General features: G+C 38.7%; 1 long non-coding RNA gene and 1 other non-coding gene across 3 annotated transcripts; one reads left to right on the forward strand and one right to left on the reverse strand.

The window, feature by feature from the left end:
• The first annotated feature begins 14,444 nt into the window (after nt 1-14,444).
• Nucleotides 14,445-79,377, forward strand: LOC110344310 (uncharacterized). 2 transcript variants are annotated; one of them, XR_015446081.1, is made up of 4 exons: nt 14,445-14,665; nt 31,899-32,072; nt 43,061-43,154; nt 72,360-79,377. It is a non-coding gene; the product is annotated as an uncharacterized LOC110344310 (long non-coding RNA). The 2 variants fall into 2 exon arrangements; XR_015446080.1 differs by lacking the exon at nt 14,445-14,665 and adding an exon at nt 14,767-15,108.
• Nucleotides 23,518-23,619, reverse strand: LOC147829861 (U6 spliceosomal RNA). The gene has a single exon (XR_015447515.1). It is a non-coding gene; the product is annotated as a U6 spliceosomal RNA (small nuclear RNA).
• Nucleotides 79,378-144,179: the final 64,802 nt, after the last annotated feature.

The raw sequence follows: 144,179 nt of genomic DNA on the forward strand, positions 1-144,179 counted from the left end.
CCCTCACTGGCTGGGCCATCCGAAGATACAGTTATGAATAAGACATGGCCCCTGTTTTAAAAACTTCACTGCCTATAGAAAGGATTGGCAAACCACATTGGTAGGTTGAAGACTACTTCCTGTTTTTGCAAATAAGATTTTATTAGAACAAAACTATGCTTTTTAATTTACATTTTGTCTGGTTGATTTTGCTTTACAATGGCAGAATTCAGTAGTGCTATCAAATATCATCTGGCCACAAAGCCTGAAAGTTTTACTATTTGGCCCTTCACAAAAAATGTTTGCCCACTTCTGTACAATTCAATGATTCTTCATATGTTCAGAGAAGTATGCAGCCATCACTGGTATCAAACTTTTAACATTTCCATTACTCCAGGAGAAACCTCACATCCATTAGTAGTCAGGCCAAACCCTTGGTAACAATTAATCAATTTTCTGTCTATACAGATTTACCTATTCCTGACATTTCATATATGTTTCTAATGCAATATGTGGCCCTCTGTGACTGGCCTCTTTCACTTTATAGTTTCCCACCTCATCATGCAGATGCCTGAAACCACACATGGTCTACAGATGGTATCAGACTCTACATATACTAGGTATTTTCCTGTACATAACTGTGATAAAGCCAAATTACATATTAAGCACAGTTAGGGATTAAAAACAAAAACTAATAGTAAAATGGAAAAACTAATAGTAAAATGGAATAATTTTAACAATATACTATATTTATGACAATGTATAACAATATTCTGTAATAATTATATTGTAATTCATGTAAATGTGATCTCTTTTACCTCTCAAAATATCTTACTGTGCTTTCATATTTTCACTTTATAGGATTACTTTATACCTTCCCTTTGCCATATCTAAATTGCCAGAATTACTTCCCTTGTGTTTGGTGGTCATTGTTAAGTAATACAGGGTTATTTGAATGTGAGCAGTCCTTTAGTCTAATAGCGGTTCTGATAACCAAGACGGCTTCTAAGTGACTCGCAGGAGAAGAGCATACCCAGTGTGGCTACTCATCAATTGATGAACATTTGGGTTCTTCTCACTCTTTATCTCTTATGGTTAATGTTCTCATGAATATCTGTATATAGATTTTCCATTGATATGTGCTTTCATTTTTCTGGGGTATATATGTAGGCATGGGATTCTGGCTCATATGACAACTCTGTTTAAAATTTTGAAGAAAAAGCAAATTGTTTTCCATACTAGCTGCAGTTTTACAGTCCTACTAGGATGTATGGAGATTCCAATCTCACCATATCCTTGTTAATTCTTGTTATTGTATACCTTTTTTGGTTATAGCCATCCCAGAGGGTATAAAGTTGATCCTCATTGTGGTTTTAATTTCCATTTCTCTGATTAATGATGCTGACTATCTTTTCTTGCCTTTATTAGTATTTGTTTATCTTCTTGGAGAACTGGCTGTCAAATCCTTTGCTCACATTAAGATTATTTGCCTTTTTATTGCTAGACTGTAACCACTCTTTATATATCCTAGAGTGTAGGCCTTATTCGATATATGACTTGCAAACTTACAAATATGTTCTTTCATTCTGTGACTTTTTTTTTTCACTTATTTGATAATGTTCCTGGAAGTGAAAAGTATTGAATTTTGATGATGTCCAATTTTTTTTAAAAGGACCAAGTTGATTGTGGATTAATAGGCATTTTAATTTAGTTCACAAGAACTAACCTTTTTCACCTATCTTTTCTTTTGTTGCTTGTGCTTTTGTTTGCATATCTAAGAAACCATTGACTAATCAAAAGCCTCAAAGATTTTACTACTATGTTTTCTTCTAAGAGTTTTATAGTTTTAGCTTTTATGTTTAGGTCCAGCTTCATTTGTGTGTGTGTGTACATCCATTTTACCAGCATCATTTGTTGAAAAAATCTACTTTTTTCCCATACTTCACACTCTTGTTGAAAACCAATTAACTGTAAATGTGAGGATTTATTTCTGGATTATCTGTTTTATTCCATGAATGTATATGTCTATTCATAGGTCAGTACCATTTGCATTATAGTAGGTTTTGAGATCAGAAAGTGTGAATTCTCCAACTTTGCTCTTTCTTTTCAAGACTATTTTGGCTATTTTGGGTTCTTGCATTTCCAAGTGAATTTTAGGATAACCTCATCAATTTGTGGTGGAAAAAAAGGAGCATGTGGGATTTTGAGAGCAATTGCATTGATCTGTAGACCAACTTGTGCAATATTCTGGGATTAATTTTAATCCTTTTGCTTTCAAGACATTCTATGCTTGGGTCAACTAGGTAGCTAGCATTAATGATTCCTAACATTTTTGAGTATCAAGATCCTCTTATAATGTAAAACACTATTGTTGACTTCTGAAAGGATAAAAATTTTACCTCTGTATTGCAAGTATTCTTTTATGGTCTAAGTACATAGGAACAAAACCTATTATGAATTTGAGAATGCTTTTAAGGAATTTGAATTTTATTTATTTATAGTACCATCTATATAAAATTAAGAAATGACAGATACAATATGAAAAAATGCTAAATACTGTACTCTGTTTTCAGCCACTGCTTGATGTATTTATAGAATCATTGTATTATTATGAACAGTTAAGTTAGGTAGAAATATTATAGGCAGTCAGGCAGGGCTGGGCCCCTGAGGGAGTCAGTGCAGAAGATGAAAACACATCAAAAACTGGCAAGAGGCATATCTGAAGAAGATTAAAGTCACAATGGCTAGATTTACCTACTTCTCTAAGGAAGCCTGAGATTATTGGTACCACTCTTTTGAGATTTCCCATATAAATCCCATATATTATCTCCTTAGGTGTGACCCATCCTGTCCCACCCACTAAGACTAAGAAAATGTGTTTTTAAAAAAATTAAAATGGAGTACTCAGCCATAAAAAATGAGAAATTAGAGACATTTATAGCTAAATGTGTGCACATTGAGGCCATACTCTTAAGTGAAATAAATAGGACACACGTGTAAATACTGAATAGTTTCTCTAGTGTGAGAAACTGAAAGTGTAAATAAGGACTAAAAGGTATAATAGATAATGTGAAATAGGAAGAAAAGGGGCAAATGGGAAGGGGAAGTGGGAGGGGTAGGGGAAAGGAAAGAAGGGAATGGAATTAATATGAGCAAATGAAAAAATGGAAACAAAGTTTTTGTAAATAGGGAGGGATGGAGGGGTTGAAGGGAGGGCAGGGGAAGGGGGAAAAAATAAGAACCAAGAGAGATTATGTAAAGGTGCATATCTCCAATGATGAATGTCATTATATTGTATACCTAAAATGTACCAGTAAAATTAATTTAAAAAAAATTCAAAATACAAAAGCCTAGAGATATAAAAAGAAAGACTAAGACTGCTGAGACCAAGACTAAAGACAAGACTAAGACTGTAGATGATCCACCAAGATGAATGATGTCATCCATATGCCCTGGCTACTATTGGATCAATATTAGCTAAGTGGCTATACTTGTAATCTTATTGTTTGATTATAATTTGACCCATGGCATACCCACCCCTTGTGACTTTTCTCTATAAAACTTTCTCAGAGAAGTGGGCTCACTGGAAACCCACTTTTGGTTCCCCTCTTGTTTCTCAGGAGCTACCTCTCTCAATAAATTTTCCTACTCTTAACCTCTGTTATTCCTCAGAATTCATTCTTTGATTTTGGGGCAACATGAATCAGTGTATCTGACATCTAGTAGGTTGGGAGTTAGGTTTATTTCCCCTATATTAGTATTATATGCAAAAGATATCATTGGCTTCCACTTTGGGAATCTTTGGTCACTTTAAAAGCTCTTCATGTGTAGTATCCACCTTTATATACAGAATGCTTTTGCCATAGAAGAGGTAGTCATGACAAGGACTGGCCCCGGTGAACTAAATTCAATTGTCTATTAACCCACAATCAACCTAGTCCTTTTGGTAAATTCACTTTCTTGTAGGAGAAGGAAATCATATACTAAGATGCTGCCAGTACAGTCAGAAAGAAAGGAGCTGAGTCATTCCCTTCCCTTTGTTCAACTATAAATGCCACACCACCCTAATGGTCATCTGGGTTTAAAACTGGGATCACTTTAATGATTATCTGGCTTAAGTTCAGGACCACTCTAATGATTATCTGAGCTTAAGCTTAGGAGGTCATGTAGATTGCTGACATCAGAGAGAGACAGTGGAAGGCACCTTGGATCAGAGATGTCTGATCCTATAAATACTAGAAGTCTGAGTTATTGAGGCCCTTTTTCCCCCTCTTTGATACTGAGCCTGATTTCCCCTTCACACTTGAGTCCCTTGTTCCTTCACCCTCTTTCTCTTCGCCCTTCTCCCTGTTCCTGCTACTGTTCTGTGATCTTCAATAAATGTAGCTATTTACTACATACTACAAGACCTACGCTTGGCAAGTCTTTCCTTGTTTTACACAAGAACCTGGACTATTTTTGGCTCACTGAACTGTAATACTTCCTCTGTTGTCTAATGCTGATCATGCTGATATTTGAGCTAGTCAACAATATGCACAGTAAGCAAATTTGGCCACAAAAAATACCTTAAATCTTTTGGCACCTCCAAGTACCAGTCTTTATATAAAAAGAAAATAAGCAAACAGAAATCTCATAGAATATTCTACTCTTTGCTGTTGCTACAAGGTACCCTGGATGGACTGGGGACTAATAGGAAGCACGAAGATTAAAAATGGGTGTGCTTAAGGTCAACACAAAAGTGCTTCTAGTCCCTACTCTCTAATCCTGGATTAGAAAAAGTTCCCCTGGGCTGGGGTTGGGCTCAGAGTAAGAAGAAAAGTGAACAGGAAGAGAACAAAAAACTCATCAGGTCTGTGAAGACCATTTGTACCCTGCTTCAAAGGGAACTCAAGGAGGATGCAAACACAGCTGTGGAGGGTCTGGGGGTGCTGGTGAGCAAAGGGGTTCTGCAACCCTCTTCTGTGGCCATAGTCCAGGAGGCTGCAGGAGCCTGGGTAGCCCATGTCTAAGTAAGATGTCTCAAAGATGGGAAACAGAGAGCATGGGTGGCTGAGAATCATGTGAGTGTTATAAAAACAGAATATAGCAACAACGATAGAGTGCCAATTCTAGTATTAGGCTACAGTTAGGCTATGCTTCCTTCTTGCTTACTCTCCCCCATTCTCTCTTCTGGCTTATTCGAGTAAAGCCAGTTGCCATATTGTGAGCTACTCAGTGAATAGATCTAGAGGAAAGGAATTGATGTCTCTGGCCAACAGGAATTGATGTCTCTGCCAATGGTTGTGTAGGAGAATTTAGCGCCTATATGTATTGCACCTTGAGATGACTTTGGCTCTGGATGACATTTGATTGCAGCCTTGAGAAAGATTCTCAGTGCCTTTGACTTTCCTGAGTCTAGGAAAAATGATATAATAGACATTTTCTCTTTAAACTACTATGCTTTAGAGTTATTAGTAGAGAAGGAGTACATGGTCCTTGTCCTTTGAAAGTTCTTGCTCAGAGATGGCAGTTTCCTTGGAGAGAACATTCATGATAATAAAGATTGGAGAACTGGATATTGTTCTTCACAAAAACATGGCAATTGTTAATCCATAATGTTAATCCATTAATAAAATGGATATTGTTAATCAGCCTTCAAATGGTGTGGTGGTTAATCTTGATTGGCTTGAGAGGTGCTTAAGAGATGAGTAAAACACACTTTAGGGTTGGTCATGGAGGTATGATCTTGGGGCTACATCTGGTCGCTGGCTCTTTCCTCTCTGGTTTCATTCTGTTTGTTCTGCTTTCTGGCTGCCATGAGGTGAGCAGCCTTCCTCTGTCATATCCTTCCATCATGATGTTTCTGCCTTGGAATCTGCTGACCATAGATTGAAATCTCTGAAACCATAAGGCAAAATAAATCTTTTCTCCTTTAAATTGTGTATGTCAGGTATTTTGAGTGAAGAAGAGACTCAGGATGATGAATGGGCAATAACGCCTATGAGGTCTGGGATGGCTTACTGTAGACAACACATTCTTTTTAACAAGAATGTTCATCTGCTTGAAAGGATAATATTTTTATCTTTTACTTAATAATTGGTTGAAGTTAGAGAAACGGCCTCCTATGATGGAGATGAGAGAATAGAAATGTTCCATTGAAGTTAGCTCAAATCAACTATTTTTGGGGAACCTGATATATACCCTATTTACCCTTCTCTAATACTCATACATGCTCTGGCCCAGCCTCTATGGAATAATCCTTTGCATCTTTGCTAGCAGAGACTGTGCTATGACATCCTTAGTTCTTATCCTTCCGTGGGTAGGGAGCTCTGAGAAACAGTGACTTTCATCTGCAGTCATTATAATTAAAATAAAATTAAGAACAACTTATTAAAAATGGCAAAGAGTGGCAATGATGGAAGTGACTGTGAAAGAGAAGTAGGATAACTTTCTTTTTGGTTCTGCCACTTTTATCCTAGAATCCTTTTTTTCCCCATTAAGTTTATTGGTACATTTTAGGTATAAAATACAGTTATATTCAACATTGGGATCTTGTACCTTTACATGAGTATCTTGGTTCTTATTTTTTTCCCCTTCCCTTGCCCTCCCTTCACCCCCTCCACCCTTCCCTATTTGCAAAGACTTTGTTTCCATTTTTTTTTCTTTTCTCATATTTTTCTTTTCCCTTTTTTTCCTTTCCCCTACCTCTCCCACGTCCCCTGCAGCTTTAGATCGTTACTTCCTATTACACAATATCAATTATACATTTTTAAAATTACAATATCAAGATCTAGGAGACATTACCACAAATTTTACAGAATTAAAAAGGATATAGAAAGCATATTACAAAAATCTGTTTCAAAATAAATTTGACAACTTCTAAGAAGTACCTTGGAAGACAAATTACTGACACTAACTCTGGAGGAAATATAAAATTTGAATAGCACCTATTAAAGAAAGTATATTCCTAGCTTGAAAAACTACCTATGTGGCAACAGCAGGCTCATATACATTTTAACTGACAAATTATATCAAACAATTAAAGCAGAAAAAGAAGGAACACTTCTCCCCTCATTTTAGGAAATCAACATTGTGCTAACCCTAAAACTGGATAAAGAAAATAGAAGAAAAAGGTATGAACATAGATAGAAATTTGTTTAACAAAACAAACTATTGGAAGTCAGGTCTGGCAGGATGTAGAAAGTGGTTTTGTTATAGGGATGGCAGTGTTGGTTCAGAATTGGAAGATCCACCTCCATAAGTCATCATTTTAACAGAGGAAAGGAAAAAGCCATATGATCCTGTCACTATTGGAGAAAAAGTATCAGACTAAATTCTACAGCTGTTCGTGGTAAAAGCTATCAGGAGGCTAGAAGTAGAACAGAACTTTCTCAACAGATTAAAGACATGTACTCCATACTTCCAGCAAAAACACCTTATATGAATGGAGAAGATACAATGCTTTCTCCTTAAGGTGGGGAACAAGAGCAGATATGCTTACTCTTTATCTGTCCATTAAACTTTGAAACCTAGGCCCCACCAAAATAGTCTGGCAATAAAATGACACAATTAGGATAGGATTGGCAAGGTAGAAGCAAAATCTTTATATGTAGATGAAATGACCATCTACAGAGAAAATACTAAGAAATCTCTAGGAGCCCCTAGGACGTGTATTTGAATTTAGCAGGATTAGAAAACACAAAGTTTATAAAAAAAATTCAGGTCTGTGTATACTTGTATAAATGAAGAATTGGATATTGAAATTTAAAAGTTATGTAGGAGTACAAAGGACCTAGAAAAGTAAAAAAAATAACAAACAAAAAACCAGTGTTGGAAGACGTGTACTACCTAATTTTAAAACTTCTTCTAAAGCTACAGTAATCAAGGCAGTGTTGGTGTAAGGAAAGACATATAGATCATTGGACTAAAACAGAGAATCTAGAAATAGAACCACACATATATGGTCCACTGAGTTTTGAAAGATTATTTAACATTAGCATTTTATAGACTATAAACTCAATTCAAGAGCTGAGGAAGAGATATTGCTTTCATCAAATGGCACTAGAACACCTGGTATCCATATATAAAAAATTAACCTCAACCCTTTATTTCTATACATGAAAATAACTTAAAGGGATCTATGAACCTAAATACGAAAGCCTAAAAGTACAAAACTTTAAGAAGAAATTATAAGGGAAAATGTTCATGAATTCAGGGTAGGCAAGAACTACCTAGGGTACAAAAGACATGATGTATAAAAGAAAAACATTGATAAATGAGATTCCATCAAAATTTAGAACTTTAAATGACATCATTAAAATGAAAAGTAGTCCTTAAACAGACCATATTTACAATGCATATAACCTATGACCAGAATATATAAAGAACTCTTACAGCTCATTAATAGACAACCCAATTAAAAAGTAGACATAAAATGATGATAAATAGCCAGTATAGCACAAGGAAAGGTGTGCAACTCTAGAATCACAAAAATACTAATCAGTACAATAATAAGATTGAATTATACACTCATTAGGGAGATGAAGTTAAAAGATTTAAAAGCCTTGTCATGACTTTTTCTTTTTGTTGGATTCTCCCCCTTTGTGTTTAACTTGTCACGCCCAATGGATTCATTCTGCTGGGTTTCCTGGGGTTGTGATCCTCATTATCTTTTCCTAGGGTATTGTCTAAAATTTTTTGGAGTGCCGGTTTGATATTCATGAAGTTCCTGAGGTGCTCTTTATCATGAAAATATCTTATTTCTCCATCAATTTTGAGAGATAGTTTTGCAGGGTCCATCAATCTGGGTTGGAGGCTGTTTTCCTTTAGGGCTTGAAATACATCTCTCCAAGCTCTTCTTGCCTTGAGGGTTTGCATTGAGAAGTCTGCTGTGATTCTGATGGACTTTCCTTTGTATGTGATTTGTTTCTTTTCTCTCGCTGCTTGTAGAATTTTGTTCTTCTGTTGGATTTCTGGAATCCTATGTTTTATATGCCTATGTGTAGATTTTTTTTTGATTAAGGCTAGCTGGAGTCCTGTATGCCTCACTTTATCTGTATGTCAAGTTCTTTTCCCCTTCTTGGGAAGTTTTCTGCCATCATTTCTGTGAAGAGTTGTTTTATGTCATCTGAACTCTCTCCTGTTTCTTCATTGACTCCAGTCAGTCTTATGTTATTCTTCTTTGCATCGTCTAGCAGCTGCTGGATTGATTTCTCATGTTCCCTTACAATTTTAAAGCAATTTTTCTTTTCCTGCTCACTAATTGCAATCTTATCTTCTATATCTGAAATTCTATCCTCACATTGGTTCATTCTGCTGTGCAGACTTTCGATGGAATTTTTAATCTCCCGGAAATCTGTTTGCATCTGTTTTATGGATTCCATTTGTTACCTATGTTGGGATTCCATCATGTTCCTCAGATCCTCTATTTTTTTTTATCTGTGTCCTCTCTAGATTTATTAATCATGTCTTGCACCATGAGAAAAATCTTTGCTGTTATCTGAGTAATTACCCAGATCCTCTTTTGTTGCCATTTCAGAGAGTCCAGGTGGTTGAGTATCAGATTGTTTCATTTCGTTTCCCATTGGGGTTGCTGTAGGTGATCCAGAAGTCTGTTTTGAGGCTTGTTTATGTGTCTTCTCATTTCACGGGGTGGGGGTGGGGTTGCTTCTGGTGCCTGCCTGGGTCACCTTCTCTGCCCTAGGAGTGTGAGATGGCAGCAGAGGAGCTTCCTTCTGTGTGCTGGGACTGGCTTACCTTCTCTGCCCTCTTATCCTGGAATCCTTAAGTCATTATGAGAATATACCCGCTTCTCATCCACAATACTATATTCTAACAATAGCAACACTGGTAGATAATTTCCTGCAAATAGATTCTTCCCATGGTTATGATTATATAGAAACACTCCTGGTTATTACTTTTAGGCAAGTTCAGAAGAAAAAATCCATCAAATTGAAGGAGGGCATTTAAATCAATTATAAACCAATTAGTTTGGAACAGTTTCATCATTCCTTTTTCTTTTTGCCCCTTTCTGTATTGTCAAATCGCCATGCGCACTGCAATTGGGTGCAGTCAAGCTGCTATAGCCTTCTGATAGCTCCCTCAACTGTCAGGAGTCACAGGGAGTACCAGCAGTCAGCCACCATTACTGCACAAGTACCACTGAGATTTGTGGAGCTTTGCTAATCTTACTAGAACAATTCACATTTCATCTTGTTGGCCCAACTAGCTTTCTGTTTATTATATAAATGTTTTAGAAATAATCTATCTCTGGGCCCAATGTTTATTTTGTTTGTTGAGCATTAGTGGCCTTGTTTTCTGTTAAGAACAGTACATTTCTGAGAAGGAAAACCCCATTTCAGTCCACATGATTGAAGTGGAACTAATCCCATTCCTTGCTCTGGAAAGGGGTCATCACTAGGTAGGGGAAATTAGAGTATTGTTTCCCTTGCTCCCAGTGATTGGCTTAGGATAGATGTATGACCAAGCTAAGGCAAACATAGCCACTGAGATGTAATTCCAGGGTTACTGTTAGAAAGGTTGGAAAAGGCCATGTTCTGCTTTATCTGGGTTGGTGTTATAGACAATCTTCTTGTGATTACAAGTGGAGTGAATGGAGGCCTCATAGAGGAAAGGAGTGAAGATAGAGAGAGAGAGAGAGAGAAGTTTTTTGAGTTAATAAAAATTTCTTCATCTGGCCAGGGATTTAGCTAAGTGGTTCTGCTGCCTGCCTCGCAAGCACAAGGTCCTGAGTTCGACCCAGTACAAAAAAAAATTTTTTTTCTTCATCTTTCCTTATTTTGTTTTGTTTAAACAAATTTAAGTTGAATCTCTGTAATTTGAAGTTCAAAGAGCCTTGACTCTAAGTTGAGAAAGCAATCTTCTACAGGTGCAGCACATTCTTACATTCTTGCTGAATATGGCAAGAATTCAAGTCCCTTACTGCTCTTTTCTTCTCCATTTTTTTCTTTTTCTCTCAGTACCAGAGATAGAACTCAGGATCTTGCACTTGTGAAGCAGGCACGGTGCCACTGAACTAAATCCTGGGCCCGGCCCGTGACTGTTCTTTTCTTGAAACCTTTCTCAGGATTGTTTGTATTAAGAAAACTTGAGGCCCAAGGTGACTTCTCTCACAGATCAAGAGCTGTGAAAGTGGTGGGTCTTCAAAATTCAGTGGTATTTGTTGAAAGACAACCTGGGTAGTCACTCATCTAGGCCCTCTTGTGCAACTTGGGGACATGAGGAACAGACACAAACCAGCAACATGCTCATGCTTATTACTGGGCCACAGTGACCCAAGACTTTGCCATCGACCCAGAGGTCTTATATCTGCTGTCAACATCCATGAAAAAGTAAGAGGCTGGCTTATTTGTTGAAAAGTAAGCAGGAATCCCAGACTCTTAACCTTTTCGGCACTCACCGTATGGCTCCTTTTGGGCTTCTTGAGGCTGTTGGATATTATGTAGTGGCTTAGCCAAGAGCACAATCTTGAAAGGAAGCCAGATCGTGTCATAGCTCTACAGTTGACTATCTATGTGATTTGAACAAGGTCTCTTTCCTTTCCTCTCCTCTCCTCTCCTCTCCTCACCTTTCCTTTCCTTCTTTCCATCTTTCTAGTATGGGGGATAACTACATCCTCAGCTCCCTTTTTATTTTTTATTTTGAGGCAGGGTCTTTCTGAGTCACTAAGTTGCCTAGGTTGGGCTCGAAGTTGTGATCCTCCTGCCTCAGCATCCCAGAGTGCTGGGATTATAGGTATATGGCACCACACCTGGTTCAAGAAAGTTTCTTAACCTCTCTAGCCTTTGGGTTTCTCTTTGTAGAATGGAGATAATACTGCCAATTACATATGAGGTGTAATCAAAATATATGTGGAAGTCTTCTTTTGTGTCTTTATGAGCTGTGATCAAAAATACAATGAATGCTGTTGCTGCTGTGTTCCATCCAATGGAAAGACAGGCTCGTAAAATCATTACAGTGTGTCTTCATCTACCTTATTCACCACATCTGGCACCCTGAGACTTCCAACTCTTCCTCCAAAATCAAAATGACTATGAAGAATAAATGTTTTGAATCTATTCTGGACATGGAGGTAGCCATGGCAGTGCAACTAAAGATACTTATGAAAAATGACTGCTATAGCTGCTTTAGAAAGTGGCAAGAATGATGGAATAAGGGTGTTCAAAGCAAGGGAGAGTATTCAGAGGGAGATTAATGGCAATGTGTCTTTTACTGTAATAAAATTTTTAAAAATTTAAACATTCACTATACTTTTCGGACATGCCTTATTTACAGGATTAGAGAAATAAACTGTGGTTCATCAGTGGAATGGAAAACAATTTAGCCCTTAAAGAGAATGAGGAAAGTTTTTAGTTAGCAGTGCAGTACAATCTCCAAGTTTTAAATGACAAAGAAAGGTGCAGTGCTGTAAAAAGTTGTGTGTGTATTCACATTTGGTATCTATGGATAGATATTACTGGTTAATGTGGTTCTGTCTGAGGATCTGGATAACTGGGGATGGAGATAGTAAAAAGACATTACATTTTATGACTTTCCACATTGCCTTTGTGTCTTTAAAATGTTGTCCTATAGGAAGGTAAAAATCAGCCAAAGAATAAATGAAATGAAAATAGGAAGTGGGAGTCAGGATTCAGAGAAAGTAGGGGTATGAAGAAAATACTGGTACAGGATGGGGCTTTGAGGGGAAGCAGAAGTAATTTGCCCTGAAGGAAGCTGGTGGAAAATGTATTAGTGGAGAGGATTTTTGAGAAGTCTTGCAGACTGTTGGCATGGTGTGTGGCCTTCTGCTAGAATCCCCTTTGTCCAAGGAAACTTACTAATGCCACTTTTGAAGTTGGTATCTTTTCAAATGGTTTTGTGTTACACTGTTAAGAGAGGACCCAGAAACAAGGGTCTTCTCAAGCATAAGCTGTAATAGGAATAATAACATAATATTAAAATAATAATAATAATGAAGAATGGCTATTATTTTAGTATTTACAATGTGATGGAAATTGACAAAGCACTCTGTGCATTACATCATTTAATTCCATACAAACTATGAGCGGTTTGTGGTATTATTTTCACTTTGCAGATGAGGAAACTGAGACACAAAATGACGAAGTAATGCATACTCAATATTACATAGCTAGTAAGCTAGTAAGCTTTAAATTTGAGCTCATTTTTGTATACCTTGAAGGGTGTGCTTTTGACTTCATCACTATATTCTTTAACAAATGGGGAATTTGATAGAAAAGTGTAATAGTATGAGCACATGTGCATGTGCACCTGTGTGCACACACACTTCACATTTAAGTTCACATGCTAACTGCATACAAATATTTATGGACCAATTGTCAGGTAGAGCTGAGATAAAAATGTAATGTTATAATCTTGCTCACCCAAGAAAAATCTAAGGCATTAGGACAATAGGCAGGGTAAGCATTTGGGGAATATTCGGAAGAAAGATGCCTGCAAACTGACAGCCGAGCAGGTGTTGTTGCCATTCCTATTAGGCCACTGGGAATTCCCAGAGCATGAGGCCGAGGAGGAAATCACATAAATAATTGCTGACTCCTCTAACTTGCAGGAGTATTTTCAAAGCTCCAAGCAGATTATTAACTCTTGTGCAGCCCTCAGAACCTGTGTAATATTTCAGAGGTAATGCATTAACCCAAAAGCTCTTACAAATCTCCCTGAGCAAAGATGAGCCAAGCTCTTTCAGTTCACCTGGGGATTAAGTCAGTATTCTCGCGTGAAGCCTGACTAGTTCTTTCTTCTCTTACCTTATTGTTCCAAGAAGGTTAATTCCAAAGAGTTTATAAGATTAATTCAAAGCTTATGTCCTTGCTTTTCTTCCAGAGGGAGCTGAAGTAATGCCAGCACCTTCCTCCCCAAAGGGAGAAAATGTATTTCTATATTGTTCCCCATATCAAACTTTGATTTATTTGAACAGAAGAGTTTCCAGACAGTTATTTGTCAGTTACTTGTATCTTCACTAACTCTTTTCAACTCTGCTTTAAAAAGAAAGAAATTCGGGGTTTGTGCTTCCAAATCTCATATCCACTAGCCCAGAAGTTATGGAGCATTTGAAATGAGGCTAGGTGGCATTCAACTATTTTGTATGTATAAAATACATATCTTATCCCAAAGAATTAGTATGAGAAAAAGGTATAATTATCTCAAAACTTTACAGTCATCATATGTAAAATAATAGTATAGGCACTCCTTGCTTTGCTTGTTGGTGCAAGTCAAAAATTACCATGCAAGCTGAAATAACAGTTTACCTAAGATTGGGGAGAAATTATGATTGTTATGGAAACTTTAAAATTTTTGTCAAACCCCATTAAACATTCTTACTATCAGTTGTAACTTTATGAAGAAATGAAAAAATAGAAAAACTGTCTATTCAGAGTAATTCAAATATTAGAAACATTGAGAGTTAAAGTTTTCTTTTCTTCATTGTAATAAAATTATTAAGAGGAATTTGGCAGTTGCTTGCCTTCTTCCTGCTGTCTACCTTGCAGTAAGGGCTAGCATCTTTCCTAACCTTGGTGAATTGTCTAAGATCAACTTCCAACATTTTGTCTTTTGCTCTCCCAATGCTGTGAAATGTCTCTGAACTTTTCCTGAACGTGAAGTCTTTTGCAGATGTAATTTCTACTTGAATACGTTCATTCTTTTTGTGACAACCAGGCTCCTCGTTACAGTGAGTATGCCTTTGCTAAGTTTCTCTGACTGCATAGTTTAACTGTCTTGAACAGTGCTGGTATCAGTATCTCTCAGTGATCTTTCTAATCACACCTATGTTCATTTCCAACAATATGACTCTTTGTTTCTTTGCTGCGCTTTCATCTTGGTTGAAACATTCATTCTTTTTTAAAAAATAAATTTTATTGTATTTTATCCCATTCCCCCCTCAAACCCTGTCCTCTCCCTGTGTACAAAAGCTCTGTTTCCATTTTTCCTTTCATTTTCACTTCTTTTCTCGTCCCTCTCCTTCCTTTCTCCCTCCCTCCTCCCTTGTTCCCCTTCCCATTTGAACATTCTGACAAATTCCTTCTTTAGATTGACCATTTTAGTAAAATCTCTGATGAGTTTACCACAGGCAGAAAACTACACGCTTTGGTGTCTGCATGAACTAAATAACAGGTATGTCGTGACCAATCCCTGGTGACCATGAAAGGATGTTGTGGTTAATTATTGATAATGATTCTCATTTATTGTTTATGTGGTGATTTATGGATTGAAATTCTAGCAGTAAAGTTTGTCTTTTCTGCAATTATTCACAGTTACTTTACCACAATAACTGAATTTGGACTGTGTCATTAGAACTAGTGTTGTTACATATCATTAACTGAAATTTATGCTTGTTGGAACTACAGAAATAAAGTTTACCTGTATTTTGAATGTTGGCCTAAAAAAAGTATATAATTAAAATTAATGGAATTTCTTTCTTTTTTACTTTTTTTTTTTTTTGGTACCGGGGATCGAACTCGGGTCCTTGTGCTTGCGCAGCAGGCAGTGAAACCACTGAGCTAAATCCCCAGTCCTCTTTTTTAGTTTTTGGACATAACTAGTAGAAATTTAAAATCACATGTGTGGATCACACTATATTGCTATTGGACAGTTTTTTTATTGGTTTTATATATATATAATGATAACATTCATCATAGGCAGTTTGTACCTGTACATGATATATTTTGTTTCTTTTTCTTTCTCATTCCACCCCCTCCCTTCCACCCCTCTTCTCCTTCTTATTTACAAAAGCTTTGTTTCCATTTTTTGTTCTATTCTCTTTTTTTCTTGTTCCTTCCTTTACCTCACCCCCTCCCAATTCTCCTTCTCATTTGATTGTTTTCTTCCCATTTCCCAATATCTATTATACATTTTGGTCCTCATTTACACTTTTGGCTTCTCATACTAGAGAAATAATGCAGTATTTAAGCATGAGACCGTACTCTTAAGTGAAATAAATTGGACACACATGTTTAAATGTCTATTGGACAGTGTTGCTCTATACCATATATTAACAAAACCTTTAAGAGAAGCAAACAATATTGAATAGGAAGGATTATCCTAAAGCTACTCTTAACCCTTTGACCTAATAATGCCAGTGTAGAGAATTTATCCTAAGGAAGTTAAATAGTTAAATAGGAGCAACAAATTATATATACATTGAAATATATATCATTACATGTAATGGCAAAAATCCAGGAGACATCCTAAGTGTATAATATAGAACATTACATTTGTGTTACTTTTCTCTCCTTGCTGAGACACCTACAAGCTAAGGGAGGAAAGGTTTATTTAGCTTACAGTTCATAGAGGTTTTAGTCCATAATCAGCTGGCTGTAGGGCAGATGGCACATGGCAGAAGAGCATCACAGAGAAGAAACAGTTCGCAGCACCCTTTGGGCAGCAAAAGCAACAAGGGACCTTAACAGCATCTTCCTGCCCCTTTTATCTTATTCAGACTGCTTAGGGCAGGTAACACTCATGCTCTTAATCCTAGTGCCCTTGGGCTTAGCATTGCACCAAGAATCAATCACACACTCTGGATTCAGTCACTTCTGAAAAAATCCCACCTGTAGGACTGGGGATTTAGCTCAGTGGTGCAGCGCCTGCCTTGCAAGAGCAAGGTCCTGAGTTCAATTCCTGATACTGGAAAAAAAGAAAAGAAAAAAAATCCCACCTATAACTGAATGAGGCATTGGGGGGACATCTGCATACAAGCCATAACAACATTTAATGATGAAAAAATATACAGTATTATCCAAGTGCACATAGAACCTGTACTAAAACTGACCACATGCTATGTTTAAGGAAATGCAAAGTATTTCAAAGGACTGAAAGAATATACTTTCTAAGCAGAACAAAAGTACTGTAGAAGTCCATAATAAGAGCCAATTAGAAAAATTACCAAGTGCCTTACAATTGAGCTATAAAATTCTAAGTAATCCACGAATCAAAGATGCAAACACAATAGGCTAAATGATAGCAAGGAAATGGCATGCTAAAATATGTGGAAATAGCTCCGTGGTGCTCAAGGAAATAGCTGCCAACCTAGAATTTTTTACTCATCAAAAAGACCATCAATATGAAGGAAAAATAAGTATATCTTCAGGTTAACAAAAATTTAAGAGAGTTCATGCAGTGCCTAGAAGAAAATGTATATTCTTAAATGTGTATATGAGAAAAGAAGCATTATACATCAGTGATTCAAATTTTCATCTATAAAATGAGGCATAACAACAAAAATATAACACATAAATTACTCCAAAGAAAGTAGAAGAAAGATAATAATAAAAGTAAATGCAGAAATAAGAGACATTACAAATAGATTTATGCTGTTTTCAATTAAAGAAATTCTTTGAAACATAATTACCCAGTAAGAAAGAGTAATCAGAGTGCCATATATTTACCAAAGAAATTAAATATTTTATTTTAAAACTCCATAGAAAGTAAACTCCTGACCCAAATAATTTGTTTGGTGAAGCCTAACAAATATTAAAGGAAGTGATAATGCCAATTATTATATATATATTATATATTTTACATAAATATATGTTATATATATTTATATATTTTTTTAATATAGTTTTACTCTTCCAGAATATAAGAAAAGAACTTTTCTTTCTCAGTCTTTCTTTGTGGCTAGGATAACCTTGATGGATTAATTATTTTAGGAAATTGTAAGAAAGGAAAAATATGTAGAATGATCATATATATAAAAATTCTAAATACATTGGCAAATTCAACTTATTAATATATAAATGGAAAAGGTATCACAATCAAAATAAATTTTATTACAAGAATGCTGATGATGTTTTATCATTAATAATAAAATTTACTCCATTTACAGAAAAGTGGGGATTGAATCCTTTATCTTAATAACTACAGAAAATCTTGATACGACACACTTTACTTCATAATAAAAACTCCTAGCAAACGAAGACAAGCCAATTTAGTAGTGGCTTATTGAAAACATTCTTTCTGAGAGTATGGGTATGATTTGTATATCTACAATCACTCTTTCTACTAAAACAACAGTAAAGATCTTAACAGAGGCCACAAGGCAATAAAAAGAAACAAAATACATTGTTTGGAAAAGTAAAACAGTCATTATTCATAGATGACAGGACTGTGTACATGGGGGAGGGAGAAGATAAGGACAAACTAATAGAATTAATAAGTGATTTTAGTCAATTTTGTTGACTTTCAGGCACATATATAGTCAATTGTATTTTTATATACTAGCAGCAAAAAAATTGCAAATGTAAAAAAAACCCCTATTATTTACATTAGTATAAAACCCCTCAAATGTAGAAATGTATTCAATGACAGATGTTTAAAAGCTCTAAATTGAAAAGTATAAAACTTTTTCATAAGAAATTTAAAAAGCCTAAATACAGGATTTTTTCTTTTCATGGATTAGAAAAATTAGTATTTTCAGGTTTAAATTCTCTCCGAATTAATTTTGAATAAAGTAACCCCAATTAAAATCTCAGTGTGGAAATTGACAAGCTGATTCTAAGATTTATAAACATATGCGAGAGGAAAAAAAATATACAAGAGGTAAAAAATAGTCAAGGATATCATTAATAGAAAAAAGATGAAGACTCACATTTTCAAACATCAGGACATATCAAAAATTATTAAAATTAAGACAGATTGAAGTTTGTGTATGTATAGATAAAAATACCAATGGAGTAACACAAAAAGTCCCATATCTCTAGTTACCTAATATTTCACAGAGATGCTAATATATAACATAGAAAGGGTGTTTTTTCTAAATAAAGGTCCTGCTATTTGGATAGCCACTGGGAAAAAACATGAATTTCTATTTATATGTTAAATTCCAATTGAATTGTAGGCCTAGATGGAAAAGTCAAATGAAAGCTTTCATCATTATTACCTCAGGTAGATAAGCTTTGGTTTTTGTTTACAGTTTTTGAGGCATTGTCTTGCTATGTAGCCCACCTGGCCTTGACCTCACAATCCTCCTGTCTCAGCCTCCAGAGTGCTCAGATTACAGATGTGCACCACCATGTCCAGCTACAAAGTTTTCTTAAATGGGAAACAAAATGTAACAGTCATAAATGTTAGTTTGGACAAATTAAAATCAAGAATTTCCTTTTCATAGAAACATACCATTAATATAGTGAGAACATAAACCACACAAAACTGAATATATTGATTATAAGTATATTATATTATTCAGTATACAGTAATACCTTGGTTCATGAATGCTTCTGTTTGTAAACAATTCAGTTCACAAACAAAAATGTTCAATAAAGTTTTGCCTCCTCTTGCAAACTCTGCATCAGGTGACAAACAGGACCACAACTATCAGAAACATAAATGAAGCCATCATTCCCCAAATAATAAAGCAAATTAAGTTCATAAACTGAGGTACCTGTGTATATTACATTATATAATATATATTCATATCCAGAATATATAAAGAACTAAAAAATCATTGAGAAAAATTTATATGCAATATAATGCAATATAAAATAGGCATATGACTGGAGGAAAATAACCACTGGCAAGAGTATAAATTGTTACAATCACTTTGTGAAAAATGACTGTGAGTCTTTTCCAAAATGGAAAATACTGTGTATATGTTCTATGGGCCAGTAATTTCACTCCTAGATACATACTCAGTAGAAGGGCATGCACAGTGCACCTGTAAAGAGTGTTCACTGTATGGTTTGAAATAATTCCAACCTGTAACATTAATGGTCAACAGTAAAATGGATAAACTTTAGTAGAGTTATACAATGAATACAATAAAACACTAATGAGCCATGACTATAAGAAAAGAAAAATGAACATTAGACCTAATATTGAATTCAATATTTAATCATACATAGACACATAAGTGTCCAGTGTATGATTCCTTTTATATTACGGGCAAAAATGCTGGGGATTTAGCTCAGTGGGGCCATGCCTGCCTCACAAGTGCAAGGTCCTGAGTTTGATACCTGGTACTGGAAAAAAAAAATTATGGGCAAAAATACAGGCTAAGTGAGTCTTTGCTTGTGGAAATCAGAATGTCAGCTAACTGGATGGAGAGGGTACTACAGTTGTAGTATCTAGGTCATTGGTAATGTTTTGTGACTTAAGCTCAATGGCTGATTATAAACTTGATAAAAATTCATCAAACTCTGTTAAGATTTGTGCAATTTGCATGAATATTATATTTCATGAAAAGTTTAGAAAGCAGATTCTGAACAGGCGTGCGTGCGTGCGTGCGTGTGTGTGTGTGTGTGTGTATTCACCAGTCAGGATGGCTCACTGTAGGTATGTGCTTGGGGAACAGGAGAAGTGCAGAGCAAAACAGGAAATAAATTAAATTCTTTGGCAATCTGGTTCTAGTGGGACTGTGTCAGTCAGTGCTCACTAGAGAAACCTGTTTAATAAGGATTTACAAGGCAGTTTTACAATGGCCACCCACAGAGTCAGGTGTGGAAGAGTGCACAGGGCTGTCTGTGGTCTGAAGATATAAGGATCCAGTCAAAGGTCAAAGGCCTAGAGCTCACTGTAGATTCCCGTGCAAGTTCACATCAGGAGGTGGAAGAGTCCGCACTGGAAGCCAGGAGACAAGGTGAAGTTGAAGACTGGAGCTTCTCCGAAGAAATAGAAGCGAGCCTTCCTTCGTTTTCCTTTTATTCCATTCTGGCTACAAGTCTACCCAGGGTAGGTCTTCTGTCTTCAGTAAATTCCTTCAGTCACACCCAGAACTATGCTGTCCAGTTTAGTTTCTTACTCAAGTTGACACAACAGGGCTATGTGTTCTGTGCTTTTTAGCTCACAAAAGACTTTTCTATATATTGACTCAATTCTTCTTCACAACAACTTTTTGATGAAGAATTATTATCTTCACTTTGCCTTTCAGGAAACGGAGACTCACAGTTACTGGGTGATATTTCTAAGAAAACAAAGCCAGGAAGTGTAGATCCACCTATGCTTTACATTACTTCACTGCTAGAGAATGACAGAAGAATGTGCTATGCCTGGGATGTTTATGTCATGTAGAAACTTCAAAAAATGAAATTGTTTTGGGAGTGATGAAGTCATGAGGGTTCTACCCTCATGAATAGGATTAATGTCCTTATAAAAGTGACATAAAAGAGATGTCCTTTCTGCCAGTGAGAACACAGCATTCTTCCTCTCTGGAAGACACAGCAACAGGAACCATCTTGGAGGTAGAGAGGGAGCCCTTACCAGTCATCGGATCTGCCTGTACCTTGATCTTGGACTTACCAGCCTCCACAACTGTGAGAAATGAATTTCCATTATTTATAGTACCCAGTTTAAGGTATTCTGTTATAGCATCAGGAATGGATTAACTTCCTTGCAAAATTGGCATTATCATCCTCATTTCACAGAAGTGGCTTAGAAATATTAAATAACCCATGAATATTCAATCTACTAAGTGGCCAAGGCAGGATCTGAACATGGATCTAACCTCTCTAATGCACATCTTTCTATCAACTGTAGCAACTAGCTGCCTATAAGTAGTGTGAACAATTCAGTTGAAAGAATTCAGACAGCAGAATAATCACTGCTGGCTGGGTTGATTGGTAGCCTTTCTGGAAGGGGAGGGATCCTCTGAGCTGGTCTTAACAGGAGTCCATGGATACAGAGAACTCTGGGCCCAGGGAATGAGGGCATCAGTAAAGTGTTAGAAGGGATAGGCATAGTATCACCTGCCTGTAATCCCAGCACTCAGTAGGCTGAGGCAGAAGGATTGCAAGTTTGAGGCTAGCCTGGACTACGTAGTGAATTCAAGGCCAACCTTGACTACATGGGAGATTCTGTATATAAAAAAAAAATTGTACAGTTAGTGGGCAGACTTGTTTGGCAGAAGCAGAAGCTTTTCAGGGATTGTGTCTGGTAGTGCCATCCTTAGTTGTTTGTGTTTTTTTAGAATGATTCACAAAATATATTTGGTAAGAAAAGAGGAGAATGAGAAATAAAAAGCAACCATGGGAACAATAAATAATGAAAATGTTGAAAAGTGACCTTGTTAGTAATCTTGCCTTGCCAAATAGAACCACAAATTATTGTGCATCTCTTTTCCATTTGTTAAACCTGCTTCTGAATCAATAATTTCATTCATTTATGTTCAAATGTTTAAGCCCCTGATATGTACAAAACATCAGTAGGACTTCAAGGGTCAGACTAATTTTTATAACTATGTAATATTGTCCTGTGACAGCATATTTTTCTGGATATGAAGAAAGCTATTTTTCAAGCTTAAAGATGTGACCAAATTGAAAATAGTCCTCCATATTTAACTAAGTCCAAAATATGAACTGTGAGCAAATATCATAACCCTACATTGGAGGGAAAATATAATCTAAGGGAGAAAAACATTCAGGCTTACTCTTGGAATTCTGAACCATTAAGCAACTGTTGAATTGGCTCTTTATTAGATCTTGCTCTTAAGTAAGAGGTCCATGCAGTCTTAACCTTGGGTTTCCAAAGTTGTTAATAATTACCCTTAAAAGGCAAACAAAAGGAACATTTCATAATCAGGGTGGTGTGTCTGTAAAGACTTTAAAAGTCACAAGATCCTTCTCAGTTCTTCATGCATCTGCTTGATTCTTTTATAGGCCACAGTGTTGGGTGAGCAAGTCACTGTGATTTTAGTTCCACGTAGAGCTCTTTCTGCTTGCAGTAATACTTGCTTCCTTTTAGAATGGTGTGAAAGATGAGTCAAAGCAACTTGGGTACTTGGCTCAGACTCTGGAATTAGCATCATTCATATCAAGGCAGTTTCTTGCAAACTCTGTTATTGCTAGTTGCATCCTAAGGCAAACTCCCAGAAAGGGAATCTTCTTTGTCCTTTCCCAATAGATTGTTTGGTGTTTTTGCAATGTTCTAGGTATAAGAACACCACTTGATGTATATTTTCTGGTAGCCCTTTGTGGCACCTGAGCATAGTAACTGGAACACTCAATTTATTTAAGAATGCCACTTCGTGCTGAGGATGTAGATCAGTGATAGAGGATTTCCCTAGCATATATGAGGCTCTAGGTTCCATCCCCAGTGCTGCAGAAAGAAAGAAAGAAAGAAAGAAAGAAAGGAGGGAGGGAGGGAGGGAGGGAGGGAGGAAGGAAGGAAAGAAAGGAAAGAAAGAAAGAAAGAAAGAAAGAAAAGAAAGAAAGAGAGAGAAAGAGAGAAAGAAAGAAAGAAGGGAGGGAGGGAGGAAGGAAGGAAGGAAAGAAAGGAAAGAAAGAAAAAGAGAGAGAGAAAGAGAAAGAAAGAAAGAAAAAAAGAAGGGGGAAAGTAATGCCACTGGAATAAGAAAATGAATAAAAATAGGTTAATGTTCTTTTCACAGCAGTACTATGACAATGTTAAGCTCTCTTACATAATCAGGAAGAGTTAAATTGGTAAAATCAGCCTAAGATTTCAATTGCTAATTGAGCAGTGGTGAATGAAAATTTCCAGGTGAGAGACTAGGCAAACACTCTCAGGTGAAAAAGACTACAGGGAAAACTCATGCTACTCTCATGGTAAAATGCTACCCCCAAGAACTATGCCCAAAGTATGGAACACTTCACAAAGTCACATGCCATCCTTGTGCAGAGCTATGCTAATTTCTGTATTGTTCCACTTTCAGCTATGTGCTGCCGAAGCAGGCACCAGCTGCAGTTCTTGAAACACAGTAAACGCTTGCTTGACACCTGTTGAATAACTGAAAGGACAAATGAATTAACTGAATTTTTAGCATCAAAAATGAGTTGAGAGCTGGGGTTGTAGCTCAGTGGTGCCGTGTGCCTGCCTCATAAGCACAAAGTCCTGAGTTTGATCCCCAGTACCAAAAAAAAAAAAAAGAAAAAAAGTGAGTTGAAAGTAACAATTTATGGATGGCATGGTTTATTCATTCCCCAGGTGACACAGTGAGGTTCCATTGACACACCAGTTAAAAAGCAAAAAGTACCTAGAAAAGAACATGGCAACAGCCAAGTCTGGGAAAACAGAGCACTCCAAGCATGTCTTTGCTTTAGAGGGAGTGCTGAGGGTGCATGTCAGAGCTCGGAGTGGAGATAGCTTAGACACGACAGGTGTGAGGCAGCATCTAGGTATCAGACAAAGTGTACCTGCTCAGCTCCTGATGCTTGGGGCTTCAGAGCTTTTATCCTTTCTGTCAAGACTGGTGGTTTTGGAAACTCCCTTTTTTTTTTTTTCTGGTACCAGGGATCAAACTCAGGACCCTGCCCTTGCAAGGCAAGCACAGTGCCACTGAGCTAAATCCCCAGCTCTGGAAACTCCTGTTTGAATTCTGTTTTCATGACTAAAATGATTTGTTGAGATAACTGTGCTACAGAGTATTTTAGGTGCCACCTCCTGTGGAAGGGAGGTCACTGAAATTCTTACAATTTCTCTTGTGGTGTTACAGACACACTGCTCTTCTGATAGTTTCCATTCACAGGATGTGCAGATAGTGAATCTTTTATCTCTGGTGTCATGGACATTTGGATCCATGTCTTTCTCCAGCAACACATTTCTAAGTCATCATGGCTAATTGGATGATTGTGCTCAAAAGGTATTGATTAATGGGCCCCTGTCAATCCCAAAAGAAGTTTCTAATGGATTGCAAGAAGGCTCTGCCTGCGACCCAGTTCGTTTTGTCAACTACTCATGACGATGAAAGCCAGACCTCAGATCAACAGTTGGACAAGTTTGAGTAATACAAGGGGTGATCAAAAGATATGCTGAATATTTAAATTAATAAAACCTCATTACAGTAAAGGACACATTGCCAAGAATGGTAAGTGTGTTCAAAGCAAAGGGAAGTGTTTTGAGGGGATTAATGGCAGTGTTTATTTTATTGTAATTGATTTTTTAAAAAAATTTAAACATTTGCTGAATTTTTGATTGTATCTTGTATATGTTGGATAAGAAATTATGACACAAAATTTCAATAGGCTGCAAAGATGTACTGAAATTCATTAAGCATAAATGCTCTCATAAATTCAGGTAGCCATTGTGACAAGTACTAAGAATACCTGAGACAACATTGCAATTTACAGAAAAATAGAATAGAAGATTCAATTAATTTCTGGTAAAAAATGAAAACTAAAACAATACATAGTATTCGACCCCATGATCTGTGGTTTTGCTTTCTGCAGTCTCGGTTACCTGTGGTCAACTCTATTCCAAAAATATTGACTAGAAATCCCCAGGAATAAATGATTTCTAAGTTCTAGTTTGCATGTTGTTCTAGGTAATGTGATGAAATTTCACACTGATACATCCTACCTGGACCATAAATTACCTTTTTCTGTCCAGTGTATGCTCAATATATTTGCTACCCATTCGGTTTGAATGTCGTGGTATCACAGTGCTTGTATTATTTTACTGAATATGTGCTCGAGCATAGTGATGCTGACAATTTGGATATACCAAAGGGGAGTTATAAAGTGCTTCCCTTAAGTGAAAAGATTGAAGTTATTGACTTAATAAAGAAAAAAATTGATGCTCAGATTGCTAAGATCTATGGTAAGAACAAGTCTTCTATTAAAATTGTGAAGAAAGAAAAGAAATTCATCCTAATTTTGCTGTTGTGCCTCAAACTGTAGGAGATATGGCATAGTACCTAAGTGCTTAGTTAAGATGGAAAAGGCATTACATTACAAGCTTTGTTATTATCGATGGTGTTAGGCATCCACTGGGAGGTCTTAGAATGTATCCAGAGAATAAGGTGCAATTACTGTATTCTGTAGAGGGCACTTGAAGGCTTGTCTGTCCAGTTTACCTTATCTGGTAATTGCTCCTTCTGCTTGTCCAAGTGGTTACAACAGAAGCAAGTAAGTCACAATATGACCTGGTGCCTTGGCCACAATTGATAGGGCCAGGACTGGATATTTGACATAGAAAGAGAATCTGCTACAGAATGTTTTAAAATTATAAGTGAGAACGATAAGGCAGGGTCTCCTGGGAAGGCTAGATCTAAGAGGGAAAGCTCTGGACTTGTGGGAAGCCATGTCTCCCACCATTTGGAAAGCAGAGGAATCTTTCTGTGGAGAGAGGAACAGAAGTAAGACATGGAAAGAGGGACTGTTGTCTGATTTTGGATTTTTTTAGTCAGTTATTTCTGTGGCCCAGCTATAGTCCTCTTGCCCAGTAGCATTCTAATCCAGTCAGATACTAGAATGTAATAATTTTTCTTTTAACTCAAGCTTATGTTTCTATCATTTGCAAACAAAATGTCCCAAGTAATAATCTAAAAATTTAAGCTCCAACTATAGTGCTTTGGATAAGGGTGGGGTAATCATAATACCAAATCTCTAGGTAGCCCAACCTAAACTCTGCTCTGGTCACACTAGTATATACCATGTGATCATTTCCCAGCTCAACTTTCTAAAAAGGGAGGAGGGAGAGGAGGGGAAGGGAAAGAGAGAAAAAATAATCAAGATGTATTATTCCCTAAAAGATGAATATAAACATTATGTACTGTGAACATGTACCAATAAAAAATTTCAAAGAAAAAGAAATAAAAACTTATGTGGGATGGCTTAAAAAATAAAGTTCACAGTCAAGGGTTGGAAGACTTGACTGAGAAGGGCATAGATATTTAGAAATGTTTAGACGGTTGTCATGTCATGTTGTTGCAGAATATTCCAAGAGACAGAAGAGACCGAATGGGAGTCAGGAGGACTTTAAGATGTATACATTTGCTCAGTGGACTCCGTGCTTAAAATGGCTGAAGATTGAACAAAGAGAAGTTCCAGCTTTTCTATATTTTGTCAAAGGTGGTGGTTTTTCTAGTGATGTAGCAAATGAGTTTCCAGAGCAGGACAAGGGTGGACAGTTTTGTAACTTTGCCTTGAAGGAAGACAGTATCTTATGAATCATATGAGAACAGAGTGTCCTAAACTTTGTTTACAGGATATAGTTGTTGATTTTATCTCTACCAGAACAAAGGTGGTGATGGGGTGGGAACTGCCCAAGGCTGGGAAGAACTTGTTTTTCTTTAAATCCTGCTTCATTGTGAAAGACAAAAGTCAACATTCTGTGTGGTTCTAGGAGACAGAAACGGTACCAACAGTTCAAAGCTGAAATGCAGATCTTGAATTAGTATAAAAATTGCCTAAGTATCACACTTATCCATCAATGGAAAGGGTGATCTAGTGAAGGAATAAGGTCATTATCAATGGCAAAGTTGGATCAAAACTTGGCAACCCACTTATTTAGAAGTTGGATAAGCATCTAGCAACAGCTATCACTCAGGGAAAACTTTCTGTGTGTGAAACAGCGTGCTTGACGTATTTTCATATAGATTTTCTCATTTCATCTTCACAATAGTCATGTGAGTAGGTATCAAACCCATTTAAAAATGTTTACCAAATATTGTGTAAGAGTAATTGGTAATTTTAATATGCCAAATTAAAAAGATAATTTGTAGAACTGTGCTACAAATAATTTTAATCTTTGTTATATGTATTCAGAGTTTCACCATTTCTTAGCACATTATGTCAGTACATAATCCTCACTTTTGATTCAGTTCTATAGGAAATGGTGGCCTTTCAGGTTTCCAAATATTATAAGCCCTTGAATTTCCACTATTATTAATTCAATTATATTTATCCAATAAGTTCCTGTGACTTTCAGGAATAGTGGATAATTTCTTTTTATTTATTCTATAGTAGAAAAAACTACTTTTGTTGTCTCAATATTCCCTAATTGTGAAGTTTAACAAATGTATCTTTCATGGGTGGTTAAGATAAGCAGTTCTACTTTCCATTTTACTGTTGCTCATCATCTCAAAATCCTTAATAGTATATGCTCCATAAAAATTCCAAGTGCCATCACTTAAAAGTCTGATTACTATCAAATTGAATAAATTATTTTGGAGGAAGATAACCCAAACTTGCTAAGTGTCGCAACCTATGACATTCTTTATAAAATTCTCTATCACACTAAATTCTAAATATGTACTCTTGAGCTTTAAAACTCCAAATCCTTCTATTTAATTCTGTTATGTAAAAATGAAATACTACAAAAACTCTGCTAATCATATTGTTGGTTTACTTTTACTTATTCTCTTTTCCAAGTTTGCCCCACATTCTTTTTCTTCATTAAATGTCAGTGAAGAGACTAAACACAAATACACAAAGATCCCATCTAAGCCAGATGCAGAGAGTATAATAGTTAATGCCAGATGCCAGAGATTCTCTTCACATTAAATATTCAACACCAGGTGGTTGAGTTGGCTTAACAAAAGAACACGTGTTTTTGAAGAACACAAAGATGGAGTTGGCGGGACCACTTCTCATTTGGACAAAATTGAGTTGCTTAATGAATGGATGTAAAAAGTGTTTGAAATCAAAGTAAAAATTAAGTTAAATCAAATCATTTATTCACATCTTTGCAAATGGGAAATGTTGTTATAATTTGTAATTTTTTCCCCAGAATTAATACTGAGGACAAATGCTAATATTTATATCAGCTAAAGGAAAAAATCCTTTATTCTCTAGTGACAGCATAATCTTTTCAAAAAATAAATTTATTTATTTATTTAGAGACAGGGTGTTGCTATGTAGTCCAGGCTGGCCTTGAATTTGTGGCAATCCTCTTGCCTCAGCCTCTCAAGTGCTGGGATTACAGTGATAGCATAATCTTAGTTTGTTTCTAACTCTTTCCACAGTGGTAATACTTAAGACAAGTATTATAGATTCTACCTATAAATGAGATTATGTAATTGAATTGGCCTCTTCAAGTCCCAAAAGCTAATTATTTTTATTATAAATTTTATTTTTGCAATGGATGCTTTGTTATCATTCTCATAGTTTATGTTAAATTCTTCAGTATGGTTAAGCCTTTCTCTAAGCATCTTTCTTTTATATAAAGTCATAATGCTTTGATTTATTCCAAATACCACAGAGCAGGAACCAAGAGAACACAGGATGTCCCACTAATCAACTGTAATACTGTAAAGGAATAGAGGATAGTCTGCCACATAAAAATTGAAAGGATTGTGGAAAGGTGTGCTATTTGGATGAAGCCCCCAAATCCATGATAATGGCCAAAGTAACTGACCCCCAAAATACCCACATTCTAATCTTTAGTACTTGAGTGTGTTACATTACATGGCAAAGGGAAATTAAAGTACTAGATGGAATTAAGGTTGCTAATCAGCTGGCCTTATACTACAAAGATCATGCTGATTTATCTAATAATCTTCTATTCCTGATGTCCTTCTTGGTTCACTTTCTCCCATTGGGAAGAAATATCATAATATGAATGCATATGTCTGAGAAGAATGGACAGAATTCTTGTTTTCTGTCCCATTGTAACCCTTGCCCCTATTCCTGAGCATTTCTGGAGTTCTGTGTTGTGAATTGCTTTCCAGGCTTGGCCTCTAAATACTTATAGTATTTTTTTTTTTGGTACTGGGACCTTGCTCTTGCGAGGCAGGCGTTGGAACCACTGAGCTAAATCCCTGGCCTGTGCTTATAGTATTTTTTACCTAGGATTATTTTCCTTTCCCATTTTGTTGTTCCTTAGGGGTAAAAATTTCCTTGCTGTAATTTTAGAGTGGCTACAGGAGGCAATGAAAAAAACATGTGTGTTCCATCGGCCATCCCCAACCAGAAGTATTGTGTACTCTTTTTATAGAAGACAAACTCTTAAGGATATCAACTAATATGTCTGTTGGGCGGGGGATTTAGCTCAGTGGTGCCTCCGCCTGCCTAGCAAGCCGTAGGTCCAGACTTGGATCCCCGTTAAAACAAAAACAAAAACAAACGTCTGTTTACATAGCCAGTTAAAATGGAGGCAGAATTCTCATCTAGACTTTCTGATTCCTGCATTGAGGGATGATTAAAGCCAACAAATATTAAGGTTTCTCCCTAATCTAAAATGTTATAAATACATTAAAGCACATGGTTTGCAAAATCTATTATGTGCCTCACCTGATGGGCAATTTATATTTGTATATATGTCACATGACTCCTATAAATTTATAATCAGCTTGATAAATTTATGTCTTTATAACTTGCATTACACATGAGTTAGGCATTTGATAAATATTAGAGTAAAAAAATACTTATTTTCCAAATAGATTTAATCTTCAGGGTCTCCTAACTTGTAATTCTAGGGACAGTCACTGTCAGAGCTAATATACAGATTGAGTGCTGGATACAATGTCATGGTAATTCTGTATCAAGCCTCTGCACTATGAGCTGTCTACTCATACTGTATGGGGCTTTTCAGGCTCCCACATAAACATATTTGAGATAAGATGGCCATGGTAGACTGGGTGGATTATTACCATTTGGTAGATATTGGCACAGGATATAAATTTCCAGTGATTTATATTTTGCTAACATCACCTAGGAAATGCAAATTAGAGCAGCAATGAGATACCACTATATACTTATTAATATTGTAAAAATCCAAAACACTGACAACAACAAACGCTAGGAAGGATGTGGAGGAATAGGAACTCTCATTCATTGCTGGTAGGAATATGAAAAGGTACAGCTACTTTGGAAGACAATTTGGCAGTTCCTTACAAAAGTCTTACCACATGATCTGGCAATTGTGCTTCTTAATATTTGTTCAAAAGAGTTGAAAATTTATGCCCATCCAAAAACTTGCAAACAGAATATTCATAGCAGCTTGGTACATAATTGGCCAAACTTGGAAACAACCAGAATGTCTTAGTTATATTCTAGTGGCTGGGATAAAATACCTGACCCCCACAACTTAAGGAGAAGTAGTTTGTTTTTGGTTCAATCTGTGGTTTATTTTAGAGAATTCAATCCATACTTGACTGGCTCTAAGGCAGGAAGGACATGGTGAAAGGGCCTGGCAGAGGAAACTTGCTCACATCATGGCGTCCGGGAAGCAGAGAATGAAGTAGGGAACTGGAGAGAAAGAGACATACCCTTACACATCATGTCCTCATGACCTGCCTCATCTGTCTAGGTCTCCCCTCCTAACAGCACCTTCACTGGATTAATACACTGATAAGGATAGCAAAACAACCCCATGATCCAGTCATCTTCCAAAGCCCCACTTCTGAACATATGAGCCTTTTGGGGGATTTCTAGATCTAAACCATACTGCAGAATATATTTCAGTAGGTAAATAGATAAACTCTGGTACATTCACACAATGAAAAGTTATTCATTGCTGAAAAGAAATGAGCAATCATGTCATGAAAAAATATAGAGAAAATTTAAAGTCCTATTACTACATGACAGAGGCCAATCTGAAAGGCTGTATACTGTATATTCTGAATATCTGACACCCTGTAAAAGATAGAATTATGACAACAGTAAGAAGACTAGGTTCTCAGGAAGTAGGGGAGGAATCAATGGGTGAAATGCAGATTTTCATGGTAACGACACTACCTTGTATGATACTATCATGGTGGATACATATCACTAGAATTTTGTTCAGCCCATAATTGTGCACCACCAGGAATGATCCCCACAGTAAATGAAGGACTTTGGGTGAGTATAACATTGTGAGTTTACTGATTGAAACAAAGGTGAGGAATGTTGGCAGTGGGAGAAGCTGTGCCTATATGGGCACAGGGAATGTAAGGTAATTCTCTGTACTTTCTGTTCATCTTTGCTGTGAACCTGAAGCTGCTTTATAAAATAAAGTCACTAGAAAAATAGTTTATGTTATCTCTCACTCCCATATATTATTTAAGTTGTAAATTTAAAAATTGTTATCCCCATTTATAATTCAAAATTAAAACAGTACAAAATTGTAGATAATTTTTTTTTCTAAATGACAATTTCTCTTCCATTGAGGGAAGTGGAAAATGTGTTTCGAAGAATATTTTTCCTCTCCTTTTTGTGTGAATACTCCTACTTGCTAGAGCATGTATTCTGCCTGTCCTGTTACATAGCAATAGATATAGATGCTTCACAATTTCTAAATCCCTTTCTCTTCCTCAGCTTCTCCTCTGTCCCATAGCTCAGGACATACTGACGGAGCCCGCCGTCACTTGTCGAACAGTACCTGAATGGGGGAGTGAGGATGAAGAAAAAGAAAGACAAAGAGATAGAATCGGGAGGGCTCCCAGAGACCGAGCGCCCAAATTTATTTTTCTCCTCTCTTTTATACAACAGGTGAGTTTGGTTGTTAATCATGACCCTTATCCAGAGATACCTGCTTCCTTGTTTTCTAGTTCTTTGGGAATTCCCCACCCTCATGGGCTTCCTTGTTTCTCGGGGTTACGGAACGTTCATCACGTTCCAGGGCAATCTAATTCGGCAAGGACGCGGTTCCTCATAACATCGTCTCCTTGCTCTATACAATGGAGGGTAAGATTCAAAATGGAGCCTCTTTGGCTAACACCACTCTCCACACACCGCTCTCCACAACATACACAAGTGCAAAGCCTAGAGACCTACAGAGGGTGAGGTTCCTGCTTAGGCCTCAGGATGCACCCTCTTGGTTCCTGAGGTCCTTGGTAAGTTTGATGCATTTTCAGAGATGCCTTCCAGACTGAATGTGAAATTCTAGCCAGATAGATGTGAACTTGACTTGAACTTGATTGAATTTGGGCAACTTATTTAACCTCTCTGAACTTTGGCTTCTTCTGTAACACTAGTATGTATGTATGTATGTATGTATATAAGTATGTATGTATTTATTTATTTTGTCTCTCTGTATTTTCTTTAATTTCCTTCAACAATTTTCAGTGTACAAGTCTTCAACTCCTTGGATAAATTTATTCCTGCATCAGTTGAGATAATCATGAGTTGTTTCTCCCCTTCATCTTGTAATGTGGTATGTTATATTGATTGATTTTCATATGTTGAACCATCCTTTCCTTCCAGGAATAAATCCCAGTTGGTCCTATTGTACAGGACCAAATTTAATATGCTACTGATTCTGATTTGCTAGTATTTTACTGAGGGCTCTGCATCATACTAAAAAAAAAAAAGATTAGCCTGTAATTTTCTTTTTTGTTGGTGATATCTTTATCTGTTTTTTTAGTTTAGGGTAATGGCTGGCCCAGAACAAGGTAGGCTCTTACCCCTTTCTCTATTTCTTGAAAATGTTTGCAATGGCTTGGTGTTAATTCTCCTTTAAGTGTTTGATAGAATTCACCAGTGAAGCCATCTGATTTGGATTTCTCTTTTTTGGGAGATTTTTGGCTGCTAACTCAATCTCTATTCTTTTTTTTGGTATATCCTTTTATCGGTACATTTTAGGTGTACAATATCATGACATTCATCATTAGAGACATGCACCTTTACATACTCTCTCTTGGTTCTTATTTTTTCCCCCTATAACACTCGTTTTAAAATACAGTCCTTCTGAGGGAATGCGAAGAAGAAATGGAATAAATCACACAAAGGAGTTATGATGTGCCTGTGAGTAGGCCTCAGTTCCATTCTTCTCTTCCCCAATTCCAAGCAAAGGAGGTGATCTTGGTGATAATAATACAGTGCATTTATAAATTATGAAGCAATTTTATACATATTCATACCAATATCATATATTAGTGCTTGAAATTTCTTTAAAAATTATATAGACTTTTGTTTTTACCTCATCGACAAGTAAATTGAGGCCAAGTAATCTTATTTAATGTATCCAAAGTCACCCTGGTAGGTCATGGCAAAATTATGAATGAAAACATGGATGACATTTTGCTCATAAATATGCCTTTTGGAATGTCTTAACATTATTGAGTATGTGGAATAATGCCTTATTATAGTCACCTATTAAATGGCAAGAATTTTCCCAACTTTTTAAAAATCTAATTCCTCTAATAGTTTTCCAAGATGAATACTATTATTTTTCCAATTTAAGAAATCCCAGAAAGAAGGCTCAAAGAGGTTCAGTAACATTTATAAGAGATCACCCAGCCAATAAAAGGCAGAGGAAGAATAAGTCTGAAAGATTTAAAACTAATGTTGCTAGCAATGGAGGATGTTAGATGGGCTTTTATAAAATGAAGCAAATTGAATTAGTTGAGTTGCTCAAACTATCTGTGTAAATAACCTCCTGTGATTGGTTTTTATTGTTAGTAAACATGGTAGTGAGAAATATGTCTGCCTTGTAGTTAGACTTGGGGTGGAATCTGAACTCCAGTGACAGTGGCCTGTTGAGAGGGATGATCCAGCATGGTCTTTGTTGCACCACGTCTGAGTCTCAGCTTTGCCATTCACTACATGACCTTGGGCATGTTTCTTGTCCTCTTTAACGTCTTCCAAATCTGAAATGCCATAATAATATTGTTGGATTATTCTGAAGAGGATATACACAGGACTTTGCACAAAACTTGTCACCTAATGAGGGGTTACCAAGCATTGATATTTCTTATAACTGCTGCATTCATTACCATTTAACTTTCTTGAATCTAGGTTTCCTCATGAGTAACATGGGAAAGTGATTTCTATGTTATAGTGTTAGTATGATAATTACAGCAATGTATGCAATGTGACTGCACTCAATAAATGACCATTTAAAAGAATAATCTAACTTGAGTATATTCTAGAGGCTTCTGTAACAAAGTCACAAATAATTATAGATAAATATTAACTTACTGAAAAAGTATATATGAGTAGTCTTAATAGTAATGATGTTCTATGTGACAGCTTGTTTCCAAATCCTCATTATCTAGCTTGTATAACCAAAAGCAGGGTTAAATGTAAAACTGCATGTTAGAATAGATGTGAATTTTTCTTGCGACTTAATGGATGGAGGCCAAAATGTCTTTAACTCCAAGGTTCAAAAGCAAAAATGCACTGCTCTCTGTTGGTTACCTTCCTCAGGAGTCCCATTAACACTAATTCCTGAGTTAGGTGTGACATTAGACTTAGCTAATAAGAAAATCATTTAAACTGGATATAAATGAAATGGTTCCAGAAGGCCCTTGAGGAGGGAACAAAATGGCGGGCATTCTGTGACTTTGCAACAAACTGATGAATATGCTGTCTTTTCTGAAGTGAGAAGCCTGTGACTCTTTGAAGCTCATCTCTGAGTAAGGGAGGCCGTGGTTCTGAGGGTGGCATGCAGGATGTGAAGCAGGAGTCCTAGGCAGAAGTTTTCTTCAGTACACACAGGTGGAACAAAAACAAATATCACCAAAGTTCCTTGTAGACACAGAGCCCATAAGAACCATCATGGCGGCATATATGTGACTGGCTGCTTCTGTCCTCAGTCATACCACCTGCGGTCCCCCTGTGCCTTCTAATAAGCCTGAAGAGACTAGACATCATGGCAACTTTTCTCATTTTGGTTACTTCTTGGAGTATGAGGAGCACAAGGGCAGGGTGGGATAATAGAAAACATGGAGAAATAGAGAAATGCAAGGCTAATTCTAGTTCTCTATCAGGTGTGGTCCCTAAGTAAATAAATTAACCATTCTGTGTTGCTCCATTATGCCACTCTCTGTAAATTGGGGATTAGGAGTGCTGTGAAAATTAAATGCAGCAATGTGTTTGACATGATGTATTTTCATTTTCCATAAATGGTTTCAAAAATTAAAAAATAATTTTAAAAGTCAAATGTTGGAGAAATATAGAATACATCATGGCCTAAAAGAAGCCTAGCTTTCCAAGCCACCTATTCAAAGCAAGAAATAACCCCAGGGAATCATTTTGACAATTATCCTAAGTCTAACAGTACTATCATAAAAAAAACCCTTTTATTTAGACTTTACTGGCTTAAAATTGCCTCAAAAGACATTATTATCAAACGGTGGCATATTCTTCCCAAATTATTTTGAGAGGCAAAGTCTTAAAGACTGAAGAAAAATAATTTTTTAATCTTCTTGAACACTTGGTATCTCAGCAAATAAATGAATTTCTAACATTGGTATTTTTAATTAGGTATTTGTCTATTGTCTAGAGAAATTTCATATTTCTGAAAAGCTTCCTACTGTCATGTTAATTGTGACAAAGTATTTAGTTTTTGTAGGAATACTGCCCTTTTGAAAACTTACGAGATTGCACAAAGATCAATTAATGAATTTTGAATTCCTCATTTGCATAAAGTTTCAGGCCGTCACTATGAAGATTTGGGATATGCTTTTTCATAAACTAGCTCATTTCTGAAGAGCAGCCAAAACTGGATCCCTTGACTATTCCAACCTCATTTCATAGGAAATAAAGGTATAGAAAGAATAAACTTTTCCTAAATATAATCTGTAGATTTCCAGACAGAGAGATAAAACCTATACCCTCTCCAAATAATAGTGACCCATAGGGGAGAGGAAATAATATTTATTGAGTTGCTGCTATGCACTGGGCATTGTGCTAAGAGCATTAGGTGCACATAGTGCTATTGCAGGCTCCTTTGCTTCTTCATTCTCACAACAACCCCATGACAAGACAGCCCTTTAGTTTTGTGCAACTTTCTTTCCAAACATGTTTCTCTCCCAGATCCCTCTCCCCTGCTTCAACCGCAGTTAGAACAATGCCTGCCAGTGTTTTCATATTCATATTGCTATATTGTGGCTCATATAGCAAAGTGTACCATTTACATTGCGTGCTGAAATTAATAGTGGAGTAATCTACAGCATTTTGATAAGGCTTGGCAGAAGATAATTTATGTATTGTATATTTATAAGAAAAATAAAATAAAAGCACTTCATAAATACTGAGGGATACTAAATATTGAGTTTATACTACATTTACAAGTTAAAGCATTTTGACTTTTAAAATGAGAAATTAAAGCCTGCTTTTGTGAACATAACTTTATTATTTATTAAAATATTGACATTTAACTTACATCCTGTGAAATACACAGATTATAAGCTTCGATAATATTTATTTATTTACTTATTTTTGTAGTTCTATAGATTGAACCCAGAGCTGTGCATATAGGGCAAGCCCTCTACCACCGGGTAAATCCCCAGCCCCTTGATCATCTTTGACAAGAGAACTCATTTCCCTCAATCAATACATTTGCATTTTTATTACCCCGGAGAGTTCCTTGCTGCCTGCTTTTATTTTCTGGCCCTGAAAGCAGCCACTGGTCTGGTATTTACTACTGTGCAAAGTTTTACCTATTCTAAAATTTCATATAAACGGAATAATATAGTATACAGTTTGTTCCTCCATCTGTGGTTTCCACTTAATATATTCAACCATCAGCAGATCAAAAATATTTTTAAAAGGGCTGGGGATTTAGCTCAGTGGATCTGCTGCCTGCCTCGCACGCACAAGGTCCTGAGTTCGATCCCTGGTACAAAAAAAAAAATTCTTTAAAACTTGTCCATACTGAACATGTACAGAATTTTCTTGTCACTATTCCCTAAACAATACAACTATAATACAATTTACATTATATTAGAGATTATAAATAATCTACAGATGATTTAGCCTATGAGAGGATGTGTGTAGGTTGTATACGAATGTTACGCCAGCAACCAATTCTCATGGACGTGGAGGAAAACTATACTCTTGTTTGTCTCTCCTTTCATTGAGGATAATTATGTAAGAGTCATTCATTGCTTGTATCAGTAGCTTGTTATTTTGAATAGCTGGATAATATTTCATTATATGAGTATACCATTGTTTGGTTATCTGTGACAGATGCCTGGGTTGTTTCTAGTTTTTGGCTATTATAAATAAAGCCTGGAGAAGAATATTCTTGCATAAAGCTTTTGTGGATGTATTTTCATTTTCTGTAGATTAAAAAAAAACTCTAAATACTGGGGCTGGGGATTTAGCTCAGTGGCACAGTGCCTGCCTCGCAAGCACAAGGTCCTGGGTTCAATCCCCAGTACCGAGAAATAACAAACAAGCAAACTAAATACTGAGAATGAAGTAGCTGGTAATATGGAAGATATGTTTAACTTTTTTACAAAACTCCCACTTATCTCAAATAATTATTATTTTTCAAACTCACTAGCCGTGTGAGGGGTCCCTGTTGTTTCCACACCCACACCAATATCTGGTGATATTAGTGATTTCTGGGTGAGTTCTGGCTGGCTTGTAGTGATATGTAACTGATGTTTTAATTTGCATTTCCTTGATAACTAATGATGTTGAATATTTTTTGATGTGTTTATAGGCCATTTATAAATCTTCCTTTGTAAAATGTTATTCAAGCCTTTACCCAGTTTTTATTTGAATATTTTGTCTTTTAAGATATATTTTATATATATATATATACACTCTTGATACAGCTCGATTGTCAGGTGTATATGTTACAAATATATTCTCCTAGTCTGAGACCTATTTTTTATTTTCTTAATTATGTCTTCTTATGCAGATGTTTTAAATTTTAATGAAGTCCAATGATCACTATTTTACTTTATGGTTAGGGCTTTTGTGTTCTAAGAAAATTCTGTTTATATCAAGGTCATGAAAATGTTCTTTATGTTCATTCTAGGAGCTTTTGATTTTAAGTCTATGATTCATCTCAAATTTTTACTTGTGAAATTAAGTGGAGGCAAAAAGCTAAAGTTATTGTCTTTTCCCACAAAGATATCCAGTTGTTCCTCTATTTTAAAATCACAATTTCCTTTTCCCTTTGAATTTCTTAGGTTTCCCTGTTAAAAATAATTTTGTTGTATATATGTAGGTAATGTTATGAACTCTCTATTTTGTTTTATTAATCTGTTTGTTTACCTTTGTCAATATCACACTGTGTTGATTAACATAGCTTAATCATAAGACTTAAAATCAGGTTGAACAAGTCCTTCAGATCTGTTTTCCTTTTTCATGATTTTACTGCCCCTAGGTTCTTGTTTCTTTAAAAATTTGAATTAGTTTGCCAATTTCACTGAGCTGACAGCCAGCTATGGGGTTTCCTCTCTTTCTAGGAGGTTACTGCCACTTTGGGGATTTTTGGTTTATTAGGTTTCTTACAACCTGAATATTCTTATAGACCTTTAAAAATTGGAATTTTTGTAGGTTATCTGATTTGTTCTTATTGTTAGGGTGGGAGCAATGTTCTTTCTAAATCTCCAGTGGAGGCTGAATTCAACATAGCTTTTTATATTGTTTTATTGAAATGATTACAATACAATCATAATTTAATGTGTATTCTTCAAATTCTTAATCATCATCATTTGGCACAGAGTTTTATGTAGAGGTAATAAAATATTTAAAATCTTTTCAAAAATAACTGCTCAAACATTTGCAAGCATTAAAATTACATTTAAAGTCTTTAAAAGCACTTTTATTTCTCTTATAGACAAATGCTGTTAAATTTAATTTTGTAACAATGCAAATGGAATTCAAATGCAAACTATCTTTTGCATATCAAGTGTTTGAAAATAACAGTGGAGCTATAATTTGCAGAACATGCATGGCAAAGGAGTTACTGGGATGTTAACGGAGTTTCTAGTAAGAATCCATCAGCTGCAAAGGATCAATTATCTGATATATATTAAAAATTATTACAGCAAAAAACACATTGCTATTAATTTCCCTCAAAATACTCCACCACTTTCTGAAGCAGCTCTGGAAGTCCTTTTTTGTGAGTGTCTTTAGTTGTGGTGTTGTAGCTGCACCAATGTGCTGAGTCAATTTAAAAAGTTTAACTTTCATGGTCATTTTTTTTTTTTTTTGCTACTGGGGATCAAATTCATGGTCATTTTGATTTCAGGGAATAGGCAGAAGTTGCATGGTGCCAGATAGAGTGAATAAGGTGGGTGAAGCCAAAACGTAATGTTTTTATGAGCCTGCCTTTCCACTTGATGGCACTTGGCAACAACATTCATCATACTTTTGATTACATCTCATAAAGGCAAGAAAGAGGACTTTCAGAACTGCTTGAAGGAAGGGAGGAGTCTTGAGAGAGATTAATAAGAATTTATCTTTTGCTGTAATAAATTGTAAAAATTGAAACATTCACCATATACTTTAATCACATCCTATATGTTCCGTGGCAAAATAACACCACAACCACATTTTTATGATTAAAAATTTGGGAGATGCTACACATTATATGTCCTTTTGAAGCTTCATAGTATGTATTTGCACATCAAAGCTTCAGAGATGCTCCATTATAAAGAGATTTGCTCTATTTGCCCAGGATATCTTAAGTTTATTTATACATGAAACACTTTTTTGTGGCCTATTTATTAACATCTTATATATCTATTTTCACCTGTCAAAAAATACCCTGTTTAAAAAATTACTTTGCTGTAAGGGAAAAGAAGATGGATCACTATTTATGGGCAGTAGAGGAAGAAATATAGGCTGTAGCATTTTCAAAGTGGAAATTCCTTAGGCTAATGATGCTAAGTAGAATATATTTGTGCAAAGCGAAACAAACAAAAATTCAAGAATCAGGAAGCTTTCAGAACAATAGCAGATTCTGAGAACTCCAGCCAAGGTGATCAGATGGTCTTTATGAAAAAGTGGAGATGAGACACATGAAACAATATTGGCTCTAGCTTAGCTCATCGTCCAGTCAATTGGTTACAACAAAATTAGTTAATTGTTTAGAGTATAATTAGTTGATTGGCTACAGGGCCTCCTACCACAACCCAAAGCTGAAATACTATGATTAAAATCTATTTTGGTTTGGTCATGTGAGCTTAGTGTAGGTGCCAGTCCAAACCCATGGCCTCCTACAAAATTTTGCTTAACAGTCATATCATTTAAAATGACAAAAATAATCAATAGCAATAAAACTATTAGGGTAGGGTTTAGTGGGATAGTACATCTAAACTCATCTAAAAAAAGTCATGAAATCTCCCAAATTAATACACAAAGGAAGAGTGACATAAAGACACTTTATAGATACAGTAGTAACTACCTAAACTACCAAAGTTGCTGTCCTTCGTTACAACTCCTTCTGCAAAGCCTGATTTTTAAAAGCTTTTTGTGTCTACTACTCATATTAAATTTGCCAAAAACAGAAAAAAACCCCTAAAAAAATCATATATCTTAAATTTCTAGACTTGGTTTATGCTAGTCTGGGCCAGCCCTACAACTGATGAAAAAGGATTGTTGAGGGAATAAGGAACCTCCACAAACCCAAGGCCACAAGTCTAACCGCAAATGCAGCCGTGATCAATCACTGCTAGCCAGCTGGAACTTCATGGCCTGCTTCCCACTCGCTCCCTTCCCATTTTGTGCTTGCTTTAATCATCCCTCCTCCCCCTCACCCTTCTGCACATTTCACACCATTCTGCTGTTCTGTATTGCAGTGTAAGATTAAAAAAGAAACTAACCAGCCCAGGGCAACTGGCTGATTGGTGAATTCAGCTACCATACTATCTCCACAATATTATAACTGTTTTTCCTCCCAGCAAGTCTATGTACTTCTGCTCCTTGATGACATTTTTTCAGCAAACATTCTGAGAATTCATTATGAATCCTAATTTAAGAGGAATTTCAAGATGCAGCAAGGTTTGGAAATGGGCTCCAGGTGCATTTTCTAAGCTTTTTTAATCACCAAAGCAAGTCGAGGTGGCCTGACCAGCTGATTAAATGATTGATTGGGCCTGGATTTAATTCCTTGTTTTTCTGGAATTCAGCTGTGGTCCAGATTAAGATGTTTGTCTTTTCCTTAGAAACATGGATTTAATTTCCTCTTGGTTTACATGTGCTCTCATTACGACTAATCTTCATCCTTCAAAATACGGTCATATTCACCCCCTTTATGAACACCCCCTTTCCCTTGCCAGGGATGGCATTCTCCTTCTCTTTTTGCCTTTATTCATAATTGCCCAGGTCTGCCACATACCTTTGCTCCTTCGCCACACTCTGATCTATTTACCTGTTGGCCTTCACCTTGCTAAAAGGTACATTTTAGACACAAAGCTGGTATGTATAATTCCCTCTTGCTCCTGTGCAGATAAACTTGTTCATATGATTTGCTTTAGATACCAGACGTGATGCGACAGTCACTCTCTGATCACCTCAAGCTGCAAAACTGTGATAGTGAATGGCAGGAGAGCAGCCTTGCTCTGACATTCATTTTAGCCCAGTGAGACTGATTGTGGACTTCTGACCTCTAGAACTGTGAAATGATACATTTGTATTGTTTTAAGCCACAAGTATTTGATAATTTGTTACAGTAGCAATAGAAAACAAATGCAGATTTCAAGTCTTGCCTCATTCTATATAATCTTAGTGGGAGCTCCCCCGACCTCCTCAAGAGGATACAACTCAGACTTTCTCTGCTAAAATTTAAATTTTAAGTGAATCCAGATCAGAATACCTTGGAGGGCAATTGAAGGGCAATTGCTCACTTGTTCTAGTGACAACACCTAGAAGAATGCTTGTTATGAATTTCAACAACAGAGTTTCCTATAGGCTAATGTTGAGCATTCAGATTTCCCTCTGAGTCGGCTCATTTCCCACTACCTTTATGATAAACTTCATTTTTTACTCAAGTCAGCCAGATGCAATTCCTTTTACTTGAAGCCAGAAAAGTATCAGCTGTCATTAGTCAGCATGTACCACCTCTCCCCCCATCAAAAATCACCCCAACTTGACTTCTCTATTTAGATATTGTGCTTTGTGCTTTAATTACATTTTAACTTTTTAAAATAATTAACTGTTTACTTTTACCTCTATAATAACTCTATACTTTAACTCTACAATAACTGCTGCAATAATTGTTCAATTTACTATTACTAAAACCATTTTACTGGAAGGATACAGGCAATCAGAGGTTAATTTGCCCAATGTCACTGAACTATTTTGTGGTAGCACCTGAATTAAACATGGGCATCTTACTTTCTAAAGTCAATTTGTCCATCCATCAAAATATATTGCTTTAAAATAAGTGATGGCCATCAAAGAAAGATTAAAAAGTTTTCCTTACAGAACAGAAGAATCTAAAGTATAGGGCAAGGAATAGGCTGAACAGTTATAGATACAGAAGCTAAAGGAGGGGAGTATTTTCAGAAAGGAGGAAACCCCAGGGTAGAGAAATTAATCAACAAGGTTATTCTTCTACCATTGTACTCTGGGTTGTGAGGTTTGGACAAAATAAGGAAGAAAATGGTAAGAAATAAAGGACATGCTTCCTATTCCCATGGATTTTGTAATCTAGTTCTGATAAGACCAAGGGTAGCAAAGAAGAAAGTATTATCTGTTGAGAGTATTAAAGGACCTCATACAAAGAAATATGTTACCAAGGTGTTTGTCAAATAAGGAGATTAAGTAAACATTTATTCTAATTCCAGAACCAAGGAACTCCCCGTTTGGGAAGAGAGCCTTCCTTTAGATATGGCAGTGCCTCCACCTGAGCCTTGCCCCAGCTTGCAACTTTGATCCAAGGTCAGTCAGTTTCCTGTTTATTTGTTTAAAGGTAATCTTATTTTCCTTCTTTTTAGCCCCTGGAGGACATTTCATTTTGTTCTCCCACCTATCTCCACTGATGGTTGTTAAGTGGTGTGGTGGAATGGGGGTTTCTCCATCCACTTTCCCTTTCTTTGTGAACTGGGTGGTCAGTACACCCTCTCTGATCAGCAGGATAAGGTATCTGCATAAATGCATTCGTGCTGTAATTTTAGCTAGAGAAATGATTCTTGCCCGGTCTGGGTTATTTTAAGTTAATACAGTATCCACCAGAAGGAAAGGAAGGATCTACAACCTTCCAATCCAGTGACATGTAAGGGAAACTGATCATAAGAGTCAGGAGTCAAGAGAAAGAAATGGGGATTGGGGGGGGGAAGAGACAAAAGAGACTGTAAGAGTCAAAAGGGAGAAGAACTGAGAGTGGAACAGAGAGAGGGTAGACCAAGAGGCAACTCCAAGAAAAAGCAAAGCTGTTCATTCATTCCACAGATATTTTGGGGTAATTACTTTTAAGAAAGCCCATGTCCTCAAGGAACTCTTATGTCAGCAGAGATGTTGACCACAAACTCCTATAAAGATGGATAAATTAGATGATTTCAAAGATTTATAAGTACTGAGTGATGAGACAAAGGTAAAAGCATGCTGTTATATCCTAGAATGCCTGGAGTGGGAGTAGGGGGAACAATATTGGACAAGAAGGCTTGGGAAGGGCTCTGAAAAGGTTATAGTCAAGCTGAGACCCGAATGACGAAAAAGCAGATATGGAGATGAAGAAAAAGTTCTAGGCTATGTAAAAGAGACAGAAAGTTTGACATGGACGTGATGAGAAAGACTGGTCTGGGCATGAAGAAGAGCAAGTTCAGTGTCTTGGTGGTGCTGTATCTGGTGTGGTCAAGTGATGAGAAGCAGACCTGGGGTAGGCTGGTTATGTGCCATCCTTCAGATGAACAGATGGGCATGATTGTCCATGGTGATAAGTTTTTCTTGGATAATGAGCTCTACTAGTCCATCCTGTCAGATGTCAAGGGTATAGGTTGGGATATGATGATATAATGATGAGGAATCCCAGGCACGGAAGAGTGAGATGATTGTCTCCAAGAAACAGAGCAAATGAATGGTGGAGTACACGCTCAAACACAGGTCCACAGAAATGCTCTTTGCATCCAACTCTTGGGCTGCCCGTTCTTTACTCTTTCTACAACATGTGAGATAAACCTGGGCATCATTCTTAGCCTCAGCCTTCATTATTTAGTGGTCCTGAATTTTCCTCCTCCATTTCTGTACCACCTTTCTTTTTTTCCACCTGCCTCGCTCCGAGTGCTTTATCTTCTGACCCACCCCAGCAGGCCTTCTGGAAGCTGGATCTTCCTGGCCAGACAGAAATGCAGCCAATTCAGTATTTAACAGAAAGCAAGTCTGGCATTTAGCTAAACCATCCCTGCCAAGTACCCTGAGCAGGATGAGGCTGGGGCCCAGCTCTCACTCAACCCCTTTGGTTTTTCCAAAGTTCTCAGCAGAGGACAAGATGCTGTAGGGTGTCTCGAGGGACACAAGATTCCAGTGCTACCGCTAGAGATTCTGCTTCAGTGTATCTGAGATAGGCTTCCGCATTCGGTTTTTGAAGAGACAGTTCCTTCAGTGTTTTTCTAAATTGAATCATATCTGAGTCCAATGACAAAAATGGTCTGATATCTTTTCCTTCAAACACACATGTTAATATGAAATTCAAAAGCCCTGTTTAATACTTTTACAATATTATTGGAATTTATTACTAAGTAAATATTAGATTTTAAAACTACCCAGAGATAAACTCAAGCATGCATATTATGAAAAAGTTAAAATGATTAGATATAATTAATTTACCCACTTTATAGTAAGTTGTAAAAAACAGTTTTAAAAATCAAATAGTGTCTTTATGCAAAAAGCTGACTCCAACCCTCTATCTCAGCCCATCTCAGGGACCCCCTTTCCCAGGGTTCATAGATCAAGAAGAGCGACACAGTGTCTGGAAAGGAGGGAGGGTTGTCTGACACCAGTCTGCTGTGGTTGCCTCGGATGTCCATGTTTTCTAGCTCACAGGTACCTTGGGAGTCTGACAGCTCTGCTGCCTCTCAGCCAGGATTGGATCCTGGAAACCTGGTACCCAGTGCCCTGACTCCCTTGGTGACCAGAAAGCCATTGCCTCACTTTGCCTAGTGTCCACCCCTGGATCCCTCTACAGAGCTGTGAGGGGTCAGTGCTATTGAGAGTACCCTGAGAACTCCATCTCCTTCCCAGCATGGCTACTGCTCAGAAATCTGCATTGCTAATAAGTCCTCCATGGAATTTTGATTCAGGTGGTCCTTTCATGGATGCCCTCATGGGGCATTCACTTCTGTCTCTCTTAGCCAGACTATAAGTGAATTCGGAAAGAAAAATGTGTAATGTGGTGTCAGATTGTGATGAGGAAGAGAGACTCAGGGTACAGGGAAGAGGGACAGAGCTGCTTCCTCTTACAAGGGTCATCCAGTACTCTGAGAAGATGGTGAGTGGTGTGAAGTCTGGATGGAGGGCTCAGAGTCTGCAGGTAAGAGGGTCTCCAGCAGAGATACACAAACCCAAGGCTGGAGTGTACATGCTGATCTGGAGAAGAGTGGGAAAACTGATATGGCATGAGTTGGGGGCAGCCTGAGTTATGTGTGTAGGCGGGGTCAGTGAGGAGGGTCATGGGCCAGCAGAAGGACTTGGCTTTGCTGGATACTGAAGGACAAACACCTTTGAATGTTGGCAGTGAGTACCATAAAGCACTCTGTCAGTGTGTCCTGCCCAGAGCCTCTAGGCCTCCTTTGTCCAGCTCTGGATGCCCATCCTGGCTTCTGGATGCCTGCAGAGAGCTGCTTGACCGTACTGGAACCACTTCACCCTGGGGAGGAGTTGACAAGTTAAAACATCCTGAAGAGTTTAAGGGTTGCCCCAAGCACATGGCTGTCTGCTGAAGGTGTACAAAAGTCTACTTTCTCCTCTTCCCTTTCCTGCTACCTCTACTCTCAAACTGGGGTCTTGGTGCTTACACCAAAGCTTTGGTTCAAGTTCTGCTTCTGGGAGAATTCACTCCATGACAGTCGCCTCATACACAGTGATCCCTCTCTTGGTCAGACCCTGGCCCCAAGAGACTCCTGGCTTGCAGTCTGTAGCAGTACCTCTGTGCCTTGAGCTTCTCACCTGCCTTCTCCTCCTGAGACTCTGCTCTTCTTGATGCTTGTGGGTTTTAATATCACCCCACTTCTGGGAGTTCAAGGTGCAAGGGAGAAGGTGAGGGTGCTGTACACTCTCTTTCTCATTCAAGAGAGTTTCCATCTTGGGTCTGATATCCCTTGGCTGTGTGGCCCTGGGCAAGGGCCTGTGCTGTTTGAGTTTCAGCTTCCTTATATGGGAGTTCGTGATCAGAAAACTCGCCTTGCCAGGTGCTTGTGCCAGTTAAGTGTCACAAAGCATATGAAAAGCTTGGCACTTGCCAGTTGCTCAACAAATGCCATGACCTTCCTTCCCTTCCTGTCCTCAGATATGAAAACTTTCATCCCTTTCTCAAAGGAGGAGAAAAGCTTTTTAACAGTAATTACAATAACAGCCAGTATTTATTCCATATTTACTAATGTGACAGCAATAGTGCTCAGTGCTCTGTGCATGTGATCTCTCAGGGAATGTTTAACTGCTCTATTATGCTGTCTGAGACTGACTTTCAACCTCTCACCTACACAATGTGTTTGAGTGTGATTGCAGTGAAGCAATCACAGGTGCAGTTGTCATTCTGATGGGAGCAGAACAGGGAGGGGGTCTGGCTGGCTTTGTCATCCACCCTGCCCTGAAGCCTAAAGCAGGCTTCTGTTCTATCTCTGTTTGTACCTGATGCTTTACCAAGTATCTCAAAATGTCGGAAATGCTTCTTGATTCCTGAAATTAGTGGCTTCTTAAGTAGCAAGGGATCTGTTAGAAATGGGTTTCCAATGGTAAGATGAAAGAGCCTCGAGATATTTGGAGCGATAAAACATTTTTGAAATACTTTCTACCTTTGCATGAATGGGGCATCAAGATCCAGTGACATCTATGGCGTGAATCCTTAGAAATACATAATTCAAGTGGGCAGTTCCCTACTCTGTTTGGTATTAGCATGAGCAGTCCTATGTCTGGTTCCAGGGAGTTTTCCATGCAAAAAGGGAATAACAGTGCTGGGATTTGTGGGGCTGACAGAATAGGCATTGTGACTACTTTTGGGATGCTTGCTAATAAATGTCAGTACCTATGGCAGAATATTGAAATAATCCTCCTTTTTAATCTAGAGGCTAGCTTTTAGGGGAAGGGTTGTCCAACTGACACCTGCCTCAACCTTCAGAGGTTAACTGTACCTACTCAAAGGAACCCAAGAAATGTCTATGGTGAAACTGACTGACTCATGTTGTTATTGGGTAGCCAGCTTATAAAAGTAGCTTGAGGACTAAATGTTACCAGGTTCTAGATTGCTTGCCTCTCCCTCTGGAGTTAAATTCCAGGTTCTTCTCATCTCGAAGAAAGAATTGAACCAAATGAGTGAAAAACTGACAAAGTTTATTTGAGAAAGTAAAAATGAGTTGGGGAGAAACTGGCTCTGCAGAGTAAGCTTGGTCAAGTAAAAGAGGAAAAAGCAAGATAAAAGAACACCCTGGAGAAAGCAGGGTGGGCTCTTGTGAGGAAAAGCCATGGCAGCAAGTTCTTCTTCTGGTGCCTCTCCTTTATGCTGACCAGATCTTGAGGAAAGCTACAAGAACTTCTGCATGTGGGTCCTGTGAGGTGGGGCTGGGATCCCACACCTCATGCTGATGAGGTCTAGGCCATTCCATTGAAGACCTGCTCAAATTCTCACAAGAAGTCCACTTGCCAGGCTTTGGGAACTATTCCTCACCTGTGTCCAGAATCTTGTAGTTAACAGGTTGTGCCTACTTCCCCATGCAGCTTTGCGGTACCCTACCCTCCTATCTCATTTTCAGCTCACAATGAGTCCTATGAATGGGCTACCACTGTCTGAGGAGTTAAGTAACTTGTTCCTGGTCAACAGCGAGGGGCAAAGCCAGGGACCAAGTCATACTTTTCCTTTTTTGGGGGTGCTGTTTATCGAACCTACAGCCTCACACATGCTAGGCAAGTGATCTACCTGTGAGTTATCTTCCCCCCCCCCCATTAAGTTTATTGGTACATTTTTGGTATGCAATACAGTTACATTCATCATTGGGATCTTGTACCATTACATGAGTCTCTCGGTTATTATTTTTTTTCCCCTTCCCTTGCCCTCCCTTCACCCCCTCCACCCTTCCCTATTTGCAAAGACCTTGTTTCCATTTTTTTCCTCTTCTCATATTTTTTCCTTTCTCTTTTTTTCCCTTCCCCTATCCCTCCCAATTCCCCTGCTCCTTTAGACCTTTTCTTCCAGTTACACAATATCAGTTATACATTTTTTTAAATTGCAATATCAAGATCTAGGAGACATTACCACAGATTTTACAGAATTTAAAAGGATATAGAAAGCATATTACAAAAATCTTTTTGGGAATAAATTTGACAATTTCTAAGAAGTACCTTGGAAGACAAATTAATGAAACTAACTCTGGAGGAAATATAAAATTTGAATAGCACCTATTAAAGAAAGTATATTCCTAGCTTGAAAACTTACCTATATGACAAGAGCAGGCTCATAACCATTTTAACTGATAAATTATATCAAACAATTAAAGCAGAAAAAAGAAGGAACACTTCTCCCCTCATTTTAGGAACTCAACATTGTGCTAATCCTAAAACTGGATAATGATAATAGAAGAAAAAAGTATGAACATAGATAGAAATTTGTTTAACAAAACAAACTATTGGAAGTCAGATCTGGTAGAATGTAGAAAGTGGTTTTGTTATAGGGATGGCAGTGTTGGTTCAGCTTTGGAAGATCCACCCCCAAAAGTCATCATTTTAACAGAGGAAAGGAAAAAGCCATATGATCTTGTCACTAGTTGGAGAAAAAATATTGGACTAAATTCTATAGCTGTTCATGGTAAAATCTATCAGGAGACTAGCAGTAGAACAGAAACTCCTCAACAGATTAAAGACATGTACTCTATACTTCCAGCAAGAATGCCTTATATAAATGGAGAAGATACAATGCTTTCTCCTTAAAATGGGGAACAAGGGCAGATATGCTTACTCTTTATCTGTCCATTAAACTTTGAAACCTAGTCCCCACCAAAATATTCTGGCAATAAAATGATACAACTAGGATAGGATTGGCACGGCAGAAGCAAAATCTTTATATGTAGATGAAATGATCATCTACAGAGAAAATACTAAGAAATCTCTAGGAGCCCCTAGAACTTGTATTTGAATTTAGCAGGATTAGAAAACACAAGGTATATATAAAAATTCAGGTCTGTGTAAACTTGCTATAAATGGAGAATTGGATATTGAAATTTAAAAGTTATGTAGGAGTACAAAGGACCTAGAAAAGTAAAAAAAAACAAAACAAAAACAGTGTTGGAAGACGTTTAGTACTTAATTTTAAAACTTCTTCTAAAGCTACAGTAATTGAGGCAGTGTTGGTGTAAGGAAAGACATATAGATCATTGGAATAAAACAGAGAATCTAGAAATAGAGCCACACATATATGGTCCACTGAGTTCTGAAAGATTATTTAACATTAGCATTTTATAGAATATAAACTCAATTCAAGAGCCGAGGAAGAGATATTGCTTTCAGCAAATGGCACTAGAACACTTGGTATCTGTATATAAAAAGTTAACCTCAACCCTTTTTTTCCATACCTGAAAATAACTTGAAGGTATCTATGAACCTAAATAAGAAAGCCTAAAAGTATAAAACTTTAAGAAGAAATTATAAGGGAAAATATTTATGAATTCAGGGTAGGCAAGAACTACCTAGTATACAAAAGACATGATGTATAAAAGAAAAAAATTGATAAATGAGATTCCATCAAAATTTAGAACTTTAAATGACATCATTAAAATGAAAAGTAGTCCTTAAACAGACCATATTTACAATACATATAACCTATGACCAGAATATATAAAGAACTCTTACAGCTCATTAATAGACAACCCAATTAAAATGTAAACATAAGAAGATGATAAATAGCCAGTATAGCACAAGGAATGGTGTGCAACTCTAGAATTAAAAAATTACTAATCAGTACAATAATAAGATTGAATTATACACTCATTAGGGAGATGAAGTTAAAAGTTTTAAAAGCCTTGTCATGACTTTTTCTTTTTGTTGGATTCTCCCCCTTTGCATTTAATTTGTCACGCCCAGTGGATTCATTCTGCTGGGTTTCCTGGGGTTGTGATCCTCATTGTCTTTTCCTAGGGTATTGTCTAAAATTTTTTGGAGTGCTGGTTTGATATTCATGAAGTTCCTGAGGTGCTCTTTATCATGAAAATATCTTATTTCTCCATCAATTTTGAGAGATAGTTTTGCAGGGTCCATCAATCTGGGTTGGAGGCTGTTTTCCTTTAGGGCTTGAAATACATCTCTCCAAGCTCTTCTTGCCTTGAGGGTTTGCACTGAGAAGTCTGCTGTGATTCTGATGGACTTTCCATTGTATGTGATTTGTTTCTTTTCTCTCTCTGCTTGTAGAATTTTGTTCTTCTGTTAGATTTCTGGAATCCTGTGTTTTATATGCCTATGTGTAGATTTTTTTTTTGATTAAGGCTAGCTGGAGTCCTGTATGCCTCACTTATCTGTATGTGAAGTTCTTTTCCCCTCCTTGGGAAGTTTTGTGCCATGACTTCTGTGAACAGATTTTTTTATGTCATCTGCACTCTCTCCTGTTTCTTCATTGACTCTGATCAGTCTTATGTTATTCTTCTTTGCATCATCTAGCAGCTACTGGATTGATTTCTCATGTTCCCTTACAATTTTAAAGCAATTTTTCTTTTCCTCCTCACTAATTGCGATCTTATCTTCTATATGTGAAATTCTGCCCTCACATTGGTTCATTCTGCTGTGCAGACTTTCGATGGAGTTTTTAATCTCTTGGAAATCTGTTTGTATCTGTTTTATGGATTCCATTTGTTTCCTATGTTGGGATTCCATCATGTTCCTTAGATCCTCTATTTTTTTATCTGTGTCCTCTCTAGATTTATTAATCATGTCTTGCACCATGAGCAAAATCTTTGCTGTTTTCTGAGTAATTATTTCTGATTTCATTTTTCCCAGATCCTCTTTTGTTGCCAGTTCAGAGAGTCCAGGTGGTTGAGTATCAGATTGTTTCATCTCGTTTCCCTTTGGGGTTGCTGTAGGTGATCTGGAACTCTGTTTTTGAGGCTTACTTATGTGTTTTCTCATTTCCACAGGGGGGAGGGAGTGCTTCTGTCACCCATGTGGCTTACCTTCCCTTGGGAGTTTCCTTCCCGGTTCTGGGACCAGCTCACCTTCTCTGCCCTAGGAGCCTGGGATGGAGGTGGGGAGCTTCCTTCCGGGTTCTTGGATGGCTGAGCTTCTCTGCCCTCTGGGCCGGGAGTCAGTACCGTGGTCTGGTGGTCCGGTGTCCTCTGCGTCTTTGTAATGTGGCATGAGGTGGCTGTACACCAGAGGCGGGGACAGGGGGTGTCCAGTGGATTGTTGCCAGGGCGTGGGCTGATTCAGCGTGTTCTGCATGACTCAAGACCTTGGTAGGGCATGCACAGACCTGCCTGTCTGCAGCGGGCTCCCTCTGAGTTATCTTTGCAGTTTCCATGTCAGATTCTTGATCCAGAGTCCAGTCTCTTGGTCCTTATGCTGTCCCAACACCAGAACATCCTTCTGTCATCAATTTCATTCTGCATTTTATGATTGACATCTGGGACTGGATGAGTCTTTATCATGGGACTCTCCGGGGGACTGAAGGATGTTTCATAGCATCCTGCCCTCCACCCACTAGATGTGGTAGCCTCTCTAGCTCCAGTTGTGACAATCAGAAGTTGTCTCCAACCATTTTCAGTTGTCCATTGGGGAACAAAATTGCTTCCAGTTGAGAAACACTGGCATGGATCCTACCTTCCTGGCAAAATGTTACCTCTTCTTAAATACACAAAAACAGCCAATAGTTATGTTTAGCCAAGTGCTTACTGTGTGTAAGGCACAGTTCTTCGAGGTTTATCATTAACCACAACATCAGCTAATGTGGATAAGGTACTGCTGCTCTAAGTTAAAGCAGGAGCTGGCTCTATACCACCCTACAAGGTACCTAAGACCTCCACTGGGCTCAAAGACACATGTGAAATGTGTCTGTTGCCAATGGATTGTGCCCAATGGGCCTTTCACAGTCCTGAGGTAGCTTTTGGTAGACATCCCTGACATCTCACTGGTAGGTATAAGTAAGACCTAGGGGTCCTCATAGACGGAATATGCAAATAGACAACCTCCAGGCCATATATGACAATATAACTCTGACTCAGGGTAGATAGCCAAACTACAACCTCTGTACCATTCAGCCCAGAAAGATCAAGCTTCATCCATGACTGCCAACTTCCCTGTGTTTCCCACCTATCTCTCTCCCTGCCCCTTCTGTGTCAGGACCAACCAGCAAAAGCCATAAGGTCTCCAAGCTCATAACAGAGGATGGCCCTACTTCAGCCACCTGCAGCTTTTTTATGCCAACAACATGCAATCAGAACACACCTGAAGCCTTCCTTTTTTTCACTATGAAGCTTTCCCACTGCCCTGACTATCTTTGAGCATATGCCAAATGCAGTCCATGCTGGTGCTGACTCCCTTGCTGTAGCAAGCTCTGAATACATAGTGTATCTGTGTGTGCTCATCTGAATGCTCTGTTTATATTCCTGGTCTCCTTTCCATCATGTAACTACGAGGTAACATGCTTCCAGTGAAGCAGGCCTTGGAGGGAATTATCCCTCCCCAAGCCACACCCCCAAGCACTGCATCATGAATCAAGGTCAGAAGTAGAAGGTCATGCACACTCCTTCTGTTGGCTTGTAGAGCCCCAGTCTCAGTTCCCCATGAGCTTCCGAAACACCCTGCAACAACTCTGCAACTAGAATGCATGAGCTATTTCTCTAGATGCAGGCGAGACAGCTGAACTATCCTCATGGAATCCTTTTCTAAGTGACTAAACTCAGAATCCAATTAAAAACTGCTATTCAGGCCTCTGCTGCTAACTTTCCAAACCTCTAGGGCTAACCCTGATAGCCCGATTGAAAAAGAGGTTCCCAGCGCTTTGGGTCACAGTGCCTAAGGGGAGTTTTTCATGTGCTACCAGTCTCAGGGGGAAAAGTCTTGATTAGAACCCTCAAACAGCAGGCCCTGTGTCTGGGAGCCCTCTGGGCAACTAGTAAAACCCTCAGATGCCTTCCCAGAATAATACTGGTAAGTGAATAAAGAATACATAGGAGAAAACAATTTATATTGTGATAGTTATCAAAAAATTGAAAAACAAATACATAATGATATAATAATACATGTGCTTCTTCATTAATGCATTAAATATGAAGGTCTGGAGGCAAATCTAAGAGCTATCATATTTGTAGTAGTGAACAGCATAAGTCTTTTGAAATATCTGCAACAATTGGAATGCGATATGCCAAAGCCATAATTTCTATTGGTTACAAAATCACAGAAACTTCTGTAGTTGTCTGCATTCATCTTTGAAGGAAATGTTAAGTTATATTCAGAAGTAAGCAAAAATAAAGGTATCATTTCTCCCCCATTCTCAGTAAACTGCCCTCAGTTCTCTGTGTGGGCCTCAGCATAAATAGCCCTTTCCCAGAGTATAATGTTCAGTGCACACAAAACACACTATCCATGCTGAGACACAGGATCTGAGGCCAATGGTCTGTGTAGAGGGATTTGTCATGCATTTGGCATTGTCTCCCCTGACAGGCTCTGGGCAGCACAAACTGAGTATGGCTGGATGGTTTAGAACAGTGCCCGGCATAGGGCTATTGGATATTATTTACGGAATAAGAGAATGAGTCGAGAAGGCAAGGTGATGTGTCTACATGGCCTCATTTGAACAGGGGGTCACTGGATGAGGTTCCTGGTACTGCCCAAGTCAAGGCCTCCCCGGAGTGGAGAAGTCAATGCTGGTACATGATTCCCTGGGCCAGCGGGGGACCTAGGCTTACTAGTGTCCCCAGCACTCCTCCAAGCCTGGTGTTCCCTTATTGTTCCTCTGCTTGGAGGGCTGTTCTGTTCTAGAACCTTCCTCCAGAATTGGCATCTAGCTCTTTTCTTCCAGTCCCTGATGGTCTTCATTTTCTCCTCTGTTGGCTCTCAAAACTTCTTTTCGTCCAAAAACAATCCTTCCTTTCCTTTTCACTCCCTGCCTACTCCCAAGCCTTCCTTTTTCTGCCTTCTGTTGACTTGTTAGTGGGTAGCTTGTTTCTAAAAGAGAGGCTCCTCAGCTAAACATTACTGGGTTCAGATCGCTCACCTCTCCTGGAGTTAGAGTGCAGATTCTTCTTGCCTTGAACAAAGAATTGGACAAAATGAGCAAAAGGCAGGGGCAAAATTTATTCAAGAAAAGAAAAGTGAAAAGCAGGAGAGAAACTGGCCCTGCAGAGTGAGCTTGGGCTGAGTAAAGAGAAAAAGAGTAAGAGTAAAGGTAAGAGCAAAGACAAAAGTACACACTGCATCTGGGAAACACAGAATGGGCTGTCATGGAAAGGTATGACAGCATAGTCTTCATGGCATAGATGTGTCCTTTTATGCTGTCTAAATCTCAAGGAAACCCATGAGAACTTCTACATATGGTCCTGAAAGGCAGTGCTTGGATCCCGAGCCTGCCTCAGGCTGACGTCAGGTCTAGGCCATCCTACTGAAAACCTGCTAGAGTTCTCACCAGAAGTCCACATGCAAGGCTTTCAAAACTGTTCTGCATTATGTGTCCAGGAATCTTGTAATTAACAGGTCACATCCACTTCCCCTCCCCCCAGTTTATGCCACACCCTAATCTCCTATCTCACATGTATCTAGAATTTTCTTTCCTTCGTAAGAGAGCTTAATGATTGATAAAACCCAGAGCCTGGGTCATCAAGAACCCCCAAGACAGTATTGAGAGCATTGCTTTCTCGAGGGCAGAGACGGCTTTATAAAACAAAACAACACTAAACTAAACTAAAACAAAATCCTCCCAAGGGGTGAGAGAGCTTGAGATTTAGAGAGTTTGAGAAGGAGGTATGGAAACCTTCCAGTCTCACCACACCTATTTTGTTTTATATCGTTCTTACAATCACTCTGTAAAGTAAATATCATTAACACTTCAGCACTAAGGAAGCTATAGATTCAAAGATTAGGTAATGTGCCTAAGGCAACACACTGACAACAGGAGATTGGATCCAGCCTTCCCAGTCTCCAGAGCCCACACCCTTAATTCCTTGCTCCTTGTCTGTTAAGGTCTAAGAACTGGACAAATCAGGTAGGAGTAATCTGCTTTCAGTTCCTAGAACGGTGTTGCTCCAACCACCTGCAGTGGGCGACCAGCTTGATTTAATTTGCAGTGTGTTTCAGTCAGTTAAGTGTTTATTGCATGGGACTATTCACAACTCTTGCTACAAAGGACTCATCCACAAGTTTGTGACATCCTAATTGGTCCAGCTGTGTTGTACTGACCACAGTCTGGTATATGGTGGCAATGTCAAGTGATTATACAAGTTTCTCATACTCCCACCCTCTGCCCTTATCTCCTGGTGGAGGGCTACGACAGCCCATGGAAGGGCAGCATTTAGCCAAGCCCACTGAGTAGCAGTGGTGAAGGACATGGTGACTTGTGCTAATTCCAGGTCTCCAGCCCAGCAAATACAGTTTCTTGATGAGCCATGGTTTCTCCTAGTGATAACATAGCAATCTGTAGATATTTTACAACTTGGAGAATTCACAGCTGGCCCCAGATAAATAATTTGACAATGTCCTCATTCATAGGGAAAAATATGACTCCTTTGAGATATTGAATGAAATGTTTTCAAAGTTTCCCTTGCTCTGTATGTGATGTTAATTATAGTGTATTTATGGCATGTTGCTATGCATTTTGGCTGAGAGGCTGCTGAATCATTGAAGAGCTGCCATTTCAACAAGGGCTTGTTAAGGTGTTTGGACATCTTTGCTCTGGCAGCTCTGCTTGTAATTTTTCTTTTCTTGGAACCCCCATAAGGATTTCTTTGTGCCCTTGGTAAACAGAGATATTAAATAGTCTGCATTTTTAAGGATTATGATTTTTGACTGAAATACAAGTACATGGATCTGCTGCTTTTTCTACTAGGCACCTGAGGAAATGTTTTCTAATCCATTTCTTTGGAGCTGGGTTTAGTTCCGTCTAGGGCTTTGGCTCTGTGTTTGTGTACCATTCACCTTTGGGTACACCTCAGAGCCATAATCCTCCCTGGGTTGTTGTCTTCTGCATCTTTGACAATTTTTTGGTGCCACCCAGTGGCCAACTAGTAGTTTCATTTCAGGTCCTGGAATTGTGACTGCCTTCTGGCCTGAAAACTCAGAATCATTATGTAAGTTCTTCAAGCTAACCAAATGGCCCCTGGAGATCCTCAGACAAATTATTTAAGGAAGGCCCCGAACATTTGAAAACTGAAGTGCATACCTTAAGACAGTGGCCGTGGAAATGGCCAGCTAGGAAAATTTGAATTTTTTCCCCAAAAGACTTTACTTAAAACATAATTTTGAGACTTTGTCTGATCTGGACATGAACTCTGCCCCTGAGACCTGCTAGCTAGTTTCACCATGCCAGCTTCTTAATCTTTTAGTCTGACTTATTAACCTACAAAAAGGAGATAATAATAATACATAGTGTTTTTTTAAACTTTTTATTAGCATCTTTATTTTGAGAATTTAAAACTGCAGACAGGTAACAATTCCAAGTGTTGATGTATTTCAATCTTTACAGGAAAAAATACATATATATAACGCCCTCACAGATCCTTCCAACCATATCCAGTGCCCGCCACACTTAGCCTCTTTCCCAGAGAGCTCGTTTCTCCAGTTAAACACGCTGTTTTCCTCAGGGGTCTCCTGTGCCCAAGTTTTCTTCACAATTCTTTCCAGGACAGGATAATGACTCTAGAGGGTGAACAGAAGACAAGTAGCACCCAAGGCCTGGTTCACAAAGTCCATCATCCATTTTCAGCACCAAACAGCAGTCGGTTCACCAAGTCTTGTGTGTTAGTCCCCATTGGGGGACAGCACCACTGAAAGTTTGCAAGACTGCTGAGTTCAGCCAAGGATTTGTAAGTATGTAGCGCCGATGGAAGACGAAGGGCCTATGGCTCGCACTTGCAAATCATCACCTCCACAGTTTGCCCGGAGCTGGGTTACAACTTCCAATACAGAGATCAATACAGAGGGAGAAAACATGAAACCACAGAATTTTGGCCACTTTATAAAATCTAGAGTGCCCCACGGCACAGATTTAGCCAATATTTAAGAAAAAAGCCATCCAAGCCTTAACCTTTGCTTACCATCTTTATTGAAGTTATATAAAAAGAATCCCCAAAAGTGAAAAAATACATTATGTACAAAAACACTTTCCTCTGGGAGGAAGGTTCTGCTCCTTTTCTTAACACGCAGTGGTTTCAGCTGTAGCTCCAGCCTCCACTGTCACCTCCACTGTGGCCCGGCTGTCAGCCTGTTTCTCGGCCTCCTCTTTCATGGTTTCCAAAACTTCATTTCCCCTGGAGACCACATCCCCACGGCCTCCATTGACTTCCTGCTCTTGTTCGGCTTTCTTTGCATTATCCTTCCAGGGATTCTCTTCCTCTGGTTTCCTCTTCTTTCTGACAGGGTGGGAAATAGCAGTCACACAATCTGATGAGGAAGCACCATCTGTTGTTCTTCTACTGGCAATCATGGAGACTGAAGAGCCTCCCCTACTAGGAGTGAAGCCTGAAGTAGAGCTCTCCACCAGAGTGGCTTTCAGCACCAATTCAGCTACGTTTCCACTACCCTGGGCCTCCTTTGCATCTTCTATCTTCTGAGTGTTATGGTTTAGCTCTAGAACTCCCTCAAAAGTCTTATGTATTCAGAGGTAGGGCTTTGAGAAGGTGATTGGAATAGAGAGGTGCTGTACTCATCAGTAGATTTATCCATTGATGAGTTTAGAGCTGAATGCATTGTTAGGAGGTGAGGCCTGGTCAGAAGAGGTGACCACTGAAATGTGACATGTGACATGGAAGGGTGCGTTTTTGTCCCACTCACCCTGACTCTCTCTGCTTCCTGGCTCCCTTAGGTTGAATAGCTTTCCTTTGCTGTGCTCTTCTACCATGATGTATCTGTCATGGAGTCAGCCAATCATGGGCTAAACCCACAAAACCATGTTCCAAAATTAATCTCTCAAGCCATGCATGTTGAATATTTTGTTCTAGTGATGGGAAAGTGACTAATATGGTAAGGATTAAATAAAATAATGTGTTACCAGAGCATAACACTGTGCCTGATACATAATAGTCCATAATATTATTCTGATTATTTGATGAGCCTAGTAAAACCTGATATGTAACACCTTACAACTCATTGCTATAATAATGATAGCTAAGTGCAAATTATTCAATTTGTCAGTGTATTATTAGTTTATTAAGTTTTATGCATTCAGATCTGTGTGTTGAATCTGCTACTGAACAAAATACTCAGAGGCTGTTACAGGTTTTTTGTCTCCAAGTGCGTAGCATTAATCGAGTAAAGAAACAGCTAACAAAATGGTATTTCTGTGCGGTACAGAGGCATGGTGGAGGTTCCAGAAGTGGCTGGGGAGAGGGTGAGTGGGGACTTTACTCTGCAGCACTAGGGTGGGGCCTGGCTGGGTGATGGGAAAGTAGTGGATGGGTGGATGGTGTTAGCCACTACCCACAGAAGGAAAGTAAAGTGACTGAGAGGAGAAGCAGAGGCTAGGTAAGCAAAGGAAGAGAGTAATTGTCAAAGAAAATTGTTCATCTTTTTCTGGCATCCTATTGGTTTTCTAGGGCTGCTGTAACAAGTGATCACAAACTGAGCATCCTAGAACAACGTAAATGTGTTTTCTCATAGTTCTGGTGTCTGGAAGTCAGAAAGCGGTGTCGCAAGGGCCTTGCTCCCCCATGATCTCTAGGGAGAATCCAGCTTCTGATGATGCTAGGTATTCTTTGGCTTGTGAGCACATCACTCCAGTCTCTGCCTCCGAGGTCAGATAGATTTCTCCTCTGTGCATGTCTCCTTGTCCCTCTCTTAATTGGACACATAATGGCATGTAGGTTCCATGAGATATTTCAGAATAATTGTCATGTCAGAATTCTTAACTTATACTATAGTGACCCTTTCTTCAAATAAGGCCACATCTGCAAGTTCTATGGATGAAGACTTAACACTATGGGAGACATTGTTTAATCTAGTGCATCTTGCTTCTTATTTTTTCTCTAGTCTGAATTTATGTTACTTTCTGTTTTTTTCTTCTTCTGGTCCTTTCTCAAATACACTTTCTGTTATTCTCATTCCCCTTGGTTCTAGCCCCTTCCTTTTCTCTAGTCAGAGTCAAGGTGGCACCAAAGTTTACCAGGGTAAATGGAATTCTTTGGTAAGCCAGCCTTTGAAGATGCGTGGCTCCTGCTGAGAACTCCATCCCTTCCTTCCCCCCTTTCCCTCTGTCTGTTGCTCCTCTAGATCTTTGCACATGCTGTATGCTTCCCCGGAATGCCTTCTTTCCTACTGCATGCCACTCACCTTTGGCCCCATGATCACCTATTCATCCCACTCTGTATCAGCGTGGCCTCTTCTGAGAAGTCCTCCCTGAGCAGCCTCCACTTCTGTGAGGAGTTTTTCTAGGTCACCCTCCTAAGGTTACCAGTGGTGTCTTGGGTTTCTTTTGCTACATATCTACTACGGGGTGGCAGGCAGCTGTACCCAGTGTTACTTTTTTGGAAGCTTGGCTGACAGCAGGTTTATCTCAATATTTGCTTCTACAGTCACACTGGCTTCTAAACTTTCAACTCAGCAATGACAGACATTACTTCTGCTCACATTCTGTTGATAAAAGCAAATACCATGGCCATCCCTCATTTTGAAGGAGCCAGGGAAGTACAATCATACTTGTACCCAGAAGACCCCGGGCATGTTTGGTAGATGATAGAAAGGACCAGCACAAACATGAGCCTACTGTAGGCTTCAGGTTCTCGCGTTGAACCTGTTGAACCTATGGGTTCAGCCCCTTTTGGTACATAGGGATCTGTACAAATTTCATACATTCAGACAGATGCAGAAAGAGGGACGCCATGACTCTTATTCCTTACTTTCAAATATAGCTATACCCTTTGGATTCCTGGGAAGTAGGATGGGGTAATTGTCCTTAGGCTTATGTTCAAACTGGGCAAAGGGGCCATTTGAAGAGAGGTGCCTCAGTTTCCTCCAAGCCTGTCTCTGCTGGAGAGGTTCAGGTAACCAAGAGAAGAGCAACTTTGTGCTATCCAGGCTCTGCACGCCTGCTCTAGAGGCTCCAAGAATATACAGGAGCAAAAGTCTGTCACACTATGATGGAGTGGGCTCCTGAGGAGAGGTTGGAGTCTCACTGGCTTCACAGAGAAGACAAGATTTCTGCAGGCATCAGGTGGGATCATGGGGGTCTTCACTCTGGTGGTTGATTCCTGGGTCTCTCTTGTCTCTCACTGAAGATAAGGTTAGACTGTGGATTTGGTGTTTTTACAGGGTGTACAGTTTCTTTAGTGGGAGAGTTGAATTCCACTTTAAGGAAACTTGACACATGCAACTGCAGAAAATTATGGGCTGGCTTTTGCTCTATGAAAGGGTTCTTTGATGTAGGAAAAGGATTTGTCATGAAATTTAAGACACAGTATTTGAAATATGATCTGAGCTACAAAAACTCAGTTTGTATACAACATTATAGGGACACATGTCTTTCTTATCTAAGACTCATCTGTATATTGAAGTTTGAAGAATAAGTAACCATTAAAGCAGAAATGATTAAAACTGACCTTCTTCATGTAGGGAAAAATGCTGGGGTCTGGAGCACCTGGTATCAAACCCTGTGTTTGACATTTATTAGTAGTCAAGCAGTCTCAGGAAGGGTGGAAGTATGAGATTTTTTGGTGGGCATGAGACCTTGCCTCTCACAGGGCTGCATGATGAGCTTATAGCCACTTGGCTCCAACCCAGTGCCTGGCACTGAACTGGCTCTCAGTAAAAGTTTGTGTTTTCCATTTCCTGAAGAGCTGAGCAGAAACCTAACCTCACTGTAGATATGTGTGGACATGCAGATGTGTATAGCTACAGACTGGCCAGAGAACAGATCAGCCCCTGCATCCATGGCTGAGTGAAGTCACAGTGAGTGAGACTACATGGGCTTTTTTTCAAGTCACCTTTAGGAGGGCCCCAGGTTTCTCTGTCCTACTATATAAGAATGGAGGAACAGGAATATTCACAAGGCAGAGATATTAGTAGGTTGAAAATCCCCTAATATTTAGTTGCCAGAGACTTTCATTTGGGATTGGGTTTACTCTACAGTGCTGACTGAAAAAGCCCCTGTTGTAGGCCCAGTGGGTAAGGGAGAAGGGTCCGCGGAAGTAGCACAGGCTTCTGCTGCTCCCTCCTCCAGCATCCTGGTCACCTGGGCCCTTGTGGCCACATCCCATGCTTCTCGGGAGAAGAGACAGGGAAACCAGCAACAGTTCAGGGACCCTTGAAAGTCAGTCTCAGGTTTTTTTTCTCTTCTTTTCCCCTTTATTTTTCTTCTTTCCCTGTTCCTCTTTTCATGTTGTTCTTCTTCCTAATATCCCTTTATCCTTCTTCTTATTTAATATTTTCCCACAGATTTTTTTTTTAAACTACTGAGGACTGAACTCAGGACTTTTGGCTTGAGCTATCTCCCCAATCCTTTCTTATATTTTTATTTTGAGACAGGGTCTCCATACGTCACTAAAGGTTGCCTAGACTAGGGTTGAACTTGTGATCCTCCTGCCTCAGCCTCCCAGAATGCTGAGATTACAGAAGTGTGCCTGGCCTTTCACACCTCTTTCATTGTCCTTAGTCTGTTTTATGGATCAACTCATTCACTCCTGAACTGTGACAGTTCTTCTCTTTTTCCTTCAAGCTCATTATTCTTTCCCCAGGCAATTTAACCTTCTCCTGTAGCTTTAGGCAATGCCACCTAAAGACTTGTAAGTCCTTATTTTCTGAATGAGAACAATGTCCAGCTGCCAAATGTGCTTGTCCCATGGGCCCCTCCAGTTCAGTACACCTTGGACTGAACCTACTTCCTATATACACCTATCCAGTTATCTGCATATTGTATTTTACTCTTTTCTCTCCCTGATTACTTCCGTATCATTTCATTGTTACTTCTCTGGCTCACGTTAAAATATTTATTGATCATTCTTCTTATGAATCTTTGGCTTTCCACCTGCTCCAATATATTCTCCATAGAACCAACAACGTCTCTTTATATTGCTTTATTGGGACATTTCTTTAAAAAATTTTTTTATTAGCACATGTTTGCAGGACATAATGATTACAGTCGTCATGGGGGGAATCCGTACATGTCTGCAACACATCTTAATCCTTTTTATTTTCCCTTTCCTGCCTCCTTTCACTCCATCTCTTAGTTCAGATTGGGAAGTTTCTTTCCTTGAAAATATTTAGTGGCTCTCATCATCCCCAGGATAGGCTAGGCTCTCCCTGTTAAGTCAAGAAGGGCCTCCTGAGGCCCACTTCCTGTCTTTCTTTCCTCCCACTATCATTCCTTCCAGTGCCACACTGTGTCAACATCACTTGTCTTGGGGTTCCCCAAGCAGGCTGCACTACTTCCAACCTCTCCTTACTTTATACTTGGTAAACTCAAATACAGCCTTTGAGTTTTGTTTTTCTCCATAGTGTTGTGTCTGACTTTGCAAACTGAATTAATCACTGCCCCCTCCGGGAAATTGCTGTAGCTCATACCATTGCACCTCTATTGTTGCACTTGAAATTGCTTTTTATGAGATCCTCTTTCCCATTAGACTGTGAGTGCTTGAAGGCAAGAACTGAATCATATTCATTTCTGTATGATCAGCTTCTGGCCCAAGGCCATGACGTCAATATTAAATAGATACTCTGGTTCAGACATCAAGAGTTTCACAGGAGCCCTTTGTACGTTTAGTAGAAAGAGATGCAGGAAACCATCTGTCCACCCCTTCTGTGTCCCTCCCGTGGGGCTCCATTGCTGCCTTGTTATCAGAGATTCTCAGGATCCCCTGCACATCTCCCCAGCCACATCATCCCCCTTATCTCCATAAACGTTTTGAACTCTTTTTCCTTCCCAAACTCTGCTCTCCTTTGCTTTTCATTAAGACAAACTAATTTGAGTAATTTGGACAAAGGTATCAGTAGCTGATAAAAATAATAACTATAGGCATTATTTTTACTTTTTTTGGTTATATAACTGCTCCTCATTTATGCTTTAGTAAAAATTCTCACCATACATGAGGTTTTTAAAAAGAAATTTAAGATTATAGTTTGTATACCATTAAAATAAAAAGTAGTATTATTGACATGAATAAGGCAAAAGAATCTCAAATAATTGCTGAACATTAACTAAATATTTTCTCAGCATGAGATACCAATTTCTTTAAAAACCTTCTAAAATTTATAAAGAAAATGATGAAAAACCATCAGGAATTAGAGTCATTCCATCTGCTTAACTGCTTGTTTCACCTCCAGGCAAATCTACCAACTCCTTTTTTCCCCTTGTAATAATTTTGTTCAGGTGCCACCCTCTTCTCTGTGTGCTAACTAATTTGTGCCCATCATGACAGTTCCATCTACCTAGTTAGAGGTTGGGCTATGGGGGAGCGTAGTTCTGGCTATGACTCAGTTCTGGCCATGAAATGGTGAGGAGGGTCTGCAGGAGAGTCTTTCAACACACACACAGACACAAGACATATACAGTCTTATTATATGGGATGCTGCAGCTCTGTATGGAGCCTGGGGAGGGGGAAGGGAGGGCCAAGTAAACATGAGCCTTACAGAGAGCAGACATGGATCCCTGATCCTCTATAGCACTGCAGCTACTGGATTAACTCACCCTCTTTACACTAGGAATTCTTATGAGTCAATAAATCTTCCTTTCTGTTTATGACAGTTGTTAGTAAGTCACAAACAATTGCAAATGCAAGTTTTCTATAAATTAGAATAGTAAGATGAAATAGAAAAATTCATAGAGTAAACTACCAAAATGAATTTAAAAAGTGGTGGAACATCTGAACAGATTAATAGCAAATAATGAAAGACTAGATTGGTATTCAAAATAGTTCCCCAAAAGAAAAGCTAAAAACCAAATGGTTCCACTGGTGAATTCTACCAGAAATTTAATAGAAAATTAATGTCAGTCTTTTACAAAGTCTTGCAATAAATAGGAATGCAGGAAATACTTCTTAGCTCAAGATAAAGAGCTCAGGACAAGCTTAGAGTAAGACAAAGACAATACAAGAACACTATCCTTAATAAATATTAACCAACATATCTTATGAACATAGAACAAAAACTTCTATAAATACTGATGAACCTATCCAGCAATATAGAAAAAAATGATACACTGCAGTTGTTAATTGTGGTGTCAACTTGGATGGATTAAGAAATTCCTAGCAGAGTGGAGCAGAGTTCTGGGTGTGTCTGTGGATTATTGACAGGAGGCTGCAAATTGAAGAGGGAAGACCACCTCTGATGTGGGTGGCACCAACCAGTAGGCTTACAAGCCAGAAGGAATAAGAAGGGAAAGAAGAAGGAAGTCTTAACTTTGCTTCTTCAGAGAGTCTCTGGTCTTCATCATTGTCTTTGGATGTTCAGCTCCAGTTCCTTCAGGCTTCCAGTGCAGACTTTTCAGCTTTCTGATGTGACCTCACACCACTGAGCTGCAGAACTTTGACCTTTGACTAGATCCTCTAGCTTTCCAGCATGCAATTGGCCATGTTGCATTTTTCCACCCCCAACTCTGCAGGCAGCCACTGTAACCCTACTTAGTAAATCTTTTATATAATTGTATATAATATTAAATCTCTTCCTCTAGTAAACCCCGATACATACACCATGATAAACAGGACTTAATCCAGCAATGCAAATTTTGTCAAAGATACAAAAATTAATATAATACAATATCAGTAAAATACAAAAATTGTGATCATTTCAATAGATTCAGAAAAAGACAAAATTCAATGCTGCTTAATTATCCTGATTTGATCAGCACTTGTACAAATGTATTGAAATATTTTGTATACCTCAAATATGTACAATTATACATGTTAATAAAAAATTTTAAAATGCTTAAGGATATGGAAATGTTAAATACCCTGGTTTGATTATTACATGCTATACACTTGTATTGAATTATCAAAATATGTTCCATAAATTTGTACAAATAAAATTTTCAAAAAGCAAATCAACAATTTAGAAATAGAAAGGAACTTTGTCAGTGTGATAATGGAAACCTATGAGACACCTAGAGCCCATACAAGACTTAATGTTTAATTAAAGTCTAAACTCGTTCCTCAAAGATAAAGAACAAGATATGAACGGCTACTTTCACCACTAATATTCAACACTGTATTGGAGGTTCTAACTATAGTAATTAGACAAGAGAAAGAAATGCAAAGTATCTAGTTGGAAAGGAAAAAGCAAAACTATCTCTATTTAGTGGCCTGATTTATATACAAGTAATCTTAAGGAATATACAAAACCCCAAAAACTATACAGCTAATGAGTTCAGCAAAGTTGCAGGATGTATGGTTAATATCCAAGTAAACTGTAATTCTATACACTAATGATAAAGCCCCAAATGAAATTAGGAAAACAGGTCCATTTTCCAATGCTTTAAAAAATGAAATATTAAGTAGTTTCACAAAATAAATGCAAAAAATTTTACACTGAAAACTATAAAAACTTCATCAAAAAAATTAAAGAAGAATTAGGTAAAGGAGAAGACATGTTCATTAATTGGAAGACACAATATTGTTAAAATAATATTCCCCAAATTGATATACAGATTCAGTGCAATATATTTAAAAATTTGAACTGATTTTTAAAAAATAATTGACAAGATAATTCTAAAACTTATAAGTAAATGCAAGAGACTCAGAATAGCTAAAACAATCTAGGAAAAAAGTTGCTGGACTTATAGCTCCCGATTTTAAAACGTGACAAAGCAACAGTAATCAAAACTAAGTGGGATTTCCAAAAGACAGAAATATATATCAATGAAACAGAACTGAGAGTTTAGAAATAAACCCTTATATTTATGATAATTACTTTTTAATATAGGTGTCAATATAATTTAATAGGGAAAGAATAATCTTTGAACAAATGGTTCTGGGACAGACAACTGGATATTCATATGCAGAAGAATATATTCAGCCCCCTGTCATACACCATGTGAAAATTAACTGAAAATAGGGCTGGGGATTTAGCTCAGGGGCAACATGCTGGCTCATAAGCACGAAGTCGTGAGTTTGATCCCAGTACCAAAAAATAACTCAAAATAGATCATGGGGCTAAATGTAAGAGCCCAGACTATAAAACTCTTAGGAGAAAACACAGGAGTAAATGTTTTTGAGCTGAAATCAAGCAGTGACTTCTTAGGTAAGACATAAAAATACAAGCAACAAAACAAAAATAGGTGTTGAGAACTTCATAAAAATGAAAAGCTCATGTGTTCCAAAAGACTCCATAAAATAAGTGAAAACAACCCAAAGAATGAGAGAATATCTTTAAAAATTATATGGTGACCACAAACTTATATTCCGAATATAAAAAACTTCTTACAACTGAACAACAAACTTTGAGCAAGGATTTGAATAGACATTCCTCCACAAAAGATATACATATGTCGGGGCTGGGAATTTAGCTCAGTGTTTCCGGTGCCTGCCTTGCAAGCGCAAGGTCCTGAGTTCGATCCCCAGTACCAAAAAAAAAGATATAAAAATGTCCAATACATACATGAAAAGTTGTGGCCATCATTACTGTGGTTATTGGGAAAATGGAAATCAAAATCATAAGTACCACTTCACACATCCTAGGGTGAGTGTAGTGGAAGACAGACAATAATGCATGTTGACAGGGATGTGGAGAAAGTGGAACCCTCATATATTGCTGGTAGAAATGTAAATTGGTACAGCTCTTTGGAAGTCAGCTTGCAGTATTTTTAAGTTTGTTAGATATCGGGCTGCCTGCAATGATTGAGCAATTCTATTCTTAAGAATTGAAAATGTGCACATTAAAATTTTGCAGGAATATTCATGACAGCATTATAGATAATTGCCAAAAAATGGAAACAAGTTAAATGTCTATCAACCTATGAACGGATTTAAAAAATGTAGCATACACATAAAGTGGAGCGCTATTCAACCATAAAGAGAATTAAGTACTGATTTGTGCTACAACATGGATAAACTTTGAAAACAGTGTGTAAAAGAAAGAAGCCATACACAAAAGACTATATAATGGATGAATCCAGACATGTCCAAACTAGGCAAGAGGAATATTTCAGCATCCAAGAAACACTTCTAATGTATCTTCTTGTTCAATAACCCCTCTCTTCCTCCACTCTCCCCAAATGTAACTACCATCCGGACTCCCAATGTTATGAATTAGTTCTGTTCATTTTCAGGCTTTGGTAAATGGAATCTTACATTATATAGTCTTTCCTTTTGTCTTCTTTTGAATAACATCATACACATGAGATTTATCCATGCTGCTATACGTAGCTATAGTTAGGCATTTTTCTTGGTGAATTGAATTCATTGTGTACACATACAATACAAAAAGCTTAACTTTTTTTCTTGGTGTTGAAGAAAATTTGGCTTGTTTTCAGTTTGGGGACTATTACAAGTAATGATGCTGTGAACAATTCTATATATAACTTTTGGTGCACATGAGCATAACTTTCTTTTTATTTTAACTTTAAACAAATAACATATATATCTGTATATATGCGTGTGTGTGTGTATTTATATATGAAAATTCCTGGGACATTGACTATGTTTAACTTTAATAAATACTATTAACTTCCTAAACTGGTTATACAAATTTATGCTTTCATCAGCAGCACATGTAGATTTTAGTTGCTCTGCATTATTTCACATACTCAGTTTTGTCAGGCTTTTTACTTTTAGCTATAACAGAGGTTATTCCAATGGTGTCTGATTGGAGTTTTAATACAAGTTTTCCTTGATGGATTCAGCCACATTTTTATGTTTTTAAGCCATTTGGTTGTTCATTTTGGTAATCTGATCTTTTAAGTATCTTGCCTGTATTTTTTTGGTACCGGGGATCAAACTTGGGACCTTGCGCTTGTGAGGCAGGCAACGGCACCACTGAGCTAAATCCCCAGCCCTCTTGCCTATTTTTATATACATTTATTTATCTTTTCCTTATTTACTGGTAGTAGTTCTTTTTTTTTCTTTCTGGTAGTAGTTCTTTGTACAGGCTGCATATTTGTCTCCTAGTTATTTGTATTGTAAAAACATCCTATTGGCGACTTTTCACATTCATAATGGAATCTTTTGATGAATGGAAGTTCTTATTTTTAATTTAGTCTTTCTTGTGTTCCTTTATAGTAAATTTCTGTGTCCTTTTCAGAAGTTTTTGCTTCCTCCAAGGTCATGTTCTATTTATTGTAATTTAGAGTACTCATTGTTTTGTATTTTATATTTAGGTATGCAATTCCTGTGGAATTAGTTATTTTGTATAGTATGAGATAGGGATTGGGTATCATTTCTTTACATATGGATATCTAATTGGTCAGCAATACCTAATAACAGGACTTTCTTTCCCTACTGCTTTCAGTGACACCCTTGTCATAAGTCAACTATCTGTAACACACTGATGTGTTTCCTGACTTTCTACTCAGTTCCATTTATCTATTTGTGTTTTCTTGTACCAATAACACACAAATTTAATTACTATTGCTTAGAAAAATCTTGACATCTTCAGCAGTATTCTCTTTTTGCATTTGTTTTGGGTATTCTTGGTACTTTATACTTTCATGTCAATTTTAAAACTGATTTATCAAAGTATATCAAAGTATACCCCCACATATGCATCCTTCTGTGATTTGGATTGAGATTACATCTGTAGATCATTTGGAGGGGTCTGACACATTTCAATATTAAAACTTTCAGTTAAGAAGCATGGTACATATCACATTTCATTTCATTTCTATCTCATTTCTCTCAATACTTTGGAGTTTTCTGTGCAGAGATCTTGTGCATATTATTTTTTATTTTTATTAGTACATGTTTGGAGTACATAATATTTGCATTCCTTGGGTGGAGTTGGTATGTGTACGTAGCACAATTTAATTTCCTTTTTCTTCCTCTTTCCTCCTCATTCTGTCAAGTCTAATAATTTTTCCATAGTTTATTTGTGCATATACAAACACTATTGTATCTTCTATTATAATAATAGCAGTTTTTCTAATTTTTCTGCCTTGTTAGGTTGTACTTATTAAATTAGTCCAGTACAATGTTGCTAATAGTTAATAAATTTCATTCTTGTTTCATTCCAAATTTCATGACAAAAGCTTCCATTATTTTTTTGTTAAGCATTATACATGTATTTGGTTTACTGTAGCTAACTTTTATTAGATTAGGAAGTTCATTTCTATTCCTACTTTGCTGAGACTTGATTATGAATGTGCTGAATTTTATTAATCTTTTTCTGACATATTAAACAAAACAGCATGATTTTTTCTGTAAGTCCAGTGAATCACTTTGTATTTCAAAAGTTAAAATACCCTTGCATTTTGAGAATTAATTCTGTTTAGTTGTGGTGTATTATCTTTCTCATCTATTATTGAATTCTTTTCTTTTTTTGGTACTGGGGATTGGACTCAGAACCTTGTGGCTTGAGAGGCAGGCAGTGGAACCACTGAGCTAAATCCCTGGCTTTGCTGAATTCTTTTTGTTAATGTGCTTAAGAGTTTTGAATTCTAGTAATCTGATTCATGAATATATATGGTATGTACTTTCCCTTTCTTGTAATGTTCCTTGTTGGATTTAAGTATTAAAATTGTGTTGGCCTCCTAAAATGAGCTAGAAAGTACTCACCATTAAAAAAAAAAATCTCTGTATGGAGTTATGGAAGCCTAATGCTATTCTTTCTTAATGATACTTGCTTTGTGGAAGATTTGTGTACTCTGTGATTTCTAGGGTAGGTGTTGGTGCTCACTAAGCTCCTTCACCTCTTCTCAGATCTTACAGTACTTGACACCTATGCTTCATAGCCGATGCTTTGGGTTTGTGCTATTTCTTTATCAAAAACGGTGCTTTTTTTCTATCTTTTGCTTTTTTGTGGCTTCAGTGGAGTTGAAAAGAAAAAGTTTAGCAGAAGTATTTCTCCTCTTAGGGAAAATCCTTCCCTGTTATAATGCTAGAATCCTTTCTTTAAGCAAAACTAATGAAGCTTTCTTTTCAGAAATTTCAGACACCTGAAATGAGAAAATGGAGGACATGTTTTGGTGGGTATATGGTTCTCAGAAGGAGAGAGACAAGGACATATTGGATTGGGAGTCAGTGGACCAGGATATTTGACTACATTTCCCCCTAATTTTCTGTGGGAGGTATTGAACTTCTTTGAGCTTTGGTTTATTTTTCTGTAAAACAAAGAAAGCAACACCAGCCTTGCCAAACTCAGGAATAGTAGGAAGATTCAGTGGAATAAAATATATTGTCCTATTTATAAAATTCTATAGAAATAAATTATATTATTTTTATGTCCCCCACATAGAGCTAGCTCTCTGGAAAGCTATCAGGGAACAAAAGACAAAAGAATGTCACAGCTACTGTTGCCTTTTTATTCCATCTTAATGAATATCCTCCAGCTAATCTGCAGTCACAGAGGATTCACATTAATATGGAACTTATATAATTCATAAATTGCTACAACAGCCTAGAAAGGGTTTAATCAGTTGCCTTCACTCTTAATTATTTTAAAACCTCAATAATGGCCAAATGAGCACATGGCAGTTTAATTAATTTGCATTAAGCCCAAAGGTCTTGAATGAGCAGTGAGTTTATGAACACGGAGTCTAAGGGCTTGGCAGGGGCATGTCAAGCCTGAATGGATATCTAGGCTGGTTCCCACTAGTTCCTCCCAAATCAGCATGCGCGCGTGTGTGTGTGTGTGTGTGTGTGTGTGTGTGTGTGTGTGTGTGTTTGTTGCATTCACATAATTCCTAGCTCTGTTTATGATTTAAGAATTGGTCTTGAGCCGGGTGTGGTGGTGCATGCCTGTAATCTTAGCACTTGGGTGGCTGAGGCAGGAGGATTGTCTCAAGTTCAAGGCCAGCCTGGGCTACATAGTAAGTTCAAGATCAGCTTGAAGAACATAGCAAGACCCTGTCTCAAAAAAAAAAAAAAAATGGTCCTTCTAAATAAGTATCAATCACCTGGGTGGGGGACCAAGATCTTACCCACCCCTTCCAGGAAAGATCCCTGACTGAAATCCTGAAATCCTTATATGCTTCCTACGTGACTTGCTTTCTTATTGGATCCCCATTTAATCATTGTTACCTAAGTGACCATATTTTTCATAATCTTATTGGCTGACTGTAGTTTTGTCCCACCTTGAACCGACCTCACCTCACGGCTTTGCTGTATAAAACGCCTTTGAAAGTTGAGTGAGTGGGCACCCCATTTTCTGTCCCCCTTCTGTCTCTCTTAGACAGAAGCTATCTTTCTCTCAGTAAATTCTTTCTACTGTTAACCTCCATTGTTCCTAGAATTCATTCTTCAATTTTAGAGAACAGGAACTTGTGTCTGGGATACCTAGCAGGTTTGGGAGTCACATCTATTCTTCCTATATCAATGGCATCTTTAGGTCTCATCCAATTAGAAAGCCAACTCCAGGAACATGAAAGATGTTCAGGTGACAAACAGTATCTACAAGTAAAAGAAACCATGCTCTGGACAGATGTGGGGGTTGGTGAGTGGGATGGACACGAGAAGTCCTGAGGCCTTTATCTTTTAGAGTTTGACTGACGTCATCTTTTAGCCTGCATTATTGAAGTGGGATAAAAAAGAGACTCTTTAGGGTAGAAGGTGTGTAAAGAGTAGAGAGAGACAAGAAGACAGGTTCAGAGAACACTTCACTGCATTGTCTAGTGTTTGTTTCCATGTCTGTGTTTGTATTTATGGTATTAATTCACTGTCATCCCTCTTTCCCACACAGCCTTTCTGTCTGGATCCATCACCTGAAGGGTAGAAGCAATCACAATACAATTTGAGGAGGCCTGTGCTAAGAACTACGACATCATGTGTCTGTATTTAATAGATGTGTAGGAATGGCATTCTTGTTTATTATGTGCACACAATTTGTCATGCTATCCATGAAATATTCCTTATTCAATCTTCTTCCTAGCTATATTTTGTATTTGTATTGGCTAAATTCTCTAATTTTCTGTGGAAAGAAACACCATACATTTGGACACTATGAGTTCTAATATTCCTAGTTTCCTATTCAGTTCTCATCCCATTCCAGGCAGGTGGAAGTTGGGCCCCCTTTAGAGGTCAGGGTTCTGTGCCTGTTTGTGGCTACTTGTGAGCAGAAGCAGGATAAAACCCAGGCACCTCTGTCTGTCTGTCCTATGGTATGTGATTCTGAAGGAGGCTTTGTTTTAGTGGCACAGGTACAAATCAGCCAACCTGGACCACTGAGCCATAGCAAGAGGGAAAGTTGCCTCGAAGAGGTCCCTGCATCATCTCCAAGCTTTTGTTGCATTAAGCCACTGAGATTTGGATTTGTTTGTTATTATAAGGCAATATATCTCATTCTGATAAATAAATCACTGAAAAAATGCTGGAACATTTTCATACTTTTACATTATCAATAGGTTATACATGGCACTTCCTTTTGATTTAATATAGTGGCACAGACTCACCAGCTTATAACCTTGATAATTATGTTTCTGGTCTAGAAACCTCCTGCCTCCCTTTTTTCCATTTTGGAGAAATCACATTCGTTAAAATTCTTGTAGATGGAAATGACAGAAACCTATCCCAATGCAAACTAAAGTTATATAAACAAAGTTAAAAGTTTGCATTTATCCCCCTGTAATGTCAAATGCTAGGGGTACTGTTTACCTGTAGTGATATGAGAGTCAGAAGCTAGATGGCTCTCAGAATCCTTGCTTCATCTCTTGTCTTTGGTTCTCCAGATAATAGGCTTCATTCTTTCAGTTTGTTAACTACCTGTAGGGAGAATGGCTGCTATTAGCTTAAGGAGTTCCAGGCTCTTATCTTCAGATCTTCAAACCAGAGAAGAAATCAGCTCTTTTCCTCTAAAATCTTGTCTGAAAAATAGTGGGAAGAACACTGATTGTCATAATATCTTCCTTGTCCGGATGAATCTCTTGGCTTGGACCATTGACCAAGCTACTTTATGAACATAGCTTCTATTATCGAGAGGAAGAGAGGAAGAGAGGAGGCTGTGAAAACTAAAACTTAGATATTTTTAGAGATATTAGTCACAGTGTGGGGCCAGCATCCCTGACTTGGTGTTAGTGTGAGCTTGATAACATTTCCTTTATGAATGATCGCAACCTAACTTGACCCTTTCCTCTGCCCTGTGCTGCTGGATGTGGTACAGGGTGAGAATGGCTTAGTTGGTATTGAAATACAGATGGCACACTGCCACCATTGTGCTAGGAGCAAAGGAGGGAATTCTGAAGACATCATTAATCAAACAGCACACTCTTCCCTGTGGAGTGTGGGCAGGGCCTAAGAATATTATATCATAGCTCTTACCAGTCTCTAAAGCTGCTTTTCAAGATGAGACATAGATGTTAAACCAAACCTATCTCTACCCAATTGCAAAATGTACATTACTAATAGTGAGGAGAGACTTCCAGATGCTCTGGAAACAGAATTGGATCTTTGATGGATCACTGTTGGCAAAGTCTAGAAAAAATTGTGAGCCATTAATGAACCACTTTGAAAATCTATCATTACCCATTTGATCAGCAGTGTGGTGTAGGTAATTATATGTCCTGGGTCACTGTCACATGATTCTGGGAGACACTGTCCACATCCTCTTTAGGGGAATGGAGTCATCTGTGCTCAGGGAGCACAAGGTTGACTGTGTAAAGTGGTGGCTCCTGAGGAGGGACCGTCCTATCTGAGCCTCAGTTTCCTCCCTGAGAAATGACACTATTATATCTTTTCTAGCCTTTGGAAAAGAGAATATTTTGTACTTTTTAAAATAATTTTACTTTTTAATCATAGGCAAATATCATTTATAAAAAAATCAATAAGGACTCCTGATGAAACCAGGATCATAGATGTAGCTGAAATAGTAATATTCTAACTGGTAAAATATCATCCAAAAGTCAGGGCTGTATCAAGATAGACTAGGCCAGGGTATGCCAAATTTTTCTCAGAAACTAGATCTGGTCCACTTCTTGTTTTTGTAAATAAAGTTTTATTAACATGCAGTCAATCTCTTTCATCTTATATATATTGTCTATGGCTGTTTGCAAACTACACAACAGCAGAGTTGAGTAGTTACAGTAAGAATAAATGGGTGGTAAAGCCTAACAAATAGATGATTTGGTTATTTATAGCAAAGGCTTATCAACTCCATGAGTAGTTCAGTGGTTTTCCAACTGGCATGTGCCTCAGAATCACTGGGTAATTAGATTAAAATATCAATTTCTGGGCCCTGTTCTAGAGTTTCTGAATCAGTAAGTCTGGAGTGGGGTCATGACCGAGTTCTAAAAAGTGCCAGGGGATGCTACCTATCTGGGAACCACATTTTGAGTGCCACGGGATTAGAGATTATATAGTTGGCAAGATGTACTCTTGATGTGGTCTCTAATGGAATAGGGTGGGTACTAGCTGTGTATGGGCTCTTCTCCAGCTTCTGAAACAGGATAGAGGTGTTCCAGGATAGAAGAATAGGAGGTAGTCACAGTACCTCTTTCTTTATGACTCTTGGGGGAAAAAAACCCCAGCAAAAAGCCCCAAACAAACAAACAAACAAAAACCAGAGGATGTTCCAGGATACACCTAGGTGCCAGTGCTCTGGTTATTGAGTTCATGTTGAACACATATTTGGGGAGCTCTGTGAATAAGCCTAGCTATAAACAACTTCTTTATTTATAGGCATGTGGGAATCGTGTAACTTTGTAGTCCCTAAGGCAAAAACATTCCCCACTTACAATGAACAGGTACCAACTTGCAGCTATGTAATTACTAAATTCCAGATGAATGTGTTGTAATTCACTGGGTATCACTTCTTTCTATGGGCAGGAACTACTGAACTCTGGGAAGTAGTCTTCAGCAGATGAAAACAAGAAATGGTGGATGGGCTTTTCCGTTGTCATTATTTACTAATCTCCTCACTCCTACCCCGCTGCCCTCATTGCCTAGATCCCTCCCACTCCCACTCCAGGACATCAGTCAATTGTGTAACAATTGTTACAGAAGCCACTTGGCATAAAAGTGAAAGATAGTGGGTAGGCAAATGAGGCCAGGTTTAGGACATGGAATGGAGCAGCCCCCGAAGAGCTCTTAGGTTTAAATTCATCTGTAAAGGAAGAAGGCTGGAGATTTTACCTGTAAGGCATCAGGATATGAATTTCACGAATAAGATCATGCTTTTGATGGGTCTCTAAAAACTGTCTCCACAGTCAGAGGATTAAATGGAAAGGGGAATTTTTCTGATCTCATCCCCTATACACATTGTGCTTGGTTCTTTTTCAGGCTGGGCTTGAGTTTTTTTGGGAGGCAGTTCTTGTGAGACAGCCAGAGGGCTGGAATTCTTGAGAAGCCATTATTCTGTTCATTATTGTTCACTTTTATAAATATGAGACCCCTCAAATTAAGCAGAAACATAGCCATTCTATTTCTCTGGGGCATCCTCATCACAGCACCTTTATGGTGCAGAAATTGGCTCAGTCACACTGGTCAATAGCAGATGTGATGACCATTAGAAGCCTGGCTGATCACAGGGCCAAGGTTTTGAATAGAGAACTCCTGATCCTTTTCTTTTAATCCCTACCACAGGGATCTTCTTGTATTGAGATTCTTCTTTTCACATGAGAGTGGGGGTTTGGGGTGTTTGGAAGAAGATAGAGTCCCCAGGCAAGCTAGAGAAAGGCACCTTAGGTGCCTGAAGTTACAGGATCTCCCCTACTCCCTGCCCTGCCAGAGGACTCCTGCTCATCCTGCAATATTCAGCTTGAGGATCTTTCTCCCATCTTTTCTGAGAAGACTTTCCTGACTTCATTGGTAGGAGATGGTCCCTTCCCTCTTTGAGCTTCCAGAAGACATCTTTATCAAAGTACTCTTCACATGGCTTTAGTTACTGGGTTACATGTCTGCTTTTGACTCTGCACCATATACTTCCTTATTTTATTTATTTAAAGGTACATAATATGTCTTCACTCTTTCAACATTCATTTCATCTTTACAGCAAACTTATGAGGTAGACATTATTGTTCTGTCCATTCTGTGGATGAGAAAACAGAGTCACAAAGAAGTTATGTAATTTCCCACAACCACAGACATCATAAATGGAAGAGCTGGTATTCATACTTTGGGAATCTGGCTTCACAGTCTTCATTGTGGTGTTAGGCTGTTGCCCTGTAAGGGTAGTGTTTATATGTCATTTATTTTAAATTTCTGGTTTCTAACACCATGCCTGGCACACAGGCAAAACGTTAACAAATGTTATTGAAAGAGACACCATAAGATCTATTTGTTAGGAAGGGAATGAATGATTTTTTGGAGCCAGTGCATACATATTCCATTTAATGAATTAGGCACTGTATTAATTTATTATGTTATTTGTCTCTGAACTTATTCTCATAAGAAAAAGATGTATATGTAGGTGTGTGTATGAAAAATCTTTTGGAGTTCATTGCTATACATTTTCCCAGTGTTTTGGTGCTCTTGTATAATTTCACTGAAAAATGTGTGAGTAGAATTTGTTCTATGCACTCTTAACAATGAGAGTTGGCAAAGTCATAATGCAAATCCTCTCTGCCAATGAGCCCTCTACCCTTGCTCTCTTCAATGGAATGTATTCCACAGAGAGTGTTGTTAATTCCTCTTTAGATTCTCTTTCTGCCATTTATTTTGTGTTCTAATAAACTGCTGTAACCCATACTGACTTATGAAAAAACAAAACATGTAAGTTAAGTGCCTGAGCCTGTCTCAAAAAACACAAACAAGCTGGGCATGGTGGCACACATCTATAATCCCAGCACTTGAGAGGCTGAGGCAGAAGTGTCACTGTGAGTTCACAATAAGCCTGGGCTACATAAAGAGTTCAAGGACAGCTTGAGCTACGTAGTGAGACACTATCTCAAAAAAATGAAAAAACAAAAACAAAAAACACCCACACAAAAAAAGAATCAAGTTAGATTTTAAAAGCCACTGGTCTTCTCTTCTCTGAAAACTATGGCACTCTGAAAAGAGAGATTGAAGATGATATCAGAAAATGGACAGACATCCCCTGCTCCTGGGTAGGAAGGATTAATATAGTGAAAATGGCCATACTTCCAAAACTGCTATATAGTTTTAATGCAATTCCAATTGAGATCCCAGCATCATACTTCATAGACCTCGAGAAAAAAATCCAAAAATTCATTTGGAGCAAGAAGAGACCCAGAATAGCAAAAGCAATTCTAGGTAACAGAGACATGGCAGGGAGTATTACAATCCCCAACCTGCAACTCTACTACAAAGCTACTGTAATAAAAACAGCATGGTACTGGCAAAGAAACAGACTTGAGGACCAGTGGAACAGATTAGAAGACGCAGAAACAACGCCAGACACACTCAGCCATCTCATCTTCGACAAAGGAGCCAAACACCCTCACTGGAGGAAAGATAGCCTCTTTAATAAATGGTGCTGGAAAAATTGGGCTTCAACTTGCCACAGATTAAAACTAGACCTGTCTCTCTCACCATGCACTAAACTAAACTCAAAATGGATTAAAGATCTCAATATTAAAATAGAAACTCTGAACCAGTTGGAACAGAGGTTAGGTAGAACCCTTGAAGACATCGGTGTAGGAAAAGATTTTATGAACAAATCCTCAGTTGCCCGTGAACTAGCACAAACAATCAACAAATGGGATCTCTTCTTATTAAAAGGCTTCTGCACAGCAAGAGAAACCACCAGCAGTGTGAAGAGACAACCCACAATGTGGGAAAAAATCTTCACCTGCTCTTCCTCAGACAAAGGTCTACTATCTCGAATCTATAAAGAACTTAAAAAGATCAGACCTCCCAGATTTAAAGACCCAATCCAAAAATGGGCATCTGAAATGAACAGACATTTCTCAGACAAAGAAGTAGAAATAGCAAATAAATACATGAAAATATGTTCAACATCACTGGTCATTTGAGAGATGCAAATGAAAACAATGCTGAGATTCCACTTCACTCCAGAAAGAATGGCTGCTATCATGAAATCAAGCAATAAGAAATGCTGGCAGGGCTGTGGAGAAAGAGGAACCCTGCTCCACTGCTGGTGGGAGTGTAGACTGGTGCAAGCACTGTGGAAATCAGTATGGAGATACCTCAAAGAACTAGGACTGGAAATCCCATTTGACCCCACTATTCCACTGCTGGGGATCTTCCCCAAAGAATTAAAAGAATCATACCACAGTGATATATGTGTGCCCATGTTCATAGCAGCACAGTTTGTAATAGCTAAAACTTGGAAACAGCCCAAATGCCCATCAACTGGAGACTGGATAAAGAAAATGTGTTTTTTTTTTTAATAAAATGGAGTACTACTCAGCCATAAAAAATGAGAAATTAGAGACATTTATAGCTAAGTGGATGCACATTGAGGCAATACTCTTAAGTGAAATAAATAGGACACAGATGTGTAAATACCCAATAGTTTCTCTGGTGTGAGAAACTGAAAGTGTAAATAAGGACTAAATGTATAATAGGTAATGTGAAATAGGAAGAAAAGGGGAAGGAAGTGGGAGGGCTAGGGGAAAGGATAGAAGGGAATGGGATTAATATGAGAAAATGGAAAAATAGGAACAAAATTTTTGTAAATAGGGAGGGCTGGAGGGGTTGAAGGGAGGGGTGGGCAAGGGTGAAAAACAAGAACCAAGAGAGACTATGTAAAGGTGCAAATTTCCAATGATGGATGTCATTATATTGTATACCTAAAATGTACCAATGATTAGAATGAATAATCGATAATGTAAAATAGGAAGAAAAGGTCCAAAGGGGTAGGGGTAGTGGGAGGGGTAGGGGAAAGGAAAGAAGGGAAAGGAAAAAATGCTGAGAAATGGAAAAAATGGAAATAAAGTCTTTGTAAATAGGGAAGGGTGGAGGGGGTGAAGGGAGGGCTAGGAATGGGGAAAAAATAAGAACCAAGATGCATTATGTAAAGGTACAATTCTCAATGAGAAATGTAATTGTGTTGTATACCTACAATGTACCAATGAAAGAATTTAATAAAAAAAAAAAAGCCACTGGTCTTGGCCCCGTTGTTCTCTGGACCTAGCAACAGGTGCCCGAGCATGGCTCTAAGGCCTTGAAATCTGCCAGGAGCCCTTCGCTTGGGAGAAATCCAGGGCCCTCTTCAACCACCTCCAAGAACAAAGAAAAGAATGAACAGAAATATCTTGATCCAGATCTGAGAAAATGAGAGAAACATTCTTCCTTCTTTCATGACTGACTGTGTAGTTGGTTATTCAATAATAATTATATTACCTAGTTCAAATATCAGATATTGAAAAAATAGCAGCTTTTTCCAATGTGGTATTTCATTTTTCTGACATAATGTGAGGTTCGGATATAATATAATCAGTCCCTGGCTGGAAATGTCATCGGAAACCCTCATTTCTTCTACCTTTGTGCTTCAGCTGCATCATCTTTAGTGCATGCTTATCTAGTGGAGAAAGGTGGCTGCCAACCTCCGACCATTTCACTGGCACTGCTGGCAGGAAGAAGGGAAGAGGCAAGGGATGATGGGAACGTGTCAGCTCCCCCTTTATGGGGCTATTCCGGTGTTCTCACTTATTCACTTCCTCTTGCTTCTCCTTGCTGAGATTTGTTTCAGATATTTATCCCTAGATGCAAAGGGAGTTGAGAAAACTAGTTATGTTTTTGGGAAGAATGTGTTTGTCATCTTGTCTGTTAGTTCACATGAGCCTGCCATGCATCTCTGAGCTCTGCTTTACTGTTTTCAGCTTATACAGTCACTCTGATAATTCTTAGAGTGGGGCATGGCTGGTGCAAACTGAGGTGGACTGCATAGCTACCTACATGTGTGCAGTGCAGAATACTTGGAAGGCTTAGAGGTCAAGTCAAGTCATACAGCTAGGTAGCAAGAGAGGCCAGAGATAGGATCTCTGGGTCTCACATAACTTTATTACTCTTACCTACTTCACCCAAACATTCAGATTCCTATAAACTTAAAGACCACTGAGCATCTGAGTGGACCCTTCATGGATGTGGAAATTGAACCTGAAAGGGCTTAAAAAATGAGGGCAGGTAGCTGACATCACCTGACAGCTTGGAGAAGTCCAAAGTCAACAGCTGGATACTCTCAATTTTGTGACCAGAGGAGTTAATAGTGAGGGGACTGCCTGTATTTTTATTGCTAGTGGTTTGGGAAGACAAATATCCTCCCAATGAAAGTTCTTTCTAGAACCATTCAATACCCAAGAAGCTAGTAAGACATTCCCATCTCTAGAATGTCAGGCACGAATGCAAAATGTCCAGGAGATGCATCTTACTTTCCATCCTCTGGGAAAATAGTGTAGATTATTCTAGAGACCATTGATTCACTACGTATCTTTACTACACTCATAGATTAGGGTTGGAATATGGGCAGAGAGAAAGTCTTTTATATTTTAAAGACACAATTTTAGGGCAAATAAGAAAGGAACCCTCATGGAGAGTGTGATAGAATAATTTTTGAGATGATAACCAGATTTTAGACCGAATTTAATAAAATCATAAATGATAGTCACAAAAGTAAAATTGTATTCCATCTTTATGACCTAACCCATCTAGGAGTTTTATGTAAATTAACAAATTTAATAGAGGTAAACTTCTAAGGCAGTACAGTGAGCAAGAAAACCAAGGTTCATGGTGAGTAACTTGCTCCATGACATGCAGCTATAGGAAGACTGAACTGAGTTTGAGTTAATTCCTAATCCTGCGTTCTTCCCATTACTCAATGTAAACCTCATAATGTCATGCAGTGTTTTTACTGCAAGTAGGAATAGGTTGAGATTCGGGAGAATTTAGGTGATCTTTTGGAGCATTCACTTATCTGGGACATTGTAGGAAATGGCTTTCAGCTCAGCCATGACTGCAGTTTTCCAGAAGATGGCACCAGATAACTTAGAATCCCTGTCAGAGCAGCCCTAGCAGGATCCAAACAAACCTGACAAACAGCAAAACTGGGTGTGTTGCATATCATAGGGGAGGAATCACAGCTTTGATCATTCCCTTCACACATTCAAGCATTGTTCATGTGCTCAGGGACTTCTGGGGTAGCTCAAGGGTGGTAAGACCTGCAGCTTTGTGGAAACTGAGATAACTTGGCATGTGGGAGGTGTTTAGAATGACTGACCATTTAAAGGTGAGTCTGGCTTCTAAAAAGGGAGAAGTGGACTGCTGAATAGCTGGAAAGAAGCAAGGGAACTATTGTTCTAGTTTGCATCTGGGATTATCCCAAAGGTCCATGTGCCAAAGACTTGGTCCCCAGCTGGTCGTCATTGGGAGAATGTGGAAACTTCAGAGGCAGGGGCCAGTGGGCAGTCTTCAGGTCATCAAGGGGTGCCCTGAAGAGCTAGTGGGATGCTGATCTCTTCCTTTTCCTTGTTTTCTGCTCTCTGGATCACCATGAGATAAGGGGCTTTGCTCTGCCCCATACAGCATTACCATGATGTGCTGCCTCAGGACAAGCTCAGAAACAATGGGGCCAACCAGTTATAGATGGAAACTGCTAGAACTGTGCCAGACAGACCTCTTCTCTTTGTAACATTATTATATTAGTATTTGTTACAGTAGTGGAAAGCAGATCAGCACGGTAGTCAGCTGCAGTCTATAAGGGATCCCTGTGTGAAATCTCCCCAGAAACATCATCATATATTACCTAAATATTTAGTCTAGAAAAACAGGAGGAGAATGTCTACAGACTATAAAAGCTGTGAACAAGTATCACCATCAAGGGGTTTTCTCCCTGAGGCTAAAGTGAAGAAAAAAAAGAAGACCAAAATAAAAACATCTGACTCTCGGAAATAGTCTTTCTTTTTCTGTCAATTTACATGAACATTTATCTTCTCAAACTAGTAGCAACAAAAATGCAGGTGGTCCCTCCCCATTCCCCTCCCATGCAGCACCAGGCAGGGCCTGCAGTCAGCCTGGCCCTGGGCTCCCAAGCTGTTGGGTAGTGTTGACACCTGCCTTGATTCCCCGGCCCTTTTCATTTCCACATCTGTAAGTCAGCACTTTCCCTAGAGTTAATTTCCCTTTTTAGGGGTTTCTATTTCTTCTTATAAAATTGTTTTGAATTTATTATAGGAATAAGATTATTTTTTTAAAAAGTGTTTATAAATATTATCAAAATGATAGCACCTTGGATCTTGAAACTGTGAGGAAACCTTAAATACTGTATCTGTAAAGCAGTCCTATCCAGAGAGACAAACAGATCCTTTTTTACAGTATTCTCTTTTAATGTGTTATTGTTTGCCTTAGCATGTGTTTATACACATGCATACATATATGTTTATATAACAGATATTCACACACATATACATATATACCTACATTTGAAGTTGAGAGCTATATGTTCCATAAGCCCTACTACACCTGAATCTTCACTTTCACAAGATGTCCAGGGGACTTGTTTGTTCTTTTAAGTATATGAACCCCTGCTCTATGAGATAAAGCTAGTGCCAGTAATTCTCTCTGCATTTGGGGAAGGGGAAGGCAGAATTGCAGAGCTGGGCTCTGGCTCCTGGGATAGGCACATTACCTCTCTCTCTCTCTCTCTCCCTCTCTCCCTCTCTCCCTCTCTCCCTCTCTCTCCCTCTCTCTCCCTCTCTCTCCCTCTCTCTCCCTCTCTCTCCCTCTCTCTCCCTCTCTCTCCCTCTGAGTAAGGTACATTTATTGAGGGAAAGACAGCTCCTACCTGAGAGGGACAGGGAGGGACACCCGGAAAGTTGGTTGCCTGGGACCCTGTTTCTCAGGGGGTGGCACATTATTTCTAATTGCCATGGACCATGTCTCTGTCCCCTTGTACCATTTGAGGAGAAGGAAGGTTTGATTGGGGCTATCAGGTACAACTGCAGTAGGTAACAGTAGGCAGGAGCTCCATACCTATTCTTTTTCAGGAAAGAGATACAGATTCGGAATATAATATAATATCTCATCTTCTGATGAGTGAGTGGTAGGCGCAGTATGTCCTGGAAGGAGAAGAAGCAGGAAGGGCAAGAAAAGAGCACAGTCTTTGACATTAGATCAGACAGCAGAAGGCCTCCAGTTGTTTTGAATCATAATGCATCTCCTTCCACAAGAGTAGGGCAGGCTGCCTGAGCTGGCAACTTCCAGCCTTTTTGAGCAATACCCAAAAGTGGGTTCTAACCCATGGCCAGTGGGTTCTAACCTTTGCCTCAGCCCATGCTCAGGGGCTGCCCCCAGGGACCCTCCCTGCTCAGTGAAATAGTTTGGTAGGCTGGGCTGGGAAGCAGATGGAGAGTGTGCAGATGTGCAGCCCTCCCAGTTAAGAGATTCTTGTGTACATTAAATAAGTCTATGGTGGCCCAAGGGAGCCATTCCCATTCCTTTTCTGACCATCACAGATGCCAGTCAGAGGCAGAGCCAGATCAGTATCCCATGCAAGTATTCTAAGTGTTTAAGATACAGCTTTTGGCTAAGCTGAAGATAAACTCTTCTCTGTTAAGATCTCAGCCGAGTGCCACAAATAGAATCTCTCTGCTCTGTTTTTTTTCTTCTTTTAAAAACATGAGAAATGTTAATTTCCACTGTTCAGGGGGTCCCTGTAATGAGGAAGTGGGTGCTATCCTCCGGAGATGTACCGCCTGCACAGAGCGCTCGGGGCCCTGCAGGTGAGTGGCTTTAGGAAGCGATGACTCATCCTCTTCCAAGTGTGCACATATCACTAGAAGTCACATGTCCTGTTCCAAGCATGCTTCATTTCCTGACCTACCCCTGAGATTCTGAGGCCACCCAAGTTCTTGGAATTTGGTTTTGGCACAAAGGAAAGAAAGAGAATCTCTCTCCTTACTGGCTTCTTTCATTTCCTATGGGCCTCAGTTACTCTTCAGGCTCCAGTTTCTATCTGCAGGTTAAACCCAGAGAGAAGTATAATCCTGGAAAATAAAATGGTAGCACATCACCCTGGGCATGTTGGCCTTGGAGTTGGGTCCCAATCTCAAACCTAGGATTTAACATCTCTGACGTATGACTCTCTTCTGTGGCTCCAAGTTTCCCATGCACAATTTGATGTTTCCCCAGCCAGCCAGTGTGACATCACTCCTGGTTTCCTCTTGCTTTGCAGGGTTGGCACTTCCTGAAGGTAGCCTGGGCCTTGTCATGTGTTTGTCTCTGCAAGCAGATTGACTGACCTAGGTGGGGGACATCTGATGCCCTGACTATCTGGGACCTGGCCAGGTGTATTAAGCATGATTTTTTTATTTGTTTGACTTCTGGGGACTTGCTGATCCTGGAGACTCCTTTCCCAGTAGTTAGCCAATCCCTAGAGATGACAAGAACTCTCCTTTGAGCCTGCCCTTCATTACAAATTTACCAAGTCAGAACCTACACCTTATATCTCCTCCATCGGACTGTGGCACAGTTAGGATCAATAATCAACCCAGAGCCAGGTATCAGACAGCTGGGACAGCCCCTATAACAACCCCTTCAATTAAAACCAGCAAATCCTGCCCTACATACCCCGCCTGACCTGCTCTTGTCCCATGAGAAGCACAATTACCTGCTCTTACTTGTGTTTCCCTCTTGCTCAGTCTGTCTGCTGACCAAGCCAAGTGCTGCCCTGCATGGCATGGGAGCCATGCCATGCCTCCTGGGACTAACTGTCAATATCAAAACTTCCTTCATGGCATTGCTTCCATGTTTCCTTACCTTACTATCCTGATTAAAACCACTATTGGGGATATTTGAAAAGAGCAGCCCCCTCTGCCCGAGTTGGCTCATGTTGCCTACACTCACAGTCCATAGTGCTGCCTGCCCTTACATGGCGCTTCCTGCCCTGTGTGGAAAGACTTCCTGCCCTGCCTAACTTCAGCCGGGAAGTACCACCTCCTCCCTCAAGTCTGTATCTTTTCCTGTCACCTTCAGCACCCCCAGTGCCAGTAACATGTAGCCTGGGCCTATGACTGTAGTGTACATTTCAAATACTGCACCTGACACCCTAAGATGCCTTCTCTTGAGCTGATGCTGTTAATACTGGAAAAGGATTCCAGTAGGAAAACTGCTAGGCTGGGTGATATTTTCATTCGCAGTTAATTTTGATAGATGTTTCCAGGTAGCTTCCCAAAGAAGCTGTCACCATTCACATTTCTGCTGGCAAGATATGAAATGAACTCTTTCTCTGTAGGCCCCCAGAGATCCTGGCATTCTTGGAATCTAATTTCCAGCATTCAGGTGAACACTCACAGCTGCTGACAGCCTGAGGTTCCCAGGGGAAGAATGGGGCTGTTGGTGGCCCCAAGATGCTGCTGCCACCCAGGAACCCAGACTGACAATGGTGGTGAAGGCAGAATGCCTCCCACTGGTCTGCCCAAGGCCACCCTGGTTCTTTGACCTGAGACTACGTCAGTGACATGATCTATGGTCCTCTTCTCTACTGGCTGGGCCTTCAGGGGTGATGGGAGAAGCTCCCTCTCAAATGATTTCTTCTTCATTTGCTTTCACAATTAGTTGAATATCAAGGATATGATGGTTCTTGGGTTCATTTGTCTTTTTATGTCTCTCATCCATTTTCCCCAGCACTAGACTTGCAGGTCTTCATGACAGTTAGCTGGTACAGGGAGCAGGATTTTCTGGGGCAATGCAGGACATAGGACACGAGGCCTTGCTGTTTGCTTCTTAAAACTGTGCCAACAATATCCTCTTTTCAAAACTGTGTTTTATATCTTAGAAAATTACAAAATTATTATGTTTATAGGGAAAACTATAGGTGTGCAAGAAGAAAATGTAAAATTCAAAACCCAAAACAAGAATTGCTAACATTTTGGATGGATTATTTTCTAGACTTTTTTCATTTAAAAATGTCTTAGTGAACTGAAAAAAATCAGACTCCCCAAATTCAAAGACCCAATTCAAAAATGGGTATCTGAAATGAACAGACATTTCTCAGACAAAGAAATGAAAGCAGCAAATAAGCATATGAAAAAATGTTCAACATCACTGGTCATTTGAGAGATGCAGATGAAAACAACACTGAGATTCCACCTCACCCCAGAAAGAATGGCTGCTATCAAGAAATCAACCAATAACAAATGCTGGCGGGGGTGTGGAGAGAAAGGAACCCTTCTCCATTGTTGGTGGGAGTGCAGACTGGTGCAACCACTATGGAAATCAGTGTGGAGATACCTCAAAGAACTAGGGCTAGAGGTCCCATTTGACCCAGCTATTTCCTTCCTGGGTATTTTCCCAAAAGAATTAAAAGAATCATACCACAGAGATATATGTGTACCCATGTTTATTGTGGCACAGTTTGTAATAGCTAAGACTTGGAAACAGCCCAAGTGCCCATCAACTGGAAATTGGATAAAGAAGATGTGGTTTTTTAATAAAATGGAGTACTACTCAGCCATAAAGAATGAGAAACTAGAGTCATTTATAGTTAAATGGATGCATATTGAGGCCATACTCTTTAGTGAAATAAATAAGACACACATGTAAATACCGAATAGTTTCTCTAGTGTGAGAAACTGAGAGTGTAAATAAGGACTAAAAGGATTAATAACTAATAAATGATACTTTGAAATTGGAAAAGGTCCAAAGGGGTAGGGGTGGTGGGAGGGGAAGGGGAAAGGCAAGAATGGAAGGGAAAAAGTATTAGAAAATTTAAAAAAATGGAAATGAAGTATGTAAATAGGGAAGGGTGGAGGGGATGAAGGGCACACAGGTAATGGGGAAAAAATAAGAACCAAGATACATCATGTACAGGTACAAGCACCCAATGATAAATGTAAATGTATTTTATACCTAAAATGTACCAATAAAAGAATTTAAGAAAAAAAATGTCTTAGTTGTGGCTAATAACCTGCATGTTTCAACAAACAACAATAACAAGAAGACGTGTCATTCCTTGTCAGTGAATTGGTTTACAGCAGCATTTTCAGTGGTTGTGGACTTTTTTGCCAGGCCTTCTTTTGTTTAACCAAACACCTATTGTGAGTTGGTTTTCCCAGGTTTTTGCCATTGTAATAACTTTTATAACAGCTTTGTACATAAATCTGTGTAATTGTCCAATTATATTCTTAGGAATAATGCCTAGAAACAAGATTACAGAATTAAAATGTAGTCATGTTTTATGAGCTTTTGTGTTGACTTGCACTCTAAAATGTACCAATGTATGCTCTCCCAAGAAATATTTGAGTATTTTCTCAAACTCTTCCTAATGGTTGGGAATGGTTATTGTTTTACATCTTGGCCAAATTGCTAAATGAACCCCTTTCCTTCACTATCATCTGACATAAAGAGTCAAGGGCATGGGGTTTGCAGTACATGGGCCGTAGTGTTTAAAAATTGAGAAAGTCTTGAGCTGGTGCTCTTATTTCTGAGGGAAGTTTTCCAGCTGGAAAACTCAGTTTCCTAAACTCTAAAAATAAGCGTAATTTAAAAAATTTGTAACACTGGACTTTTGAGGAGTTTAGGTGAAATAATACAGTAGGGAATGATGTTTGGGACACCATGAAATTTCCATAAAGAGCTTTCTAGAGGGTCCTCAGGATGTCACTTGGTCTGTGGTTGCCTTCAGCAAACACCTACTCAAGACTTACAGAATCTCTTAAGTGAAATAAACAGGAAACACATACGTAAATACCAAATAGTTTCTCTGGTGTGAGAAACTGAAAGTGTAAATAAGGACTAAAAGGTATAATAGATGATGTGAAATAGGAAGAAAAGGGGCAGAGGGGAAGGGGAAGTGGGAGGGGTAGGATAAAGGAAAGAAGGGAATTTAATTAATATGAGAAAATGAAAAAATGGAAACAAAGTCTTTGTAAATAGGGAGGGGTGGAGGCATTGAAGGGCAGGGGAATGGGGAAAAAATAAGAACCAAGAGAGATTATGTAAAGGTGAAAATTTCCAATGATGAATGTCATTGTATACCTAAGATGTACCAATAAAATTAATCAAAAAAAGACAAAAAAGACTTACAGATTCTCATCAAACAGGCAAGATATCAAGAAGAAAAATAAATGCCTTTGAGTATTGCTTCCAACAGGAAACTGTATGCACACCCTAAGTTCTGCATGTCTTTATGTAAGGTATATGTTATATATCTTTCCTACTCTCTCATATACACACACACGCAGAGACAGCCAGAATAAAATTTCTATTTGGCTAATAATTAATGAGGAATTATAGCATAGAAGATATAGTTTCTGAGGGAATTTTGAGTAAATTATTCTTTTGTGCCTCAGTTTCATCTATAAAATGGGGACAATCATAGTGCATACCTCCCAGAGTTGTGATGAGATTAAATGTGTTAAAATCTATGAAGTATTTAGGCCAGTGCTTGGCACATGGCAAGCATAGGTGACCAGGTGTGTGAAGGCCCAGAGTGTCTGGGGAACTCATGCTCTCCCTGGGAAGCTGGCTTCTAATACTAAGGGCTTGGTAGTTGGCCCTGCAGGGAGACTGGGGGAGGGAGAGTGCAAGTCAGGGTCTATACAGTGCAAAAGGAGGGTACTTCTATTCACTCAGCTGCACAGATAGAGAAGGAATGAGTGAGAATACATGTCTGTGTCCCGTCTTTCAGTGAAGCAGAAGGGCAGGAAAGAGGGGGGCTCAGTGCAGAATTTTCACTGAAGAGCACTCTGCCGGTCAGTGGAGAATCAAATGACTCAGTGCCACATCTGTCTCTTCCTATCTCCCTTACTGTCACTCCAACTCCAGTATCACCTCAGAGAAGACAATTCCCACTGTGAAACTTAAAACTTAAAGTCCAGATCTGAGTCTCAGGTAGCCTCCTGGCTTTGGGTGAGTACTGGGTGACAGGCTGATGGAAAGCTGTGGGGACTTGCAGCTATCTGTGGTTGTGCATGTCATCCTGGAGGACAGCTGCAGTGTCTGTGGATGCAGGCCAGGCCTCAAGCAAAGGAGAGGTCATGTTTCCGGAGATCTTTAATCTGGAATGTGTACCTTTCATTAAAGCCAGAGAAAGGCTACTGTGTGAGCAGAGGAGGCCTGGGCTCAGGGTGTGGTGCCCTCTTGTGCCACCAGACAGTGCTCACCTGGCCCTCTGCTGTGTGTCTGGAACTGGTCATTATCAGGGGGTGCTGCTCCCGGAAGGCTTGAGTTTGGCCAATGGAGTACTTCTGTAGAATTCAGACCAGCCTGAGTTACGGTGTGTGCCATTTGGCGTCATTTAACTCACTCCCTGCTGCTCTGGGGACTTTCTTGATTCCTGTGGCCCTTTGAAGTTACCACCTTCAAGTGGAGAACTTGCACTAAGAGCAGCTAAGCTGGCCCACACCAGAGGTGTGGGCTGTCTCTCCTGTTTACCTCCTTGTACCCTTCAGGGACTGGTTCTTCGGTCCCTCCCTGCCTGAGGCTCCTTACTCTTTCTCCTTAGTGCTTGAGCTGTTGGAGGACTCTGAGTTCCTGACCACTAAGAGTCTGCTGCTCCTGCCATGAAGACCTCAGGAATGCCTTGTCATCTGGATTTTCTTACTACCAAACTCCACGCTGGGTAGGAGTGCTTTACAGAGGAGCACTAGATGGAAGGGAGACAAAGTTCACGGTCCTCAGTCTCCTTGGGGAGACTGCTAATGGACAGCCCCTCAGTGTGTAGCCTGAAACCAGTATCAGACCTCCTGATCCTCACCTCAGTCCTACTGGCCACACTGTGAGCCTGATTCAGTCTAGAACTCTCATCAAGACCTCAGACTTTTATTCAGAACTTACTGAGTCACAGTTTACATGCTATTCTAGCAGCCTTTGTGATGCAACTCATCCTGCATCAGATGAAAAATATGAGTTGTTGAACAGGACAAAAGACATCTAGAAGGAAAAGGGGTCAGTTGACAAGGTGACTGAAGTCAAGATGACTGGAAAATCTCCATATTACATCATGTGTTAACTTTCTGTTAGGGTAACAAATACCTGAGATAAGCAACTTAGAAAGAGTTGATTCATGGTTTTAGTGGCCCTGTTGCTTTGGCCTTGTGGCAGCACATCATGGTGGGAATGTGTGGCAGAAAAACCCATTCACCTCATGGCTGGGTGCAGAACAGCTGAAAAGGAAGACGTAAAGGTCCCACAATCCCTTCTGAGTGCTTGGCCTCAATTACTTAATACCTCCCCCTAGTTCCCACCTCTTTAAGCTTCCACCACTTCCTAATAGCACCATGGATTGGGGACCAAGCCTTTAACACATGTTCTAATCCTTAACAACAGTTCTAATCCACATGGGCCCAGCTAAGGAGTGCCTGGAACCCCATGGGTCAATGTCAGAGTAAGCCTGATAACCAGTGGAGGCTGAGGGGCGCATTCTATTAAGAGCTTCATGGAGGAGTGTTGGGAGCAATGTTACATAGTTCTAGGGCAAAGTTATTTGGTTGGCCTGGTTCTCTTGCCTACAGCCCAGCTACAAAATGACCCCGGTTTGGCCTCTGGTCACAGCTGAGACTTCGGTGATCCAGTGGTGCTGTGATTCTCCAGGGCAAGAAACATCCTGGGAGAACAAACATCTGCTCAGTTCCTCATTGTTCTTGCACTGTTAACATCTTGTTCACCCAAGATGTACTGAACTCTCTGCAAGCTTTTTGTTACACCTTGTTTATCCCAATGTGAACTATTGAACTCTCTGTAAGTCATTTGTTGCATTTGTTTCTCCAGATGTACTCAATTCTCTGCAAATCATTTGTTGCGAGGTAATGAATAAAAGGTGTGGTGGGCTGGGGGCTTTGGTCTTTGCTGCCCAGAGAGAGCAGCACTGATCAGACCCAAAGCTCAGCTTCTTCTCAGTCTCATTTGTCTACCTTTTCTGTAATTTGCCGTGTGCTGCCATGGCTTGCAGGAGACCAGAATTCACTGCAGAAGTTCTGGTAACGTCCCCTTCTCCTGTTCCCTACAGAGGAGGTTTCCAGCAGGTGGTGATGTGCTGGACTAAGACAGCACATGCTGCTTAGGCTTTTGCCTGCTGTCTAGCACCAATAGATCAGACTTCCAATTCCTGACGGCAAGGAGAGAAAATCAGCCACTATGAATTTGGTGAGAGCTACTTTGAAAAATAGCATGTTGCCAGGCACATAGTAGGCCTTTAGTTTTAGTTCTCTCCATTTCCATTGTGGTTGTTTAGAATGGACTGGATCTCTGAGCATGAGCATTTGTGATTCCATAGTTACTATGTCTCTTATAAGATGCGTCAAGATTTCAGAGATGTTAAAATGGAAAAATAAATGTGCATCTTACAATGAATGACATACATTACTGGCTTGGGAGACTTTGCCTTCTGCTCTATACATTGGCACACTAGCAACTCTGAGAAGTCCTGTTCTGAGAACACCTGCTTAACTTGAGTGAGTCCACTTCTGCCACAGTTACTTGACCGGAGAACCCTCTATGCATGGTTCCTGTAGGATTTTCTGGAATTTTTATTCTATGGAGCGTATTTTAGGTCACCTTAAGCCATTTAGAAAAAGTTTAAATTGCATTCCTTATACTTTCTTCATTGACCTTAGATCTATGATAATGATATAGTTTAGAAAGAATCCCATTAAAAAAATTATTTTTAAATGTCACTTTTAACTCCAGATTTGCATAAATGCTTCTGGGAGCACTGGCCACTCCTTGCCGACCCCAGGGTCTGATTTGTACAAAGAGTCTCAGGCTTTGGGGAAATTGCCTGTTCTGTCCACAAATTAAGATTGTGCTTTTCAGTAAAGGTGATGTGGGATTTCTGTCTAGAGTCAGAAGCACCCCCACATCCTATCCTTCTCCCATAGCCAGGGACTAATGCTGGACCATGAAAGCCCAGCTCCTTTGCCTTAGGGTAGACAAACTCTATAGTGTAATTTTCATTCCAGAGCCTACAGGATGAGGCTGAATTTCCGACTTTGCCTCAAATTATACCCCTGACTTACTTCCTTTTCTCCCCTATCTTCTTTGCTCCTTCCCTAGATTCTTTTCTGGAGGCTTTACCTTAATAAATCACTAACGCAAGTATTCAGAGGCTGTCTCCAGAGACCCTGATCTCAGACATGCACCTAAAAATTTAATAAGTCTTTAAATATATTAAATATTTAGTTTGTATTATATTTCTCCAGTGGTTTCATTATTTCTTTTAATAGCTCGCTTGTTTAATACAGGATGCAATGTGGTCCATGCATATCAATTAGATAATTTTAAAAATTTCTTTTCATCTTTAGGCTTCTTCTCTTTTCCATTGCAGTTTTGCAGGTTTATTTTGTTTTGCTTTTGAGAAATTAGGCTGCTTGTCAGAGGAGTTTCTCATAATCTGGGTTTCCTTGGTGTTAGGTATAACAGCTTGGTCCTCTGTTGTTTTCTTCTTCTTCTTCTTTTTTTTTTTTTTTTTTGGTACAGGGGATCAAGCTTGGGATCTTGCACTTTAGAGGCAGGAAGCTAAATCCCTGGGTTCTGTCATTTTCTTCGTAATTGGTGGTCACCTCTAATGGTGGAATCTGACCCAGATTTTATTTCCTGGTAAGATTCCTTCACAGGAGGTATTGTGTTCTCCCATCTGCAGCTACCCAATTTCCAGTTATCTTTCTTTTTGTGATGTTGGTACCTCCAGATACTTGGATCTATTAATTTATGGGAGTTTGTCAAATTCTGACATTCAAATTTACTTATTCATTATTAGCTGGAACATTACGGGAAATTTCCCCTTATCAATTTATTTGGTTATCTTGAAGTACATTTTGCATTGGGAATTAGAGAAGTGTTTAATTTTTATCTCTTTTCTACCTGCTTTCAAAATAATGAGTTGGTCCCTCAGCATCCTTGAAAGTTTTCATATCTTATTAAATTTCTTTTTCAATTGTGATGGGCTCAGGGACATAGATATATATTTAGTTATATGGATTTTTATATGTAAAAATATATAAACACATTCTATATTTTACTTTGTAATTTGCTATTTAAATAACTCAGAAGTATGTCTTACAGACATTTTTATGTTTATACATTAAGATCTACCTCATTCTTTTTAATTGATACTGAGTATGACCTCCTATACATACTGTAGGCTCTATGTGAGACTTTCTTATCAGGGTTTATGAGTAAATTATTTTATACGGTACCCAAGACTACTCTATTATGGAAGTATGAAACTATTATCTTTTGTATGAAACAATGGAGCCCAAGGTCACTTAGTCTGAAGTGGCACCCAGGGATTGAGCCCAGCTCTGTTACCTTCAGAACATGCTCTTGACCATCCAGTCTCTTCTGGGCCAATCTGAGCTCATTTCCTGCTTTCAGGGAGATCCTCAGGCATCTCTTCCTCCTCCAGGCTTTGGTCTGCACCTCCCAACCTCCTTGGTAGTCCTGCTGCAATCAATTATCCCCTCTTTGTACACATGTCACTATCCCTAATGGAACCTTTCCACCACAGGAGTGAAATGTGCTCTTGTCTCCTCTTAAGAAGACAAAATGTCTTCCCCTTGACCCCAAGTCCCCTTTGAGTCATAGTGGCCTCTCACCTCCCATGGGGATGCCTGTTTTTTCCCATCAGATTTGAGCAGGACCACCTTCTGACTAGCTCCTTGTATGTTCAGTGTGACCCTTCATGCCTTTGTGCCTGGTCAGTAGGGACTGTGCCAGCCCACCCACATGATAGCTCTGTCTTTGCAGAGTGCACACAGAGTGCTCTTGTCTGGGTCAGTCTCAGGGAGCAGGTAAATTTTGGAAAGTCAAATATGGTCTGTGCATTCCTGGTTTGGATATTTTGGGAGAGTAGAAATTGTGAAAGAAAAGGTTTGATTTGTAGAGGGATACTCTTTTCATGGAAAGGAAATACTCTTTTCATATCCAGAATCCTTTTCTTTGCACATGGATTCTTCCTTGACTTGCTCAGTCTTTACTATTTTTTTTTCTGCATGACTGGTCCCAATTCTTTGCATGTTCTGTTCTGAATTATTATCTATGTTTGGATAACTGTATTTATAAAATATTTGAGGGCTTGCATGTGTTCTAGTCTTTGATTTCCTCAGAGTTATCAAGTTCACCAACTACCCTGTATGTGGTGGGCATTTGGTGGTTGATGCATAATGTCTAACTCATGGATATGACTGGGCTGTCGGGACAAATAGAATCATTTATAAACATCCCTGACAGCTCCAGCTTCAGCCTCTATTCTCTGACAGAAGATGCCAGACTCTAGTATAGTGGACCCTTGATTTACGAACTCAATTCATTCAGAGGGCTGGTTGTAACTCAAGTTGGTCAATTGAAGGCTAATGCTCCACTACAAAGCCTTCAAAGTCTCTCTCTTGTATACAGACAGATCTCAGTGTCCTTAGAGAGACATTGGCCCAGGATTTCTCAGTTAACCACACCCTGGGAAGGATTTTATGATGTTCCTTCCAGAACTCTTTAAAGGTTAAATCTGCATCTGAGACCATCTGGAAGCACAAGCAGCTAGCATTTGGATCATAACTCAAGACTTTGTTCATAAGTTAAAATTAAAATTCCAGTCATAACCCAAGTCGTGGATATATCAGGCCAGTTGCAAAATGAGGGTCCGCTGTAATGCCTTACAAATGCTCCCTTAAGAGGCCCATTTCTGCCACCTGTACTTTCTGACATCTCTTTCTTGGAGTTTTCTGGTGTTTCCATATTCAAGAAACAGCACTGTTGCCACCACAACAGATTACAGGATTTCCTGATGCCTAAACCTTTCAGTATTAAGCAATAGGATTGGGAAGAGCATCTTAGCAGTAGGTGGTGTTGATTTTGCCTGCCACACAGCCCTTATGCCTTTGGGGACTGCAATAGGACTATGTGGTCTGAATAGACATGATTCTCCCACTGCAGCCCTGGGATGATCACACACCCCAAGCCAGGAAATGAAGCTCAACTTTTTGTGCATGACTAGGAAAGCAGTTCCTTGTCTGCTAGATTGGCATTTTGAGTATGTATGATTGTAGCAGATACTTCTGCACATTATTAGCAGGCTATAGTGGCACAAGCTTCTTGCCCCTCCATAATTTGACTGTGTTACATTGGAAGTAGCAGAGCTTGGCTGAGTTCATTCCCTGTCAAGGTCAACAGGCTCTAACTAAATTCTCCCCTCTGAATTAACCGTTTGTTCTCTTCAGCAAAGATATGCTAGTACCCTCATTCTACAGTCCTGCCTGCTTGATACTTGTTATCAGCAGGTGTCCCAAGGCCTCCCTAGTTTCCCTCCTTCCCATACTTGCAATGAATAAACACTGGATGTCCTGGGAGTCCTTTGTCTTTGATGCCCAGAGCAACTTAGATTAGCCCAAGACTCAGTTTCTCTCAAGCCTCTGTGTGCTTCTTTTAATTCCCACTTTCCTATCTCTTGAATTGCTAAAGCTCAAACAAGAAGATATTAAAATTCTAAATAACCCAACATCAGCCATTGAAATTGAAAATGTAATTAAAAACTTACCAACAAAGAAAACTTCAGGTCCTGATGGTTTCACTGCTGAATTCTACAAATAGTTTAGAGATCCACTTCCAGTTCTCCTCAAACTCTCTAATGAAATAGAAAGAGAAGCAATACTCCCCAAATCATTCCTGGAAGCAAGTATTACCCTGGTACCCACAGCAGAGAAGGACCCAACCAAAAAAGAGAGCTACAGTCCAATCTCCCTAAATAACATGGATGCAAAAAATCCTCAGTAAGATGCTGGCAAACAGAATGAAGCAAATTATCAAGAAGATTATACACTGTGACCAAGTAGGATTCATTCCAGGGATGCAGGTGGCTCAACATACACAAATCAATAAATATAATACACATATCAACAGAGCCAAAGACAAAAATCACATGATGATCTCTAATGCAGAGAAAGCATTTGACAAAGTCCAACACTCAATTCATGATAAAAGCCTTACAGAAAATTGAATATCAAATTAAATATCTCAAGCTGATAAAAGCCATCTATGACAAACCAACAGCCAACATCAAATTAAATGGAGAAAAACTGAAAACTTTCACTCTAAAATTAGGAAAAAGATAAGGATGTCCACTGTCACCATTCTTATACAATGTAATTCTGGGAATATTAGCCACAGCAATTAGACAAGAGAAAGAAATAAAAGAAATGAGAGGAAAGGAAGAATTTAAACTATCATTATTTGTGGATGACATGATACTCTATATAGAAGACCCCAAAAACCACACCAAAAGACTTGTAGATTTAATAACCAAATTCAGTAACAAAGCTGGATATAAACTCAACACTCAAATATCAGTAACATTTCTCTACATGAACAGCAAACTCACTGAGAGAGAAATTAGGGAAACAATACTTTTCACAATAACATAAAAAAATTAAATACCTAGGAATCACTCTAATAAAGGAAGTAAAAGACCTCTACATTGAAAACTAGTAATCTGAAAAAAGGAGATTAAAGAGGATATTAGAAAATGGAAAGATATCCCTTGCTCTTGGGTAGGAAGAATGAATATAGTGAAAATGGACATACTTTCAAAATTATTATACAGATTTAATGCAATCCCAATCAAAATCTCAGTAGCATATCTCACAGAATTAGAGAAAACAATTCTAAAATTTATTTGGATCCAGAAGAGACCTAGAATAGCAAAGGCAATTCTGGGCAACAAAGGCAAGGCAGGGGGATCACAATCCCTGTCTTGAAATTATACTACAGAGTGACCATGATAAAAACAGCATGGTACTGGCAAAAACATAGACCTGAAGATCAATGAAACAGACTAGAAGACAGAAACAATCCCAAACAGATGCAGCCATTTTGTCTTTAATAAAGGGGCCAAATATGTCCACTGGAAGGATACTCTCTTTAATAAATGGTGCTGGAAAAACTGGCTTTCTACATGCCAAAGATTAAAACTAGACCCATGTTTCTAACCGTCCACTAAGCTAAAATAAAAATGGATCAATGATCCTAATATTAAAACAGAAACACTTAATCTCCTGGAAGAGAGAATATGGAGATCTCTTGAGGACATAGGAGTAAAGACTTCAGGAACAAAACCCAGACTGCAAGGGAAATAACACAAAGAATCAACAACTGGGATCTCACCCTATCAAAAAGATTTTGCACTACAAAAGAAGTCACCAACAGAGTGAAGAGACAACCTACAAAGTGGGAAAAGATTCTAACCAGCTGTTTCTCAGACAAAGGACTAATATCTTGAACATACAAAGAGTTGAAAAAAATCAACCCTCCCAAATTTAAGGAATTAATACAAAAGTGTTCATCTCAAATAAACAGATACTTCTCAGATGAAGAAATACAAATGGCAAATAAATATATGAAAAAATGTTCAACATCACTGGTCATCTAAGAGATACAAATTAACACAATGCTGAGATTCCATCTCCAGAAAGAATGGCTAATATCAAGAAATCAACCAACAACAAATGTTGGTGGGGATGTGGGGAAAAAGGAACCCATCTTCACTGTTAGCGAGAGTGCAGATTGGTGCAACCATTGTGAAAATCAGTGTGGATATTCTTCAAACAACTAGGATTAAGCTGGATGGGTGGTGCATGCCTGAAATCCCAGAACTTGGGATGCTGAAGCAGGAGGATCACCATGAGTTCAGGGTCAGCCTGGGCTACACAGCGAGATTCTTTCAAAAATAAATAAAAACCCAAAATGCAGGATTAAAAGTCCCATTTGACCCAGCTATTTCTCTCCTGAGTATCTTCCCCCCAAAATTAAAAGCATCATACCACACTGATACATGTGCACCCATGTTTACAGTGACACAGTTTGTAATAGCTAAATCTTAGAAACAACCCAAATACCCATTAACTGATGAATGGATAAAGAAGATGTGTTTTTTTCTATACAATGAAGTACTACTCTGCCATAAAGAAAGATAAACTTGAGACATTTACATCTAGATGGATGCACTTTGAAGCTATACTCTTAAGTGAAATGAACTGGACATGTGTAAATATACCAGTCTCTCGGGTGTAAGAAACTGAAAATGTAAACAAGAACCAAAATGTGTAATAGACAATGTGAAATATGAAAAAAAATCACTCAAGAAGAGAGAACTAGATGGGGGGAAGGGAAAGGAAGGAAGGAAAAAGAAAAAAATGAGAAAAGAAGGAAAAAATGGAAACGGTGCTTTTGTAAATAAGGGGGAAAGGGATTAAATGGAGGGGAGGGGAATGAGGAAAAAAATGAATAATTGATAATTTGAAATAGGAAGAAAAGGTCTAAAGGGGTAGGGAAAGTGGGAGGGTAGGGGAAAGGAAAGAAGGGAAAGGAAAAATTATGAGAAAAGAAACAAATGGAAACAAAGCCTTTGTAAATGGGGAAGAGTGGAGGGGGTGAAGGGAGGACAGGTAATGGGGAAAAAATAAGAACCAAGATACATCATGTACAGGTACAAGTACCCAATGATAAATGTAAATGTATTGTATTGTATTATTATACCTAAAATGTACCAATAAAAGAATTTAAGCCAAAAAAAAAAAAAAGGAATCAAGATATTTCATGTAAAGGTACAAATTCCCTCTGATGAATGTGATCATTATATAAATCTAAATTGTACCAATAAAATAAAAATGCCTGATGCTGCATAAAGATAAATGATATAAAGTACAGAATGAAATGCCTTGTACGTGGCCAGCATCAAATAAAAACTAATTCCCTTCTTTTCCTGCCTCTGACTTATTAGTTCCCCTCTCTTCTTTCATCTTATGTGAGTAGGAGAGGCAGAAATAGGCACTGGACATTTAGTTCTCTGATTCATGATCCAGAATGCACAGAGAAGGATCACAAAGAACATATCAACACCCAGAACTCCAGGAAACCAGTAATGTCACATATCTGTGGTTTAATTCAATTTGCAAGTAGCTCGGCCAGAAAACTTGAATCTATAGCAAACCATATCCAATTAGTTCTGGTGCTTGCTTCATGGATCTGCTTGTTATCCGTTAATAATATGATCAATACTGCTCGCCTGGCATGGCATCAGAGGCTGTGCAATATGCAGAGAAATTCATAAGGTGGTCCAGCCTGCAGCAAGGCAAGGGAGACCTTACTCCAGTTTCTAAAGTCAAAGCCATTCTTCCTGCATCTGGAAAGATGACTGTCCACGTGGCAAAGGTTGATAAGATTAATAGAGAGGTTCATTCCCCATTCTTTACCTTTTTCCTTCTTGAGAGAGTATATGCTAAATTAGAAAGAGTGCTCAACTAAAGATCAACATACATGTTTGATTTTGATTACAGCTTTTGATTAGCTATGTGATTTTAGGCGAATTATTTAAGTTTTCTAATCCTCCATCCTTCCTAGTAAAACAGGTCTTGTGAAGATAAAAGAAGAAAACTTTTGTGAAAGTATATGACACATGAATATATTTCTTCTCTGGCTTAAACACTAAGAGTATCTACTATGGACCTGGCATTTCAATATGCTGGATAACTAATTCTCATGGAAAATGATGACGTGCAGGTAGAATTTCTAGTTACAGGTGCCCTAGAAGACAGGTTAATTAAGTGATGGAGCCAAAATATGTACCCAGGCTTGTTTTATCTAGATCTTTCTATTTACTGATATACTTGAATTGTTTATCAGATAGCCATTTTGCTATTCCCAACCTAAAATCATCTTGCTCTACTTGTCTTATTTTCATTTTATTTATTTATTTATCTATTTATTTTCTCCCCTCCCCACCCCCCCATTTTAATTTTAATAGGAAGCAAAGTTTTATACTAAATGGAAAGCCTTCATGGTGGTATTTCAGGCATCAATAAACAAAGGGAGATCAGACAACCAACCAAAGTTGATTAAGCTTTAAGACATGGCTCTGTTATGAATGCCCTCTGCTCAGATGTTTCCATTAGTTAAGTGAGTCTGTATTGCTTCCCTTGCCTCTCAGTCATTCCTGGGGTCGGGGCATACTCTTCCACTCCCATTTTCTCCTGTATCTTCCTGGTACATGGCTCGCCTTCCCTTTATGAAATTGTAGCAAGAAGTTGGCATTTTTCTTTCTCTTCCATACTGTTATCTTCAGTACAATAAAAAGTCCCCTTTGTTTTCTGCGTGCCATAAATAAAAAGGTTAATCAAAAGGCAAACTACTTGATAAATTATATAATCTAGGAAAACTCCCATAGCTCCGGTGGCCATTATGCCTCCCGAGAAGCCAAGGGCGCTGGGCTCAGTTCTCAAGGGTCTTACCCAGGCACTCTCACGTGCCTCCAAGCATCCGGCTTGGCTTCCTTATATTCTCTCCTCTCTTCTTATATGCAAAGACATTAGCACCCAGCCTCCCTGAGATTACTACAGTTTGTTGGGCAAGAAACAGGCTTGCACCTGACACAGCAGGTTTGAGCCTTAGTGCTGCCAATCGTATGACTTCTCCTGTCTGTCCCTCGTTTTTCTCCTCCTCCAAATGTGGAGGATGGTGGTGATATAGGACCTTCAAGTGATGTAGGAGAAATAATATAACTTCCAACCTGCTAGATGTCAGCTACACGGAGTTCATGTCCCCCCAAATCGAAGAATGAATTCTAAGGAACGATGGAGGTTAAAAGCAAGAAATATTTATTGAGAAGGACAGATTTAAGCTCCTGAGAGGCAGGAAGGTGCCCAAGTGGGTTCCTCGGGAGCCCACGTCACAGAGGAAGTTTTATAGAGCAAAATCATGAGGTACAATGGGGGGCAAAATTCTAAGCCACCAATAAGATTACAAGTATAGATGCTTAGGTAATATTGATCCAGTGGGGAAGCAAGTCACGTAGCAAGTGTATGTGGAAAGAACAAAGAACTTTTTTTAGGAAAGGATAAGTCCAAGGGTCTTGGTCACACACCAAGGTGACTGATGTCTAGCTGGACTTTACTGGGCCAGGTGTTACCACTTATCTTATCCCTTTGGGGAAGTATGTAGATCTGATCATTTCATCTTTATCTTGAGGCCTGGCCTCCAACAGATGTGCCTCCAGCCACAGTTGTAATGTGTTTTCATCTTTTGTACTGCCTCCCTAGAAGGCCCAGCCCTATCTGACTGCCTATAATATTTCTAACTTAGCTGTCTATAATAGTGGTAGTCCCTCATGCATTCATTATGAAGATCAAATGAGGACACACATGAAATGTGCTCAGCCTGGTGCCTGGCACATGGTGAGCAGTGAAGAAGTGGTAGCTAGTGACATTAACTAAAATCTTGTGGGGGATTCCAAGTGTCTCCAATTTTTACTAGATTATTATTATTGTTACTATTATTATTGTTTGGTTGGGAATCAGCAGTACAAAAGAGATCCAACCAATCCAGACCATAATCACTATTCTGTGTGTTTATGACAAAGGGGATGAATCATCTTCAAAAGGATAAATCATTTCATTCATAGAAGAAATGTACACCAGCCAGAGCTAATGATTGAAGGGTGATAGGAGGGTCCTATAAACTGACTGAGGGGATGATATATCTCCACCTGTCATCTGATAAGGTGTGTGTGTGTGTGTGTGTGTGTGTGTGTGTGTGTGTTTAAGGAAGTCAGCAGACAACAGAGTGAGAGATTTGTCTGGACTTTTTCCTTGGCTTTCTCTTTGATCTGAGACCAAGAGAGCTACTCTTTGAAGGGGTGGCTTCCAATACTGCTGATGAACTGCAGGTGGCTTTCTGAACACTGAACAATGCCGTGCGGCCATTTATCATTCCTCTTAGAGAATTTGCCAAAACTAAGGTGAAGGCTTTGAAACCTTTTTGGCATTTATGAATGCAAAATATGACAGGTATATTTTATGTCTTTATTTGGGGCTATGGGATGGCCCTGCTTGCTTTACATGGACCCACTCAGATATTTAACAAAACATTTAGCATTGCTAATGGAGATGATGCCTGCAGACCACCCCAGAGGTCACCCGACCGCCAGGAATCATTTACAAATGAACGGCTGTGTTCTCCACACAGAATCACTGTGGGTGGAGACAAAATCACACATATTCAGAATTTCCCTGCTGCCTGGGATGCTATTTTTGTGATTCCTGTAAACCTTTCAGGGCGTGAATTTTTTTTAAATTAGTCATACACATTCGTAGAAAATAATAAAGAAAAATCCACTAAACTCTTTAGGAATACTAGATAATCCCCTAACTGGCTAACATTCTAGTTCTGAATTTGAAATTTCTTGGGCTAGTCTGTTAGGCTGTTATATATTAGTTCAACAATATTTACTTTATAATTTTTAAAAATTAAAATTATTATATATTTTCTCAATTCAAAGAGTCAATATACTCTGAGCCCAAACTAATGCCATAGCAACTAAATATTTTGTTTGACCCAGCTCTGTCAAATAGAATGTTCGGTGATGATGCAACAGTTCACTCTCTGTGCTGTTCAATACGTAGCAAAAAACCATATGTAGAACTGGGTATTTAAGTTAATTTAACTTTACCGAATTTTGATTTCAATTTCAGTTGCACGTGTAGCCAGTGGCTACTTTGTTGGACAGAGCAGAACTGGGACATTCTTTGAGGAGATGTCAGAGATGCAAGGTCCCCTCAGTTTGGCTACAGTCATCTAGAAGGGACTCATGTCCTTTTCTGGTCATGAGGAGCAATGTGGTAGTGAGCCCATTAGCTTGTCTTTCCAGCTCCACCCACGTGTCACAGTCACAAAGCCTTTCCTGGAGTCCTGGGTACAATGCTCTCCCAGTTACCTAGGTGTTGTCACCACACCCCCATGCTGGTACTATATGTGCTGTCCTGTGTAGTGACCTTGTATCCTACAAGTCAATGTTCTGTGTCCTCCCTAGAGTGTAAAGGAGTTGTCCAAGTGTAGTGAAAGGAACCAGTGCAAGCAGAAAAACAGACCATGCACCAGGGCTTATGAAATCCACTCTGAGGTCACCTTGACCTTCTTTGTACCCTCATACCACTTAGTTTACCTCCACTTATACTTGTTCTCTAGAAACCTCTTATTTCCCTGCTCTGACAATACCCTACTTCTCCTATTGATATCTTCTAATTTTGTCACTCCTGTTTAGTTCCCATGTTGCACCTTGTGAATTTCCCACTGTCCTTCCAGAAGTCAACTTCTAAGGGATTGTTGTGGTTTGAATATGGTTTGTTTCCTCCAAAACTCATATTGAAATTTAATTGTTATTGTGGTGTTGTTGTTAGGTGGGGCCTTAAGAAGGGTTTTGGTCATGGGGATGGTGAGTTCTTACAGTGGCTAGATTTGTTAGTTCTACAGCTATTGTTATAAAACAAGTCTACTCCCTTTCCCCTTTCAGCACATGCTATTTGCCCTTCTGTTATCAGGTAGCTTCTTTTAGAAATGGCTCACCAATTAAACATATTCCAGGTCTTTCTTGCCTCCAACAAAGAACTGAACAAGACAAACCAAAAATGGTGATAAGGTTTATTAAAAGTGAACAATGAGAGAGAAACTGGCTCTGAATAGCAAACTTGGGCCTAACAAAAGACAGGAAAGAATAAAAGCAAAAATAAAAGTACACCTTGGGTCTGGGAGACACAGGGAAGGCTATTGTGAAAGGGACATAATAGCAGGTTCTTCATGGTGTCTGTGTCCTTATATACCATTCATATCTCATGGGAACCCATGAGAGGTCTACATATGGGACCTTGGGAATTATTTGGCACTGTCCTGGGATCTTGTAATTATCAGGTCCTGCTTATTCCCCTCAGCCAGCTTTGCCACATCCTATCTTCCTGTCTCACTTCTGCTTTCTGCCATGCCCTTCCTTCCGCAAAGCTGCTCAGATGTTGGACTATGCTCTTGGATGTCACATCCTCTGTAACCATGAGCCAGATTTCTCTAGAAATCACCTAGTCTCAGGCATTATGCTATAGCAACAGAAAAAGATTAAGACTGGGATGAACAAGGTCCTGAGGTCTGATCCAGGGACATACCTTGCCAGGTGAGGCCTGGTGCTCTGGGATTGTCATCTACTTCCATTAGGTAGAAGAACCCATAAATATTTGTCAGTTGCTTACTGTTGACAAAATCTATTATAAAAACATTTCTGAATTTTTGAATATTTTGAATTGTTTTTCAGCTGTAAACCACATGAAGTTGTTTTTTTAAAAAAACAACAACAAACCAAATGACAATGTGGTAATGAGAGCTGTTCATCCAATCTGTTTCCTCATCTCTGGTATTTTTAACCTGCCATGAGGCTCAGCAGCTTTGATATTATCAATACCTAGTGATAGCATAGGGGTTTATGGGAAAGGTACAGCATAAGGTAATTGATTCTGTTCTTTTGTCTTTAGTGTATGGCACTGTGGCCCCCAGGGCTTGAGATTTTGTGGTATGAAGGAGCAATGACGAAGGGGCAGAGATGAGAGAATCCTATCAAAGCATGTGGCTAGGAGGTGAATGCTTTGGCTATTGATAGGAAAGTGCTATCAGGATCTTTCCTGGGCAATTATAAATCAGGAAAAATTCTATTAAAATGTAGGCAGCATTCAATCCTTCTTTTGAATGAATATTTCAGGTATAAGGCACTAGGTGGTCTTATTCAAAATATATGTATAGAGCACCTGGAAGGAAGCTCCCCCACTGCCATCCCAAGCTCCTAGGGCAGAGAAGCTGAGCTGGTCCCAACACCCAGAGGGAAGCTCCGCTGCCACCATCCCAAGCTCCTAGGGCAGAGAAGGTGAGCCGCATGGGTGCCAGAAGCACCCACCCCCCTGTGGAAATGAGAAGATATGTAAACAAGCCTCAAAAACAGACTTCTGGATCACCTACAGCAACTCCAAAGGGAAACAAGATGGAGCAATCTGATACTCAACCACCTGGATTCCCTGAACTGGCAACAAAAGAGGATCTGGGAAAAATGAAATCAGAAATAATTACTCAGATAACAGCAAAGATTTTGCTCATGGTGCAAGACATGATTAATAAATCTAGAGAGGAAACAGATTAAAAAATAGAGGATCTGAGGAACATGATGGAATCCCAACATAGGAAACAAATGGAATCCATAAAACAGATACAAACAGATTTCCAGGAGATTAAAAACTCTATCGAAAGTCTGCACAGCAGAATGAACCAATGTGAGGATAGAATTTCAGATATAGAAGATAAGATTGCAATTAGTGAGCAGGAAAAGAAAAATTGCTTTAAAATTGTAAAGGAACACAAGACATCAATCCAGCAGCTGCTAGACGATGCAAAAAAGAATAACATAAGACTGATTGGAGTCAATGAAGAAACAGGAGAGAGTGCAAATGACATAAAAAAAAGTTCACAGAAGTAATGGCAGAAAACTTCCCAAGCCGGGGAAAAGAACTTGACATACAGATAAGTGAGGCACATAGGACTCCAGCTAGACTTGATAAAAAAAAAAAACTACACATAGTCATATAATAGTTAGGATTCCAGAAATCCAACAGAAGAACAAAATTCTACAAGCAGAGAGAGAAAAGAAACAAATCACATACAATGGAAAGTCCATCAGAATCACAGCAGACTTCTCAGTGCAAACCCTCAAGGCAAGAAGAGCTTGGAGAGATGTATTTCAAGCCCTAAAGGAAAACAGCCTCCAACCCAGATTGATGGACCCTGCAAAACTATCTTTCAAAATGGATGGAGAAATAAGAAACTTTCATGATAAAGAGCACCTCAGGAACTTCATGAATACCAAACTGCTCCAAAAAATTTTAGACAATGCCCTGGGAAAAGACAATGAGGATCACAATCCCAGGAAACCCACAGAATGAATCCATTCGGCATGACACATTAAATGCAAAGCAGGAGAATCCAACAAAAAGAAAAAGTCATGACAAGGATTTAAAAACTTTTAACTTCATCTCCCTAGTGAGTGTATAATTCAATCTTATTATTGTAATGATTAGTATTTTTCTGATTCTAGAGTTGCACACCTTTCCTTGGGCTACACTGGCTATTTATCATCTTATGTCTACTTTTTAATTGGGTTGTCTATTAATGAGCTCTAAGAATTCTTTATATATTCTGGTCATAGGTTATATGCATTGTAAATATGGTCTGTTTAAGGACTACTTTTCATTTTAATGATGTCATTTAAAGTTCTAAATTTTTTTTTGTATTAAATTCTTTTATTGGTACATTGTAGGTATACAACACAATTACATTTCTCATTGAGAATTGTACCTTTACATAATGCATCTTGGTTCTTATTTTTTCCCCATTCCTAGCCCTCCCTTCACCCCCTCCACCCTTCCCTATTTACAAAGACTTTATTTCCAGTTTTTCCATTTCTCAGCATTTTTTCCTTTCCCTTCTTTCCTTTCCCCTGCCCCTGCCCCTCCCACTACCCCTACCCCTTTGGACCTTTTCTTCCTATTTTACATTATCGATTATTCATTCTAATCATTGGTACATTTTAGGTATACAATATAATGACATCCATCATTGGAAATTTGCACCTTTACATAGTCTCTCTTGGTTCTTGTTTTTCACCCTTGCCCAGCCCTCTCTTCAACCCCTCCAGTTCTCCCTATTTACAAAGATTTTGTTCCTATTTTTCCATTTTCTCATATTAATCCCATTCCCTTCTATCCTTTCCCCTAGCCCTCCCACTTCCTTCCCCTTTGCCCCTTTTCTTCCTATTTCACATGACCAATTATACATTTAGTCCTTATTTACACTTTCAGTTTCTCACACCAGAGAAACTATTCAGTATTTACACATCTGTGTCCTATTTATTTCACTTAAGAGTATTGCTTCAATGTGGATCCACTTAGCTATAAATGCCTCTAATTTCTCATTTTTTATGGCTGAGTAGTACTCCATTTTATAAAAAACCCACATTTTCTTTATCCATTCTCCAGTTGATGGGCATTTGGGCTGTTTCCAAGTTTTAGCTATCACAAACTGTGCTGCTATGAACATGGGTGCACATATATCACTGTGGTATGATTCTTTTAATTCTTTGGGGAAGATCCCCAGCAGTGGAATAGCAAGGTCAAATGGGACTTCCAGTCCTAGTTCTTTGAGGTATCTCCATACTGATTTCCACAGTGCTTGCACCAGTCCATGCTCCCACCAGCAGTGGAGCAGGGTTCCTTTTTCCCACAGCCCCACCAGCATTTGTTATTGGTTGATTTCATGATAGCAGCCATTCTTTCTGGAGTAAAGTGGAATCTCAGTGTTGTTTTCATTTGCATCTCTCAAATGACCAGTGATGTTGAACATTTTTTCATGTATTTATTTGCTGTTTCTACTTCTTTTTGTGAGAAATGTCTGTTCATTTCAGATGCCCATTTTTGGGTTGGGTCTTTAAATTTGGGAGGTCTGATCTTGTTAAGTTCTTTATAGATTCTAGATAGTAGACCTTTGTCTGAGGAAGAGCAGGTGAAGATTTTTTTCCCACATTGTGGGTTGTCTCTTCACAATGCTGGTGGTTTCTCTTGCTGTACAGAAGCTTTTTAATTAAGAAGAGATCCCATTTGTTGATTGTTTGTGCTAGGTCACAGGGAACTGAGGTTTTGTTCATAAAATCTTTTCCTACACCGATGTCTTCAAGGGTTCTACCTAACCTCTGTTCCAACTGATTCAGAGTTTCTATTTTAATATTTAGATTAAAGTTCTAAATTTTGATGGACTCTCATTTATCAATTTTTTTCTTTTATACATCATGCCTTTTGTATACTAGGTAGTTCTTGCCTACCCTGAATTCATAAACATTTTCCCTTATAATTTCTTCTTAAAGATTTGTACTTTTAGGCTTTCATATTTAGGTTCATAAATCCCTTTAAGTTATTTTCATGTATGGAAATAAAGAGTTGAGGTTAATTTTTTATATACGGATACCAGGTGTTCTAGTGCCGTTTGCTGAAAACACTATCTCTTCCTCGGCTCTTGAATTGAGTTTATATTCTATAAAATGCTAATGTTAAATAATCTTGCAAAACTCAGTGGACCATATATGTGTGGTTCTATTTCTAGATTCTCTGTTTTATTCAAATGATCTATATGTCTTTCCTTGCACCAACACTGCCTTGATTACTGTAGCTTTAGAAGAAGTCTTAAAGTTAGGTACTAAATGTCTTCCAACACTGTTTTTTTTTTAAAAAAACTTTTCTAAGTCCTTTGTAGTCCTACATAACTTTTAAATTTCAATATCCAATTCTTCATTTATAGCAAGTATACACAGACCTCAATTTTTATATATACCTTGTGTTTTCTAATCCTGCTAGATTCAAGTACAAGTTCTAGGGGCTCCTAGAGATTTCTTAGTATTTTCTCTGTAGATGATCATTTAATCTACATATAAAGATTTTGCTTCTGCCATACCAGACCTATCCTAGTTGTGTCATTTTATTGTCAGACTATTTTGGTGGGGACTAGGTTTCAAAGTTTAATGGACAGATAAAGAGTAAGCACATCTGCCCTTGTTCCCCACTTTAAGGAGAAATCATATCTTCTCCATTTATATAAGGCATTCTTGCTGGAAGTATGGATTACATGTCTTTAATCTGTTGAGGAGTTTCTGTTCTACTGCTAGTCTCCTGATAGCTTTTACCACGAACAGCTGTAGAATTTAGTCCAATACTTTTTCTCCAACTAGTGACAAGATCATATGGCTTTTTCCTTTCCTCTGTTAAAATGATGACTTTTGGGGGTGGATCTTCCAATGCTGAACCAACACTGCCATCCCTATAACAAAACCACTTTCTACATCCTGCCAGATCTGACTTCCAGTAGTTTGTTTTGTTAAACAAATTTCTATCTATGTTCATACTTTTTTCTTCAATTATCTTTATCCAGTTTCAGGATTAGCACAATGTTGAGTTCCTAAAATGAGGGGAGAAGTGTTCCTTCTTTTTTCTGCTTTAATTGTTTGATACAATTTATCAGTTAAAATGTATATGAGCCTGCTGTTGTCCTATAGGTAGGTTTTCAAGCTAGGAATATACTTTCTTTAATAGGTGCTATTCAAATTTAATATTTCCTCCAGAGTTAGTGTCATTAATTTGTCTTCCAAGGTACTTCTTAGAAGTTGTCAAATTTATTTTGAAACAGATTTTTGTAATATGCTTTCTATATCCTTTTAAATTCTGTAAAATCTGTGGTAATGTCTCCTAGATCTTGATATTGTAATTTAAAAAATGTATAATTGATATTGTGTAACAGGAAGTAAAGGTCTAAAGGTGCAGGGGAATTGGGAGGGGTAGGGGAAAGGAAAAAAGGGTAAAGAAAAAATATGAGAAAAGGAAAAAAATGGAAAGAAGGTCTTTGCAAATAGCGAAGGATGGATGGGGTGAAGGGAGGGCAGGGGAAGGGGAAACAAATAAGAACCAAGATACTCATGTAGTGGCACAAGATCCCAATGATGAATGTAACTGTATTTTATACCTAAAATGTACCAATAAACTTAATGGGGAACCCCCCCCGCCCCCCCAAACCCCAAAATATATGTATATACAAATACACATAGATATATGTGCTTGTAAAGTTATCTAGCAGAAAAATGGATTACTCTTATTACACTCAGATGTGGTAAAAATGCATTTTACTTATTTTTCTTGTTACTGATATGATTTCCTTTATGAGACCTACCCATTCCTGTAGAAGGTGGGGAGCTCCAGAAGGGAGTTAATGTAGTCCAATCTGCTAATCTTAGCCTGAGCCAATATATGATCGTTTTTTTATAGGTTGCCTCATTTCCTTGTCTTTTTTGTTTCTGTCACTCATTCCCTCCTTCCCTTTAATGCACATGGTCCCTGAAGCTGTACAAAGAAGGGTACAGTAGATTGTCAGAGCAGTAAAAGGAAGCTGGGGCCTCTCACCCCACAGGGTTTTCTTAGGACCCTCCTGGTGCTGGTGCAGTGAGGTAGGGCTGAAATGCGTGGGATTGCTGTAGGAACCAATGAGGGGTTTGTCTAGGTGGTTTGAAGGGCTCTTCTGATATTGGTTTCTACTTTTTGAGCCCAGTTTTGTTATCACTTATCTTTAGAGACTCTTCACTTCAGGTACATCAGGGTTGACACAGTCTCCAAGAACCATCATTGAGGCCTTGCATGCCATGTCAGCAGGTAAACACAGAATCTTGCTGCTAGTGATGGGACATCAAGGCAAGCAATGCTCCAAGGGGTTTTTATTAATTTTTGGAGGGGAGGTACACACTAATCAGCTCATAAAATACCACTGGGTGGCTTAAACAACAGATATTCATTTTTTCAATCCTGGAGGCTTGAAGTGTGAGATCAAAGTGCTGGCAGGATTGGAATTTTGTGTGTGTGTGTGTGTGTGTGTGTGTGTGTGTGTGTGTGTGTGAAGGCTCTCTTTTTAGCTTGCATCTGAACATCTTTTTACTGTGTCCTTACAACATGGCCTTTTCTGGTTCTCCTAGTAGCTCTCCCTCTTCTTAGCAGGACACTAGTACTAATGTATCGGGGCTCTACACTTATGGCCTTATCAGTCGTAATTTTCCCTGTAAAGGCTCTAGTTTTTAGTAAAGTTACACTGGGGATTAGGGTATCAACATGTAAATTTTGGGGACACAAGTCAGTCCACTACAGAGGACTTCTCAAGGACTGTATGTTCTGCTGCATGTGTGGGAGCTGCCAGCAGCTGCAGTATCTTGTCCCTGCCTTCTTCATACCTGTCTGGATGTTTCTAAATGGCCTGTTCCTTTCAGAGGAGGTACAAAAACCAAAAACTCTGAGTTTGAGCTCAACATCCTTATTTCTCCCTTACACCCACAATCACTGAGGAGATTTTGTCACCCGAATCTTTTAGTTTTTATTCCTGATATGCTAAGATAAAATTAGATGTTCCTTTTCTCTAAATATTATTGGACTCTAAAGCTTGTCAAATCAAAATCTATCTTAACATTGTTCTACTAAGAGCCATGCCTCCCCACAGCTTTAAAATCCAGTGCTTGGAAGCCCCATGGCAGGGAGACTCACAGAACAAGAAATATATTAGAAATTATCTTTTAAAAAATCTCTCTCACCTACCAAATAATATTTATCCTTGGACATACAAGAGATTCAGTGTCAGCTCTTTTGTTTCCCTTGAGTGTGATAGAAGTACAGTATTTGTGTGAATGTTAGTAATTGTTAGTATATTTTTGTACTGTAGTTGTATTTTAATAATTATCAGAAAGTTGCATAATTATAATATTAGAAATTCTGAGTGCTGTGTTAGGGATGTCGTAAAGAAGTGCAGAAATTAATGAAGATCCACCAAATGGGAACAAAGAAAGCCTATTTATTCAGCTCTTGCTTTAGCAATGGTGTCAGTCAGTGTTACCTGGATTTTGGCAGAGATTCAAAGGCAGGCAGAGGAGCAGGAAAGGCTTAGAATGGAAAAAAGGCTTTAGGCTTTGGTTGTTCTCTGATTGGAGGCTGTTGGTGTGTGTAAATTGCACAGAGCCTCACTAGAAGTTAATCATCCTGTGTGATTGGTTAGAGATGAATGATTAGATTTTTCTCCTCTTCTGCCCCCTCCTCTTCTTCTTCCTTTTCCTCCTCCTTCTTCCTCTTCTTATTCTTCAGTTGGAAGTGAGGACAAATATTAGAGAAGTGTTATGGTTTAGATCTAAAATATTCACCAAAAATCTCATGTTTGGAGATGGAGCCTGGTCAAAGAGGTAGGTTACTGGGACCATGACCTGGAATGGTATTTTCTTCTTTCTTTCTTTGTTTTTTTGTCTCAAGATCTCACTATGTAGTTCATGCTGGCCTTGATCTCACTAGGCCAGGCTTGCTATGGACTTCTGGTTATCATCCTGCCTCAGCCTCCCAAGTGCGGGGATTACATGCTTGTTCATGTAGTGCATGCACCTGGTGGAAAGGTATATTCTTATCCCTGGCTCTTCTCTTCTCTCTCTGCTTCCTACTCACCATGTGGTGAACAGCTTTCCTCTGCCATGCTGTTCTGCCAGGCCAATTCTTCTGTAGAGCCAGCAGACCATGAACTGAACTCACTGAAACTGTGATCCAAAATAAGCCTCTACTCTTTTAAGTTGAAGGTGTTGAGTGCTTTGTCCCATTGACAAGAAAGTGGCTAATACAGGAAATTTTCAGTTATTTCTGAGGTACTGGCCATTTTGAACCTATTCTTACGGGGTTTATTATTTGTCTTTCTGGACCAGAGCTAGAGAGAGCTATCTGACTGATAGATAGCAGGCTGGCTCTCTATAGATAAATGATGGACTCTTTTCCTGGGCTTGTCACTGCAGGTTGCAAGTCAGAGTTCTGTTTTATTTATGGTCTGATCATTGCCTATCTGTATGTTCAGTCTCTCAGGAGTTGGTTGAATTCTCTTCTGGGTCTTTCCCCTTCTGAGTTACTGTTATGGCTGTGTCTAGATGTCCACCCAAAGCCTCATGCAGTCATAGGTGGGGCTTTTCAGAGGTGGCTGGACCTAGTGTGTGATGCTGGGATTAAGGTTGTGTGACTACAAATTAGTCCACTGATTGGTTTCTCATAGTTCTGGGTGTATATAATGGGAAGGCCCACCCTGAGTATTAGTGCTACCTTCCTTAAGGGCATATAGCCTGGATAGAATATAAGGAACAGGCTGCTGTCATTGCTGCTGCTGCTTCACTGCTTCACTGCTTCACTGCTTTTCTGCCTTCCTGCCTTTTGCCTACCATGAACTGTTTCTCCTCTATGATGCTCCTCTGCTATGCCTCCCTGCCTTGGAGACAGCTAACAATGAATTGAAACCTCTACAAACTGTGAGCCAAAGTAAACCTTTCCTCCTTTAACTTTGGGTATTAGGTATTTTGACTTAGCAATGAGAAAAGTAGCCAAGGCAGTTATCTCCAAGTAAACAGATGCTGAGGTTCAGGTCAATTTTGAGGCTCTTACATTTGAGAGTGATGAGGTCTGAGAACATTGTGGTATATTGTTCCATTCTGATTCCACTCCTATTCATGTTGTTCTCAGGACCCAGCTCCATTGATACCTTTACCTCCTAGCTTGACCTTTAAAAAATAAATATATGATCCAGTACAACAGTATTTGTAATAGCCAAGAGATAGAATCAATTGAGGTATTCTTTAATGGATAAGTAAAAAAGTATAGTATATATATATATATATATATATATATATATATATATATATACTCAATGGAATATTATTCATCTGTAAAAAAGAATGAAATCCTATCATTTGCAGCAACATGGATGGAAATAGAGGACATCATGTTAAAATAAATGAACCAGGCATAGTAAGACATATAGTGCATGTTCTCTTTCATATGTGGAAGCTAAAAAAGTTGTTCTAATAGGCAGTGGTCACTAGATGCTGGGAAGAATACAGGGAAGTTGGAAAAAGAGTATCAAAATACAATTATAGAGGAGAGGTAAGTTCTAGTGTTCTTCAGCACAATAGGAAAACTATAGTTCACAACCACTTTTTATTTACTATTTTATATTGATTGTTCCCAACACAAGGAAATGGTAAATGCTTAAAAAGATGTGCTCACTTTGGCAGCACATATACTAGAATTAGAAGAAAATGAAAGTGTCCATTAATCTTATTTGGTCATTATATAATATATATATATTTAATTATCACACTATACCTTATGTGCAATTTTTATGTGTTAATCACAAGGAAAATAATTTTAAGGGGAGCTGGGTCTGGTGGTGTACACTTGTAACCTCAGAACTCTGGGAAGCTGAAATAGGAGGACTACAAGTTTAAGTCCAAGGTGGGCAACTTAGCAACACTGTCTCAAAATAAAAAATAAAAATTAATAAAGGACTGGGATATACCTCAGTGTTCAAGGCCCTGGATTCAATATTCAGGAAAGAAAAAATAAATAAAAGTTTAAAAAGGAGAGGAAAAATAAATCTGTTTACATTTTAGAAAGTAATGCATCCTTTTCAGCCACACATGGTACTTTCTCCAAAATAGACCACATACTAATTAATAAAGCAAGCCTAAGTAAATGTGAAAGAATCAAAATTTTGGCATGCATATTATCAGATCAGAGTGCAATGAAGCTAAAAATCAATAGCAAAAGAAACCACAGAAACTATGCTAACATATGGAAATTAAACAACACACTCTTAAATAATCAATGGGTCACAGGGGAAATTAAGGAAGAAATAAGGCAATTCCTGAAATTAAATAATAATGCCAGTGCAACATACCAGAACTTATGGGACACAGTGAAAGCAGTCTTATGAGGGAAGTTTATAGCAGTGAATGCTCACATCAGAAAAATAGGAGTAAGCCCAAATAAATAATCTAATGATGCCTCTCAAAGTCTTAGAAAAATAAGAACAATTCAAAACCAGAAATTGTACAAGAAAGGAAATTATGAAGATTAGAGAAGTTAATGAAATGAAGACTTAAAAAACAATACAAAGAATGAATTAATGAAAGATCTGGTTGTTTGGATAAATAAAATAGACAAAACTTTAGCCAATCTTACCAAAAAGAGGAATGAAAAGATACAAACTAATGCAATTAGAAATGAAAAGGGTGAAATTACAATAGACACTGCCAAAATTTAAAAATTTATTAGCAACTACTCCCTAAATACATATGCCAAACAATTGGAGAACTCAGAAGAAGTGGAGAGATTCCTTGATAAATATGAACTGCCAAGACTGAACCAAGAAGACTTAAAATTTTTGAACAACCCAATAAAACTGGAATGGATTGGAATACATTCCAATCCAATGAAATTCAAGCAGTAATAAAAAAAAACCCTACCAACTAAGAAAAGCTCAGGACCTGATAGATTTATAGCCAAATTCTATAAGAACTTCAGAGAAGATCTAGCACCAATATTCCTCAAACTTTTTAATGAAATTGAGAGAGAAAGAGTACTTCCAAAGTCAAACTCAGCCATTAACATTATCCTGATCCCCAAACCCTACAAGGATCCAACCAAAAAAGAGAACTACAGGCCAATCTCTCTAAAGAATAGGATGAAAAAATTCCCAAGAAGATACTGGCAAAAAGAATTTGACAAATTATCAAAAAAGTTCATACACCATGACCACACAGGCTTCATCCCAGAGATGTAAGGATGGTTTAACACATGCAAATCAATAAATGTAATTTAGCACATAAACAAAACAAGAACAAAAATCACATGATCATCTCAATAGATGCAGAAAAAGCCTTTGGCAAAATCAAACACCCATTCACGATAAAAACCTTGAAGAAAATGGGTACAAAAACTTCATATCTCAACATGATAAAAGCCATTTGTGACCATCCTACTGCCAACATCATAATAATGGGGAAAAGTTGAAAGCCATTCCTCTAAAATCAGGAATAAGACAAGGATGTCCATTATCACCACTCCAGTTCAATATAATCCTTGAAACATTAGCCAGAGCAATCAGGCAAGGGAAAGAAAAAAAAACAGAGATGTATAGGAAAAGAAGTCAAAATATCTTTATTTGGAAATGATATGATCTTTTACTTGCAAGACCCAAAAACTCCAACAAAAGACTCCTAGAACTGATAAGCAAATTCAATAATATAGCAGGATACAAAATAAATACATAAAAATCAATAGCTTTATTAAACACTAATAATGATCTTATTGAAAAAGAAATTAGAAAAGCAACACCATTCACAATAGCATAAAAAAAAACTTAGGTATAAACCTAACTAAGGAAGTAAAAAAATCTCTACAAGGAAAATTACATTAGCCTGAAAAAGGGAATTGAGGAGAACATCAGAAAATGGAAAAATATCCCCTGTTCCTCGTTAGCCATAACCAACATAAGAAAAATGGCTATACTTGTAAAACTGATGTACAGATTTAGTACAATCCCAATCAAACTACCAATGTCATTTCTCATAGACATATAGAAAATAATCCTAGAATTTATATGGACTCAGAAGAGACCCAGAATAACAAAAGCAATTTGGGGTAACAAAAGTAATGCAGGTGGCCTCACAATCCTAGGCTTGAAGTTGTTATAAAGCTACAGTGACTAAAACAGCATGGTGCTGGCACAAAAATAGGCATGTGGATCAGTGGAACAGAAGAAGCAGAAATAACCCCAGGCACACACAGCTATTTGATCTTTGGCAAAGGAACCAAAAACACTCACTGGAGGAAAGATAGCCTCTTTAATAAATGGTGCTGAGAAAATTGGATATCCACATGCAGAAGACTGCCTAGACCAGTGTATCTCATCATGTAGTAAAATAAAATAAAAATTGATTAAAGATCTAAATGTTATAACAGAAACAATCTACTGGAAGATAAAATAGGTATAACTCTTGAAGATATAAACATAGACAAGGACTTTCTGAGAAGAACTCCAGTGCCACAAGAATAATACCAATAATCAACAAATGGATCATATCAAATTAAAAATCTACTGTACAGCACAGGAAACAACCATTGTAGTGAAAAGATAATCTACAGAATGGGGAAAATATTTTGCTAGTTATTCCAAAGAAGGCTAACATCAAAACTATATAAAGAATTTAAAAATTAGACATCCCCCAGATAAAAGACCCAATCAAAAAGTGGGCAACTGAAATAAATAGAAACTTCCCAGAAGAAGTAAAAATGACCAATAAATACTTGAAAAAATGCTCATTCTTGCTGGCCATCAAAGAAATGCAAATTAATATTACACTGAGATGCCATCTTACCCTAGAAAGAATGTCTATTACCAAAAATTCTAATAATAAAAAATTCTGGTGAGGATGTGGAGCAAAAGGAACTCTTCTGTATTGTTGATGGGAATGTAAACTAGTACAACCACTATGGTAATCAATGCAGATTCCTCAAAAAACTAAAAATAGAGGGGTCAGGGATTTAGCTCAGTGGTTTCACCTCCTGCTGCTCAAGCGCAAGGACCTGAGTTCAAGCCTCGGTACCAAAACAAACAAACAAACAACAACAACAAAAACAACTAAAAATAGAAATTCCACTTGACCCAGCTATGCCCCTTCTAGGTATTTTTCCAAAAGAGTTACAGTCATCATATTACAGTGATACATGCGTACTCACGTTTACAGCAGCACAATTTATAATAGCTAGATCCTCAAAACAGCAAATATATCCATCAACAGATAAATGATTACGGAAAATTTGGTATTTATGCACAATGTAGTACTAGACTGCCATAAAGATAAACTTGAGGCATTTGTAGGTAAATGGCTGAAACTTGAGAACACAATGTTAAGTCAAAGAAACACACACAAGTTCAACAATTGCACAATTTCTCTTGTATGAGAAGCTACATATAAAATATATACACACACATACACACACATATATACACATTCACAGAAATAAAGAGCAAAATGTGAAGTAGGGAGAAGTTCAAATACTTCCCCCAAATACAAATTCCATTATTTAAAAAATATTTCAATAAATATGCTAATTGGTCTTATTTATATTACTAGTTTATCTTAGTTTGTTTAAAAGGAAGTTTTCTGTTATTATCTGTTTGTTTCTTTTTTTGTGTGTGGTACGGGAGATGGAATTTGGGACCTTGCCCTTGAGAGGCAGGTGGCAGCACCACTGAGCTAAATCCCCAGCTCCTTGTTTCTTTCTTTTTTTTTGTAGGTATCTTTTTGATTTATGTCTTCTACTCTGAGTAACCAGTTTGAAGATAATGATTTATAAGGTAGTAAGTTTGTTATTCTCTTTAAAATATTTTATAAAAGAAAGTAACACATCCACGTGATTTAAAACTCAAAATAGTGGTGGTGACTTTCACAGGGTCTCCCCCACTGCCCCCGTTTGCCTTAGGACCCCACAGTAAGTAATCAAGCAAGTAATCATTTTTATTGTACAATGTTTAAAAATGTGTATGGTGAGCCCTTCTAGACTTTTTAAAAGCAGTAAATAGAAGTGAAGATTTTTATTTTTTTGCTTTTATGTAAAACAAGTAGAATACTACACATAACTGTTTTCTTTTTCTTTTTCTTTTTTACTTAATTTTGTGGAACTTTTCTGTACTTTCTATAGAGGGTACCTCATTTTCTTATTTATTTATTTATTTATTTTATTTTTTATTTTTTTTCTTCCATTTTTAAAAAATAACAACTACATAGTATTCTCTTCTTTGAACATCAACTATTTAATTAGTTTTCTGTTGATAAATGGAGCAATTTCCATTTTTTTCTGGTATAAACTAACTATAATGAGTAAACTTCTGAACCTATGTAGGTATATGTATAAAGACCAGTGACTCAAAGCCAGTATTCTCTGACAGTTTTCCAAGCTGTGGGCACTCCCTTCCTGGAAGTTACACCAATTTGCATCCCCACCAGCAGCTTCTAAAATGCAGACTGGATCTGATCACTTGTTTCTCAAATAGCTCTGATTGGAGGTCTCCAGTGTGACAGTCGCAGAGCTGTGTCTGATGGAGGAAGGTGGCTGTGAGCAGCTTCACCCTTCCTATCCTCAGGCTCTGAACTCCCACTTTCAGCTTCATGGATGAACGTGCTCTGACATGGGTAGGGTGTGGAGCCTTCCAAAGGTACCCCACTTGAGGGAATTTACTCCATTTCTCCAGCTGAGCTCTCACAGCTGCTGCTTGTCTGTTTATTGTTCCTTTGGGCTTTGACTTGGCCTGCCCATCCACTCTGGTTAGAGTTTCCTGGTACCATCGCTGAGGTCTGTCTCTCCATAGCTGCCCCCTAGCTAGACTTTGGTGCCGACTCCACCTCTGGCAGGGAAATGGTCAAGGTTTAAGTCTGGATTCTGAGGTGTGGGGTTCAGGAAAGAGCACAAGGAACAAGTCTGAGCAGCACAGACTAACTTAAGATGCCTGACTGTGGCTACTGCAGGTTCTTGGAACTGTCTGTGCCTGTGTGGTGTCATCCTTCAAAACTTTGCTCATTATTTAGATCTTTGCTTCCGCTCTAGAGTAAGGGTCCCAAAGTCAACTGCATTCAGAGGTCATCCAGATAAAGTAGGTGACACAGGGGCTGGGTGAGCCCAGGCAGGTACGGAGACCATCAAGGCTGTTAAAACTCCAACCACTTGCTGACATGTAGGAATACAGAGCCTAGGAAGCCAGAAATTTTGATATTTTTAAGAGGCACTAGGCTGGGGATTTAGGTCAGTGGCTCCGCCACCTGCCTCACAAGTGCAAGGTCCTGAGTTCAGTCCCTGGTACCAAAAAAAAAAAAAGACAATAGAAATTGGTTTCTGATGTCAAATTCTGCCATATTAAAATGGTGCCAACTAATTAACATTGGAATAACATCTTTGGTAACAATTATAAGCACCCTGATATCATATCCAAGAGCAGTGGTTAGTTTTTGGACTACCAGTTTGCAGCCTTGCCCTAGTCCTGTGTCTAGTCCTAGTCCTGATGGTCCAGTGACACCATCTTGTTAGTCACATGATCTTCAATGGGCAGGAGGTGCTAGGCTGCCATCTAGAGCTGCTGAAAGTGCTACTTTTTATTATTATTGGTTTGCAGTAAGTTTACTTGGATAGTTCTCTGTTCCATCCATCTTTGTTTTGATCCATTTCAAAGTCATAAAATTACAATAAAAACTTTGTGGCTCCTAGAAAGGCTGGATTTTATCACCTTTCCCTTCCATGCTCTTTTGTTCTGAGGCCTGAATCTTCTCTAAGGAGGAGAGAGCTTCTGGTTGTATTCATGAATCCACAGAGATCGCTTCTCACTAGAAAGATGAGCACAATATTACCTGTTTGGCCATCCTCACCATTGCTTTCAAAGCCTGGAATAATCTCTAGTCATGGCCTCCTCTTGGTTCTTTCTATAACAATCTTCGGAGGAACCCTTCTTCTTAGTTCCTTTCTGGAGAAGGTACCCCTTTCTCCCTGGTAGCCAGAGCCTAGTATTGCAAAAGAATATATTTGATTCTGGAGCCTATGTTACCTCTCCAAGTCTCACTTTTCTCAGCTGTAAAATGGGATAAATTTCAGTGCCCTCTTGACTTCACAGGAAAGCATAAGATTGAATTTGCTCTCTCTGAAAATGCTCTGTTGCAAAGGGTTGCAAGGTGTATGTAGAGTTATTTTTCTCATTTTTACTTATTGAACAAGAGCATTACAACTATGAAAAAGGAAATACTGCGGACTTCAAAAAGGAATCTGCAATCTCACTATGCTTGGCCATGTGCAATCATATTTTCCAGTATTTTGTATTCTCTTCCAGTTCTTACCCACATAAAAACCATCAGAATGAGCCCAAGCTGAGCTGCTGCTCCCTCCAGGCTGCCCTCTGCCCTTCTGTCCTCCAACATATGGGATGGGCACAGAACCAACTCCCTCTGAGGATACTGGGTGAATGATTTATCACTGAGTGTTTTGAAAGAGACCAGATGTTTTATGCAGAATGAGTGGTCTCATTCAGATATAAAATACACCAATAGATAAAATATATCAAATAGTTATGAAACAGAGATAAACACTCAAGAATAACTTCTTCACATTGATGCTTTACAGAGTTTTTCATAAATTTTGAGATATCACATGTGTCATCTCCTTCTCTCCTTGTAACAGTTCTGTGAGGTAAATGGACTAGAGCAGACATGTTTATTATTATTTTATGGATGCAAACAAAAAGCCCAAATGGCTAATCAGTTTGTTCAAGGTTATGGTTACTTGGTGCTAGGACTGGGCATAGAATTCAGATCTGATAGACTCTCTTGTTCTCTAAGGTTTTGTTCATTTAACTCTTTATTATAGTCTCTGTATTTAGTGGCCACATATTAGTACTTCTTTCATATTAATCCCTTCACAGTACTGCTCATACAATAAATACTGATTATGTGATTAATAAGATGTGCTTGAAAACCATATGAAGGTTGTCTGAATATCATAACAATTGTAAGATATAATGTATTGTAACCTTTTACAATGGACTCCAGAGAACTACAAATCTGGTTGCTTTACATTTGCTTGGAAGTGGGTCACAGATTGGGATTTTAAAAATCCATTTGTTCTTATATTACTGCCCTACTTTTTACAATTGTTATAAAGTGTCCTAGTTACTCCCATGTCTTTTATTTCATGTGGTCCCGAGTGCATCTGTCAGAGGTGTGTTGAGCAAGGGACACTTGACACCTGTCATCAGGAGTAGGAGTCTGAATACTTCTGCTCATTGCTTTTTGGTATTGGAGTTTCCAAAGAAACACAATGCAGTCAAGCCCTGAACAAAACAATGGCTTATTCATGTAAGGGAGAGACAGAGCAAGATTGCCTTCAGTACTTGGCACTGGTTTCCCCTTGGTTAGTGGCTCCTCCCCAGCAGCAGACACAGGGCAATTCACCAGCATAAACCTCTCTTGTGCAGTTAAAAGGACTGGGTCCTCTTCACAAAGCAGTGGAGTAGGCCAGGTGCCACGTGATGCAGATGTATAAGCAGAACAAAGGGGATGCACACTGAGTGTGAAATGGCAAAACATTTCCATAGGAAGTGGGAAGCCCATCACAGGCTGTGAGGACCCTTTATTTCTTGGTAAAGAAGTGTTCCAGCCCTAGGTGACTCCTATGTGGATGGGAGAGGGTGAGAAGCCTGTGTACATGATACTCCTTTCCCAGCGAGATGGTCAGAACCACAACAAAATTCAGAATCAGATCCTCTAGCCTTTGGATATGCGCTAGCCCTTTTGAATATCTAAATAAAAGGGCTTAAGTTTCCTTTGCATATGTTGTAGGTAGCCCCACCCAATGTCCCCATGACTTTCCAGGGACATGAGCTTGGGGCTGGGGATGGAGAGATGATCAGATATGTTTGGACCCTTGTATAGGAGATTTACAGGCTTGTTGTCAGCCTTTGCTGGTACCATCTGTGTCCATGATGCTGCCTGAGCTTCAGGATTGCTTGTGCTTTCCCTTCCTGGGGTCCAACAGCAGCCTGTCTCCATCCTGATAATTCACTCATAGCAGATTGTTTCGTGCCACAGACTTTATTGATGTTTTATGGAAAATGGAAGGTAATTACTCCATAGGTAGAAAACCATTCCAATTCTATTCAGATGTTCTTGTTCATAGAAATCTATTAAGCACTTTTCACCATGGGGAATTTCTTATTCCTCTGCTGCCATATTGTAGGAATCTTCTTGCTACCTACATGGTCTCCATCTTTTCTTTCTATCACTTTGGATGGTTTCTAACTCTTTGATTTTGGGTTTAATTTTTTTCTGACTTTTATTTTCAGAACAACTACTTTCTCTCTTTTTCTAAACTTTTTCTTTCCAGACTATGCTCTGGAAATTTTAATTTTTATTCTCAAAAGTCTTCATGGTATTTTCCTAAACAATTATCTGCCCAGATTTGAATTCCTAATTGTTTTGAAAAGTGACTGCAATTGATTCTTATTTTTAATGTGAATTTTTCTTTCAATATAATGAATATTTCCATACTGCAGATGAAGAAATGAGGATCTGAGCCTTTAAGTCATTTGAATGTGCAACATAACTGAGCCATTGTTCTAAGGTTTGTACACTCTACCTTTCTATTTTTTTCAGGAGACTTCAATGCTAACAGTGTTTGTTGCAATGATATCAAGTTGTGTCTTAATTTATTTTTCTCCACTGTAAGTGATTATTTCAAAGAGCACTGCATTGACTTTCCACTGCTCAGAATTCAAGGAGCAAAATTTTGACTCTAAAGAGCAATGAATGTCAGGGCTGTGGTTAACACAGCCAACTCAGGCTGTTTATATTCCTTGTAAAAATAATTGTCTCATTAATCTTCACTTCAACCATCTAGTCCCATTGTCAAGGTCAAGGATGCAAGTGAATTGCAAATATGACATCATGCACACAGAACAAGGTATCCATGCCAGTGTGGTTTGAAGTACCAAAGAGTGTTGAGGAGTCAAATGCTGGAGATGAGAGATAAAGGTCTATCTTCTGAGAATGTGTGAGATGGACCAATTCTCAACCACACTGGAAACATGTCAGTGGCACAGAACAACCATTCTATTAAGGGAGGTCTAATGTCCATACAATTCTACCAAATATACTCCATGTAGAATGAAATGATAAACTTTTAATCCCTTTCTATGTAAACATTTCTTTTTCAGTGGTCACCTGCTATCACACAGGCAATGACTTAACTGCAAAAGAATCCACACAGACAAGACTTTTTGCTTCAATGCACAAATTACATCACTGGATAACTGGAAAAAAAATGTACCATGGCAGATCATTGATTTATGAGCTCAGCTTAGGAGAGGAAATGAAGACAAAGGATTCTCAGAGGTTGATAGTACATGTTTAGAAAAGATGAATGAATGTCTGTCATCAATTAGGTTTTCCTATTCAGTAGTTATTTACTGGACCAGATATTGTGCTAGATACATAAGAGGCAACATTTTGCTTAAGAACAAGACATTGTGCTTGGTTTTAAGAAGCTCATGGTAAATGGGTGAGTAAATTATGACTATAAAGAGAGAGGTGAAATCCAGGATGCTTATGGCATAGAGAAGCACAGTCTTGGTGATTAGAGGGCACTCTTCTTTAAGGAACTTTTTAAAGATTATATCTAAAAGATGAGCTGTGTGCCAGGCAAAAGGAGTGATAGAAGTTCCATTCTAAGTAAATGGAGTTACATAGTTCAGAGGTCAGAAGAGGACTGGTGGGTGACAGCAAGTAGCCATGAGTGGTAGAGAAAGCAAGAGAGAAAATGTGGTTCAAATTCTGAACATGTTGACACTGACATGTTTTTGGAGTATCCAAGTGAAGATGAGATGCTTAAGAAGAACATGAAAATTCATGTCCAGGCCTAAGGAGCAGATTAGGGGTAAAGATATAGGCCTATTGGTCATGGCCCTCAGTCCCACAAGTATTGGAAATTGAACTGAGCCTTGAGGTGTTCAGACTATGACAAAGAGGATCCTGAAGGACCCAACACTGAAAAGATATGCAGAAGTGAAGCCTTGAAAGGAGACTGGAGAAGTAGGTCACAGAGATGGGAAAGACAGAAGGAAAGAGTGGCAAGATGTCACCCTGTTTGGTTTTACTTGGCGGAATGGACACTACCATATCACAGAAAGAACCTTCAGATTAGCTAGGCCAGGAGGTATCATGTAAACAGCCCAGGAGCCAGGCAGGTCTGACAGGACACAGCACCTGCCACACAATGCAGGTCTGCTATAGATTTAGTGTGAAGGCTGTCAGTAAGAGACCTCTACACTCAACCAATTTTTAAGTATTAAAAGCAAGGCAATTGATAGCCAGATTGATTTGCCTGATGACTCAACTTTATCATTAAAGCATAGGTATAATATATTGACCAGAACATATACACATGTACTGTATGGCTTAGTTAGTTTTTTCATGGCTAAGACAAAATACCCGACACCCACAAGTTAAGAGAGGAAAAGTTCATTTAGCTCACAGTTTGTAGAAATTTCAGTCCATAGTCTGCTGGCTCCAAGGCAGGGTGGCATGGCAGAGGGGCATCACAGAGGAGAAACAGTCCATGGCAAAGCAGCCAGGAGACAGCAAAACATCAGCAAGCAGCAGCAGCAGCAACAGCAGCAGCAGCAGGCCTGCCTTCTTTCTGTCCCTTTATATTCCACTAGGCTAAAAGCCTAGTGATTGGTGCCACCCATACCCAGAGTGAGGCTTCTATTTCCACACCCTTAATCCACATTCACACATCCTAATCCAGCCACCTTTGAAACTCTCACCTATAAGCATGAAGGTGTGGGGGTGACATCTAGACTGTACTTCAATTTTGAATATACTTTTGTAATCTGCAAGTTTTATGTAATATTTTAGGCATTGTGAGAAAATACAATATGGTCATTTACCTTTCATAGGAAGTTCATTAAAAATATCCATGCTAACCTTAAGAAATGCACAATTTATAATAGCTAAATCTTGGAAGTGGTGTATGTCCATCAACAGATGAATGGCTAAAGAAAATGTAGTATTTATATACAATGGAGTACTACTCTGCCATAAAGGATAAACTTGAGTCATTTGTAGGAAAATGGATGCATCTTGAGATCTTAATATCATAATGTTAAGTGAAATAAATCAGACACACAAGCTTAAATATTGCATAGTTTCTCTTATATGAGAAACTCAAAATATAAAAGAGCAAAATAAGAGACAGATAATAGGAAAAACACAGACCTTTTGCAAAAAGGAAAAGGGTTCAAGAGATGGGGTGGAGGGGAAGGGGATGAAAAAAAGAATTAAGATGTGTTATGTACATGTACCAATTTCCCATGAAGAGTGTAATTATTATGTACAGCAAACATGTTCTAATAAAAATATAAAAACAACAAAACAAAAATTATCATTTCATGCATCCCTTTCTGTTTCTTTCATAAATGGAAGAAAATGTTTTCTCATTTCCCAGTTGATAGAGCTAATATCTTCATCTCCTAGATCCAGAAAGCAGAGAAAGAACATTCCAGAAACTATTAGAAATCAGAACTGGAATCTTTGGATAGTAGAGAGTTAGTAACATTCTAACCTGCTCTACTTATACTTTTAGGATAACTGCTATGAATGTACACTGTGCAAACTGATTTTTCTCACATAGATCCTGGTGGTAGAGGGTGGCCTAGTGCTTAATGCCAGAGCAAAAATAATACCAAACATCTTTTACATGTGAAGAACACTTTAAAAACTCTTTGTATAAGCTGCCATGGCTATGGAGTAAAAAAGTACTTCCTTTCAATGTTTGCCCAGCATAGCCAGTGTGTATCCTCTTAAGTAAGGACAGGTGAGAAGAACATCCACTTCCTGAAGAAATATAAATGAATATAGTTAATCCCTCCATTCCTTTGTGTTTTGGAAAATGAATATTTCATTCAGTGGATTTTCTAGACTTGGATCTCTTCAGGAAACTTTTTCATTTGATCTGATTTCCCTTTGGCCCTAGTCAGCACATGCCCACTCATTATGAGCCCTACTGCACAAAACAAAGTACTTTTGTCCCTCTGTTCTCTTTTCCTCTCTAATTCCTATCAAATTCTTGGGTTCTTGGGCTTGGGACAAGATTGTCTCTGAGGCTGAAAGAACCCCAGTCAGAGCTGAACATGTAAATGGCAGCCATGACTTCACTTTCTGACGTGTATCTGAACATTTTTGTTGCTGCCTCCCACCCACCCACCTGCCTTTTCTCCCCTGTTTTCCTTTTCTTTCTAGCTTCTCTTATGTTGTGTCCCATTTCTTGTTGCTTCTTTTTTGCCTCCCTTTTCTTATTTTACTTTTTCCACTTCTTTTTTGTGTGTATTGGCAGCACGTAGTGTTTGCCTTCCATGAGTGGAGCTGGTGCGTGTACCTGACACATCCAAATTCCTTTCTGCACCCTTACCCCTCCCACAGGCTCCAATCTTGTAATCTCCTTCCTTGCTTCTTTTGTCTTTCTTCTCTCCTCTTGGTTTCCTTTCTCATTTTCCCTCATTTTCAACTTCTGGCTTCTCGTTCTCACCTAACTCCGATTTCCTCTTTTCTACTGCCCCTTTTTCTTTCTAGTGTCAATTTCCTTCACCTTTTGATCTTTTTCCCACTTCCCCTTTCTTGCTTCTATTTCGCATTGTCCTGCTCTGACTTCCTTTCTCCTGGCTTCATCTTTTTACTTTCTATTTTTACTGCTCTACTTTACTTCCCTGTTCTGATGTCACTTTTCTCATTTAAGTTTTCTAACAGCATTTTTCTTATTTTCCATTTCTTGCCTCAGACTTCCCATTCTGTGTCTGTTTTCCTTTCTTACTTTCCATTTTTCCTCTTTTTGCCTTCATTTCCAGCTTCCCTTTTCTTACTTTCTTACTGTTTTCTTCCTTTTCTTGTCTTGCTTCTTTAGGTTACCTTCCCTTTTCTTGCTTTAAAATACTTTTCCTTTATCTTCACTTCCCTTTAGTTCTTTCACATTTTCACTTCTCTCCTGATTTTCCTTTGCTCTGTTCCTTTCTTGCTCTTCTTTTTCACTACCCTTTGTCGTATCCCCTTTTAAACTCACTTTCCTGGTTCCTTTTCTTCTTTTCTTTTTCATTTCTCATTTCTAGCTTCCTCTTCTACTTTCTGTTTCCTCTTTTGCTTCCCTTTTCTTAGTTTCTTTTCTCACTTCCCTTTTCTTATTTCACTACTTTGGTTCTCATTTTCTCTACTTATTTCTTTGATCCTTTTTCTTGTTTCTCTATTCTTGCTTTTATTGTTTTTGCTTGTCTTTCTCTTTCTTGCTTCTGTCCCTCACCCTGCCCCTTTTCTTGACTCTCTTATTTCAATGTTTGTTTTTGCTTCTATTTCTACTTCACTTTTCTGGCTTCCCATTTTTCATTTTCTTTTATTCTATTTTTTGGTTGTTTTTTCTTTCATTGTTTCCCAGTCTCACCTCTTCTGTTCTCTGGTTTCCCTTTTCTTAAACTGCTTCAATTCTTTGTGCTCCTCAATTCTCTATTTTTGCTCTCCTTTTCTTGCTCCTTTACTGGCTTCCCTTTTCTTGCTTATCTTTTTTTAATCCCCTACCTGGTTCCCCGACCCCCCCTTTCTTCACTATTGGGGACTGAGCGTAGGGCCTTGTGGATTCTAGACAAGTCCCTTTCACTGGGCTCCACCCTCACCCCACAGTTTCCCTCCTCTTTTAAACTTCCCACTTTTCTCACTTCTTGCTTCTCTTTTATGTTTTCTTTACTTTTTTCATTTCTTTCTTTCTGTTTTTCTTTCTTTCCCTTTTTTCTTCCCATTTTCTTCCCCTTTTTCTTGTTATTTTTCTTTATTTTATGCTATTCTATTTACCACTTTTCTTTCTTTCCTTTCTTTTCTTTCATTTTTTTCTCTCCCTCTGTATCTGTTCACTCTGTCTTGCCTCCTCTTGTATTGCTGCCTCTTCTGTGTCTTCCTCAGTATATGAAATTTGATAACTGGGATTCAGAGTGGTGCTATTGAAAGAGCATCCACTTCTGAATAAGCTAGACCAGCACTTAAATCTGGAATCTCTCTTAGCATCAGTGCTTCATCATTAAGTAATCTTAGCTATTGGCTGAGTTATCTTGTCTTTGTATTCCAAATCAACATGGCTGGGACCCCATTCACTGTTCATTGGTGTGTGGTGGCAGGGAGGGGGGTGGTCACATCTCACCAGGTTTTAGGTTAAAGGTTGCTTTGGCTTTCCCTAGTAGGCTTTGAGCTCCTGGATCTTCAGTACAGGTCAAGTGATGGATCTTTTTAGGCCTAAGTTTCTCTCTGTTATTTTCAGGATCTTTAATGCAGAATGCCACTAACTTTTCCTTCTGAAAACATCTCTTGCACGCAGTACTTCTGCTTACAGCTCAGTCTACTGATGAATTGAGGCCAATGAAGGGTCTTACATGTCCATGTTGCAGTGTGAGTCTCATCTCTTTCTAAAGCAACAGTCCTCAACAAGCTAAACCTGGGCAGAAATCAAAGGCAGTCACAGACACAGTATATGTAGTTGGCCCAGTCTTTGACCAAACCGTTTGAATTAGTCACCTGCATTTGAAAATCAGGAGATTTCAAATGAAGATTCAGCTTTCTCTGCTCCTCAAACAGAAGACCAGGTGATGCTGAACCTTGGTTTCTGCATGACTGTGCAGCTGAGTATCATTGGCTCACTGTGAGGATTCTAAGTGTCCAGTTCACCACACTCTGCAGTCAACTCCCTCTTCATCTTACCTGTCTGGTCCCTGGAGGCACCGGGGAGAGAGGAAGCACTGACTTTAAAATTCTTTTCCAAAATATGTTGCTTATGATATGAATCCTCTAAGATCCACTAAGCATTTCCTTCCCAGAACACTCTGTCCTCAAAGCAATGAATGCAGAACAGGTAAAACCTTATATGAAGGGGATGGAAAGAATTCATCAGGAGTAAAAAAATAGGATAAAAACTTTTTTGTTCTAAATTTTCTCTCAAAATAATAACTTCTTAATTTTTCTATGCCATTAAATATTTTTCTGTCATCTTTGTATCTTATCAGGATGTATGATTCAAAGTCTTAAAAAAGTTCTTCAAGTCCTTTAAAAATTCATATTAAAATTTTTACCTCTTAAAATTTTAATATTCTTTTATCTTTTTACTCTCCACATACAGAAGTGTTTTTAATTCTTCCTTGCTTTTTTCATCCAGTGAGTTAGATTTTTTTCACAAGACATTTTCAGACTTTTTGTGGTTGGGAATTTTCTCTCTCCTGTGTAGCCCAGTGGTCATATACTGCACAAATAAACCAGTCCTCTTTGACCTTCCTTCACCATGTTCTGTAAAAATGCAGCCCTTGCCACTGTCTGTCGCCTTTCCTGGGTTTTCTATCCCTTTCTCCATAGTAATTACCACCATCTGACAGGGTATAACTTTGAGATTATTGTCTGTCTCTCTTCATTAGATGCAAGACTCACAAATGCAGGGCATTTTACTGTTTTGTTCACTTATGGATTTTGGGGAAAGTCTCAGCAGGTTCTCAGAGGAGACTGGTAAAATAAATGACTCCTGGACCAACAAGGGAGATAGCATTTCCTCTTTGGGCCTTAGAAGAATGGCCCAATTGCATCAATTGGGTCTCAACAGGAGACTCATAGCCCTTCAAGCTGAGTGATGATGGAGCGTTTGAATGAAGGCAAACTGTTTGTAAAGGTATGGATGGGGCTGAGGGGGCTGAATAAGGTATAATGTGGGACTAGCAACTGCTCCTATCACCAACATGCCTGAAGGGATCAGAGGAGGGAGCTGCTCCCAGAATTCAAGACAGGAGGGCTGTGTGGACAGGGCTACTTGATGAGAGAGATCCAGGCCTTCTGTCCTGACTCTAGAGGAAAGGCTCAAGTCTTTTGCTGTCCCTTCCATGTTGATTGAACCCACAGTAACTGGGAGAAGAAGGGCACATTGATGTGGGACCTGAAAGGACAAATGGAAAGCAGCCAGCATGAAAGCTCTGTTGTTGGGCTTCCTAAGGAATCACAACAGTAGTTGTTGAGTAAAGTGGTCAAGCACACTTTAATTGTATTTTTTAAAAATTCTTTTATTGGTACAGTTTAGGTATACAATATGTTTACATTTATCATTGGGTGCTTGTACCTGTACATGATGTATCTTGGTTCTTATTTTTTTCCCATTACCTATGCGCCCTTCACCCCTCCACCCTTCCCTATTTACATAGATTTTGTTTCCATTTTTTTTCTTTTCTCATAATTTTTCCTTTCCCTTCTTTCCTTTCCCCTTCCCCTCCCACCACCCCTACACCTTTGGACCTTTTCCTATTTCAAATTATCAGTTATTTGTTTTAATCATTTTAATCCTTATTTACACTTTCAGTTTCTCACACTAGAGAAACTATTTGGTTACACATGTGTCCTGTTTATTTCACTTAAGAGTATGGCCTCAATTGTATCCATTTAGCCAAAAATGTCTCTAGTTTCTCATTCTTTATGGCTGAGTAGTACTCCATTTTATAAAAAAACCCCACATCTTCTTTATCCAGTTTCCAGCTGATGGGCATTTGGGCTGTTTCCAAGTTTTAGCTATTACAAACTGTGCTGCTATGAACATGGGTGAATATATATTGCTGTGGTATGATTCTTTTAATTCTTTGGGGAAGATACCCAGCAGGGGAATAACTGGGTCAAATGAGACCTCTAGCCCTAGTTCTTTGAGGTGTCTCGATACATGTCCACAGTGGTCGCACCAGTCTGCACTCCCACCAACAATGTAGAAGAGTTCCTTTCTCTTCACAACCTCGCCAGCATTTGTTATTTGTTGATTTCTTGATATCAGCCATTCTTTTTGGGGTAAAGTGGAATCTCAGTGTTGTTTTCATCTGCATCTCTCAAATGACCAGTGATGTTGAACATTTTTTCATATGTTTATTTGCTGCTTTTACTTCTTTGTTTGAGAAATGTCTGTTCATTTCAGATGCCCATTTTTAAACTGGGTCTTTGAATTTGGGGGGGTCTGGTTTTTTTCAATTCTTTATATATTTTAGATAGTAGACCTTTGTCTGAGGTACAGCTGCTAAAAAAATTTTCCCACATTGTAGGTTGTCTCTTAGCTCTATTGGTGGTTTCTCTTGCAGTGCAGAAGCTTTTTAATACAATGAGATCCCAGTTGTTGATTCTTTGTGCTAGTTCCCATGCTACTGAGGTTTTGTTCGTAAAGTCTTTTCCTATGACAATGTCTTTAAGAGTTCTACCTAACTTATCTTCCAGAAAGTTTCGTGTTTCTGTCTTAATATTTAGATCTTTAATCCACTTTGATCTTAGTTTAGTGCATGGTGATAGGTATGGGTCTAGTTTTAATCTTTGGCAGGTTGAAATCCAGTTTTTCCAGCACCATTTATTAAATAGGCTATCTTTCCTCCAATGAGGGTGGTTAGCTCGTTTGTCAAAGATGAGGTGGCTGAGTATGTCTGAAGTTGTTTCTGCATCTTCTAATCTATTCCACTGATCCTTGGGTCTGTTTCTTTGCCAGTACCATGATGTTTCTACCACACTAGCTTTGTAGTATAGTTTCAAGTTGGGGATTGTGATACCCCCCAGCCATGTCACTGTGGCCTAGAATTGCTTTTGCTATTCTAGGTCTCTTCTGGTTCTGAATGAATTTTTGGATTGTTTTCTCTATTTCTGTGAAGTATATTGTTGGAATTTCAATGGGCATTGCATTGAATCTATATAGTAGTTTTGGAAGTATGGGCATTTTCACTATATTGGTTCTTCCTACACAGGAACAAGGGATGTCTTTCCATTTTCTTATATCCTCCTCGATCTCCTTTTTCACAGTGCTGTAGTTTTCAGTGCAGAGGTCTTTTGCTTCCTTTGTTAGGTTGATTCCTAGATATTCCATTTTTCTGGATGTTATTGTAAAAGGAATTGTTTCCCTAATTTCTCTCTCAGTGAGTCTGCTATTTGTGTATAAGAAGGCTATTGTTTTTTGAGTGTTGACCTTATATCCAGCTACTCTACTGAATCTGTCAATTAGGTCTAGAAGTCTTTTGGCTGAGTTTTTTGGGTCTTCTATGTAAAGTATCATATCATCAGCAAATAATGACTGTTAACTTCTTCCTTTCCTATGTTTATTCCTTTTATTTCTTTCTCTTTTCTAATTGCTGTAGCTAATGTTTCCAGAACTATATTGAACAGGAGTGATGATAGTGGACATCCTTGTCTTGTTCCTGATTTTAGCATGAAAGTTGTCAGTTTTTGACCATTTAGTATGATGTTGGCTGTTGGGTTTTCCTAAATAGCCTTAATTAGGTTGAAGTAAAGACCTTCTATTCCAATTTTCTGTAGTGTGTTTATCATGAATGGGTGTTGGATTTTGTCAAATGCCTTTTCTGCATCTATTGAGATGATCTTATGGTTTTTGTCCTTGACTCTGTTAATATAGTGTATTACATTTATTGATTTATGTATGTTGAACCATCCTTGCATCCCCAGGATAAATCCAACTTGGTCAGGGTGTATGATCTTCTTGATGACCCTGTGTATTCTATTTGCCCCTATCTTGTTGAGTATTTTTGCATCTATGTTCATTAGAGAGATTGGTCTGTAGTTCTCTTTTTGGGTTGGGTCTTTCCCTGGTTTTGGAATCAAAGTAACACTTGCTTCCTGGAATGAATTTGGAAGCCTTGCTTCCCTTTCAATTTCCTTGATGAGTTTAAAGAGTAATGGTGATAATTCTTTAAATGTCTTGTAGAATTCAGCAGTGAAGCCATCAGGACCTGGGCTTTACTTTGTTGGTAAATATTTTATTACATTTTTAATTTCACTCATTGTAATTGGGGTGTTTAGAATTTCTATATCTTCTTCATTTGACTCTGGCAATTCATATGTATCTAGGAATCTGCCCATTTCTTCTGTGTTTTCCATTTTATTGGAGTAGAGGTTCTCGAAGTAGGTATTGATGATCCTCTGGATTTCTGCTGGATCTGTTGTGGCTTCATCTTTTTCATTCTTAATAGCATGGATTTGAGCCTTTTCTTTCCTTTTTTCATAAGGTTGGCTAAAGGTTTATCAATTTTATTATTCTTTCAAAAAACCAACTCTTTCATTCATTAATTTCTTTTGTCTTGTTCTCGTAGTCTCCATTGCATTGATTGCTGCTCTGACCTTTATAATTTTTTAATGAGCTTTGGGTTTGTTATGCTCTTCTTTTTCTAGAAGCTTGAGGTTCTGCATTAGGTTATTTATCTGAGTTGTGTCTGGTTTCCTAATGTGGGCATTCACTGCTATGAATTTCCCACATAGAATTGCTTTCATTGTGTCCAATAGATTCCTGTATGTTGTACTGGCATTTTCATTTACTTGTAGAAACTGTCTAATTTCTTCTTTAATTTCCTCTGTGACCCATTGCTTGTTCAGGAGCGTGTTATTCAATTTCCATGTGTTTGTGGGAGTTTGGAGGTTTCTTATGTATTGACCTCCAATTTTATTGCACTATGGTTTGCTAATATACAGGGGGTAACTTCAATTCTTTTACATTTACTTAGACATGTCATATGAGCTAACATGTGGTCTATTTTGGAGAATGACCCGTGGACAGCCAAAAAGAATGTGTATTCTGATTTTGTGGGGTGGAACACTCTGTAAACATCTATTACGTCCATTTGTTCAATAACTTGGTTCAGTTCTAGAATTTCCTTGTTAACTTTTTGTCTAGGTGATCTGTCTATTTGTGATAGTGGGGTATTGAGTCCCCCACTACAGTTGTATTAGTGGTTATTTGATTTTTCATGTCCACTAATATTTGTTTTGTATAGTTGGGGGCATTTGTATTTGGTGCATATATATTTAGAATTGTCATCTCTTCCTCTTGGATTGTTCCCTTCACAAGGATGTAGTGACCATCTTTGTCTCTCTTAATTAGTTTTGGTTTGAAATCTACTTTGTCTGCAAATAAGATTGGTACCCCTGCTTTTTTTCTTGGTTCCTGTTGCATGGCTAACTGTTTTCCATCCTTTTGCTTTCAGTCTATGAATTTCTTTTTGAGTTAGATGTGTTTCTTGTATACAGCATATTGCTGGAGTTTGCTTCTTAATCAATTCTGTCAGTCTACTTCTTTTGATTGGTGAATTAAGACCATTAACATTGAGAGTTATAATTGATAGATATTGACTCATCCTTGTCATGATGTTTTGCTGTTGTTGGCTCTTTTATTTCTTATTTTTTCCCCCTTTCCCTTTAGTTTCTTACCTTGCCTAGTGGCTTCCCTGTTGGGCCTCATGAAGTTGTGACCTTCGTTGTCTTTTTCTAGGATTTTGCTTAGAACTGTTTGGAGTGCTGGTTTGGTGTTCATGAAATTTCTCAGGTGTTCTTTGTCGTGGAAGCATCCAATTTCCCTATCCATTTTGAAAGATAATTTTGCAGGACACAACAGTCTAGGTTGGAAGTTATTTTCTTTTAGGGCTTGAAATACTTCACTCCAGGCTCTCCTTGATTTGAGGGTTTGTGTTGAGAAGTCTGCTGTGATTCTGATGGGCTTTCCTCTGTAGGTTATTTGTTTCTTTTCTCTAACTGCCTATAGGATTTTGTTATTCTGTTGGGTTTCTGGGATCTTGACTATTATATGTCTAGGTGTAGTTTTTTTTTGATCATGGCTAGTTGGAGTTCTATGTGCCTCACTTATCTGTATGTCCAATCCTCCACCTCTGTCTGGGAAGTTTTCTAGTATTACTTCTGTGAACAGTTTTTTAATGTTAATTGTACTTTCTTCTGTTTTTTCATGGACTCCTATCAGTCTAATGTTATTCTTCTTTGCATCATCTAGCAGCTGCTCGATTGATTTCTCATGGTCCCTTACTATTTTGAAGAGATCTCTATTTTCATGGTCCTTAACCACAATCCTGTCTTCTATATCTGATAGTGTATCTTCAGCTTCCCTTAATCTGCTCTGGATGCTTTCAATGGAGTTTTTAATCTCCTGAATATCTGTTTGAATCCGTTTCATGGATTCCATTTCTTTCTTATGTTGGGCAATCACAGTTTCTGTTTCTTTCTTATGCTGGGCGTTCCTGGCTTCCAGCATGTTTCTGAGCTCATCTATTTTTTTAAATCTGTTTCTGTTCTAAAGCCTCTAATCATGTCTTTCTCTCTGCTCACCATCTCTGTAGTTGTCTGGAAAAATTATTTCTCTTTTCAATTTTTCTTGAGCCTCATTCATCTGTTTTGTTACTTCCTGTGCTATCAGTTCAGGGTATCCAGGTGATTGATTATCAGACTTTTCCACCTCATTTCCCCCAGAATTTGTCTTTTGTGGGGTGGAAGTCTGAGTTTGTGCTTTACTTAAATGTCTTCTCATTTTTGTTTTTGGTACTGTTCTTGGTTTAATTCCTGGGTTGACACTTTGAAGTTGCTTATTGTAAATATCTTTGTTGATGTATTTAGAACACTTATGGAATGATTGCTTCTCAGAGGTGTCTTCCAGATATAGCTGGTCCTTAGGTTTTGAGTCTCTAATGGCTCTGAGGCTGTCTCATTTTCATTATACCTGGAAGGACAACTGATTAGATCAATCACAACACCTTAGCCCAAGTGATACAATCAGCAACACAATAGCACCAAGTACCTCTTAGGGGTACTTTACTTCACCTTTAACTGTGTGAATTAAATCAAAATCAAGGATGAACCCAGTGTATGTTTATAGTCAATAAACTCTTCAATAGAGCAACTTTACCCTTCAGGATGGGGAGTTAGAAGGAGTTGGGGAGGGAGGAATAGGTAAGTAGAAGGATAGAGGAAGGTTAGCAGTGAGTCCAGAGTGCACAGGCAAAAGACGGAAAGAGAAGAAAAGAAAGATAAAGAAGAAATAAGAATTAGGGGCAGAACAGGAACACAAAGGGAGATGAAGAACAATGTGGAACAGCAAGGGAATGAGGCAGAGAGAAAGAAAAGAGAAAAGAAGGAAAAAAGAAAATTTTTAAAAGAGTGGCAAAGAAGAAAAATATTAAAGATAAGGGCAAAAAAAATAGTGGTAATTTTGAAGATATCAAATAAAAGATAAAAATGAAGGGTCTCCTTCAGGGTATGTCTCTGCTGTCACAATAGACAACTTGGGCAGCAGTGTGCACTTATAAGTCAATGCGTCTCAGTAAGCCAGTCACAGACTCGTGAGATTCAGGCAGATTTCTGGCTGCAAATCCCAAGTTAAACTCCCTGTCCTCCTGCAGGGTTGAACTCTGCAAGTTTCTACTGCGGGTTCCAGTTGCCTTTCCCTTGAAGATAGTCCAGATTCCAATGGGAGATGATGATCCCTCCAACTTACCAAGTACGGTGGTCTGGTGTGCCTTTATTGCAGAGATTCTCTTCACTTTTCCAGTGGGCTTCAGTTTTCATCAAGGAGCCTGAGAGAGGCCCTCTCTCTGTTGTTCACTTCTGCAGCTCAGGGCAATGGCTTTTATGCTTCCCTGTGCCTGGGCTCTGTCTCCGGCTGGGTCTCAGTCTAGGTATCCTGGTTGAAAGTGGGCAGACTGAGCCGTACTTAGCAGGGTGCACTCAACCCACACCTGCTCTGCCTGCATGCACGGCCAAGCTGGAGGCTGGGGGGCGTGCCTGGGGGTCCTCACTGGGGTGGTCTCTGGCTTGGTCTCCTGGTTTAATTGTATCTTAAGTGACATGCTATCATTAGTTGCTTGCATTCCCTAACTATGGTGCATCTTTGATTTTACTTTTTTGCAATCTGATTGCCCAACTTTTTGTTCCATATTTTTTAAACATTTTTTATGTATACATTTCTAAACATTTATTATTTTTATTGAGATGTAATATTTGTACACATTAATTGGTACAATTCAATAATTCTCCCAGCTATCTTATTTCTGCATCATTTTCCAAGCATGGTAGAGGCTTTGAGACATGGTTGTTTTAAAATTTTTTTAAATTGAGCTTTTCTCTTTGTGGGTGGGTGGTTGGAGGCAAGTACTCCCTCTCTTCCTGAAGACCTTGGATGTGGTCTTCTGGTGCCTCTGTAGGTGCTATGGGCAAGGCAAATATGTACTTCTGCACATGTATTAGGCTTGTGTTTTCCATGTTCTAAAAATTTGAATGTGACCCAGGGAACAGGCTCAGCATACAGAAAACAAAATAAATAAAGCTAACACTTTCCTTTCTAAAATTTCATCAACTTCAGCGTCCATCTGAAGCAGATTCATTTGGCAGATGTTTGTTCCTACCCAATTAACCAGCATTCTACCACCTGACAGCTGATAAGTCAGTATTTGCTGATTCGGAGATTGCTTATGGCTGCAGAAATTTAATCTGCTTGCTGTGTATAACCAGTAGTTCCTTTGCTCTTGTCTAATCCCCCACAGGAGCTATCAGCCCTGCATGTGTTAGGTTTTTGACAAGGCGTTTTTTGCACATATAGGATTAAATTATTTCACAGGGAAAAGAAAAAGAACTAGGGATGGAAACATCAGATGCTCTGGGAAAGGGGAAAACAAGGTCATAGCAACTGATTTTCTTTCCTAAACACTGAAGGAATCCTTATAAGTTTGTGGGTTTAGGGAAATGTCTGTTATGTGTCCAATCATTTTCCTAAGCTTCCCTGTTCAAAGGTCACAGCCTAAAGTTGGAATTAAAAGAGAAGCAATACAGGCCAACCTCAAGACATTTTTTAGATAGTTGAAATACTGGAAAACTCCCTCCTCTGAGTCTCACAGCACCCTCTTCTCTGATACACCAAGCATGTTTATATACTGTTTGAGTTGTCAGTTGTGTTCTCTAAATTTTAGGTTTCTTGGTGATAGGGATTTGATGTTACTCACTAGGGTAACTGTGACTACTTGGCCAAAGTGCCTGGTTGTGAGCGCCATGATGAACTGTACTGGTCTAGCACTTATAGATGAGCAGCATTAAATGCTCTTCTGATACCAAGCAAGAAGGGTGAAGGACACAGTGACAGCACAGTGGAGAGAAACATCATAAGAGAAGAGAGGTCTGGGATGCCTGAGGATTTCTATGGGAGAATCAGTGAGTGGTTGAGGCCAACAGACTTTGTCAGGCCATATTGGTGTGGTGTCAGATGTTGCAGTGACTTGTTGAGTGTGGGAGACTATTGTAAAGCAAGCTAGAACCCTAAATTAACATGGTTTGGATGGCCAGCAGCACCACTTAAGGCAAATCACCACTGACCTGGGTGGGATCAATATTCATTCTGTGACTTTCATAGAAATGTGGTGAGATCAGTGTGGTAGCTGTGACAGAAAGAGTGGTGGCAGTGTGTGAGTTAGATCTTATAGTTCTTCCTCTATTTGGCAAGCCACATGGAACCTAAGGTCTGACAAGTTCACCAGGCTCTCCAAGCCTCATGGCAAATGTTGGTCATAAAAAAGATCATCTAAACTCCCTAATGGCAAGAACAGGTTGGCACCCCAGGAACCAAATGGAAAAATAAAAAGAAAATTTTTTTGTCTCCAAGTTGATGAGCCCAGATATAAAGTGCACATATAAAGCCTAACATCTTTATGGAACATCAAGGTGGAGATTCTAGAAGGCAGATGGAAGCATGGATCTAAAATATGCGGGGAGGTTGGGAATGGAAATATAACATTGCATGTCATCAGCATATGGATAAGACTGTCTTATTTATCTTTATATTCCAGTATCTATAGAGTAGGGAGGAAGTTAGTATTGAATGGACAAATTGATAGATAAGCGAATGAGTGCAATTCTAACTGCAAAGTAGAATAATTAATCTCTAAAAGCAAATACTAGGTCTTTTACATTAAGATGCGCTTTCCCTACTTCAAAGTGATCAACTTGGATTTATTCCCTTAATATCTTTATTTTCCAGGGCAGTTTCCAGCTCTTGTAGGAATTAATTGCATTGAGAACACATGCTTTTACTTATTTTCAGTAGTAGTGACTTTTCATCCATTGAGAATGAGGGTGATTTTAGAAAACAATGAAAACTAGTTTAAAGCCACATTTGGTGAAGTATTTGTGGAATATGAGAGATAACATAATATTGGTCATTAATAGTTTTAAATTCTAAAGTAAAGAAATTAAATTTATAGTTTTACACTGGAATATATGTGCCTCCAAATATAGTCTCCCAGTCATAAGTACTTTGAGGTTCAATGTTGAATGGATGTAGTGGAAAAATGAAAACAAAAATATTTGTATATTTTAGTAGGAAGTTTGGATCTTTAGTGTTGGCTGAAAACAGGAGTTGTCAACTTTTTTTTTCTTTCTCATTGGGATCCACTTTTTCCTTTTTTTCCTACAATCCATTTAGCAATCCTTAAGTCATATGAGCCACAGTGTTTAAGTGACCCGTGAGTAGGGACAAGCACTGCTGACAACAAAACAGACACTACAAACAGTACGTGGCAAGGGTGTTGACCACTACCATACTATACTTTGACTCTTCTATCCTTCATCATTTAAACCCCTGACTGCATCTCAATGGGATGAGACTTTTTGGGATGGATTCTGTTATATTAGGTTTTTTTTAAGAGGACTTGACTCAAGATAGAGGGGATAGAAGTAAAGCCAAGTTAGTGGTAAACTCAAGAGACCTGGATTCTACTTCTGCTCATGTTAATACTTTCATATTTCTATGACTACTACTACTGGTATTGCTGCTGTTAGTACTACTACCTCTGTTGTTTAGATATGTGTAGAGTTTTGTACTTCACAAACTTTTTTTTGCATAATATCTCTGAGCCTGCAAAACAGTGCTATACAATGAGAGGACATCACCTGGCCTGGGTGCGTAAACTGAGCCCACAGTAAGCTTTCATGTTCTTGATCAAGAATGATAAGGTGTGACTAAGACCAGAAAGTACTAGAAAAGAAGTGAAAAGAGGTGGCACCCAAATTCTTACAAAATCCTCCTCTCATTTCTAGAAAAACTATGAATATTCTTTCACTTTATTAGCCTATCCCTCCCTTTCATTCTCTTTCCCCTATGTCTTTAGCTTCCCAATCCACAAAAGGTAAGGAAATTGATTTGTGAGTTTTATCTTGTACTTCCCCTATTCTTGGTCAAGAATAAAAGTCTCCTTCATTGCCTTAAAAATAAAATAAAATAAGCTAAAATAAAGACGAGACAAATCATATAAGGTCTTGGCGCTGGATGCTCTAAGATCCATTTACGTTATAAATTTTAAGCTCTACTCATATATAGTCCACCTTATATGTGGTTTCACTTTCCAAGGTTTCAGTTGCCTGCAGTTAGTCTACCTGTCCCTTAGTCACTCGGTCACCATCTTGGTTATCAGATCAACTGTTTGTGGTGATTGTGTTCAAGTAACCTTTGTGTAGTAGCCTGATACCACGCCTGTATCACACATGTCACTTCAACTTATCATAGAGGTGTTAATCTCATGCCATCATAAGAAGGGTGAGTGCAGTATATTTTGGGAGAGAGAGAGAATTCACATAACTTTTACTATAACATATCAGTATAATTGTTCCATTTTATTATGGTTAATCTCTTACTATCCCTAATTTATAAATTAAGTTTTACCGTGGGTGTGTATGTATAGGGTAATATATAATATATATATGGTTCAGGACTATCCTTGGTTTCAGGCATACACTGGGGGTCTGGGAATACATCTCCCATGGATAAGCGGACTGTTATGGCTTGTGTCTAGATGTCCCCCCAAAGCCTCATGCAAATGAGGAGGGGCTTTTTCAGAGGTGGCTGGATCTAGAGTGCGTGACACTAGAATTGACTCATGGTGCAACGCTAGGCTCAAAGGCACTAGTATTAAGGATGTGAGTGCTACCTGCATTGAGTAGCCTGGGTAAGATAAAATGGGCAGAAAGACTGCTAAGGTCACTTGTTGCTTTTACCATCTTCTGCTTGCCAGGAACTGGTTCTTCTCTGCAACTTACCTCTGCCAAGCCACCCTGACTTGGAGCCCACTTATTGATTATAGACTGGAACCTCTATAAACTGTGAGCTAAATAAACCTTTCCTCCCTTAACTTGTGAGTGTTGAATATTTTTTCTCAGCAATGAGAGAAAAGTAACTAAGACACGGGCCTATCATAACATATTGTTATGCATCAGAGTGTAGTTTTGCATTTCATAAGTTCTCCAGAAAAGGGATCATAGGGAATCACTCTCCAACAGTAAGAGTTAGAATTTGTACAACAAGAAAGCACAAGTTACATTAAAATTAAATACTTATGGAAAGCATAAAGTCATGAAAGTGTTTATTTTGCACATATTTTAATCTTGCTACTTTTCCTTCTAGTCTGGATAGAACTATTACTCTTATCTATCTGAGTTGCTATGGAAACCGATTTGTACTGTTCTCTCTTTACCATAGTATTTTTCTCAGGCACTTGCTATCTCTCAAAAATCTTAACAGCAGTGAAACAGACATCAAGCCCCAGAGGAGTGAAAAATGGGATTTGTATTTCTACTCTCCACCCTTACCCTCCTCCCTTCAAAGGCATGACTATTGACAAATTGGTGGCTCACAAATTCAACCAGCAGTGATCCATTTTCCATGCAGACAGATCCTGACAGGGGGGCTGTGGTGCCAATGCAAGGAGGCCTGTGATTGCCAGTATGTGCAGCACCGGCAGATTTCAGTCCCAACTGCAGTGGACACAGGTACTCAGGTGCTCTGTGCTGGTCTGAATGTTGAGAGCCACTCATTACCCTTGAAGAAAAATGAGAAACATAGAATTATTGTCCATCAACATCAAAACAATGGAGCAGATGTCAGAGATGGGGATGAGTAGGAGGCTTGTTTGATTTTTAGAGTTCTGAACTGACCAACCAAATTGGGGTTAGGGAGCCACGGGGAAGAATCTGGCAGCATCATTCTGTTCATGGTGTTCTTAATCTTGTCCCTGAATTTGCATTATGATCTGAGGAGAGTTCAGCCGCTTCAAGCCTGTCTTCCATCACATGCCAATAAATATTCTGTACAGTGTTCTTGTTACTATTGCTGCCTGCCTGTGACCTCTCTAGGAAAGTGATTTCAGGACAGCTAGATTTGCATGTTGGCTGACTTCCTCCAAGAGCAAGCATCCCAAGCAAGGTAGTAGAAGCTATGTGGCCATTGGTGACTCAGCCTCAGAATCATATAGCATCACTTTCACCAGAATCTATTTGCTAAAACAATAAAAGTCCACAAAGGCACAGGAGAGGAGGACGTAGACCCACCTTTTGATGAGAGGGCTGTTAATAATTGCGGCTACTTAAAAGATCTCTAAAATTAGTGAATTTTCTGAAAATCTATGGTAGACTTTTTTCAAATATCTCCCTCTCGATACCTCAGGATCCTCATTAAGAGCACTGATTAAGCAGAAGTGTTATCTCCAGGGCATACTTAATAGTATTTTCTTTAATACCTACCTTTTGCTGAGTATACACTCTATTCCACGTACTTTACATATTTTCTCCCAATTAATTTCAGGGATAACCCGGTGGTCGGTAGACAGAATGTTAGCTGCATCTCAGAGGTGAAGAAGCTGAGCCTCAGAGACAAACTAGTGGGAGTCACAAAGCCAATAAACTTCACAGATAGGCTACCGACTCAGAATCGCAAGACCCAGGTTTTCAGAGGGGAGTGTGAAAATGTTATTTTTAAATTGTTTTTCGGAGGAGGGAGGGAATCTTCTCAGGCCTAGCTTCTCTTCCTTCTCTCCTTTTTGTTTTCTGTGATGAAGTTGTCATTTCTCCTACCCCTTAGAATTCTTTCCCCTGAAAAATTGATGGATAGCTGCATGCTGTCTTTGATTTTCCTTGTACCTTCTATTGCTGCATCAAAGGAAAACACAGAGGCCATTTTTGCTTTAAGACATTTATTGCTGATCCCCAGTAAAAGATAAAAAAGATATCAATAATTGCCATGGGGAAATCCCAAGCTCAGTATAGTCTCCATTGTTTTGGACTCTGGCCTTGACTCTGACCTAAGTTTTAACTCCTTGCTGCTGTGACCAGCAGGTCTGCATTTGCTTATAAACGAGTCTCTATTTCTATTAGTTAGATCCAGATGAAGACCAACTGGCAGCCCCATCATCCCAGATTATTATTGACAGCCTCTCTTGCCAAATCTCCTGGGACATAGGAAATAGTTCCCTGTTCTTGTGTTCTCCATCCCTGCCTCCTTGTCAGGCTGCTAAGGCATCTTGCTTCTGATGCCCCCAGTTGCCACCATGCACCTGGCTTCAGCTAGAGGACAGTGAGCGGGAAAAGGTCATTGTTTTCCTGTTACTTCTTTTTCCAAGCAAGGGAGAGGTATTTGTCTGGATTGCCCAATGCACAGCAAAGCCCAGGATACTTTTGATAATTAATTGGAGCTTAAAGGATCCTTGCAGCTGGACATAGTGGAGCCGTGCTTGTAATCCCAGCACTTGGGAGGCTGAGGGAGAAGGATTGCTGTGAGTTCCAGGATAGTCTGGGCTATATAGTGAGTTCAAGCCCAGCCTGAAGAGCCAGACCCTTTCTCAAAAAACAAAACAAAACAAAAGTGGGGGGAGAATCCTTGGAAGGTCACGCAACTCAATCCTAACTAGGCTGTCTCAGGTGAGAACTCCCTTGGAGGGTTTGCAAATAGAGCCCACCTTTCTCACTGAGGAGCAGGGTCTTCCTTGGTCTGACTGCTGGCCTATTTTATGCACCAGGTGCCAACTCATCCACCCTCTGTGGATGTCTGCATTTTAGAGCTCTGGCTCCAACAGCTCTGAAGTTGAGAGAGGAAAGAAAAATTTTCTCCTTCCCCAAGTTGAAGTCCTTCGTTAGGAGTCTTCATTTCCTGCCATAAAATTGACTTCATTCTGGGAAGGTTGGTGCGAGGAATATTCTTTTCCCTGAGGGGAATACCATCCCTATGTTTTTTTG

This window comes from Heterocephalus glaber, unplaced genomic scaffold (genome assembly GCF_053883595.1).
Source record: "Heterocephalus glaber isolate CG9 unplaced genomic scaffold, H.glaber_assembly_v1.0 deba00000347, whole genome shotgun sequence".
In the NCBI taxonomy this organism is placed as follows: domain Eukaryota; kingdom Metazoa; phylum Chordata; class Mammalia; order Rodentia; family Bathyergidae; genus Heterocephalus; species Heterocephalus glaber.